The sequence below is a fragment of the Balaenoptera physalus genome, assembly GCF_965194825.1.
Source record: "Balaenoptera physalus genome assembly, chromosome: 20".
Taxonomy (NCBI): Eukaryota; Metazoa; Chordata; class Mammalia; order Artiodactyla; family Balaenopteridae; genus Balaenoptera; species Balaenoptera physalus.
The window spans coordinates 22,288,211-22,421,630 of NC_138901.1; the positions used below are offsets into that span (position 1 = coordinate 22,288,211).

The following is a 133,420-nucleotide window of genomic DNA, read 5'->3' on the forward strand; positions in this document are numbered from 1 at the left end:
CGGCTCGCAGAGATCCAGCCGGCTGCAGCCTGCCCTGAGCCCCGCCCACCCCACGGTTCGGAGAGAGTCAGCCTCGCGTCCAAAGCCAGACCTTGGTGCCCCACCAGGTGTCCAGCCTCCTTGCCCCCACCTCCCAACCTTGGAAGAAGACCGTCCGCGAGAGGCTTGTGGAGGTGGGTGTTGGACTGGAGGCGTAGATCTTGTGATGATTCACAAGCCACCGGAGGGGAGAAAGGGGCTGGAGGATGAATGGATTGCAAACCAAAGGGAGGGGCCAAGGAGATGAGCTTTAGTGCCTTGATCCGCCCGCGTCAGTTTCTTCAACATCTGCAGTGCGTGGGGTTGAGCGATCCCACCGGGGGGTTGGGGGGTAGGACTGGGAGGCTGGCTGACGTTAGCTTCCCGCCTGCTGGGTCGGCCAGAGCAGTTCATGAATGACTCACCTCATTGTCAGGCTGATTCACTGCTCGCCTGGGGACTTGCGGAGGGTGGAGGGGGGAGCTGGTTGGGGGGAGGCGGTAGCAGCCCCCTCTGTACGTCTCACACGCGCGCACACGCGCATACACGCGCGGGCGGGGCTCCAGTGGGTCTATTTCCCTGCTGGGGTCGGGACGCGATGGATGGGTTTCCGTGATAAGGGGGGGGGGCGGGGGATGCACATCACTTGGTCTGTGGAGAACAAGTTTGAGGTTTCTGTCAATAGTCTACCTGTGACTATTTACATTTAAATTAATTAAAATTAAATCCAATTAAAGCTTCAGTTCCTCAATCTCACCATCCACACTTCAAGTGTTCAACAGCCACATGTGCTCTTATCAATAGCTACTCTATTGGACAAGGCAGAAAGTTCTATGCGACAGTGCTGGTCTACACAGCCTTCACACACATAATGCCACACAGACCAGCCCTTCTCCCACTCCCATACACTCAGGCCCCCACCCTCGTGGGTAGCACACAACACACACTTAATTCCACACCCATTCCACACACTCATTCAACATGCAACACCCACCCACCAACACAGCCACGCAAAACTCTCAGTGTGTGTACACACTTCCAGTGTATGCCACTGTCCATACCAAGACAAACATAAACACATAAACACACATCATCACCCTGAATTGCATACAACTGTTCATACGATCAAAATACAAATTAGGAAGAAATGCATTTGCAAATATGCCGAAATAGATACAAACTCAAGCCATGTGGTTCCCATAACAAATCTCAGCACAGGTTTGCAAACTCAAGTGGGGGGGGAAGGGAACCCACATTGTTTAGCCCTTGCCAATGTACCAGGCATGGAGTTAGCCATTTCAATGCATTAATTCCTTTAATCTCACAGCAACCCTGTGAGGAAGATGCATTATTCCATTTTCATAGAGGGGACAACTAAGGTTCAGAGAGGGAAAGCAACTTAGTCGAGGTCACACAGCCAGTTAGCAGCAGGGTCAAATATGAACCAACATTTGCCTAACTCCATAGGCAGTACAGCATGCTGTCTCCAAACACACACACACACACACCACACACACAAATACAGGTGTTCTCTCTCTTGTGTCTAAGAAGGTGAGGCTCTTCTTCCAATAAGTACAGGTACTGTACAGGGAAGTGAGCATGGATTTACCTAGACTCCTTTGCACTCCCTTCTGACAAATGGCATTAGGTCATTCAACAAACACTTACTGAGTGTCTTCTGTGTGCCAGGTCCCATGCCAAGTGCTGGCTCACAAAAATGAAACCCTATGGTCAATTGCCCTGAAAGAGTTCAAAGGCCAGCAGGGAGGTGTCAGGGAAATTTGAAGGCAATACAGAACATACAAGAGACCTAAGCTATCATGGAGGTAGCCCCCAAGTGCAGGGAACCAAGAAGGAAACCTGGGTCTGCCTGGGGCAGTCAAGGAAGGCTTCTTGGAGGAGGCAGCATGTGACATGAGGCATGAAGAATGAGTGGGGTGGAGAGGGATTGGTATTGATTGGGATATTGGTTGAGAGATGAGATAGGGCAGGGAATCAGATGCCAGGGCATTGCAGTCCCTGGGGATTTTATATGTCATCCTCAGGTGACTGGGAGGGATTGAAGAATTTTTACGGTGGAAAAATGGCATGCCATTTGTATGTTCAAAGAGTGGACAGAAAGGAGGAGAGCTTGGACTAGGGAGACCATGCAGGAGGCTATGGCGATAGTCCAGGCAGGAGATGGTAAGGCCTGATGTAGAGTGTAAGGCATCCAGACAAGATAAGGGATGGAGGGGGATGAGGGGTTAGGGTGTATCCTGGTCCTGAGACAGTGCAAGGCAAAGCCTTCTGACCCATGAAAATGTAATAAAAGCCATGATTTTCTTTCAGAACAAGGCATATGTGCATAGGCACATGATGTTTTGGGCAATTATAAGGGATTCATATTCCCTGAATCCCCAGGTTAAGAAACTAGTTCGTTGGAATTCTAAAAGGCAAAACAACATAGTGGGGACTTCCCTGGTGGCCCAGTGGTAAAGAATCCGCCTTCCAGTGCAGGGGATGCGGGTTCATCCCTGGTTGGGGAAATAAGATCCCACATGACTCAGGGCAACTTAGCCCACGCACTGCAACTACTGAGCCCGTGTGCTCTAGAGCCTGTGGGCCACAACTAGAGAGAAGCCCCCGCGCGGCAACAAAAGATCGCACATGCCGCAGCAAAGATCCCGCATGCTGCAACTAAGATCCAGTGCAGCCAAATAAATAAATAAAAATAAAATCAGGGTCTTCCCTGGTGGCGCAGTGGTTAAGAATCCGCCTGCCAATGCAGGGGACACGGGTTCCAGCCCTGGTCCAGAAAGATCCTACATGCTGCGGAGCAACAAAGTCCGTGCGCCACAACTACTGAACCTGCACTCTAGAGCCCATGAGCCACAACTACTGAGCCCACATGCCATGACTACTGAAGCCCGCGCGCCTAGAGCCCATGCTCCGCAACAAGAGAAGCCACTGCAATGAGAAGCCCGCACACCACAACGAAGAGTAGCCCCCACTCGCCACAACTAGAGAAAGCCCGCGCAGCGACGGAGACCCAACGCAGCCAAAAATAAATTAATTAAAATAAATAAATAAATAAAATAAAATTGGAAGATGGAAATTACAGTGTGAGTAGGAGTTGATATTATTCCTTTTGGCTTTTTGGGCTCTGTGGTGTCCCTTCAACTGGAGCTGACAGAGCCCAGATCCACAGGGAGCTCTGTAACTGGGTCTCTAGGACTATCCACAGTTGGGCACAGGGTGAGCTGTGCCTGGGATTCCTGGGAGGAGAGGGAGCCTGTAAATGGGAGGGTTCGGGTTTTGTCCTCTAGCTCAGAAGCACAGAGACCTTGAAGGAATTCCTAACTTGAATGAGAATTAGAAGTCCAGGTTTCCTCTCTCATCACCATTCTGGCCTCCATTCTGACATATGACAGGTTAGCTGGTCCACATGGAGCAATGATGGAAGCCATAGGCTGCCCAGAGGTCAGGCCAGACCAGGCAGGCTACCCTAGGGAAGATCCATGGCTGGTTCAGATCAGATTGTTAAGAACTCGAGTCAGCTACCTTCCTCCTGCCTTTTGAGTCCTCAGAACTATGCAACCCTTGTCTCTCTGACTATCTCTCTTGTGACAAGCAAAAAGGGAAACTGAGGTTGGGCTGAATCAGTAATCACAGTAGGCTTTAGTGATAAGAGCTGGGCTTCCCAGATCTCTGGGCCCCTGCCCATCTGTCTGCACAACTCTCCTGGACTCTATCTTTTGATCTGTATCTCCCTGACTTGTTCATATTTTATTTATTTATTTTTTATATTTTTTGGCCACCACGCGGCTTGTGGGATCTTAGCTCCCGAACCAGGGACCGAACCCATGCCCACGGCAGTGAAAGCACATAGTCCTAACCACTGGACCGCCAGGGAATTCCCTCCCTGACTTGTTCATGAACTTGAGAGCACAAGGGGTCATTCATTTCTTTATCTCCAGTGTCAAGCACTGTGCCTGTTAAATAGTAGTTGTTGTGTCATTCATTCAATAACTCTATGGGTCATTGTTCTAAGTGCTGGGATACAAAGTTGAACAAGCCAGACAAGGTCCCTACCCTCATGGAGCTCATATTCTAGTGAGGAAGACAGACAGTAAAGATGTAAATCATGGGACTTCCCTGGTGGTCCAGTGGTTAAGAATCTGCCCTGCAACTCAGGGGACGCCGGTTCTTTCCCTGGTTGGGGAACTAAGATTCCACATGCCGCGGGGCAACTAAGCTTGTGCGTGGCAACTACTGAGCCTGTGCCACAACTAGAGAAAGAAGCCCGTGCGACGCAATGAAGAGCCCATTGCCCCACAACAAAAGATCCCGGGTGCCTCAACTAAGACCCAATGCAGCCAAAAATGAATAAATAAATATTTTTAAAAAGATGTAAACCATGACAATTATAAATAATGAAAAATGCTGTGAAGGAAATTAAGCGTTGTGACGGGGGGAGGGATGTTACTTGAGAGATAAGGTGACAGGGAAGATCTGAGATCTAAGCTGAAACATGAAGGATGAAAAGAGCCCGAAGGAGAATACCTTGCTTAATATACGCGTGGCAAGAATAGATGGATGGGGCTTCCCTGGTGGCGCAGCGGTTGGGAGTCTGCTTGCCAATGCAGGGCACACGGGTTCGAGCCCTGGTCTGGGAAGATCCCACATGCCACGGAGCAACTAGGCCCGTGAGCCACAATTGCTGAGCCTGCGCGTCTGGAGCTTGTGCTCCGCAACAAGAGAGACCGCGATAGTGAGAGGCCCGCGCACCGCGATGAAGAGTGGCCCCCGCTTGCCGTAACTAGAGAAAGCCCTCGCACAGAAATGAAGACCCAATACAGCCATAAATAAATAAATAAATAAATGGATCATCACGTTTAAAAAAAAATAAAATAAAGAACTGTTATAGAAAGTATTGTGATTTAAAAAAAAAAAAAAAAGGATGGATGGATGGAGAGAGGAACAGACAGACAAACCAACAGGGTAGATTCTGGTGTGAATGAGAGTCACGCTGTAGTACTCAGTCCCTAGTATGCTTAACACAAGAGAGGAGGGTGGGCAGGATGGGATGCAAGGGGCCCCAAATTCCCAGCCTTGCTCTCACCTGAGCGCGCATTGAACGAGCGGATTGGGCCCTAGGGGCCGCTGGGGGGCGACCGAGAGCCCATCCGTTTCCCTTTAAGGCCGGGGCGGAAGACTGCGGTGAAGGGCCTTTGTGTCGGCGGGATAGAAATAGGCCCGCCCCTTTAAGAGGGAGGAGACGCTGAGTGGCGGCGGCTTCGAAAGCGGCCTAGGACGCCAGCCCGCAGCTTCCCGACCACCCACCTTCGGCCGCCACCTGGGTTGCAAAGACGCCTCTCTCCGAGCTCGCCCCAGAGACTCTGTCGCCCGGACTCTGACCCTGCCACCTGGGCCAAGGCCGAGGCCCCGGTGACCCCTAGAGTCGGGGTCTGCCCGGCCAAGCCGCGGCCGGAGACTACCGGCCGTCGCCATGGTAATGCCCTGCCTGGGACCACCCGACCGCCCGGTCCCCAGGCCGCAAGGACCTGCCTTCCGGGTTCCAGCCCCTTCCCTGTGCGAGCTGCAGGGCCGGGTTAGGGTTTAGGGGAGAGCTCGGTGGGGTCGGGAGGCCTGGGCCCTAGTCAGGGCTCGACATGGACACGCCCGGACCAGCAGGGAAGGTCTCTCCACTCACCTCCCTCTGGGCCTCAGTTTCCCGCCTCTTGCCTTCCATTTCATCTTGGAGGACTCCTGTTCATCTTTCCCGGTGTGCTCAAACGTCACGCCTCTTGGGCCCTCCCTCTCCCCCTTACCCTCTTACCCTTCCAGTCTGATCCTTGACGTTATGGGATAGGTCTCCCGAACTATAGCTCTTGCTGCTCTGACGTCTGAGGTTAGGCACAGCCCTTGACTCTAGGAGTGACACACTTGTAATGTTGGCCACAGCAGCCCTGCTGCCCAGAAAGAAGGAACTGAACTGTGGACTGGGAGGCATCCCACCCTCCTGGGACCCTAGCTTTTGGGTGTTGGATTAGATAAAATCCACTGGCTTGACTTTCAGAATCAAGGCCACTAGGCTGGGCATGCTTGGATTTATGGGAGTGTCCCTTATGTTTGACAAAGGTTCCAAACGCCAAACCTTGGGGATGTTGCAAAATCCTTAGGCCCGTGTGCACAGTGCTGGGTCTAAAGAATGACGCAGGCTCCCGTGGGCAGTCTTCTCTTTGCTTCCTCCCTCTTACTACAAGATTAATGCAAATGGACCTGAGTGAATTATTTTACAAGAAAGGATTCTAAGTCATCTAAGTCTTTAAGTAAATCCCATCTCTTCTCTCCTCATCCCTTATTCCTCCCCCCAACACTAGCAGAAAAACAAACAAACAGAAAACAGTAAACCTGATGGTCTTGTTAGAATTGGGAAAAAGCAGAGTGAGGACAGAATGTACTTGCAAATGGTATTTCTCCTCCAACCTCAATTGCTTTGTTTTCCTTTCAGGCATGCAGTCTGCAGAAGCTGTTTGCTGTGGAAGAGGAGTTTGAAGATGAGGTAAGGAAGTGTTGGTGAACAGAGATGGCAACGAAGGTCTTAAGATGTAAACACCCAGGCCCAGAACCCAAGTTTCCTTTTACTTGACATGTATATCTTTTTTTGTCTGTGAGAGGCTGAGAAATGATGAGAAATGTAAACAACCCACTTAACTGTCTTAGAAACAAATGAAAAACCAGAAAGATGAGCTGCTTAATTGTCATATCTTTAAATTATAAGGGCCCTTGCCTGGAAACTGTGTCACGTGGATGACTGGATTCACCTTCACGATGACATACTTTTTTTTTTTTTATATAAAGTTATTTATTTATTCATTTGTTTTTTGGCTGCGTTGGGTCTTCGTTGCTGCAGGCGGGCTTTCTCTAGTTGCAGCAAGCGGGGGCTGCTCTTTGTTGGGGTGTGTGGGCTTCTCATTGCGGTTGCTTCTCTTTGTTGTGGAGCACAGGCTCTAGGCGTGCGGGCTGCAGTAGTTGTGGCACGCGGGCTCAGTAGTGGTGGCTCGCGGGCTCTAGAGCGCAGGCTCAGTAGTTGTGGCACATGGGCTTAGTTGCTCTGCTGCATGTGGGATCTTCCTGGACCAGGGCTCGAACCCATGTCCCCTGCATTGGCAGGCGGATTCTTAACCACTGAGCCACGAGGGAAGCCCCACAATGACGTACTTGATGTGGGAAGAAAGTCTAGGGAGAGTCAGAGACAGCACAGTTACTGGACAGCAGGAGGCCCGGGGTCACCAACTGGCTACCTGAGCCAGGGCAAAGTACTGCATTCTGTGGCCTTCTGTTTTCTCTCCTATCCCATGATGGCCGTTCTTCTGCCACAAACATTCTTCCCTTCTCCCTCTCTCCTCAGAAGATGACACGTTAGACTAGATCTGAAGCTGGCATGTTAGAATCACCTCTGCCGAGGCCCTGCCACACACCAGTTACATCAGAATTTCTGGGAATGGGCCCAGGCAGGGGTATTTCTAATCTCTGGGTGCAGCCAGAGACCACTGAACTAGTGATCTGCACAGCTGTCTTCCCACTCAGACCTAACAGATATAGTTTCATCTAGGAGGCCCAAAATTGCTATCTCAAATCCTTTTCAGAAAGAAACAGGATTTAAGTGAGTAAATCTCCAGAAGATAAATTAAATTGCTTAAGAATACAGCACCAGGGACTTCCCTGGTGGTGCAGTGGTTAAGAACCCGCCTGCCAATGGAGGGGACACGGGTTCCATCCCTGGTCCGGGAAGATCCCACATGCTGCAGAGCAACTAAGCCCGTGTGCCACAACTACTGAGCCTGCTCTCTGGAGCCCACAAGCCACAACTACTGAGCCCGCGTGCCCTAAAGCCCGAGCTCCGCAACAAGAGAAACCACTGCAGTGAGAAGCCCACGCACTGCAACGAAGAGTAGCCCCTGCTCTATGCAACCAGAGAAAGCCCGTGTGCAGCAACGAAGACTGAATGCAGCCAAATAAATAAATGAATAAATAAGTAAAAAAGAAAGAATACAACACCAACAGCCAGGATGGCCTCCTGACTCCAGTCTAATGTACATGGAAACTATTAAACTACATTTATAGAATAGAGTTGCTCTAGTTTATCAATGACAAGCCATTCAAACCTACTTTTTTGTCTCCCAGTGATTTGCTTTAAAAATCACGTTTAGAATTTGTCCAGATGCCTAATTGGTGCCTAGTGAGATGGTGAATGCTGCACCGGGGACGCTTCTGGCAGCCACAGTCCCACGCTTCCCCTCCTTTGAGGCTTTTGGAACCCGAGGTTTGAAGGGAAAAACAGACCTTCCTCAGACCTCTTAAAGTTCCATCTCTGGCTTGTCTCATTCATTGAGGCCCCAGGACATAGTGACAAAGGCACTTATGTGTTCCAGTCCTGGTTCTGTGAAGTCACTTAACCTCTCTGAGTCTCCGTTTCTGTATCCATAAAACAGGGACAATAATAGTACCTCTTCATAGGGTCATCATGAGAACTCATGGTGAGAATTCTGGTAAAATGTTTACATGGTACCTGGCACCCAGTGAGGTTTTTCAAATGTTAGATGTTTTGTTATCACTTGGGGACTTGATTTTTGTTTTTACAAATAATTCAAAACTGCCAGCTTTGTCAAGGAGATATGTATGCGTCCTTGTCTTTGTCTTTCAGCTTTGGAGATGTGTAATTACGGGCTGAAAAAAATGACCCTCCTGGGTCTTACCAGGTCATGGTAGGACTGCTAGGCTAGTAATGGAATTAAGAGTGACGGACTCTGACAGCTCAAGTTTCTGTTCCATGACCAGTCCCTTTCCCCCTTCCCAAGACAGATGACATCATGTCTGAGAGGCAGCTCTTCAGCGGAAAAGGGCTCCATCAACTCCCAGGGTCATCAGGATTTTATTGCTGCTGTAATTATAATACTATTATTACTAAGTCCTAAGGTAGTCCTGTTAGAGTATGCTACTCTCCTGATAATACACGAAGCAAGAAAGATCCTTTCTCTAGCCTGGACAGTCCAGTGCAGCAGCAGGGGGTGGGGGTGGAGGGGACCTTCCTGTCAGTTAAATCAGCAGTTCTGACACCTTCGGAACAGGTCTGTTGCTCTTGAAGGTGTCAGTCTCACATTGCTTCCCAACCGGAATCCATACTTAATTTACCTTGCCTGAAAAGCTATATTTAACTTCTGTCTGTTTTGCAGGCTCCAAGGACTCTCTGGCTTACTGAAGACTAAGTGTGTGCGTGCGTGTGTGTGTGTGTGCACGTGTTTGTGTGTGCGCGTGTTTGTGTGTGCGTGTGTGTGTGTGTGTGTGTGTGCATGTGTGCGTGTGTGTGTGTGTGGTGGGGGTGAGGAGTGGGTGGGGGACAGGCAGCAGGACCAGATGGGTAGAGCCCTAGTGCACAGGCTCGACACCACAAAGCTAATTTCCCTGAGATGGGTGTGTGACCTTGGATGATTTGTTTGACTCCTGGGTGACCTGGTTCCTTTGCTTCTCCTACTGCTCCCCCAACTGCCACCACCACCCCTCCCCACCCCCCACCTGAGACTGAAGAAAGAGAGAAGCTACCTGAAGACTTAGCCTTAGAACGTGTCTGGTAGAAGCCTCGTTGTGGGCTCCTGGGCAAGGTCAAAGGTGGTGAGAGAGTCCACCACTGCCTTTCACACCTTGGTTTCTTGTTTGTGTGTATCTGCACACACAGACACACCACATGCCCGAAACAGTAAAAGCAGAGTGTTTCTTGATTTCCAGATGCCAAGACCTGCTGTCTCTGCTTCTTTGTAGGATTTCTTGTCGGCTGTGGAGGATGCAGAGAACCAGTCTGCTGGCTCACGGCCTGTGAATGCTGGGTGCCTGAGACCTGTCTCTTCCCGGCCACAGGAGGCCCAGCTACTGCCATGCCCCACTGCTCCTTCAGAGGCTGCGGGCCTGCCAGCCCTGGGACTCCGCCTTTCTACCTCCGGCATGCCCAGGGCCGTTGGGGGTCCACCTTCCACAGGAGCAGCTCCCCTAAGGCCTGTCTCAATGTCCAGCAGCTGGACTCGCAATCAGGGAAGAGTGACACTGACAGAAGTGCTCAGTGAGACCCCAATAAGACCCCAGTCCTCAGTCTCCCACCCCCAGCTCACCTTCAAGAGCAAACAGCAGGTGATTGGTGGCTTTGAGGGGCCTGAACAAGATGAATTTGATAAGGTCCTGGCAAGCATGGAGCTGGAGGGCCCCGGCATGGAGCTGGAACTTGGAGTTAGCGGTGAGGCCACAGGAATCCTGCCCACCTGGCGGCGGGAGGACTCAACATTGGCTAAAAAGGCCCGGGCAGCTGATCTGAGCAGACCTTGCCAAAAGGGGCCCATGCCTGCAACCCACATAACTGGTATCCCGTCAGCCCGGGATGCGCCCCTGGATCCTGTTGTCCGCTGTGGGACTCCACAGTCCCGCTTGAGGCCTGGTGCCACGGGTAACCTTCCTGTCCCAACTGCCTCAGTCGTTCGCAGTCAGCAACCCCATTGGGAAGTCTCTCCCGATGGTCCCCCTCCTCAAGCACCCCAGCCTCTCCAAGCTGCTGGCAGGCTCATTCAGAGCAGCCCTCAAAATCATTTCCCTGGTCAGCCATTCCAGTCTCCAAATGCCTGCTTAACTGGCAAACCTCATTTTCTTACACCACGAACTCCCAACTCAAGCTGTGCTACTCCCTCAAGGACTATCTCTGGATTATTTCCTCGGGGGACCTTCCGGCCCCGAGCTCCAGCATCTTCTGTCGAGTCTCTTGTCAGCACCCTGAAGGGCCCCCGTCCTTCCCCAGTCCCTCAAGCCGCTCTGCAGATGCCCATCGTCACGAACCACCTGGTGCGGCTGGTCACTGCTGCCAACCGGACACCCCAGCAGTCCACCTGCACCTCCACCCGCACCAAAACGCGCCGCTTCCCCGGCCCAGCAGGGCTCCTGCCTCACCAGGTGAGTGACAGCTTCTCTCTGGCCAGAGCCGGAGCTCCCCAGGCTGCTGGGGGCCCAGGAGAGCAGCAGAGTCCCAGAGGATCTTCACGCCCCCCAGGAAGGGGAGGAAGGAAGTGCAGAGAGGGAGCGTTTCCAAAGCTGTGGAGGAAGTCAGAAGAAGTGGGAAGAATTGAATGCTTGAAAACCCACATGTGAGACAGATGCTTAAGGCTTGAGAATGTCACATTTTCCATACGTTTGTTGAGCATCTACTGTTTGCTAGCACCAGGGCAGGAAGATTCATTCACTTATATTTGCTAAGGACTGGTATGTGTTGGGCGCTTTGCTTGGACCTGAGAATACAGAGATTAACATAGAAATAATTCCCGTCCTAAGGAGTTTCCAGGAGAGTGGAAGAAGCAGACACAAACAAACGATTACACATAAAAGGCACAGGGAGAGTAGAGGTCATTCCCTGGGTGCTGGGGAGACGCTGGGCTCCTTGGGCTTGCTGCGTGGGCTCTGGAGGGATGAGTAGGAGGTTTACGGAGGTGTGTGTCGGAAGGCTGTGTCCTGGAGGACATTTCAGCAGTGGAAAGACGGGAGAGCGTGTGCAAAGGCACAGATGCTCTGGGAGATCCACAGAATCACTGGTAGCTGGTGTGTGGGGTCAACGTGGGGGAGTTGGGGCTGAGCTGTGTGTGTAGTTTTCAGCAGCAGTGGAGAGACAGGGTCCATCAGACTACTCTTGGATCAGATCCCAGATAATTGGACTCTGAGGATCTGGTCTGGTTGTGATAGGTTACCCCCTTTCCTCACATTTGAAGGGTGTTGGAAACAATTCCTACCTGTTAACTTGCTCTTCCCTGGCACTTTAAGAGAAATCCAAGGAGACCATGTACATTCCTCCTGGGATGGATCTCTGTAGGGAAGGATGAGGTCCCTGAGAAGGGGTTTGGGGAAGGCTGCCCTTTTACTCTTCTCAGGCCTTTCTATTCAAGTCATTGCCCCCTTCAGGAAGCCCTGGGGTTTGTTCCTGGGCCAGCTCTAGCTTCCTCACACTCCCAAAACGATCCCCAAAACATCTTTTTTGAGCTGCCAACAAGGCTCCTGAGACTTCGTTAGGAGAGATGTACTATGTGTTAATTGTCCCTGATAGTTTCCTGAACTCATTATGTAACCCAGACAAGAAGCTGTACTTGTAAATAACAGCTGCTGAGCTTGCTCTCGTCTTCTCCTCCTCTCTCCCCTTGTAGCAGAGTGGGAAAAATCTGGATGACATCATGGTTTCCACGCCCCAGACTCCGACTCATGGTGCTCGGGCTAAATTCCGGACAGAGGTAACTAATTCCATGCAAATGTTAACTTCCTGGGGATCATTTAGGAGTGAGGGACATCCCTACATGTTTCAGTAGCTGAGAATCAGTCTGTGCTGCTCGGCCTGTTCCCTGGGGTCACACACCACGGGGCATTTGGGGAGGTGGCGATTTTCCTGGCATAAAGTGAAGCCTATCCTGATGCCAGAGGGGTGTGAACCGATACCATGAGTCCAGCCTTCTTTCCCAGATAAGAAAGAAAGGCCCAGCTAACTCCATCTTCCCTCAGAGGAGGAGAGTGTAATAGCTGTTCAGGAAATTGTATCTCAGGAACCCTGCCTTTCAGGTTTCTGGGAATCAAGCTGGGAAGGATCTGGCTTCATCTTGCCTCTGGTGGGTTCCCTCTTGGTGGGTGAGACCCAGCCTCCCTCCTCCCTGGGATTCTGGTTGACCTGCTCCGCTCCCAGACCCACTTCTGCTTTTAATTCTCTCTAGAAGTTTTTCTCTTTGCTGTAGCTCTGCAGATCCACCAGTCCATTTCAGCTCCAAAGCAATAAATACTCACCTGGATTCAAAGCATTTTTTAATATAAGAAGGTGAATAGTTAAAGCCAGAGGCATCCCAAATAAAATATAATTGGTTTCAAAATTGCCTGGAAAACTATAAATGTTTGTGGGGGCTCCCTAGCCCTAAGACTTTGCAAGTCCATTGTAAGAGACAAGCATAGATAGCCTTTTGCATTAATGTAATTAAAGTCAGGGCCTGATTTAAAATAAACTGAGTTAAGAGTACCTTTGCTATTGCTTCTCAGTGAAAGACGTGATATGCCACAAGGTTTCACACACCATTTTCTGAACTTGGAGATGCATGAAGGGAGAGAGTGTGGCCACCGTGCTGCAGGGAGTTCGCCCTTGCCTCTCCCACCCCTCCATCCCAGCTCAGTCAAGGCCTCTAGCAAAGCGGACCTGTTAATGCAGGCTCCCCTTCTTCTCTGTTGTGCCAGATTGTTACTAGTTCCCAGGCATCGGTGGAGGAGGACTTTGGGCGAGGGCCCTGGCTGACCATGAAATGTGCTCTGGGCCTGGATGAGAGAGACCCTACCTGTTTCCTCTGTACCTACAGCATCATCATGGTGCTGCGGAAGGTAAGGGTCCTGGGTGCTGAGACCCAAAGGGAAGACCATTTTTATCCCTTTCACCAACCTCCTGCCCTGCTCCACCTTAGGAAAGGGGCTCTTTGTTTGCTCCCTGCTACCCCACGCCTGTCTCTGAGTGGCAACATGAAGCCCCTTTGGTTGTATCTTCCACTCACCTGCCTTTTCACAGTATCTGGCATAGGTGGAGGTGGGTTATGGGCATGTGTCTGCACATCTGGGCCCTGAATGGGGTAGGGTAAACACACTGCTACCCCTAGGGCTCCCCAGAGGTCAAAGGTCACGTGCAGACTCATGTTAGTACATGTGCTGACGTATTCCTGCCTGTGGCCTGTGTGGTGGAGCTCTGTATGAATACATACACATAAACACACAAAAGAAAGGAGGCGGGGCAATCAAATGAAGGCCCACCAGCTTCAGGTCTGCCAGAGGGAGATGGGATGAGCCCTTTAAACTGCCCCTTTGCCCTCTGAAAAGGAAGATCATCACCACACCAGTGCTCTGCCCCCCTCCCTGGGTTGCCCTGGCACACTTGGGAACCTTACAGGTGGGACGTGGCTGGCTCAGCAAATGCCTCTCCTTGTAACCAGGCAGCCCTGAAGCAGCTGCCCAGGAACAAAGTCCCCAACATGGCAGTGATGATCAAGTCCCTGACTCGGAGCACAGTGGACGCCAGTGCGGTTTTCAAGGACCCCACGGGTGAGGAGTTAAGTCCTGGGAGTGTCTGACGAGTGGCCGCGTTGAGGTCAGGAGGTGAGGAGGAGCCACCCTCTCCATTTGCAGCTAGGAAAATTGAGGCAGTCTACAACCCCCTTCCCAGCCAGGGCCCAAACCAGTCGCTGTGCTGCCCTTGACCCTGATACTGATGGGCGGCGTGGTGTTTGCAGGAGAGATGCAGGGCACGGTGCACAGGTTGCTGCTGGAGACACGCCAGAATGAGCTGAAGCCTGGCTCAGTGCTGCTGCTAAAGCAGGTACGGGAGCTCCAGATGGGGACCTGCTCTCCCGCCTCCCGCCGTGGAGAGAGCCCCTGGTTGTCCCTCTGGCTCCCTGCCCTCCCAGGGCCCAGGCAGAGAGTGGCTGCCCTAGTGCAAGACCCTGGCTCACTGGAGCCGAGTAAAGGCCTGACTGCCATCCTTCAGGGGGCAGATGGGGGTGGGGGTTGTGCTGTGAGGGGCCGAGGATGGGGTACGCGGTTCTACTCTGGCACCAGGGCCGCGGCAGGAGTGATTTCTGCGACCCTGGTGCAGAGGCTAGCAAGGCTGAGGCAGGCGGGACTGGGTGGCCGTCCGGCAGCACCTAGCGCTCTGTCAGGACATTGGACACCTTCCCCCCCTTTCTCTACTCCAGATCGGAGTGTTCTCTCCTTCACTCCGAAATCACTACCTCAACGTGACGCCCAACAACCTGGTCCACGTTTATAGCCCAGATTCTGGGGATGGGAACTTCCTCAAGCTGTCTGAGCCCTTCCCCAAGGTAAGAGGAGCAAGATGGGGTGGGGATGGGTAGAGCCGCTTTCCGCCTGGGTCTTCTGATTTCTTCCCCTCCTCTGTCCTGGGGAGCAGGGATGTGAAGTGGACAGTTGCCCTGAGGTGAAAAGATGCCCTTTGGGGACAGGGCCATCTCCTCCTGTCCCTGGTCCAGCCACCTGCCAGATGGCACAGTAACAGGACCTAGAGGAGCAGCTGGCTTCTGGGTGGATCCCTGAGTGTCTGATGGCAGACCTGAACGTCGGCGAGCATGGGAGTCACTTGAGAACTAACCGAGTTGAGGGTCCACGACGGGGTGGGGGCCCTCAGTGAGTGACTGAGGGTTGGATTTGCTGCAGGTGGCAGTACAGAGAACAGACAGCTACAGATGGTCAGGTGAGCCAGCACTTGCTCTGCATCTTCCCTCCTGGTTTCCACCTCTGCTAGGTGAGGGGGCGCCGGCCCAGAACTCCTTTGGGAACCAAGGGAGGCTGGGTTCCAGGCAGCTCCACTCCAGGGTGAGGGTGCAGGGCCCGGCCTTGACTTGACACACAGTGTCTCGTCTGTGGCCACCCCCACCTTCCTGGGATCCTGGGTTGTCGTCATGACCTGGCCTGGGGGTCAGGAGACCTAGGTTATGGCCCTGCTCTGCTGGAAATTTGTAACATGACCTTGGGCAAGTCCTGTCCCCTCCCTTGCTGTTGCTTTGTCTATAAAATGAGTGGGTTAGACTCGATGACATCTAGTCAAGTTACCTGTTTAGTTCTAACTTGCTGCTTCTCATCTTTCTCCCTAACCTTCTTCATTCTCTCAATATCACCCCACTTCTAAAAACAGCATCTTGATTTCCATTTTTTTTTTTTTAATTATTTTTTTGGCTGCGTTGGATCTTCGTTGCTGCGCATGGCTTTCTCTAGTTGCAGCGAGCGGGGGCTACTCTTCACTGCAGTGCGCAGGCTTCTCATTGCAGTGGCTTCTAGTTGCGGAGCGTGGGCTCTAGGGCTCACGGGCTTCAGTAGTTGCAGCGCATGGGCTCAGTAGTTGTGGCTCGCAGGCTCAGTAGTTGTGGCGCACGGGCTTATTTACTCCACGGCATGTGGGATCTTCCCGGACTGGGGCTCGAACCTGTGTCCCCTGCATTGGTAGGTGGATTCTTAACCACTGCGCCACCAGAGAAGTCCCATCTTGATTTCCTTGTAAATTTCAAGTCACCCCAGGAATTCCCTGGTTGTCCAGTGGTTAGGACTCTGTGCTTCCACTGCAGGGGGCACGGGTTTGATGCCTGGTCAGGGAACTAAGATCCCGCTCGCTGCGAGGTGCGGCCAAAAAAAAAAAATTGAAATGGTACAGAATAAAGCAATGTGAAACTGACCCTTCTCCACTTCCATTTCCTAGGGCTAACCATGGTTAACAGGTTTAATTACTAATTTTAATTACCTGTTCATATATTAGCTAGTTTGGGGATTGTTAACAGCTCATTTTTAATTCCAGGCTAACTCCTCAGCATAATTCTGAATGGTGTCTTCACTCTCTGCTACAGTTATAGAGATTCCCTAAAACATCAGATACCAGCAGAATTAGAAAAGAAAATCAGCCAAAAGTTTTCTGTTTTCTTTTATTTTTTTAACTGTCTGCTGTTAGGGGTGTTTGGCGTTTCAGCTCCCTCCCCACAGCATGGGCCTGGGTGACTGGCCGCTGCCACGTTCCTCTCTCCTGTCTTTCCTGAGTCCCCACCTATTCCTTTGAGGTTGTTTGCACAGAACTGTCCAGAGGGATTTCAGGGGCACAGGTATTGGTAACCAGATCCTCTGTCCCCAGGATCCAGGAAGCTTCCATGAAAGCCTTCAGCATGAGACCGAGAAGCCTGGGAAAGGCCTCAGAATAGCACAGAACCCAGAGGCAGGGGCGTCACCTGAGAAAGAACTCCCAGAAGCAGGTAAGGCCGTCAGCCCACCCAGGAGCAAAAGAGGTTCTCCTTCTCTTTCCTCTTGAATAGCTCAGCCAGATTGTTCTGGCTGCATCTTGTTCCTCCTCCTGTGAATCTTTGGACCTTACAGAATCTTAACAGAAATCAGATGTGGTGTGTTCTCTGGCGAGGCTGCAGGCCACAAACTAATTAACACAAAGAATGTGAACCGAAGCTCCCCAGTTTCCAGGCCATGTGCTATTAACCACAGGGGGAGATAGACTGGCACCATCCTTGAGTCTTCTGTGGGCTGATGGCCAGACCTCAGAGGCAGATTTCCCCATAGTGACTAAGCTCCAAGGCCCTCCAGGTGGTGCTGAGGGGTCAGACATCCATGTGGTTAGGGTGGGACCAGGATACAGACCTGAGAGGCCCAAATACAGACCTTTTAGGGGAGGGCCAACTTGTTCCTCAGGAGGGAGCCTTACCCAGGTGAAGCTAACACAGTCCAGGTCTGGTCCTCAGCTCTTTGATTCCATAAATTCAACCCTGTTTGGCCCCAAAGTTCGTGGGATTATGGATAGGTGTCTCGACGTTAACCAAATTCACAGTAGACCAATGGATAAACCACAAAGCCCATTTATTTATATTGTATGAAAAAGTATCTACCCTATATGCTGGAATCTTCTCTAGAATCTTGCACTGTCTCCTTGTAAGTCAGCTTGATGACAAGCCGAACCATCATCAGAAGGTTGCTGGTGGTCATAGTATAAGAGTGAGGCGAGTTGCCTGTAGAATGTGTGGTTGGTGTCATATCTCCACTGTAGGGACAGACCTGCCAGGCGGCAGCTGCTGGTGGTGGCCGGGCAGCGCTAGGAGACACAAATGCGGATTCCTACTATGATTCCCATTTTCCTAGGCTCATTCCCCTTCATTTAACCTAGTGTTTCTTCAGGCGGTCACAGTGTAGCTAGTGAGGGGCAACTTTTTTTGTTATAATCAAATTCCAGTCCTGCTTCCCTGAGTACAGTGCTGGTCACCCCAATTAAATTTGAATGTCCCCAAACTGACTTCTGTCCTTCCAGCAGCAGTGTTTATTGAGTGCTCTGTGCCAGACTGGGAGCTGGCCTCTGCAGGTATAGTTTCCAGCCTGACTGACTCTAGGGCTGCCTGATCCCGTCCATTCAGTGGGAGTTTTCTAGTTGGAAGCTATGGCTCTGGTGTCAAAGGGATGCTACTTGGGGAAGTTGTTGACCTCTTTAAACCCTGTTCTCTCAGGTAAAGTGGGGATTATAGCACGAACTACCACAAGATGCCCTCTAAAGGGGCCCTGTGAGACCGAAATGAAGTGATGAGTATAACGTGCGCAGCCCTGTGCCCGGCACCCAGCGTGCCCCCGGTACGCGTTAGCTGCCCTTGTTAACAGTCAGAGTAGCAGTAGGGCTTACTGAGGTCAGCTCTGTTTCCAAGTTCTCAGACAGAAGCACCCCATCCAAGAACTGTAGTCAGGGACAGATACTTTTGTCCCCTCTGCCCACAAGGCACTTTGGGGGAGGGGACGATGATGTCTCCCGCTCTGCCGTTGAGAAACCAGGTTAATGAACTGTGTGATTCTGAACACATCTAATGACTTTTCCTGGCCTTCTTTCTCCCTCTGTCCAATGCAAAGGTTGCACTAGGGGACCTCTGAAGCCTTTCTGCTCAGGCACTGTACCTCTGGATGGAAAGAGGAGCCATGAAGGCCCAGGGGGAGCCTCTTTCTTAGCAAAGTGGCCCGGGCGTTTTGCCTCTGCCTTTTGTTGCGTGTGGGTATGTGGGGAGCAGAGGGGAGGTGGAAGGCGGGCCGGCCTCAGGCCCATCAGTGTGGGTGCTGGCGGCCGGGCGAGCCACCTCCCTGACAGCCCTCCCGAGGGGCGGGAGCTTTGGCTCTGAGTCACGTGGAGCCCTAATATTATCACTAAGTCTCCCTGCCCTCTCTATCCACCCCCCCCCCCCCGCTGCAGATGACCTAGATGGACTCCTGAGCGAGCTCCCTGAGGACTTCTTCTGTGGGACCAGCAGTTGGGACTCCCCCAAGGCAGGGCACCCCCCATGAGCCGGCAGCCTCTCAGCACCCAGGCAAAGCTCTGGTTGTGTCTGATCACGTCCCGGGGAGAGAGGAAGACCAGCACAATTGGAAAACAAAGTTCCAGGACTTCTCTGGCTGCTCCCACCCTGGACACTTACCCTGAGAACACCCTCGTCCCTCGGATTCTGCAGTGCCGTCACTTTGGGTCTTCCTTTGGCAACCAGAACTCTGCCCAGGATCAACTCTCCAGCTGTACTGTCCTCCAGGCCCTCGGGTGCATATTCCTTCTCCTCCTCCAACAGGGAAGGTGTGCATTCTCCCACCTCAGCTTGAATTTAGAGGATGCTGGGCCTGGTCCCTTTACTCCCTAGTCCGTGGACAGCTGAGGAGCTAAGAGGAGCCACACCACAGCAGTGGCGACCTGTCCCTCTGAACAAGGAAGGAACGCTCAGACTTCCCTCTGCTTCGTCTCTTGAGGCCTGTAGCTGGCCAGCTCACCTGTGCCCAGGGCTCACAGGTGCGGGGGCAGGAGTATGGCTGAGGTGCCTTATTCTGAAATAAAGCAGCCGCCTGCTTCACCCACCTCCCTTGTTTCCAGCCTCGCTGCTCCTTGTTCTGTCTGCCCTGCCGGTGGTACCTTGGCCAGGGCAGAGCCAAGCCACTCGTTTTCTCTCTCTCTCTCCTTTTTTTTTTACTATAAACTTTTTCTTGTAGACAGTTTTAGATTTATAGAATTATTGCAAAGACGTTACAGGGAGTTCTCATATACCCCACACCCAGTCTCCCCTATTGCTGCCATCTTACATTAGTATGGTAGATTTGTTGCAACTAAAGAACCAGTATTGATACATTATTATTAACTGAATTCCATACTTTATTCACATTACTCAGTTTTCCCCTGATGTCCTTTTTTCTCTTCCAGGATCTCACGTTACATTTAGTCATCGTGTCCCTTTAGGTTCTTCTTGGCTGTGGTAGTTTCTCCAACTTTCCTTGTTTCTTAATGACCTTGACAGCTTCGAGGAGCGCAGGTCCGGCATGTTGTCGGATGTCCCTCTATGGGAATTTGTCTGGTGTGCCTTCATGATTAGACTGGGATTATGTGTTTGAGGGAGGAAGACCTCAGAGGTAAGGTGCTTTTCTCATCACATCATATCAAGGGTTGGTGTTGACATTGATCACCTGGCTGAAGTAGGGTTTGTCAGATTTGCCAGATTTCTCCACCGTCAAGTTACTCTTTTTCTCCCTTTATGCACGATACCCTTTGGAAGGAATTCACTCTGCTGCCCACACTTAAGGAATGAGGAGTTACGTTCTACCTTCTTAAGGGCAGAATATCTACATGGATTATTTGGAATTCTTCTGCATGGGAGATTGGTCTGTTTTCCCTTATTTTTCGCTCAACCACCCGTTTATATCCGTATGGACTCATGGATATTTATTTTATACTTTGGGTTAGAGTCTACTACTACTTTATTAATTTTGTTGCCAAGCAACTCTTCACCACTGTAGCTTCTCTGTACCACTTTTCAGGCAAGAATTGGACAAGGGTCATGGGTGGGGTGTAAAAGGTCTAATTATACCAAGTTGCCAACCAACCTTGTTTTCCTTTCTGGAATGAAGGGAGGAAAGGAAGATTCTCTCAACACATGGTTGAGGGGGTGTGGGTTAAAGACCCCAGTTTGACAGCCAGCCTCACCTGCCTCTACCTCAGCCTTCACCAGGCAGCTGTGAGTCAGGGCCTCCAATGGGCTTGGTACGGCTCTGGGAGAAGGTGTTAGTCTCCCTTTTTCCAAAGAAAAGCTGATCCCACGGATCCCAGTCTCAAAGCTGAAGTGAGCAAGTGCTTTAGGAACTCCATGTTCAGCTGGCTGCTGGTGGCAGTGGGGCTCTGTTCTAGAAGGCTTTTGTGGCCCAAGCCCAGGAACAAGAAGGGGCTAATTCACCAGCACTGCCCTTTCCTACCCTCACTTGGTCTTCCTACCTGAGCACACCACGCACTTCTTTCTCTTCCCTGTGCTGCTAACTCCCCAGCTCTGCCTCTGTAGCTTAGATCTGGGCCACAGCCCATCTATTCCGGGTGGTCTTCCTGCACCTAAACCACCCGTGCCCCTGGCCTGCGGTGCCCATCCGCACTCAGCCCCCTTGAGCTCTGGTCTCTGCTGCTCACAATCGTGACAGATGCCCTGGTTTCTTGTGTGCTTCATCCCCCAACAGGCTCTGAGCTCCCAGAAGGCAGGCTGGGTATCCAGTTGCCTGGCACTGTTCCTGCCAGTAAAACTGGGCTCCCTGTGGGTTCATGTGTGGGTTGAAGTAAAGGCCTCAGGAAGTTAATGCTGAGGATAGTTTTTCTGCCCTCAGGAAGTTAAGGCTAAGGACAGGGGACAGAACATATGGTATCTCTGAGGACTGATCTGTAGTCAGAGCACCTTCAGGCCTGTAACAAGAAGGCTGCAGAGAGGCTGGGGAGGTCAGAACAGCCTCAGGCCCCGCTGCCCATGACTACTGAGAGCCTCGGGAGAAGGCCCCTCTTGGCCCCATCCCACTTTGCCAGCTCCCAACCCTGGGAACCCAGCTGTGGGTGCTCAGCTGGGCTGTTGGCGGGGCAATTAAAACATCGAATGGGCGCCTTTCTCTGAGGATAGAGGCGCCTTTCTCTGAGGATCTCCAAGCCCCCGCTGGGCGTGATCTCATTCCTCCTCTGGGATCCCGCACCCTGGAATACCACCAAGAGGCTGGGGCCAGAGTGGGTGAACAGCAGGGTAAGGGCAGAGCTGGAAACAGCCCAGGCTGCTGCCACCCACTTGGGCAGGCAGATGAGTGTCTGCTCCAGCGGAGAACAGGGGCCCTCAGTCAACGTGCTACACATAAGAGGCCGGCCCGCGACAAGCCAAGGGCTCCTCAACACCACGACAAAATCTACTGTGTGCCAGGCCCTGCTGGGTACCAGAACCCCAACTGAATCCATTCAGGTCCTGCTCTGGAGCCCATATGCAGCGCAGCAGGCTGTGGTCCACGGTACATGGGGACGGGCTTGACAAAGCACACGTGAGCTCCTCCAGGAGCACGGATTGGGGAGTGGCTGGAACCGCAGGGGTGGGAGACCTGAGCAGGTGTCTCTCACCGCAGGTGACCTTTGAGGTGGACTTTGAGAGATGAGTCAGAAGGGAATTCCAAGCAGAGGCAACGGCAGGGAAAGGCGAGGATCTGTGAGGGGACAGCTGCCTGATGTGAGGCCAAGCCAGGGCATGGGGGTTAGTGGAAAGGGCAGGGCTTGGAAGTCAGCAGACGTTTTCAAGCTAGGAAATGAACTGTTTAGATAGATCCTTCCCTTTGGGCAGTGGAGCAGAGAGGTTGTGGCCAGAGGAGGGAACACCAGGTAGGAGGCAGGGCTGGTCCAGGTTAAAGGCCTTGAGATAGTAACTGAAAATGGGAGAATGGGAGCTGGAAAGTGTGTGTGTATGTGTGTGTGTGTGTGGACCGGGGCAGCCGTGGCCTGCAGCCAGGGCGGGATGGGGACAGGCGGACCCTGAGGGGCCAAGGGGCTGCCCGCCACCACCCACTGGCTGAGGAGAGCTTCTGGGGCCAGGGCTGACCTCCCTCCTGCCCTCCCCTTCACTGCTCGGCAGCCAGCACTTAGTGCTGTTTCACGGCCTCATTCTTCCCCCTAGAGGCTCCTGGAAGCACAGCCACATTGAGTGAGTGGGTTTGTGGCTTGAAGGTCTCCTTGGACCCCAGAGTTGGGAGGTCAAGCCCTTGGTCCTCCTCAGGCAGGCATGTAAGCCCTTTTAGGAGCTGCGGGGGAAAAAAAAAAAACAACCCTAGCCAAGACTCATTGAAGGCAGTGTTAGGGACCATGATGTCCTGCTTGGAAGGTAGGGAGAGGCTCTCTCACCAAGGTGCACCATCTACGGAGTCAAACCCACTGTGGTCCTAGTCTGGCTCCCCCCTCACGAGCTGTGACCTTGAGCAAGTGGTCTCACCTTGCTAAGCCTTAAGTTCCTCATCAGTAAAACAGAAATAAGACCGCCCATCTCAGAGGTGTTCAAACTGTGATAATTAGCCGGATCGTATAATTTATTGTCAAAATCAAGCTTGCTGTTTACCCGGGCAAGCCAGAAAATATGTATGGTCACCTGAGTAAAGATGGATATAAAAGTGATTTAAGTACGTTAAGCCCTGTGCCTATATGTGCAGAGTTATTGCTGTTAGTGCAGATGCCAAGAAGAGGTGTTCAAACTCTGACTTGACCTGCCCTGATTTCCTGGGCTGGGGTCTGCCCTCCAGCCAACATCAGAGAGACCTGGGGATTCTGGCTCTCCCTCCCTGTCCTGTCCATTTCCCTGATTGACTGTTTCACTCACCTCAGACCCTGCCAACCCAAGATGCTCACTCCAGAGAAGTGGGAGGATGCGGACCTGGAGCTCAGCTGAGGGCCGGCTCCCCAGTTGGAGGGTATCTGCAGGGGCAGGGGCTGTCCCTAGCCGCGGGCTGGGGGTTGACCCAACACTTTCTCTGCACCAAGATCATGACTCTGGGCAAACTGTGTTTACCAGAACAGCAAAGGGCCTATTTATAGCCTCAGCTGCTCCTTTCTCTGGGTCACGGGCTGGGGGCAGGGTGGCTCCTCAGAGCAAGGGTGGCAGTCGGGCCGAGGGAACCTGCTCTGCCCAGCTGCCGCTGCCCAGACCCCTGGATCCCTCCCCATGGCAGGGGAGACCTTCCCCTTCACCTCCTCCACCCTGCGCTCTCTCCGCCTGCAGCGGGAGTGGCTGGAATGGGAGGACCGGCGGCGGGCTGCAGCCCAGCAGTGCCAGAGCCAAAGGTGCCCCCCAAGTTCCCGGGCCCAACTCACTAGGCCGCGCCGCTCCTGCCGGGACCCAGCTGTGCACAGTGCCCTGTTCTCCGGTGACCTGCAACAGATCCAAGCCCTGTTCCAAGATGAAGACACTGCCAACATGATTGTGGAGACTGTGAGCAACCAGCTGGCCTGGTCAGCTGAACAGGGTAGGGAGCACGCGGTGGGGGCAGAAGAGGAGGGAGAGGGAGGAGGGGAGGGTGGGGAGGGAGCCTGGGCCCCATCGCCCCCCTCCAGGCCATAGACTAGACCATCCCTTCCCACTGACAATTCTAGCTCCCTCCTAAACGGAGATGAGGCATAGTTAGTGGTTTGTATGTCTTTTCAGAATTAAAGTTATAGTAACACGTTATATGACTTACACAGGAACACAGTTATATTCGAATGCAATTGTATCTCTGGATGTATATCCACGCGTGAATATTTTTTCTTTCATAGAATGAAATTATACTCCAGATGCTATTTATAGCCTGTTTTTTTCATGTAACATCTTTCTATGTCAATAACCATAAGTCCACATGATTTTTTTTTTTTTTTTTTGGCCATGCCGTGCGGCTTGCGGGATCTTAGTTCCCCAACCAGGGATTGAACCTGGGCCCTTGGCACTGGACGCTCAGAGTCCTAACCACTGAACCGCCAGGGAATTCCCCACGTAATAATTTAAATAGGTGCATAAATTCTATTGTATGGGTGTGCCATGATTTATGTAACTAGCCCCCAAATAGATTGGTTAGATTAGGCTTCTTTCTTGTTTTATTTATTTATTGTAAAAAATATTTATTTATTTATTATTTATCTATTTAGGCTGCACCGGGTCTTAGTTTCGGCATGCGGGCTTCTTAGCTGAGGCATCCGAACTCTTAGTTGTGGCATGCGTGCAGGATCTAGTTCCCCAACGAGGGATCGAACCCAGGCCCCCTGCATTGGGAGCGTGGAGTCTTACCCCCTGGACCACCAGGGAAGTCCCTAGGTTTATTTTTTAAAGAAAACTATTTTAAATAACAGTATGACCAACATCTTTGTGTACTTGTTGGATGATCTTCCTCAGGATCTATTCTGACCAGAAGGTTTGTCTATGTAAACCAAATGATTGCCCTGTTCTTAGGCAGGAGAAAAGAACCCCCCCCCCCAAAAAAAAAGATTGACAGGAGATTGCCTCAAACCCCACCCATGGATATGGGGGTTCAAAATCCTTGGAGAGCTTATGCTCTCACAGTCACCACCAGGCCAAAGTCCTTCAACTGTTAGTAATGTGACCCCACCCAGGGCAACCTGGTCTCCTCTTCCAGAATGTCCACCATCTCCATCTCCCAAATGGAACTTGGCCTTAATTTCAATCCTAATAAAAAAGAAAACATGCTTTACCCAAGATTTAGGAAACCCAGGGATTTACTTAGCTACAATGCAAACAACTGACAGCAGGATATTAGCCATCTGTGTCCTTCGAACAAGACCTTGGCTATTTCTACAATTCGGATCCAACACCAGTCCCATGATCGACCCCTCTTCCCACTCTCCTTTTCTCTACCTCCATCTCTTATCCTCCCTCTCCGCCCTTCCCCCCATTTCCATGCCACCCTCCCCACCCCAGGAGCGTCCTAGGACTTCTTCAGCTCTGCTCTGGCCACTCCCTGAGTCAGTTCCAGGCCCTCCTGTGTGTAACTCCCTCCCCTCTCCAGCACCAGAGTGCCCAAGTTAACAAAAAGAGCCAAGGACTCCACCAGCAGCTCAAAGACCCAGAGGTTTCCCTAACAGGATTCACCCTCCTTAGCTGCCCTTGTGGTTTTAAAGAGCAATTAAGGGAATTCCCTGGCAGTCCAGTGGCTGGGACTCGGCGCTCTCACTGCCGGGGCCAGCGTTCGATCCCTGGTGGAGGAGCTAAGATCCCACAAGCCTCTCGGTGTGGCCAAAAAAAAAAAAAAAAAAAAAAAAAAAAAAGAGCAATTAAATGTTTTTCCTATGACCCACGTATTACGTTTTGTTATAGACTGACAAACTGTTCTAAAAGGCTGTTCCAATTTACACTCTCAGCTGGGGGCTTGAGCAAGCGCCTCTCCACAGGTACAGACGAGCACAGGGTTTGTGCTCAGCCAGGCGTACAGAGGGCAGGGCAGCGTCAGTCGTACATGACAGCCTGCCCTGCCTGCCAGCCTCATACCCACCCCCCTTAACACTGCCTGCTCCCCCCAGGGTTCTGGGTGCTGACCCCCAAAGCCAAGCATACGGCACCCCTCACCATCGCTGCTGCCCGAGGCTACACCGACTGCGCCCGCTACCTGATCCAGCAGGGAGCTGAGCTGGACGCCCGGGTCGGGGGCCGGGCCGCCTTGCACGAGGCCTGTGCCCGGGCCCAGTCCGACTGTGTGCGGTTGCTGCTGACCTTCGGCGCCAAGGTCAATGTGTTGTCTGAGGAAGGCACGACCCCTTTGCACCTCTGCACAACCCCTGAGTCCTTACAGTAGGTGCCCAGGGGCTGAGATGGTTTGGGGAGGGGGTGTGTGTGTATGTGTGTGTGTCTCCAGCTCACATGCCAGAAGCACATGTCCTCACAACATCATGGGAGACAGGTCTCATTCTTTTTTTTTTTCTTTGAATTTTTGAATTTTATTTTAATTATTTTTTATACTGCAGTTTCTTATTAGTTATCTATTTTCTACATATTAGTGTATATATGTCAGTCCCAATCTCCCAGTTCATCCCACCACCCCCACCCCCACCCCCACCCCCCAGCCACTTTCCCCCCTTGGTGTCCATACGTTTGTTCTCTACATCTGTGTCTCGATTTCTGCCCTGCAGACCGGTTCATCTGTACCATTTTTCTAGGTTCCACATATATGCATTAATATACGATATTTGTTTTTCTCTTTCTGACTTACTTCACTCTGTATGACAGTCTCTAGATCCATCCACGTCTCTACAAATGACCCAATTTCGTTCCTTTTTATGGCTGAGTAATATTCCATTGTATATATGTACCACATCTTTAACCATTCATCTGTCAATGGGCATTTAGGTTGCTTCCATGACCTGGCTATTGTAAATAGTGCTGCAATGAACATTGGGGTGCATGTGTCTTTTTGAATTATGGTTTTCTCTGGGTATATGCCCAGTAGTGGGATTGCTGGGTCACATGGTAATTCTATTTTTAGTTTTTTAAGGAACCTCCATACTGTTCTCCATAGTGGCTGTATCAATTTACATTCCCACCAACAGTGCAAGAGGGTTCCCTTTTCTCCACACCCTCTCCAGCATTTGTTGTTTGTAGATTTTCTGATGATGCCCATTCTAACTGGTGTGAGGTGATACCTCACTGTAGTTTTGATTTGCATTTCTCTAATAGTTAGTGATGTTGAGCAGCTTTTCATGTGCTTCTTGGCCATCTGTATGTCTTCTTTGGAGAAATGTCTATTTAGGTCTTCTGCTCATTTTTTGATTGGGTTGTTTGTTTTTTTAATATTGAGCTGCATGAGCTGTTTATATATTTTGGTGATTAATCCTTTGTGCATTGATTCGTTTGCAAATATTTTCTCCCATTCTGAGGGTTGTCTTTTTGTCTCTGTAGTTTCCTTTGCTTTGCAAAAGCTTTTAAGTTTCATTAGGTCCCATTTGTTTATTTTTGTTTTTATTTCCATTACTCTAGGAGGTGGATCAAAAAAGATCTTGCTGTGATTTATGTCAAAGAGCGTTCTTCCTATGTTTTCCTCTAAGAGTTTTATAGTGTCCGGTCTTACATTTAGGTCTCTAATCCATTTTGAGTTTATTTTTGTGCATGGTGTTAGGGAGTGTTCTAATTTCACTCTTTTACATGTAGCTGTCCAGTTTTCCCAGCACCACTTATTGAAGAGACTGTCTTTTCTCCATTGTATATCCTTGCCTCCTTTGTCATAGATTAGTTGACCATAGGTACGTGGGTTTATCTCTGGGCTTTCTATCCTGAGACAGGTCTCATTCTATGGTGATAAAACTGAGACTCAGAAAGGTTTAGTGACTTGACCAAGGTCACATCAGCTAAGCCCAGTAGGCAGAAGCCCTGTTGCTTTTTGCGAAAACCCTGTCCCAACTGCAGTCTCCTATTCCCTGGAAACTCTCTGCAACCACATTCCTAGCTATTTTGAGGTAAGCATCATGAAAGATCTAGCCCAGTGTTTCCCAATCTTAGTATGAGGCACACTTCCTCTTCCCACCTTTTTAAGGTCAACAGTTTCTTGGCCACCCCCTACATGAAGGTATTTGCACTTTCACAAGTCAGGTCCACAGACAAGGCTGGCGGGGGCAAGGAATCAAGGGTTCCTGAAAGGCATTCCACAGCCCACGTGCTGGGAACATCTACCCATGTAGATCTAGATCAGTGATGGACCCAGACATGATCCAAAATTTCCAGTCCTTTCTTGAGGTCTTATGGGCATGTGGTGCACCTTCCAGCACACTTGATCCTTTTAAGTGAACTGAGAATGGTTTCGCTTACTGGAACCCTACTGAGCGAGCTTCTTGGAGTTATTTAAATTTAGTATATAGAAACAGAATTAGCCTATGATTAGAACTTACCGAGGAAATAAATTAAGTAGTTTGTGGCTGGCTGGCTGCTACTCAAAGCTTGGCCACTGAGCAAAGCGCCTACCGGACATGCGCGCTGAAGGGAGCTGGAACCCTGGCCATTTGGGGGAAGGATACTTTTTCATCAGGGTTTCGTTGGGGTTGATGGATCTGCCCCTGAGTTTCCAGTGGCTACCGTTCTGGCTTTTAAAATTACTGTTAGTTTAGTGCCATCCTTAGTTTGGTTTGCAGCGTGTTTGGTTTACCCCGAGGTGGTTAGTGATGCATGTTTGCCTCAACAGCGTTCTGACCTATGAAACACCTGTGAAACACGTGCTCCCTAAAATCTGGTTTTTGTTGTTTGGTTTTGTTTGTTTCCTCCAGGGGAAAGTGAAGTAAGCGGGACCCAAGTGCCTTCCTTTGCTGGAGTGGGTGTGGCTGGCTGAGAAAGGTGGTCTTCATGTTTGGAGACAGGAAGAAAATACTAATTAGGACTTTTTTTTTTTTTTTTTACTAATTAGGACTTCTATTTCTGTTTTCTTTGGGGGTCATACTCCTCAATTTTCCATGCTTCACAGTGTACACATGAGTGGGTTTTCAAAACTTTTTGTGCTATCAAAATGTTAGGAGACCACTGACAAGTGATTCAGAACAAGGCCTTGGGGTCCCTATCTGATGGGGGAGTCAGGTTAGACTCTGGGAGGGATGGTCTGAGGCAGTGAATATTAATTCCTCCGCAGTCACTAACTTGCTGTATGTCCTGGGCTGCACCACCACCTTTCTGGGTTGAAAACTGAAATGCTCCCAGTGACTTGGATGGGCCTTCCAGCTCTGCTGTCTGTCACGGGGCTTCTGTGAGTCTGGTGATGGGCGCCAGGCTCGCTTGAGCCAAGAGAGGTGGGAAGAAGGGGTCAGGGATGACAGCAAGCTGAGGGGTTCCCAGGCCAGGCCTGGTCCCTCAGGATTTGCCTCAGGGGCCTTGTACCCTGCCTCCAGGTGCGCCAAGCAGCTGCTGGAGGCGGGAGCAACCGTGAACTTGGCGGTGCAGGACAGCGAGGTGACGCCCCTGCACGTGGCGGCGGCACGAGGCCTGGAGCAGCACGTGGCTCTCTACCTGGAGCACGGCGCCGACGTGAACCTGCGCACCAGCCAGGGCGAGACGGCCCTGAACGCGGCGTGCGCGGGCGCCGAGGGCCCGGGCAGCCGTCGGCGGCACCAGGCCGCCGCGCGCCGGCTCCTGGAAGCCGGGGCAGATGCCCGGGCGGCAGGGCGCAAGCGCCACACGCCGCTGCACAACGCCTGTGCCAACGGCTGCGGGGGCCTGGCCGAGCTGCTGCTGCACCACGGGGCCTGCGCTGCAGTTCCCAACGGGGCGGGCCACACGCCCATGGACTGCGCGCTGCAGGCCGTCCAGGACGCCCCCAACTGGGAGCCCGAGATCCTCTTTGCTGCGCTGCTGGACTACGGGGCCCAGCCTGTGCGCCCTGAGGTGCGCAGGGAGGGCCTGTGAAAGAAGGCTCCTGACGGGCGGGGGATGCCTGGAGCTGGAATTGCCCAGCCTCCGGGAAGAGAGGCCAAGAGACAGAGAGCCCGCCCTCTGGGCCAGAGATCTGTCCCCGTCTTGGGAAGGACCAGTGAGGGCTATGGGAGAGGGTGTCTAAGGGAGAAAAAGAGCCCCCAAGGAAACTGGCTGGGGCCAAGAGGTTGGAGCACACTTGAAGGTGGGGTAAACTGAGGCTAGAAAAGGATGAGGAGGGACTCAGATCTTGGCCTCTCAAATTTGGATGTGGGACTTCCCTGGGAGTCCAGTGGTTAAGACGCTGCGCTTCCACTGCAGGGGGCACGGGTTCGATTCCTGGTCGGGGAACTAAGATCCTGCATGGCACGCGGGCGGGCAAAAAAAGAACAGATTTGGATGTGAGTGGGGCTTTGGCCCAGGCTAGTTGGTAGAGGCATGGTACCCCTGAGACCCTCTTTTGTTTTCTAGTCTGAGACTCTCTTTTGATTTCTAGATGCTGAGACACTGTGCCAACTTCCCTCGAGCCCTGGAAGTCCTGCTTAATGCCTACCCTTGTGTCCCATCCTGTGATACCTGGGTTGAGACAGTGCTTCCAGAGCTGTGGCAGGTAAGTCCGCCCCACGAGCACAGCCCCTTCTCCTGGGCTCTGGGGGAGATAGAGAGGAAGGATGAGCCCCAGGCCTGTCCCTCCAGGGTGGGCTTCCTGGAGGCGGGAGCAAGAGGGACCCTGGGCCGGAGGAGGATGGGCAGAGTGAAACCTCTGTGTTCCAGGGTACCTCTGCCCCCGGAAGCTCAGAACAACCTTTAATTGCACACAACTCTCTAGCCTCTCTCTTACCTGCATCAGTATAGACATTTATCAGGCATCTCTGACTGAGTGGGCACTGTGCCAGTATCTTTGGAGTGGGGGTGGGTGCAGACATGGCTGAGACCCTGCTCTGCAGTGTGGTCCCAGCTCCCATGACCCCTGCAGAGCCTTTGCTTCTGAATCTGAGTCCTTCAAGATGAGCCAAACGCCCAGGTGGGTGCAGGTTGCAAAATCCCAGGGCCCCACCACTAGGTCACCCCCAGATGGAAGGGCAAAGTCAGGGCGTTGGGCCATCTGACCCTGTTCCACTCCCAATCTAGGAGCACGAAGCCTTCTACAGCTCAGCCCTGTCCATGGTGAATCAGCCGAGGCGGCTGCAGCACCTGGCCCGGCTGGCCATACGTGCTCAGCTGGGTAGCCGCTGCCGACAGGCTGCCGCCCGCCTCCCCCTGCCCCCGCTCCTCAGGGACTACCTGCTGCTGCGTGTGGAGGGGTGTATCCAGTGAGCCCCGTGCCCAGCTGCTCCCAGAGCTTGTCCTGCCCCCTCCATCAGCTGCCCCCCCCAACCCTGGAGGACCAGTCCCTGGCTTCTTATCCACACTCTGCATGTCCTCTGGGGCCAGCTCATCCCTCTACTGGCTTCCTGAGCCACCTGCTGACCTCCAGCTCGACCTGAACTTCAGCTCCTCTCTCCCATGGGAAGGTCTGCAGACTCAGCCTTTGCCCGCATCCTCCTCCCTTGCCTAAGCAGATGATGGCCCCTCCATCCAGGCAGGCCCCAAGCCAGGAGGAAGTGATCCTTGTTGTCCCCTCTCCCCTGCTACCCATGTACCTGTTCAGACTCCTAAAGAGTGACAGACTCTGCCTCTAGCTGTATTGCCAATGCCTGTCCTGCTTTTGTCACTTCAAGGGAGGACTTCACTGACTGGTCTTGAAACCCATGCCCTGCAAGGATGTTGGAAAGATCTTTGAGAATCAAAAGTCTGATCATGCCCTTCAGTGGCTCCACACCACCTTCAGGCTAAAATAAAAACTTAACAAGGCAGACAAACCTTCTAGCCCCTGCCTCCGCCAAGCCCTCTGGCCTCCTGATCCTCCTCCCTTCTAAGGCTCCTGTAACTCAGCCTTAGCAAACTAGTTACTGGTTGCTGGATATGATCCTGCTCCCCTTTGCTTCCAGGCATCTGCATGTGCTGTTCCCTCTGCTTGGTCTACCCTTCCCACATTTTTTTGCCCTGGTTGAAGCTGACTTGATCCTCAAGACTTGGCCTAATAGCCCTCTCTCCGCAGAGCCTTCTCTGCAATGAGTGGTTGTTCCTCACCCCTCAGTGATGTGCGCTGTCTTAAACTGTGGTCACCGCACTCATGGTCTTTGAGGGTCTGTGACCGGAGGACCAGCCACCAGCTTTCCCTTCTTTCCCTCTCACTTCCTCCCCTGGTGCCAGAGTCAAAAGTACCACCATTCATCATTAAGAGGAAGCTTTTTAGGCCAAGCCAGTTCTTATGAACGCAAATAAATGATTTGTGCACAGAACCAAAGTGTGACTGTTAGGTTGACATGTGGCTGAGATACCTATCACTCCACGTTTATTCCTCCTCTTTGTACTCCTCTGTGGTTCCCAGGTTTTCTGCACGGAGCAGTTGTTACTCCTGTGATAGGAGAAAGAGTATAAGAACAACACAGGAACGCTCCCCGACCCTGAGCTTGTAGTACCCCCTGGAGGAGGTGGCTCCCAGAAGCCTGTTCTCCTGTCCCTTTGCGGAGGTGAGGGACCCTGGGCTCTCCACTGTCATTACCACTTGGAGTCACATGGTAGAGGTGGATCAGGAGTCCTGGGTTGGCCTCCTGCGGTTGTTGCCCAGCCTCCCCTCCTCTGTGGAAAGTTGTATCTGCGGGTATTTCCTTTCACCAACATGAAGACAGTCTTTTACCTCGTTATGCAGAGCAGCACCATCTCCTTTCTAGGTGAAATTTTTGCTTTAATTTCACAGATCCAAAAAGCCCGAGAGAAGAGAGGGAAATCCTCTCTAGTCCTGGGGCCAAGCCAGGAGTGTCACTCTCAGGGGAGGATGTCGAGCTGTCCCCACCTTTACAGCAGGCAGACCCTAATGAGCATGGCCTTTTCTGTTATATTTACAATGACAAATACCTGCTTAAAGAAAACCCAAAAGATGCATGTGATTATGTATCTGATTTTGGGATAAGAGAAGATTTTCCAGGATAAAAGCATAAAAGAAAAGACTCATCGGTCTCGATACAGAAAAAATTTAAATTTGGTTATAAAAGCACCAAATCAAAAACACAAGTAAAAGGCAAAATGTTGAAAAAAGTATCTGCCACTAGAAGATTTCATTTCCTTGATTTGTAAGGGCAGGAATGACGTCTGTTTTATTCACCATCGCTGACTTGGTGCTTGTACAATGCCTTGCAGAGAGTGGACACTCAAATATCTGTCAAAGCAATGAATGGTCATGCTCAACCTCACCAGTAATTAGGGAAATGCAAATTAAAACAACAGTAAGATATAATTCTCCTACTAGATTGGGGGACTTTTCTCGTGGCTTGCAGGATCTTAGTTCCCTGACCAGGGATTGAACCCGGGCCACCGCAGTGAAAGCACTGAGTCCTAAACACTGGACTGCCAGGGAATTCCCAGGGGACATTTTAAAGCTTGATAATATGCAATGCCTGTGAAGATATGGAGACATAAGTTCTTGCTCATCCTGTGGGTCAGAAAGGAAATTGCCTCTTCAGTGGGCAATGGAGCAGTGCCCTTAAATTGCTCCCCAGTTACACAAAAGGCTGGTACACACAGGACTATTCATCCCAGCCTTGCTTGCAACAACTCAACATGTGGGAAATGGTAAACAAATCCACACTATGGAATACAATTCAGTCCTTACAAAGGGTAGTACCCACAGCAGGAGAAAACTGGGGAGGGATTCCAAGTGACCAGCATATGTACTGCCTTGGAAAGATTACCAAGACTGTTACCAAGGTTGGAATACAACATGTACAGCAAACAAAACCAAGCCCCATGATTAGAGATGAATAGAAAAAGGCCTGGAAGGCAGGTTCCCAAATATTCCCCTCTGGGGAGGGGAGAGGGACTGTGCCAGTGGGGCTTTTTATGGTCTGCATTTGAATTTTTTACAAAGGGGTGTCCCCATGGATCCTTGTGAAATTAAAAAAAAAAAAAAAATTGAAGGGAAGAAAAGGCAAAAGGCCTAAACTATTAATTTACAAGGTGGTTGACGGAACATGACAGATGTGCAAAAACTCACTGGTAATCCAATGAATGCAAATTAAAGGAACAGACACCTTTTTGCCTAGCAAATAGGCAAACATGAAACAAATAGCATCTAGCGGTTAGGGAAGGAGCACTTTTTGATTTTTTACAGGACGGATTTACTATAAACATTTAGTTAAGGCAACATCCAGGATTCACAGATACATTCACCACTCTATAGCCATCATAATTGCACATAAAGGTATAAAAATACCCAAGTTCAATAGTATAGGAAAAATAAACAGATAGGGAGCTAAGATCCCTTAAAATCCTCTGTTAATTTTAAATTGTTATTATATGTAAGAGACCAGGTTTGGGCAGTGATATAGTCTCAACTGCAGGCTTCTTTCTTTCCTCTCTCTTCCTCTCATAATTCCACCACCCTCAAAAACCTAACCCTGAAAGCCCCTCTTTCAAAACACCCTTAACTCAACTGCATCCTGTCCTTTGCTGTACACACTCACAAAACCCATCCTTGTCAGACTCAGCCTCCACTTTTTCCACCCCTTCATCCCAGCTGCTGAGCATTCCAAGGATATTCCAAGCATATCCTCATCCCCAGCCAATTCTTCCTTCTTCCCTTCTATCCATTTTCCTCACTGCCATGGCTATCTTAAGACTTCACCTCTGGAGAGCTAACTAAACTTAAAAGCTTTTGCACAGAAAAGGAAACCATTGACAAAACGAAAAGACAAGCTACTGAATGGGAGAAAATATTTGCAAATGATTACGACCGATAAGGAGTTAATATCCAAAATATATAAACAGCTCATACAACTCAACATCAAAAAAAAAAAAAAAGAAACAACCTGATTAAAAAATGGGCAGAAGACCTGAATAGACATTTTTCCAAAGAAGACATACAGATGGCCAACAGGCACATGAAAAGATGCTCAACATCATTAATAATCAGAGAAATGTGAATCAAAACTACAGTGAGGTATCACCTCACACCTGTCAGAATGGCCATCATCAAAAAGATCAAAATAGTAAATGTTGCTGAGGGTGTGGAGAAAAGGGAACCCTTGTGCACTGTTGGTGGGAATGTAAATTGGTGCTGCCGCTGTGGGAAACAGTATGGAGGGTCCTCAAAATTAAATATAGAACTGCCATATGATCCAGCAATTCCACTCCTGGGTATATATCCAAAGAAAAGGAAAACACTAATTCAAGAGGATACATGCACCCCAGTGTTCATAGCAACATTATTTACAATAGCCGAGATATGGAAGCAACCTTTGTCCATCAATAGATGAATGGATAAAGAAAATGTGATATATATATATATATATATATATATATATATATATATATATATATATATATATATATATATATAGTATTCAATTGTGTATATATATATTCAATCGTATATATACACAATTGAATATTCAATTGTACAGATATATATATTCAATTGTACATGTTTACAATTGAATACTATTCAGCCGTAAAAAAGAATGAAACTTTGTCATTTGCAATAACATGGATGGACTTGGAGGATACTATGCTTAGTGAAATAAGTCAGAAAAAGACAAATACTGTACGATATCATTTATATGTGGAATCTAAAAAATAAACTAGTGAATATAGCAAAAAAGAAACAGACTCACAGATATAGAGAACAAACTAGTGGTCACCAGTGGGAAGAGGGGAGGCGGGAGGGGGGAGATAGGGGTAGGGGATTAAGAGGTACAAACTTCTGGGTATAAAATAAAAAAGCTACAAGGATATATTGTACAGCACAGGGATATAGCCAATATTTTATAGTAACGATAAATGGAATATAACCTTTAAAAATTGTGAATTGGGGCTTCCCTGCTGGTGCAGTGGTTAAGAATCCGCCTGCCAATGCAGGGGACATGGGTTCGAGCCCTGGTCCGGGAAGATCCCACATGCTGCGGAGCAACTAAGCCCGTGTGCCACAACTACTGAGCCTGCGAGCCACAGCTACTTAGCCTGTGCTCTAGAGCCCCTGTGAGCCACAACTACTGAGCCCGCATGCCACAACTACTGAGCCTGCGTGCTGCAACTACTGAAGCCTGCACACCTAGAGCTCGTGCTCCGCAACAAGAGAAGCCACTGCACTGAGAAACCTGTGCACTGCAACGAAGTGTAGCCCCCGCTCACTGCAACTAGACAAAGCCCGCGCCCAGCAATGAAGACCCAAAGCAGCCAAAAATAAAAAAAATAATAAAATAAAAATTGTGAGTCACTATGTTGTACACCTGAAACATATAATATTGTAAATCAGTTATATCTCAATTCAAAAAAAAAAAAAAAAGACTTCACCTCTGGCCAGAAGACAACTCTCTCAAATTCCCTATCTCTTCCCCCAACTTCTCTGAATGCATCTATCATTCATTTAATAAATTTTTATCAAGTACTCGCTGCATGCAGGCATTGGATAGACTTTGGGAATACTGGAATAAAAACAAACAAAACACAGTTCCTGCCTTCAAAGAATTTGGTAAGACAGAAAAATGAAAAACGACGTGTAGTGTGGTAAACGTTATGGTAGAAGTCAGTCCATGCAGCCTTGGGAACACAGAGTGTAGGTTCCTAACCCCAGATGGATGGATCGGGTACCTGTGGCAGGGGCAAGCCCGATTTCCCACATCTTCTGCAGGGCAAGCCCAGATATCGGCCCAGCCCTCCCTCGCTCCAGAGGCCACTGCTCAGTCATTTATTCCCTTCTCAGATTGCATTTATCTTCACTTCTCCCCTTCTCCTCTGCTCTTTCCTCTTGGCTTATAAACATCTTCAGGAGTCTCACATCTCTCAAGCCGCAGGCCCCCCCCCCCACAAATATTCCCTGTTCCTCTCTAGCCTCTACCCTGTTTTTTGGGAAGAGAACAGTAAGGGGTGCTCTTCACACTGCCGATGGTAATGAAAATAGGTACAACATTCTAGAGGACAATGTGGCACCGTGTATCAAAAATCTTAAAAATGTGAACATCCTTTGACCCAGTAATTCCAGTTCCTGGAATTTACCCTAGGGGAAAAAAAAATCATGGATGTGTACAAATAACTGTCATAAAGATGTTTATTAAAATGCGGTTTAAAAACAAAGTACTGAAAACAATCTAAGTGTCTATCCAAGTGAGATGATTAATTTAAATAAGTATAGTGCAACGTGGAAGGTAATACTGTTGAGCAGCTATTTAAAACTGTGCTCTGATGCTACAAAAATATTCACCAACATGTGAAATGCTTTATGGTAATAGCTAAGTGAAAATAGTAAGGGACCAAATATTGGCAATAAGGTTATATTTTATATATATATATATATATATATATATTATATATATATATATATATAATACATACACACACACATACATAGAGGGGGGAGAGAGAAGGAGGGAGAACTGGATAACTTTAGCTATACCACTAACTGCATAATTTGGACAATTATTTAGTCTCTCTGAGCCTCAGTTTCCAAATCTGTAAAGTGGATACAATATGAGGTACTTGATAGGGCTCCATGAGAAAATGTATGTGAAGTGCTTAGCACAGTACCTGGCATATAATAAACTCTCAAAAGCATTAACAGTGGTTCAACTCAGTGCTTTTTCATTCCCTCAAATATTTATTGAGAGCTCTCGAGCCTGCTGTTCTCTCTATTTGGAACTTCACTTGGTAAATCTGTACTCATTCTTCAAAATTTTCTTTAACTGTACTATGATGCCCTGCCTTCTCCTGTGTTCATCACAACAAAAACACTAAACTTTAAATCCAAAAGGTACATTTATGCAGAAATTGAAACAGTAACTTTTATCTCACAAACATAATGTTGATCAAAAGAAGTCAGACAAAAGAATTGAAAGCAGGGACTCAAACAGATACTTGTACATCAGTGCTCACAGCAACATTATCTATAATGCCCCAAAGGTGGAAACAACACAAATGTCCACTGATAGATAAATGGATAAAGAAAATGTGGTATATACATACAATGGAATATTACTCAGCCTTAAAAAGGAATGAAATGATATGGTCTACAACATGGATGATCCTTGAAAACATGCTAAGTGAAATAAACCAGACAAAAAAGGACAAATATTGTATGATCCCACTTACATGAGATACCTAGAATAGGCAAATTCATAGAGACAGAAAGTAGAAATAAAGGGGGGAGGAGGGAAAGGAAATGGATAAATAAAGGAAATGGATAGTGATGATGGGTGCACAACATTGTGAATTAATGCCACTGAATTAGCCACTTAAAAATGGTAAATTTCATGTATATTTTACCACAGTAAGAAAAGACTGAAAAAGAAAAAAAGAAGCCGGACACCAAAGAGTACATACTGTTTGATTCCACTTATACAAAATACAAAAACAGAAAACTATGGTGACAGAAATCATAGTAGTGACTACTCTTTGGAAGTTAGTGGCGAAGAGGACTGAAGGGCAGTTCTGGGGTCATTTTCTATTTCTTTCTTTCTTTATTTTTGGCTGCGTTGGGTCTTTTTTGCTGCTCACGGGCTTTCTCTAGTTGTGGCGAGCGGGGGCTACTCTTTGTTGCGGTGCGCGGGCTTCTCATTGCAGTGACTTCTCTTGTTGGGGAGCACGGGCTCTAGGCGCACGGGCTTCTATAGTTGTGGCACGCGGGCTCAGTAGTTGTCGCTCGTGGGCTCTAGAGCACAGGCTCAGTAGTTGTGGCGCACGGGCTTAGTTGCTCCACGGCAAGAGGCACCTTCCTGGACCAGGGTTCGAATCCGTGTCACCTGCATTGGCAGGCGGATTCTTAACCACTGTGCCACCAGGGAAGCCCTCATTTTCTATTTCTTGATCTGAGTCCTGTTTCCACCCACGTGTTCAGTTGGTGAAAACTAACGAGCTCTTCGCTTTTGAGTTTGCCCGTCAACATTATTTACACTTCAATCAATAGTTCACCGGAAAACAATAGCAAAAACCCCAGAACGTCTTTAGAACAAATTTTAATTTCAAAAATCCGGATAAATTCTTGTAAGCTGAAGCTTTTTTCCTTGTCTTTCTTGGGGTTCCTGCTTTTCCTGTGTCCTAAGCCTTCAATGAATCTGTGCCTTCTTTTGAAATGCTTTCTTGCCTTATTTACCAAGCTTCCACACTACCTGGGGCCGCATTCTCGGAGCACCGGCTGGTGACTAAATTGTCTCCTTGTCTGTCATCTCGACTAGTCCTGAGTTGAACTCTTTGAGATCAGAAAGACCAGTCCCGGCTGATTCCGCTAACCCGGAGCTCAGTGCGCGTTGCAGAGCAGTAATAAATCAAATCAGCCCGGGAGGCTGGGAGCAAGGCCGGAAGAAATATGCTGAGAAGAGGAAAGCGCCGCTCTGGTCTACCCAGCGGTGCCAGCCCGCTCGGACATCCAGACGCGAAGCCACACCCCTTGCCCAAGCACCTCCCCTAACTCCCTCCTGGCCCCGCCCCTCACCCGTGGGCTTCTTAGGCCCCGCCCACCAGGCGTGGCCCTGCCCCGGGAGGGCCAGGATCCCGCCAACAATAACTCCGCCCCTCCTTCCGCTGAGAAACCTGTCCCTTTTATTTAAAGAATACGTTTACGTCAGCCCGCTTTACGTAGCTTGTCGTCATCAGTGCAAGGCGCGGAGGCGGAACTTCCTGTCTCTGGTTCTAACAGCTTCCGGGAGAAGCCGGAAGAGACCGGACCCTGGACAGAATCAGGGCTAGCCAGCCCCTCCCCCGGCCCCTACAGAAAGGTGAGTCCACGGGCCGTCTTGGCGAAGTCAAAACACTTAGTCTGGACGTTTCAGGTGAGGATCTCCTTCCTTATCCAGGCACAGTACCGGTCCAGATCCCTTTTAATTTCCCATGTTCCCCTGCGTACTCAAGCCCCGCCCCCAATCTCCCGGCCCCGCCCCGAAGTGTGAGGGGTGTGGATGGTTTGTGAACCCCTCAACTGACTCTACCCGTCGCGGGCTGGGAGAAGAGGGTTTGGCCACGGCGGCCGGAACTAGGCAGCCTTTCGGCTTGGGTGGACCCACGGACTCCTCTCCAGCGCCGCGGGAATAGGACCGCCCAAACGCGGAGCCTTCGCGTCAGAAAAGGCAGGATCGGGGACCCCTCGTCACCGCGCCGTCAGGGTCGCTCACGGATTGAGGAGCGAGCAAAGGCCTCTGAGGAGGGAGACCTGGGGTCCTGCCCAGTCCCTCCCCTCGAAAGTTCCCTGTGCCTGTGCCAGTCGTTTTTGCCTCTGTTCGCCGCAGTTTCCTTTTCTTTAAATCAGGGTTAATGACGTTAACCTTCTTACCATTAGGGGTTAGTTGTGGGAGTGATAAATAACTGCTACTGTTTGTTTACTGAACAATTGCAATGTGCCAGGCACTGAGCTAAGTATTTTGCTTCGATGATTTCTCGTCATCTTCAAAACAACCTTATGAGGTAGGTACTATTTTTAACCCCATTTTACTGATGAGAAAGCTGAGGCTCTGAGAAAATTGTTTGAGGTTACAGAGCTAGTAAGAGGCAAAGGGGGTTATAGTTAGTTTGGGGTTTGTTTTTGGGTTTTTTTTTTTCCTGATTCCGGGGCCCATGTACTAAATAAGGATGTGAAAAGTATTCAGATGTTGATATGTTCCGCAGTATTCTTTGAGCAGCTACTGTGGGGTTATGCTGGGCACTGTGGTACATAGAGAAATACATGTGAACCTTATCTTCCAGGAGTCTAGTAGAGAGATGGACTGGTAGATAAGTATAATGAAGTTTTATAGGTGCTGTGAGAATAGTCTGGTAATGATAATCATCAGACTGGATTTGCCCAGGGACAGCTTCGAAAGCAGCAGATTCTCCAAGGGAAAGAGTAGGTACTCCAAGGAGCAAGCAGATATCCTTCCTACCTTTCTAAGAAACTGCCGAGGGAGAACACAGGACAAGGGGGGAGACTGCGATATGGATTGTGAGAGCCATTTTGGAATCTTGTCCGAATCAGTTCTGTGCAGGTAGTGGTTTTGCATTTGTGAGCCTGCAGTGACCCAGGAGGGTGGTGCTTCTGGTGTCTGTTCTGCTTTGCTGCCAGAAGAATTTCGGAGGAGGCAGACACAATGTCCGCTGCATAGTGTCTGTTGATGGCCCCTACAGAGCTGTCCCTTTGGGGTGGTCTGACTTTGCTTTTGATAAATTAATTTTCTTTGGCTCTTGACATCTGGACCTAGATCCATGACCATGAATGAGACTGAGTTCAAATGACACAATCTGGCAAGAGTGGCTGCACTATGCCTCCAAAGGGGCCCCAAATAAAATATTCCGGGCTTTTTTGGTTTCTCTGAAGCCACCTTAGAGGCATCTCGTGGGGGGGGGGGCATAGTTGCTTTACCAATAGATAAAAATCCTAGAGAAACTCAGGGCTCAAAGAAGCAAATGTTTTCCCCACCTGCCAAAAAAACAACGAACAGTAGCAGTAGCAGCAACAAAGCTGTAAGGTTTTCCTGATGATCCATGCTTACTGGGGGGTTGGAATGTGAGAGAGGAAGGGCGTGGAACCTGAAAGCCAGCGTTTCACAGTAGAGGCAAGGGGTAAGTCCTTAGCTGTAGATTGGGGGTCCAGAGTTCGGAAGGTTTGTGTCTCTACAGGACGCTGAACTCCATTTTCTTTCAGGGCTGGGTCACTTAGAGCCTAAGTAAACAGGAAACCCGGTTGCAACCCCTCATGCCCTGCTGATGCTCTCCCCCTTTGTTCCTGCAGTGTGGACCCAGTCAGCACCCAGGCCATGGAGCTCTCTGATGTCACCCTTATTGAGGGTGTGGGTAATGAGGTGACTGTGGTGGCAGGTGTGGCGGTGCTGATTCTAGCCTTGGTCCTAGCTTGGCTCTCTACCTACGTAGCCGACAGTGGTAGCAACCAGCTCCTGGGCACTATTGTGTCAGCTGGCGACACATCCGTCCTCCACCTGGGGCAAGTGGACCATCTGGTGGCGGGCCAAGGCACCCCAGAGCCAACCGAACTCCCGCATCCATCAGAGGGTAATGATGAGAAGGCTGAAGAGGCTGGCGAAGGTGGGGGAGACTCCACAGGGGAACCCGGAGCTGGGGGTGGTATTGAGCCCAGCCTTGAGCACCTGCTTGACATCCAAGGCCTGCCCAAAAGACAAGCGGGCCCGGGGAGCAGCGGTCCAGAGGTGCCCCAGAGATCTGAGGATAGCACCTGCCTCATCAATGTGCGGCTCAAATTCCTCAATGACACCGAGGAGCTGGCTGTGGCCAGGCCAGAGGATACTGTGGGTGCTCTGAAGAGGTAAGTGGGCTGGGAAGTGGGAGGCTGCTTGTACCCCATGCCCCCAGCCTTTGGTCTTCTCGGAGGAGGCTGATACAGACGTGGGAGCAGCAGGGAAGCGTCAGGTGCAGCCCTTACAGGGCGGGTGGGGGAATACTTCCTTAGAAAGCCACCCTGCAATTTCCCCCCAGTGCCTTGCTTTGTTGGTCCAGGCCTTTCGGCCTTCTCATTCCTTGCCCTCTGTCTTTCATTCTATCTCTCTCATCCTTACAGTAAATACTTCCCTGGACAAGAAAGCCAGATGAAACTGATCTACCAGGGCCGCCTGCTGCAGGACCCAGCCCGCACACTGCGTTCCCTGAACATTACCGACAACTGTGTGATTCACTGTCACCGCTCACCCCCTGGGTCAGCTGTTCCAGGCCCCTCGGCCTCCCTGGCCCCCTCTTCAGCCACTGAGCCGCCCAGCCTCGGCGTCAGTGTGGGCAGCCTCATGGTGCCTGTGTTTGTGGTGCTGTTGGGTGTGGTCTGGTACTTCCGTATCAATTACCGCCAGTTCTTCACAGCACCTGCCACTGTCTCCCTGGTGGGGGTCACTGTCTTCTTCAGCTTCCTAGTATTTGGGATGTATGGACGATAAGGACCGTAGGGAGAAAATGAAAGGCGTGGTCTTCCTCCTTTATGGCCTCCCCCCTTTCCTGGCCAGAGCTGGGCCCAAGGGCCTGGGAGGGAAGGGTGGAAAGGATGTGGTGGGTCCCCCTCCATAGGACCCAGGAGGCAGGCATGGGGCCTCTGCTTCACGTCCACGAGGGTACGGACATCCCCTCTGTGCAAGCACAACTCAGGTAGAAATGAGAATGTCATCTTCCTTCACTTTTAAGGTCCTGAAGTTCAGAGCTGAGCTGGTGTTCCAGCTCAGTGGGGAGCCTGGGCTCTGAGGATTCCCTCCCAGCTGTGGCCCTAGCTCTTTCCATTATCCTGCATGTCTGCTCCTCAGCCCCCAGCGCTGCCTGTCAGGGCAGCTCAGCATGGCCCCAGCATACTTCTATAGGGAGCCTGGAGTATCTTTCAGGTTCCCTAGTGGAATATCCATCTTTTGAGACTGAAATCACATGGGCAGGAGTGAAGTTTGTGTCAGCCTTCCCTGTAGGCACCTGGCCACCTCTACCTTCTCCCTCCACCCCGTAGCAGGAATAGGGTGTTCTCTGTGTTCTGGATGGTTTCCAGTGTTCTTTTTTTCAAAGCACTTTGCTTATATTCTTTTTTTAAAAAAATAGTCCCTTATAGAGCTCAGTCAGGAAGGGGATTGGGGCACAAAGCCAAGCCCCCAGCATTGGGAGAGGCCGGGCCACAGCTGCTGCTACCCTAGGCCTAAGGCTGTAAGCAAGAGGCAGCTCTGGCCCTCAGCCAGTGTCCTACTCTGCCCAGCTCCAAGGACGAGCTCTGGGTATGGAGCACTGGGCCCCAGGCCCTTGCCTCTGGCGCTCTTGGATGGAGGGCCAGTATCTGTGACTGAATAAAGTTCCATTTTGTGGCCGTGGAGTCTCCTGTGACATTAAGAGAATGCCGCTGCTCTGCCCCCAGCAACATGGGAATGAGGGTGGGTAGGCCGGGCTACCAACGGGAGATGCAGTTTATTTACACCAGCAGCCATGGGGGCAGGGGAAATACACAGCGTTTACAAAGTTAGCTACCTGTACAGGATGGATTACATATGCAAAAATAAAAATCTCAAGACCACAGGACAGCGTGAGCCCCACCCCCCTCCCCCAATGACCCCAGCATGCGGTAATGCCAGGCGGGTGGCCCCTGGGCATGCGGGGGGGAGTGATGCATGGAAGGAAAAGCCACCGGCCATGGAAATTAGTACAGAACCCCCCCACACACACTCAAGACACATGATAGAATACAGGGTGGACGACACCTAGCCGGGGTGGGAAGGATGGGAATTGAAACCCACACAGCCTGCTGTTAGAGGGAAGGGAGTGGGGAGCTCCTAGCCCCTGTTCAACTACATGGTAGGGGGGGCACACTCTCCCCGGAAGGAAAGGGGTTTGCTCCCTCAGGGTCTCTGCTGGACCAAGCCCATCTCTTACCCAGCCTGGGCAGGGGGCTCTGCCCTGAGAGCGGGCCAGGGAACAATGGGGAAGTGGATGTGGACAAACCAGTTCCCAAACTACTTCCCACTTCTCCCTCCTCCAACCAGAAGGGGGAAAGGGAGAGGCCAGAGGTGAAAGGGTGTATTAGGGCCTGAGCTGCAGCTGCCTCTCAGAAGGAAGAGTGGCCCGCGGCCTTCCTCCCTTCACCTTCAACCTACTCCCAAGTCTTCATTTGGGAGCAGGCTGGAGGCTGGCTGAGATCCTCCTTTCCCTCTGGCTTCCCCTTAGAGGGAGAAGGCTGTGGAAGAGCGAGAACAGAGGAGCCCAGGCCCCAGGATTTATTCTAACTCCTGCCAAAATTTGGCTTTTTAAAAAATAATCAACAATTCTTGGGTTAAAAACCAGTTTGTAACCAGGCGTCAGCCACAATCAGAGCCACCCCAGGGGGAGATTGGGGTTTCAGACAGGGTACTACAGCCCTATCTCTGTTGTTCCCTTAACCCTCTAGGGTCCCTAACCCGAATCAGTCCAACCAGTCCTGGGTACTAGCTACCCAAATGTGGGATGGCTCCTCCTGGGAGGAGGACAGGGGACACGTCCTGCAAGTGCCAGAGAACATGGCTCAGGGTCAACTCCATCCCTGTGTCAGTCAGCTCTACTCCCTGCCCAGACTGCAGTCCTCCAGCTCGGCTCCTGAGAGCGATGGTGCCCGTGTGGAGGTGGGACGATACATCTCTTCAGGATGTAGACCAGGCAGGTGGGCACACTGGCACCACAGTCCCACAGAGGGGCACTGTCTGGGCATGGCACCCCTTCCCCCTCCGCTGACAGCCCAGAGCACAGAGACCACCCTCTCTTCCTGCCCCGCTCCTAGCAAGGGGGGAGAAGTAAAAGATCAGGATTTTCCTCAGAGCCCCAAACCACAAGTACAGAATAAATAACTTAAAAGCGGCTAAGGAAGGGGAAACAGGGCAGGCTTCAGAGGCAGGAGCATCGAGAGAGGAACTGGAGCTGGTCAAGGTGAAAGAGGGGGTGGCAAGCAGCAGTTGGGAACTTGGGCTGCCCTGGTAGGGCAGTGGGGCAGGGTAGGCAGGAGCAACATGGGGCCACCCCAGGAGGGTGAGGCTGGGCCCCTTCCTGGGGCAGGGAATGAGGTAAGAAAACATTTCAAATAAAGCAGCACCGTTCCCTCTCACCTTGGGGCCCCACTCCTCACCAGCCCTGGGTCAGGGAGGAGAGGTAGGGGGGGAGTCATTTTGATACACAGCTCCCTCTTCCTACCCTCCCCCTGCCCTTGAAGCTGTAGAGGCTGGAGGCCCTTTCCTGGCACCCAACAACAAAAGGACAGCTCCTGCTGCCAAGGAGGCCCATGGGGACTGAGGGGAAAGGGCTGCCCCTGTGAGGGGCAGGGAAGGCGGCGGCAGTTCTGGACGCCTACCTCAGCAGACAGCTCGCTGTGCCTGCCTACCCCTGGGGTGGGGGCGTTTGATAGGCTTCTTCTGCACACAGACAGGACACGCCCAGCCCTGCTCCTCAGCTCCAAGCACCGGACCCATTCACATTGCTGAGGGCAGCTGGGGGAGGCCCCCTCCAGGCTCAGCTTCCAACCCACCGCCTCCCAGGTAGCCACGATGCTCCTCGGCAGGGCTTAGTCCAGTTCCTGGCGTGGGGGGCGGCAGTGCCCTGGCACAGTGCCCAGGTCAGGCCCCTGGCCTAGCTGGACATCCAGTAACTCACAGAATAAATAGGAAAACCGCCTCCCCACCGAACTTATGTCCAAGGCATAATATGTCCAGGTCTGAGTCCTGCACGCCGAGGGCTCGTGCTCTGGCGCAGAAGACCCTGACACCCCCCAGGGGTGCATAATTGGATCCTCTGCCTGCCTGGCCCACCAAACTTCCCAAGCCCAAACCCCCAGCAGCCGTCCATTTGCCAGGCTATGCCACCTGGGTGGGGGTCGGGAGGGAGGGCTCTGCTCAGCCAAAGGCTATCCCTTGCACCCAAGTCAGTTGATGTCATCGTAGATGCTGGGCGTCGGGGGTGCCGGAGGCTTTGGCTTTTTCTTCTTGTTGGAGCCCAGGCCAGAGGCAGTCCCTACCAGGCTCAGATGGGATTTCTTTTTCTTGGTTTTCCGTGACTCGGAGCTGTTGGTACCTGAAGAGAAAGAGGCGCGAGGGTTGAGGGGAGGGTCGCGGCAGGGGAACGCAAGGTGCTCCCCCTCCTCGGCTTCGGGCAGAGAGCCCCTGGGGCCCAGCTGTATCACCTACCTAGACCCCATCCCTGATTCTCACTCGTCTTGGAGGAACCTGAATCAGAGGGTGAGAGATCAGAGGAGCCATCCCACTGAAGCCGGCTGATCAGGGCCTGGCTGTCAGTCATGTCAAAGCTGTCATTATCCAGGGAACTCTCGACCTCTGGAAGGACGCTGGAAAGGGAAGAGGCCAGAGAAGGGCTTCAAGGATACCAATCATCATCCTTATCCTCCACAACCCACCACCTTTCCTGGAGGGTCACTCACGCTGAGGGTCCAAGTAAATAAATCCGCACGGCTCGCCGCTGCTCATCCGTGTGCTGGGGGCAGCGCAGGGACCTGGTGGGGAAAGAATTATCAGACCCTGACAAGGCAGGAAGGGTCTGAGGAATACAGGTGAAGCCCCTCCCCTCAGCAGAGGTGGGAGGGGTGGACACAGGCAGGGAAGGGATGAACAGAGAGCCCCCAGATTGTGGCCTAAGGCCTGACCATTAGAAGAGGGGAGGGGAAGGGTGGGAGTCCCGCTGCTCAAGTCCAGGGGTACTCCCGACCCATGCCCAGGGTGAGTGTGCAGGAGGGCCCCCTGGCCCTGTTCCTAGGTTCTGAGCTCACCTTGTGCACATCTTCTTGGTGTGTTCAGAAATCACCCCACATTGCTGGAAGAGGAATATAAGCTGAAAGGAGGGATGGAGGAGAGCCTACTCTAGACACTAGACATTCTCTTCTGTACAAATGCTAGACTGTAAGCAGAAATGGCCCCAGGGTGAATACGGCAGACGGCCCCAGACGACCAATGGCCAGGAAACCTAATTCCAGAGAGAGACCTAGGTGCCCTCACTGCTATGTCAGCAGCCTCTTTCAGGGCCTCAACCACTGCCTGTGGCTCAGCGCGCTCCCGAGGGCCTCCCCTTCCCTGGTCCCTCACCGTGGTGAGCAGGCTACGCAGCTCCTCCGGCCCCAGTGTCTCGTAGCTGATCCCAGTTGAGTTGTTATACTGGGCAAGAACCAGAGGTACAGGTTAGAGAAGGGGCAGCCAAAGAAGGGAGGGTGGGGGGTGGGGGGCAGAATCAGTCCCTCTCATCCCTTCCTAAGTGAGAAGCCCCTAAGACTGCCCAGCAGTTTTCCAACAATCCCTTCCATCCCACCTGCACAGGGGTAAGGGGTTGGGACCTACAAAGAATATAAATATGCAAGACCTAAATACCCCATCTAGTGCTTCTGGCTGTCAGCATTCTGATCCCCACTTGTCCAAGCCCACCCAACTCACAACAAGGACAATGAGAGGGAACCTACAAGGGGCAGCCCCTACTCACCTTAAAAGGATCCGAATTGCTAAGTTCCCCTGAAGAAGAAAAAAGAAGGGGAAGGGTGTTTGATGCAGAGGTACAGACAGAGAACCCTGAAAATAACCAGAGAGGAAGTGGGGGTGATAGAAGGATCACAGGCCCTCCCTCGATACCCCGGCCCGGCCCCTGCCCCCCCCCACCCTCCAGCAATGAGTCCCAGAAGACATAGCTAGAATCACTCCTGTTGTTCCAGCCCCACTTACCATTTTTGTGTTTTAAAGACTTGGATCTTCGAGGGGAATTGGGGTTCTGGAATGGGAGATACCATAGCTTTGGGGAAAGGGTAACGATAAGGGGGAGCCGAGAACCCAGGGAAGGAAAAAAGATTTGACAAAGAAACATCCTCAAATTCCTACTCTTCCCCATCAGTAAGAGGCCCGTCTACCCATATTCCCTCCTCCCACCTTCCCTCAAGGCCTCTGCTGCCCTCCTGCCCACCAGACACCCTCATCCCAGAACCCAGAGAGGTACCCAACGACCTCAGACTTGAGTCAAGACACCCGAGGACTCCCTACCCAAAGGGGAGGGTATGTGTCCTTCGCCCAAATCTCCCTCATGCTTGCCCCAGCTCTCACCTTGTCTGATTTCCTCTTCTTGGCTGTGTAGGACAAAACGATAAAAGGTAGGGTCACTTTAAGTTCCCAATCTAAGGGCACCTAAAGGAAAGTACAAAGCTACACTCTCCCCCCTCATTCAGGATAACAACTTGTGACCGTTACGTACCCAATTCCTGCGTGCCCGCCTCACCCCAGTGGCCCCCAAATTCCCCAGATCCCCAAACACCTTTCTTCTCTGAGCCATAGGACCAGTCGTTGTCATTGATGTCATCGTTATCCTCTTGGTCACTCTCAGACTTGTTCATGTTGTTGCTATTGGCAATCCTGCCAAGGGTAGGGAAGAGGAAGGGTCAAGGCTGCCACCTCTCTGCCCCCGACTTCACAGGTATAGTGGAGCATCTGGGGCCAAGCATGACCCACCCTCTGTGCCCTACAAATGCCCCTGGGGGGCTACACAAGACGAGCCGCTCTGGTTTTAGCAGGGGGAGAAGCCCTCACCGGCGGTTGGCGATTCGACTGCTGTTCCGACCCATTCCCAGGCACTTCTCCAGATGGGGAGCAAAACGGGAGGCGGCAATGCTGCGGCTGCAATTGGGGCAAACACACTCCTTGCTCTTCCACTGGTTGAAAACCTGTCCAAAGATGTCCAACCCCGGCTGGTCCACGATCTCTGGGGACAGGAGAGGCGTGTCGATCAGGGCGGGTGGGCAGGGGACCCTCACCTCTCGTTCCCACCCATGGCCCCATGGCCTCTTCAAAGCCCCTGCCTAAGCTCACAGGAGCTCCACGTTCTACATGTGGTGCGGTTGCCAGAGGACGACCCTCCAAGCACTCCCAGGACAGGGCTAGACTGCTCTCCTTCAACCCTGAAGCTCACCAAAATCCTTCATGCTATCAGGGTCCGTGTCGTCCAGGAAGAAATAGCCACACTTGACAGCCCGGTGTACCTCAAAGCAGAATCCCAAACAAGAATCCTCGACCAGGTCCGCGTATATCTCCTGAGCGATGGCCTGGGCCCGGGGGAGAACATCCAGGGTCACAAGAGTCATAGTCCCACGGACTGAGAGCAACTCTCACCAACCAAATCTCCTGCCAATTCGCCCTGGTCAGAAATAATGCCTTCTTTGCCATTTTCCCCATCTTGACTTCGAGTTCTTTCTTCTTCTGGATCCTCGGGCCTTCTTAGCTGGCTATTCCCTTTAAGGAACAAGGCTGACTACCCAAATTCCTCTCTGGTGTGGATGCCAGATAAAGTGACGAAGAAACATCAAGAGAAAGAACTGGAGGCACACGTGGGGGAGCCCTCACCTCTAGTTTGCTGTTATCCAGGCCAGACAAAGACATTTCCTCCATTTTCATTTGTAAACTCTTGTGGAGACGGCGCTCTGACTGCTCATAGCACAGCGGGCGGCAACACGGCTGCACACATGGGGGTGGGGGTGTTGGTGTGAGTCCAAAGGCACCTCTGATGACTGCCACCTCCCCTCCGCACCTCGCTGCCCAGAGCTCAATGGTGGCATCAGGATCTACCTCTCCCTAAAGCCTAGGCTCACTAAGTCTGGATGGTCCTTCAGGGCCTGAAACCCAAGGGCGGCCTAGTCCTTCCCAAGCCTGAACTCAGGCCCTGGACTCTACTGCCAATCAGAGTCTGGGTCTACAGGAGGCAGCAGCTCCCCCCAGGTCCCCAAAACTCAAACCCCTCTTCGATACCCATGGTGCAATGCAGCAGGGGGAGGAGAAGGAACTCTAAGGCCTCAAAGCAAACCCACAGGGTGTGGCAAAGAACTGCACAGACTCCTAAATACACTCCCCTCCCTTCCCTAGGCTCTCCTCAGAGTCACCTCTGCTTTCAGCCAGGATGTCCACTTGGGGGGGTACTGCTACCAGAAGTAGGAATGGCCCTAGGACCCTACAACCTTCACCCCACTCTATCTTCCCTTGAAATAAGCCTGCCACTACAGAAGGGGAGCAGAGCCCACAGAAATCTAGAGCTAAAGGGGCATTTCTAGCCACCATGAGCAAGAGGAGGTAGAGTCCGGTGGGATGGCAGACCAAGAGTGGGCACTCCCCTTACCTGTTCTTCTTTTAGATAACCACCCTCCCTCCCTCAGGACCAGCCCGGAAGTCTCTCCAAGAGCCCCAAAGTCCAGGAATCCCCACCAAAGGATTCAGAAACAGCGCCCACAGTCCGGGGCCCCTCTGAACGGTGGGTACGAGTTTAAGGAGCTGCCGGTCTAGAGTGGGGTGGGGACTGACAAATGAGCCGGGGGCACTGGGGAGGGTAGGAGGCCGGGCCTCAGCTCTTCCCCCGTCCCTGCGGCACTGCTGCTGCATCATACCAACTGGGGGAGGAGAGCCGAGCCGCCGGAGGCCGGCGCCGGTCCGGGACAGACCGACCCCTAGAGAGTGGGCAGAGTGGGACGCGTCCCGGCCCCTCTTCTTCCCCGCCCGCCGACAGCCCCGGCCGGCCGGGGAGAGGAGTCCGGGAGGGTGTCTCTATTGTCCCGGGGGCTGGGGCCTGGCTCCCTAACAAAGGCCCCGCGCCCCCTCCCCGGCCGGCCCTGCCCCGCCCAGGGGGGACCCAGACAGGGGGAGAGCGGGGGGCCCCGGCCGGGCCGGGAAGCCGGGGGAAGCCGGGCGTTTCCGCGTCGGCCAGGGGGGAGGGGAAGGGGCGCTGACCCAGACCAGACCTGGGGGGAGGGGGCCCAAGCCCCGCCTCGGGCCCCGCCCCCCGCCCCCCGCAGGCCCCTCCCCCGTCCCCGTCTCCGTCCCGTACTCACCCCGCCCGGGGGGCCGCGCCGGGGCCCGGCGGCCTCTCAGGGCCGCGTCCTCCGGCGGCGGCGGCGGCGGCGGCTGCTCCGGAGCCCCATGTCCGTCGGTCCGTCCTCGCCTCTCCCCGGGGCCCAGGGCCCGGGGCCGGGGGGTCGGGCCGCCCCCCCGCCTCGCCGCCTCACCGGGCGGCCATGGCCCCTTCCCCTCCCTTCTCGTCCCGTCGCCGCCTCCTCCTCCTCACCTCACCCCGCCCGCGCGCAGTCCGCGCGCCGTCCGCGCGCCCCTCCCCCCGCCCCCCACTCCAGCCCGCCTCTCCCGGGCGGGGGGTGCGGCGCGAGCCCGGAGCGCGCGCGCGTGCCGCGACCGGAGGATGGATGGATGGAGCGAGCGAGAACGCGAGCGTGCGCGCGCGCGCCCCTCTCCCCCCTCCCTTCGCGCGGGCGCGAGGCCAAGCGCGAGCGCGCTCCAACCTCCTCCTCTTCCTCCTCCCGCCCCTCCTCAACACCCCGCCCCCGCCCTCCCTTCCTCTTCCTTCTTTCGCTTTCGCGCGCCCAGCGACTGCTCGCGCCTGCTAGAAGGGCCCGAGCGCGTGCATCTGCCCCACGGCCGCAGCTCGGCAGCATTTGCTCCAGGGGGCGGGGACCGGGCGGGGAGGAGGGGCGCCACGCCGCCGTCCAAAGTACCGGCGGACGGGGACGGGGGCGGGGAGATGGGCGGGGTCTTCGGGAGCCACCTCGGCCAATTGCCGTCTCGCCTCTGCCCGGCCGGCCCAATAGGATGGCGGTGGGTGGAGCGGCGTTCAAGGTGAGGTGCGCGGTGCGCTGGGGGCGGAGACGTTGTGCCGTCCCGGCCGGCTCCGGGGCGGGGGCAGCGGGTGGCGTCGAAAGAGAGCGCCGGCTCCCAGCCGAGCCTGGGACGCCTTCCGGCCCAGGCTCCCCCGCCCTTCCCTCCGGGCTCCCGGCTCTTTTTCCCCCCAGCGCCCCCACCCCGGAGTTCACCCCGAAGCGTGCAGCCGCTTCTGTGAAGAGGCCAGAGTTGAAGTGGGACGCAACTCAGGCCAGAAAACCTGAAGGGGGCTCGTCCGAGCCTCGGTTCCCCGTGTTCCTGGGCGGGTCTCAGCCCACTCCAGGCCTGAGAACCAACAGACGCCCGAGATGAGGGTCCTCCGCTGAGGGCGGAGGCCGAGCTGTGCCAGTCTGAGCGGAGCGCCCTCCCCGCCCTCATCCTAATTTAGATCCCACACCTGCTCGCCTTTCCTGCTTCCGGAACCCACGATGGACCCCCCCCCCCCACCTCTTCTCTCCACAGCTTGCCAGTCAGTGGCCAGACCCTTACTCCGACCCAGTTCTACTCCCCAGGGTGTGCCCATATCCGCGCGCTCTCACAGTCCCTCTTCTGGAGTAAAGGGCCTTTCCCAGCCGCAGTAGGTGCTTAGACTGGCGCTTCCATCTCAGTTACTCTCTGTGTCTGGAGTCCTGGAACGGGTATATGACAGCCCTCTTCCTTCAGAAGATGAGATTAAATGAGGAAAGTCTTAAATCATATACTTTGGGACCATCACTGATTCTTTAGTCTTCAGCAAGCATTTATAGAGGCAATAGTCCTAAGTGGTTAAGACCAGGAATCATCTGAATTTAAATCTGTGGACTTGACAAATGAACTTCTGCAAACGAGCTCTCTGTTGCCCCAGTTTACACTGTTGTCACCGGGTATAATGATAGTACCTATCTCATTAGGTTGTTATGGGGATTGACAAGTCAATGCCTGAGAAACTCAGCTCAGTGTGTTTGATAAATCTTAGCTGTTACTCTTACGGTGCACTGTAAGAATTCTTATGGTGCATCCGTGCTGGGATGCAAAAATAAAATAAGACAGTTATACTTCCTCAAGAAGTTCACAGTTTGGGGGGTAGACAACAGACCTGTAGGAAAATAATTGCCAGTGTAATAAGAATAAGAGAGCTGGGGACTTCCCTGGCGGTCCAGTGGTTAAGACTGCGCTTCCACTGCAGGGGGCCCGGGGTTCCATCCGTGGTTGGAGCTAACCATAGGGGACAGAGGTGGCCAGGTGGAGGAATCAAATGATGTAAAAGGGTTGGTCAGGAAAGGCTGCTTTTCATGGGAGAGGAGCCAGGTCAAGACAGGCCAAGAAGGTACTAGGTATCTCACACAGAAGCTTCAGAAGTGAAGTGCCCAGGGACTTCCCTGGTGGCGCAGTGGTTAAGAATCCGCCTGCCAATGCAGGGGACACGGGTTCGAGCCCTGGTCCGGGAAGATTCCACATGCTGTGGAGCAACTAAGCCCGTGCGCCACAACTACTGAGCCTGTGCTCTAGAGCCCGCGAGCCACAACTACTGAAGCCTGCCCGCCTAGAGCCCGTGCTCCGCAACAAGAGAAGCCACAGCAATGAGAAGCCCGCGCACCACAATGAAGAGTAGCCCCCGCTCGCTGCAACTAGAGAAAGCCTGCGTGCAGCAACGAAGACCCAACGCATCCAAAAATAAATAAATAAACAAATTTATTAAAAAAAAAAAAAAAAGTGAAGTGCCCGGAAGTCTGGGCACTGGCTGGAACATAGGAATGGATGGGGAAATAGCAGGAAGTAAGCAGGGCAGACCATGCAGGACTAAGGGTGTGCTGAGGAGTCTGCGGGTTTTAACCCTACAGGCTGTGAGGAGTCCTTAAGGGGAACTGTTTGACTTGCATTTTAAGTAGATCACTCTGGAATGTGGAGTCTGGATAGCTTAGAAGTAGTAGGTTTTTGTTATAGCTTGAGATGTGTGGGGTAAAGGAGAGAGAGACCCTGAATACATCATTAACCAAGATGGGGAACTCTGAGGAGGAGATGTGAGGATACAGGACAATGACAAGTTCAGTTTGAGATATGTTGGAGTTACTGTGGAATCAGCTGGTGGAGACTCTCAGAAAGTGTTTGAACTTGAGTCTAGAGCAAAGTAGTGGGGCCAGGACTTCATGTGTCTCCACAGTGTGAATCAGGAATTCTCCATTCCGATGACCCTGATCTGTTTCTTAGTCTCGGAATATGTCCAATACATCCTGCCCTAAGGAATTTACATATGCCCAGGAAGCCTTCCTATCTCCTCCCTGTTTACCTAAATCCTTCCTCACTTCTCCACCCCTGGCTACCCTTACAAGAAACTCCTTTAAAACTGGATTGTACTATTCATTTGGCACTTGGCCTGAGCAGTCTGTGGTGGTGACCTCTTTGGGCACGTGCCCGGTCTCCACAGTTAGCACCAGTCAATAGACACTAAGGACTACACTGGTCCAGGCTCTGGGCGAAGTGCAGCGAGCCAGAGAGACACACAGACCTTGTCCTAGTGGGGCTTGCAGCCCAGCAAAGCCTGATGTGGAAGAAAGATTGAATGTGAAAGCATCCAGGCTGCCAAAGAAACACATGCATAGAGATCTTTTGGTCAGGGGGTCAGGGGAGGCTCCCTGGAGGAAGTGGTCTTTTAAGTGGAGCCCTGATTAACTAGGAAGAGAGGTGAAGAGGAACATTCTAGGCAGAGGGAACGGTTATGGGTATAGGCAGAATGTGTAGAGGCCTGGGAAGAGAGTGTGGTGTGTTTGAATCTTGAATGGCTTGTGTAGCTGGAGTTGGGCAGAGAGGCCAGCAAGGGCACCAGATCCCCCAGGGCATTGTGGGCCCAATTTATTCCCTCATTCAACAAATATTTCCTTTTTTTTTTTTTTTTTTCTTTTGGCTGCATTGCACAGCATGTGGGATCTTAGTTCCCTGACCAGAGATCGAACCTGCATCCCCTGCAGTGCAAGCACAGAATCTTAACCACTGGACTGCCGGGAAAGTCCCTCAACAAATAATTCTTGACTGTAAAATGTATGCCAGGCACTTTTAGGTGCTGGGATTACTGTAATGAATGAACAGATACGTTGCCTTCTACTTGGAGAGATGATAGACAATGAACAGGTAAACAGATACAGAAACAAGGAGATGTAGAAGAAGGCCTCTCTAGAGAGGGTGGTCAGGGAAGGCCTGTGAGGTGACATTTGAGCTTAAGTCTGAAGGATGGGAAAAACAAGCTATCTGTAGTGTTGGGGGAATGGCATTTTGGGCAGAGAAAACAAGCGCAAAGGTCCTGTGGTAGGCATGTTTGAGGAACAAAAGACAGATCCCTTGGCTCGATCCTTGTGAGTGATTAGGAAGAGTGGAGTGAGAGAAGGGAGAGGGGAAACAAGGGCTAGGCCTTTTAGGGTCATTGTAAGATAAGGAGTTGTAAGTGTTAAGGTCATCAGATTTGTTTTAAAAAGATAGTTTTGGTTGCTGTATGCGGAATGGACTGCAGGGGGCCAGAGAGCAAGCAGGAAGACCAGTTTTAGGTCTTTGCAGAAGTTGAGCAATGGTGATGGCCTGAAGAGGATGGGGATGGAAGCAGGTAGAGAGATTTGAGAGAGATACAGGAAATGGAATGGACGGGTCTAGGTGAGCGAATTTCACCTCCTTTCACTAAGAGATGAAATAGGGAGCGAGGACTTAAGGATGATACCCTGATTTCTAGATTGAATGACCAGATGGTTAGTGATTATCTGGGGTCTTGAGGTATGAGGTGCCTGCAAGATATCCCAAAGGATACACTGAAGTCTGTACGGGTCTGCAGCTTGGAAGAGCGGTCTCTCTAGAGACCACCTTTTGGAATGGTTACTATGGGTGATAACTGGGGGTTCATAGAGTGACTTGAACACCTAGGATAGAATGAGGAGGAGGTGGGACTTCCCCTGGTGGCACAGTGGATAAGACTCCATGCTCCCAATGCAGGGGGCCTGGGTTCGATCCCTGGTCAGGGAACTAGATCCCACATGCATGCTGCAACTAAGCGTTCACATGCCTCAACTAAGGAGCCCACGTGTGACAACTAAGGAGCCCATGTGCTGCAACTAAGGAGCCCACGTGCCACAACTAAGGAGCCCATGTGCTGCAACTAAGCAGCCCATGAGCGGCAGCTAAGGAGCCCACCTGCCACAGCTAAGACCCCACACAACCAAATAAGTAAATAAAATAAATATTAAAAAAAGAAAGAAAATCAATCCCTTATTTATTAAAAAAAAAAAAAAGAATGAGGAGGAGGAGCGGATGCCAGCAGAGTAGACCAAGAAGTCAAGAGACAGACAAGTGGGACTTCCCTGGTGGTCCAGTGGTTAAGGCTCCACACTCCCAATGCATGGGGCCCAGGTTCAATCCCTGGTCAGGGAACTAGATCCCACATGCCGCAACTAAGAATCCACGTGCCACAACTAAAAGATCCCTTGTGCTGCAACTAAGACCCAGAGCAGCCAAATTAATTTAAAAAAAGAGAGAGACAGACAAGTGTCCACTGGGTGTAATTGATAAACATGTTGGTGACCTCAGCGGGTCACCTTAGGGGAATAGCGGGTGGGAGGTGAGGAAATGGGAGACCATGAGGGGCAAGGAGCTTTTCAGAAGTTTGGCCAAGAGTGAGAGAGGGGTGTGGGGAGAAGGGAGAGGTCTTAGATGGCCCTGGGTCGTTAGCCCTTGGTGGTTGCAGGAACCCAGCCAAGGCTTGTGGAGGGAAGGCTGTCTTCCTTAACATCAGAGAGCAAGTCATCTCAGCCCAGCCCACTTCCCATCAGAGGTCTGGGTCATTAGGAAAGTCATTCCTAACCCTGGTGAGGCTGAGGGCTCAAGGTGGGAGGGTTAACCCAACTCCCAAAGATAAGCCCTTGCATGACCATGGTGAACACCCCTGACCCTAATGGTTCATTCATCACCTCCGTTTTTCAAGGCAGTGCCTTCCGGGAGAAAATAATGTATCTGTTTCCCAAATTCTCAGGCCTTAGTGGTCTGACAACCCAAGGTGAACAAACTGAATTGAGAAAGTGCAAGAACAGTAGCACAAAACAATGTGAAGGCAGACATTGCCTACGGAATCGTCAGGAATGAGGAAGATGGTTCTAGAAAGAAGGGGCAAACAAACTGGCTTCAAGGGTCTTTCCACATTGAGACTGTCCGGTCGCCCCTGTCTCTACTCGCCCTTCATTGAGTCCAGTGATCAGACAGCAGTCAAACCTTTTTTACTTTATTGTACAAAAAAAGGGAAAACAAAACTTCCACAGTTGGCCTTCAGCTTAGGCAGACACCTCTAAGCCATTCCCTCCCACCTCCCATGATGCAAATTCAAGTTGCAGTTGTTGTTGAAACCTACAAAAACACTTCTTAAATATTAGGAAAAAAAACGGGGTCGGGGGGAGTGAGGGTCCTCCCACCCCAGCCATCCCATCCCAGTGCCAAAATGCACCGAGTCACCTCTCACAGCACTAACTCCCCCACCACCACAGCCCTGTTCGTACTGTAAGAATTTTTCAATTTTTAAAACAGGAAAAAAAAAGTGCCCCAAAGTTGTTTTTAAATGAAAACACATTCCGCTAAAACACAACAGCGCAGGGGTACTCAGGGTAATGGGGTTCTTTGCAGGGGCTCTTGGGAAGAAATAGAACCTACGGACCCCTGTACCTAATTCCAGGATCAGGACAAAGGGGAGTAGGAGTGGGGAGTGTCCCTCCCTAGCCACCCCCCCCCTCCACCACCCCAGCACCATGGCTAAGGCAAAGCAGATGGTCTGCCTTCCTCTGGGAAGGGGACCTACCTTTTCCATCCCACCTCCTAGGTAGAATTCCCATTCTTCCCCATCCCTTGGCTTTCATTCAGAGGGGAAGGTGGAAATGCACAAAGCCCCAATTAAATAGGTCACTGACGTGATTGTTTTTTTAAAAGAAGAGAGAAGCCAAAATTTAATAAAAAACAAACCAACAAAAATTAAACCCACAGAGGCAAGGTGGCTTGGCTTATGAAGAATCTAGGAATCAGGGTACCAATATGAGGGGGATGGCTGGGAAGGTCTAGGAGGACAGCTGCAAAAGCAGCTTTTGCAGACCTCTTCCCCAGCTGTGGATTTGGGGAGGTGGGGCGGGGAAGGGAGCACACCTGAGAAATCAAAGGAAACAGGCGTGGGGTAGCTGGAGGATATGCGGGGGGAAAGACAGGAGGGATGTGTAAGTTAAGAGCTTCCAACACATTTCTTGAAGGCCAGGTTCAGAGCCCAGGGTGGCTGGGTGACCCCTCAGATGAGCTGCAGAGGCCTTTCCCACCAAATCAAAGCTTTAAGGTTCACCTGGTCTGTTCCCCCTCCCCACAGTCCTGCTGGATACTGGAGACTAGCAGTAGCTCCAATGACCCTGACAGAGGGAAACCAGTATAGGAAACATCAGAGTGGCTTTAGTACACCCCCCAAATTGAATTAGAGATCAAGCAAAGCAGAAGATATGGAGAAAGGGGCCACCCCAGCCTATCCCCACCAGGATCAATGTCTCCCAGGCCCTCACCAACCCTTTTACCAGCTTCACAGACTGAGGTGGGCGCCCCCTTCCCTCTTACACGCACAAATGCACATGTGCCTTTGCACACATCCACAGGTGCACCCATGCTATGTATAGGCCACACACGCGCACGCACGCGCACACACACACACGCGCACATACGCTTTTCCATACGCATCAAGACCGTTTTAAAAAAGTCCCAAACCTACCCTCTAAACCCTCCCTCTCCCAGAAATGACAACAGAGACGGCAGCCGAGGTCGGTAGGAAACGTCTCGTTGACAGCTCAGAGCTTAAAAAAAAAAAATATATACACATATATAAAAAACACTTCTGCCCCCTCCCCCCACCCCGTGAGTGGGTCCAGGCAGCTCCTTCCCGCAGGGGGCAGGAGAGGGCCATGGGGCAGTGCCTATTTTCCCATAGGCGCCCGCCCTCCTCTCCCATGTTCCCTGCCTCCAGTTCCAACGTGGGGGTCCAGGCTGCAAGCCCCTCTGGAAAGAAAGGGGTCTTCCCCAAGCTTCCACCCTCCCGTGGGTCGGGCTGCAGGTGTAGGGGGCCTCACTGAACTCTCTGGGACGCCCCCCATCCCACTCCCAGGTCCATTGTCCATGCCGGAACCGCAGGTGCAGAGGGGGGTGGGCTGGGCCGGTCCAGTGGTGGCTCAGTCTGACGGTTGTGCTCCCTGGAGGGCCCCCCAGGGCTGATGTCTCTGAGGCCGAAGAGTTCTGGCCTGGGTGCCTCCAGTGCCTCCCCCCCACCGTATTTTGTTTAAAAAAAAAAAAAAAAAAAAAAAAAGGAAAGAAAGAAAGTGGGGGAGGCCAAGGGGCAGGGGACAGAACATGGGGGAGAAACAAAGGTGGTCAGTCGGGGAGGGGAGCCCCGGGTGGGGCTGAGCCTCAGTTGGAGTCAGAGTCCGAGGAGTCCCCCGAGGAGGAGGAGCTGGAGCTGCTGCCCTCGGACTCGTTGTCCTCATCCTCATCATCGTCCTCGTCATCGTCCTCGTCGTCGTCGTCCTCCTCATTCTGCGAGGCAAGGCATGTGCAGTCACCAGGTGGCCATCCTGGCAGGGCCCCGCTCTCCCCTCCCACCGTGCCCCATCCATCCCACCTCATCCCCATCCTCGCTCTCATCCTCGCTGCTGGATTCGGAGGAGTCCCCGCCGTCCTCAGAGGAGTCCCCGTTCTCATCATCTTCCTCCTCCTCCTCCTCATCATCCTCATCTTCATCCTCTTCATCATCATCCTCAGACTCCTGGGAGGGATGGAAGCACATCAGTGGTCCCTGCCACACCACTCCAGGCACCTCGGGCCCCCGCTCCCGGTCCCCTTTCTGAGAGGGGCTCCTTACCGACTTAGACTGCAGGGTAGTCCGGCTGGACTTGGGGTTCGGGCCTCGCAGCTTGGTCATGCTCTTACGTTTCTGTAGGAGAGGATGGGGACGTGGGCAAAGGGAGCAGCCATGAGTTCCAAACATCCCCCCCCAAGTTCCCTCCTTATCCCAACACCAGCCCGCTCCCAGACTCACATTAGAGATGTACTCTTTATATGCTGCACGGTCCTGGGGAGACAGACTCTGGGGGAGACAGAGAAGGAGGTGAGGGTTGGAACACGACCCAAACTACTGCTGACTGAGCATGCTGGCCAACTGCCAGGCAGTGGGCTGAGCACTGACTGCCATCCCACCTTCGCCCGTCCCAGTCTCCCCATACCTTGGGTCACTGCAGAGAACCCCAGGGACCTGAGAACACAGCTCAGTGTTTCTGCTTAAGATGCCCTGAAGCCTTTCCTAAGCTACCCTGTCCTAAGACTGTTGGTTTTCATGTCTGTCCTGTTGCTCTACCCGAATGGAGGCTCCAGAGTCAGGGGCTTCCTCAACTCAGAGAAGCCCCACACGATGACTTCCATAGCCTGGCTGCATCACTCCTCCCCAGAAGCCAAGTCCAGAGCCACTGCCAACGCAGTCTGGGGCTCACCGAACTTCTCAAACACTTCAACCCTGCTAATTCCCTGGGTCCTTGGCCAACCTGCCTGGGTGGCTGGGGAGGACATCAGTGACTCTCCCCGCTTTACAGATCTGACTGCTCAAGCAAGGCACAGAAGGGAAGCTCAGAGGCTAGGGGGTGAGCCAGAGTCTAAGAGAGGTCCCCCGGTCCCAGCTGGAGGGAGGAAAAGGCAGTCTGATTTGGGTTTTCCCACTCACTAGCTGTATGACCTTGGCTAAGTTACTTAACCTCTCTGAGCCTTGGTTTCCTTATCTTTGATAGTAATCATTACCCTGAAGGACTGCTGGGACACTGAATGAAACCATGAATGCAGACCAGCCAGCACGATGCTTCCGTCTTCCTTCCTAGGGTCCCCCGGCCCTCTCACCTTGACCCAGAGGTCCAGGTGCACTTTGTACTGCTTCTGCTGCTCCTCGGCCTGCTTTTTGTAGTGCTCCTTCTGGCTCTGGGAGATGCGCTGCCAGCGGCTGCCAATCTCCACCATGCGCTCCTTCAGTGGCAGGTGGTTCAGCTGCCCGTTGGACAGAAGCTCCTGGGAGAACTTCTGGTAACCGTTCCTGGGAGGCGGGGGTGTTGCAGGGAAGGTCAGGAGACCAACCAAGCAGCCCTCCTGCCCTGACCCTCCCCATCCCTAGGGTGGACTCCAGCCCCCAGACTCACATGGGAGGCTTCTTGGGTTCTCCCTGGAACTTCATCTTCTTGGATGAGTTTGCAGCAGCCGGGGGTGCCCGCCTCTCACTCAGCTCTCTCTATGGGGACACCCGGAAAGGTCACACTCATCCTCCCGCCTGCCCCATGCCATCAGTCCTTAGCTGATTCTCCTTTTATGTGCCAGGAAGGAGGAGAAACTGAGGCACAGCCAGGGAGCAACTTCGTAACAACTCACACCTGTGTCAGACAGGCACTGCCGTCTGAAAGCGCTTTCATAATTGCACTCACACGACTAGTATCACTGCCGTCGTTTTAGTGATGCATCACTGAGGCTCACAGAAGGAAGTTAAGAGACTTACTTAGGGTCACACAACCCAAGCTGGGACTGCTGGCTCCAAGTCCCACGCAGTGAGGAAGTGCCCACCCCGGAGGGTGCTCCTGAGTTTTAAGTGGAGAGAGGTGGCCCCAGCTCCATCCTGCCCCACCGTGCTAACCAGAAGCCCTCTTTCTACCTCATATCGCTTCTGGTCTTCGGCCGCCTTCTTAATCCACATTAGTTTCTCCTTCTTTTCCATGTTGTTCCAAGTCATCTCCATGGCTTTCAAGGCCTTCTCCCGGTCATTCTGGGGACAGACAGGGGTGTCAGCTGTGGGAAGGGTCACCTAGGGCTGGAGCGGGTCTGCATGGGTGGTGGCAGAACAACCCCTTTCCTATGAAATTAATAATAAAACAACTACTTTTCCAGAAAAAAAAAGAGAAAGAAAAAGAAAACGGAAAAATAAAGCAGAAAAACAACAACAACACACACACATACACACACACACAAACCAAAAGAAAGAAAAAGAAAATAAAGAAAAAAACCCCCAAAACAGCCCCTTTCCCACTGCCTGCCACCTTGAAGCGGGCCAGGTAGTCGCCGATGACACTCTGTTGCCAGATCTCCTCGGCTCTTTTGGGCGACTCTGGCAGCTTGCCTGGCTTCCTCTCTGACTGGGCCTTCAGTGCTGCCTCCCGGGCCTTGTACTTGGCCTGCGGAGGGGCGGCAGAGGCGTCAGCCTTCCGGCCACCCCCAGGGGGCGCACGTGGCTCGTCCAGCAGTTGAAGGCTCTCCCCGCCACCGGCAAGGGTGGGGTGAGCAGAGGCGTGGGCCGGTGCAGATGTCTCCTGCCAGTGGCTCAAGCTGCCCAGCGGCCCTGCTCCCCAGGGAGCCCCCAGCCCACAGCTGACCGCTTCCCGCCTTCCGGCTCGCTGGGTTCCCAGCCCCACCATCTGCGCCCAGGCACCCGTGCGGCTCACACCCCACACACACCTGGGGCAGGGTGAGGAAGTACAGCTAGCCCCCAGGGGAGAAGCAGCCCAGACTCTGCCCGGCAGCCCCTCGGGTCTGGCAAGCCTGACCTTTTTCTTCTCTGACAGGTCATTCCACATGCGGGCCAGCAGGCGGGTCAGCTCGCTCTCTGAAAGCTCAGGCCGCTCCTCCTGCAGCTGCCGCCGCTTTTCTTCCGAGAAGATGAACATGGCTGACACGGGCCTCTTGGGCTTCTCTGAGCCACCCTTGTAGATGTGCAAAGAGGGTCGGGGTCCACGGGGTGCTCACGGGGAGCCCCGCCTCCGCCCCCCCGCCCAGGACCTGCTTGGTCGTGCCCCCTGCCCACCTTGCCCCCTTCCTGGGAGGGCTTCTTGGAGGCTGGGCTGGTGGCTTGCTTCTTGTTGATGTTCAACATCTTCTCCTCCCCCAGGACCCGCTGCTGCTCCTCCTCAGGCAGGCTCTGGGTGGGGAGAGAGGGCAGCACAGGGTTCAATGTCTGGTCCCCAGGCTGCTTCCTGGTTGTCTTAAGGGCGTTGCTCACCAATCCCCCCGCCTCTCTCTGCCCACTGCCCTCCCGAAAGGAACACTCACCTCTAGAAAACGGAGCAGTTCCACCTCATAATCCTTCTTTTTCTGGGAAAGGAAGGGGAGTCAGGGTCAGCATGGGGGCAGCCTCACTGGAGACCCTCCCATGCTCGGGGGACAAACAGTAGCCCTCAGCAGACCTTCCAGAGCCTGGACAGGGCCTAGTCTCCCTCCATAGATGGTAAGCGCGAGGCCCGAGAATCTGCCTGGATCAGCCCAGATGCTAAACCTAGTACAACACCATGTCTGAAGCAGGTGCCCAGGGGTCAGACCTCATGCTTCAAACCCCCGAGGTCCTCCAGGAGTCCTCCCTCTCCAGGGCTGGCTCCTGCCACGGCTCACCTGGTCGCACTTCTTGTGGTAGGCATCCTTCTCCTTCTGGGAGAGAAGCTTCCACTGCTGGCTGCACAGCACCATGCGCTCCGTGCTGGGCACGTCCTTCATGTTGGCCATCAGCTCTGCGCAGTACAGCGAGTAGCTGTTCCTGTCACGACCGGCAGCGAGGGAGGAGCGGCCCTGTGAGCGAGCTGGGAGGCCCAGGGCGGCAGCCCCCTCACCTGCAGAGCCTGGGCTGAGGCCCTCCCCCAGCCCGGCTCCCTAGCTGCCCACCCGCCCCAGGGCAGCGCTCACGGAGGTGGCTTGGTGGGTCGCCCGTCAAACTTGTCCTTGAGCTGGCGTTCGGCCTTGGTGAGGGTGGACTTGGTGATGCCCTCCTCACTGATGTTGAGCTCGGGGTGCTTCTGGATATAGTCACGCATAATCTCCTGCAGGGTGAGGCGGGGGGGATGGAGGGCAACGGGGTGTGGGGTTAGCCGGGGCCGGGGGGGTGGGGGAGAGCCGCTGGGAAGGGGAGGCAGGGAGCAAAGCTGGGGGGTGGCCGTGTGTCTGCTGTGTCACACGAGACGTGGTGCCCTGCCCTGCCCTAGCCTGAGATCTCATGGGGGGGGCGGGGCGGGGAAGGTAGGGGCAGAGGTGAGGGGCCCAGGAGGCCCCTCCCTCAGCGGTAGGACGGGGAGAGACTGCCTGCCGCAGAGTGCGGAGGCCGCAGAGTCAGAGGGCAGAGGCTCGTGAAGAGCCGGGCGGGGAGGAGCGCAGCGGAAGCCTAACCTCGTACTCCTTCCGCTGCTCCAGGGCCTTATGAATCCATTTCAGCCTCTTTTTGTCCGAGAGCTGAGACCACTGCTTCCCCAGGGAGTCCTTCACCTCCTTCGTAGTGGCCTGCAAACCAAAAGCCGTCAGACACACACAGGCAGCCAGGGGCAGGGGGGAGGGGAAGGGGAGGGGGACACAGAGGCCCCCGCCCCCTCAGGCCACAGGAGGTCACGAGAGTGTCCCCCACAGGCCAGGAGGGGAAGGCAGAGAGGCGGCGGGGAGGGGGGCGGGGCGGGGGGTCCCGCCTGGGTGCAAGGGGACAGGCTCACACACGCACACATGCACACACTCGCACGCCAGCTGGCCCAGGCCCTGTCCATGCAGCCCACCCCTGGGGAGGGGCCTCCTCTCCTGCTCCCCTGCACCGTGCCCGGCCGACCTGGCGCGGCTCCCCCTTGCCACTACCGTGCGCCCTCCCTGCCACCCCTTGGCCGGACACTCACATCTGGCCGCACTTTGAGGTACACCTTCTTCTCGTGGGTGTACCACAGCTGCTGGGGGGTTTTGGGCTTCTCAGGGATGTCCGACTTCTTGGCATTCTGGATTAGGTCTGGGTGATCCTCCCTAGCCAGGGCACGGGGAGCAACAGTCAGTGGGGGGAGGGGGATCCTGCCAGGGCAGACCCAAGCTAGCTGCCCCACCCACCAAGGCTCCTTGGCCTATCAGCTGGGGCCTAGTGGGACAGCAGTTGCCTGCCGGTCCCTCCCCTTGAGCCTGAGCCACTAGGGTCTACAGGTGACCCATCCATCTTCCGTGCCTCAAGTGCCAGGCTCTGGTCATTGCTACCCTCTCCTGCCGCACCCAGCGCCCTGTGGCCCTCCTCTGGGCTCCACTGCCTTACCTGAATCGGGCGAGGTTTCGCTCAAACTCCTGTTTCTCCCTCTGGAAGTCCTGAATATATTTCATCTGGGGGGAGGAGGTGACGGGGTCATCCACAACCCAAGGCCTGAGCTACAAAACCCACTAAGTCCTCCTTGCTAGCTATTTTGCCTCCCAGTTGGTGATGTGTACAGAGGATGTCATGAGCAGGAAAGGGATGGCGGTCTGCTTTCCAGTGGGCTGGGGATGGGGGACTCAACCGTAGCCCAGACAGTGGGAGCTACAGGGGTCTCCCAGAACACATCCTACAGCCTATCCCCTCCCTTTAAGAAAGGGAAAGAGTCCCAGGAAGGGGACATGGCATTATCCAGTCACACAGTAAGCAGCGACAGGGCTGGGACTCCCCGCAACACTACCCCTCTGCCTTTCCGGAACGCCACGACACTCCCAGTGAGAGAAGATGTAGGCCTTGCCCCTGTCGCGCTCTCCTCCTGTGTCTGTGGCAGCTAATACTAATCTGCCCCCTCATAGGTGGCCCACAGGGCAAGTGGCAGGCTGAGTCCTGCTTCGAAAGGGAGATCGCAATGAAGGGAACCCAGAGTGAATCCTTGCAGCCCAAATCACATCTTAATAGATCTGTCTCCTGTATCTGGATTTTTCCCCCCCCATCTGCTACCTTTGGGTCCCTGGCTGTCCTTGGCAATCCTGACATCATCCCCACCCCCACCCCCTTCCTCAGTCATTGCCACCTTCCCTGCCTCTGATCCCTTCTTCCAGGCTCTTGGCTCTTTGGCTCCTTGAGCCCTCCCTCCCCCAGCCCCGTCATTCTCCTTTGCTGCTTGGCTTCCCTTCCTTCGCCTGCACTGGCTTCTATCAGCCTGGTCCTCCCTTCCCACCATCCCACCTCCATCCCGGTATCCTTCCTGCCTCTCCACAGCCCTCACTCTGACTTTCTTTCCAACTTGTCTCTTTCCCTTCCTCATCTACATCCTGTCCTGGCTCCCACTCATTGTCCATCTTTCCTTTATGCCTCTTCTTCCCAGATTCACAAACGAGTTAGCACTGGAGGAGGCCAGGGGCTCAAGCTGATTGAGCCCAACCCCTGCCTCTCATCAGGCGCAAGAAGTGAGGCAGCTCCACTTCCCTCCGAGGTTCCCGCAGAAAACCGGGAGCAGAACCCAGCCTCCTCAGCCCCAGTCGCAGCCCTCCTCATACAAAACAGCAGCTTTTAGAGCCGGAAGGCACCACCCAGATCAGGCTCACTCTCCACACCTCAGATCAAGATCAGGCCCGAAGGACTGAAGTAACTTACCGAAGGGCACATGCACAGCGATTCAGTGGTAGCCAGGAGAACAGGCCCAAGGCCTGTGTCCCCTAGGCCAGCACTCTGTCCACTCTACCACGGAGTTTCTTCTATCCCTCCCTGAACCTGAGACCCTCTGCCTCTCCCTCCCACCCCGTGGAAATGTCTCGGTGTTATGTGTACAGTCAGTTCTGTGCCGGCCCCATTGCAGGGGTCAAGAATAGCTCCAGCGATTCATACTCCGGCTTGGCTCAAGCAGTAGTTGCAGACAGCCGGATCTACCCAGCCAAGCTAGCTCCTCTTCTGGGTACAGAACCAGGCCACGTGAGCCCGAAGCCAGGGTGCGCAGACCAGGAAGAGGGCTACTCCCAGTGCTGGTGCCCTCCCGAGAGCTGGCTGCCTGCAACTCTGTGTCCTCTCCCAGCAAATAAATGTGCCCTCTTGTCTCTCCTGGTGCCCCTTGCCAACATCTCTCCCTGGCTCCATCTCACCATGTAGCATCTCCTTTTGTGTCTCTCTCCCCACCCCATCTCACTCGTGTCCCAGCTGCAATGCTTTGCTGTCTATCTCTGCAAGGTACCGCATGATCTCACTGTGCTGTGTCCACCCCTGCCTGGGAGGCTGGGCAGCCCCTGCCCAAGGTTAACGGGCTTGAGGGTCTGGGAGAGCGTGAGGCCATGAGGGACAATGTGTGCAAGGGGAAGCCCGCCCACGTAACCTGTGGATGTGGCAGTGAGAAAAGCACTAGGCAGGGAGCTTGAGCACTAAACCGGAGTCCTGGGACATATACCCTCCTGCACCCCAGTTCATTGTCCACAAAATCAGGATAACCCAGTCTCCCGGGGTTACCTCTACAAGCATCAAACGAGACCATGTGGGGAAATATCAGAAGTGAACAGCTCTGCAGGCCTAACAGTGAGGACGTGTGTGTGAAAGAACACTACGGGTTTTGCCTGCCTCAGTCAGGGTTACACCTGCAGCAGTGCCCATGCCTGAGAGTGTGTGGGCCTGGGAGAGGGTGATCGGGTGTGGCTGCCCAAGGCCCTACCCTGCTCAGCTGACCCACCCACGCCCCTGATGCCAGGTCCCTTGGTCTAAGCCCTCACCACCCCCGACAGATGACCTACACCATACCAGCTGCTCCCGGCCCCTTCCCTCCCTGCACCTTAGTCCCCCTCCCCCCACCTTCTTCTTCTCTGGCAGCTCTTTGTATTTCTTGGACAGAATCTTGGTCAGGTCCAGGTTGCTCATCTCAGGGTGGAGTTTTGCGTACTTGGCCCGCTTCTCCATGAAAAAGCGGAAATAAGGGGTCAGGGGCTTCTTTGGGAAGTCCGGGTGTTTCTGGAAGGAGGGACAAGGACATGGTCAAGGTGAGACACTGTCCGTTCTTTGGACCTTGCCTCTCCAAACCTTTGTGCTCCTTCTCCTGGAAACTCACCTTGAGTTTTTTGCCTTTGTAAGGATTTTTAACATGTTCCTGAGCATCGAGGATCAATTCTGTCAACGTACGGAACTTCCTCACCTGGAGGAAGAAGGGAGGTGAGTGGAAGGGGAAGTTCCGAAGAGGGGGACACCACCCAGGAACGAAGCCTTGTTTCCCAATTGGCCTTCTCTACTTTCCACTAGACTGAAGTTATCAAAGGAGGAGGGCAGGGGCTGACAGTGACACAACTCAGGCAGCCCTGACCCCCAGGCAGACGCCCAGGCACTGGTCTGTGCTTACTGCAGAGGCCCAGGCAGTCAGTACACAGCACAGGACAGCAACAAGGCGACCACCTGACCTCGAAATGGTTGTCCATGTCAGCACCTCATTCAATCCCCAGAACAGCTCAGGCAACAGATTCTCTAAGACGGTAAGTATTCAAGGCCACACAGCTAGAAAGTGGCAGAACTGAGAAGTCTTGGTCAGTGCTGTCAACCGTGCCACCTCCCGAAATGCACAAGGGCGACCACAAGAGCACCTTGCCTAGCCTCTTTCCTTCCTGTTTATAGATTTCTGTTCCATCTCCTCCACCAGGAAGGTTGAGGCAAGGGTAAGTGTAGATGTGTGTTTGAATGTGTCAGGAAGGGGGTGGGGGGATCCTTTACCTCGTTAGAAATCTCCACCCATTTGAGCTTGCACATGTCTCCAGAAAAGTCTTTAAATGCTACTTTTTCCCAGTCCATATGTGATTCGGTGGTTTTGAACTTGGAGCTGTCATTGGATGGAAGGTTGTTCTTCATGCATTCCAGCAAAGTCAGCATGTCTTCCTGGGACCAGCGGTCTGGGGAAGGGTAAGAAAAGCCATCATGCCTGGCTCATGCCAGCCCCCATCTGCTCCCCAGTCCTTAAGCACTCAACCCTTCCTTCCCAGAGCATCCCAGACCCTGATTATTTCCCATCTGAAGGCATACACAAGACATGGCCTGGACTTAAGGAAAAGCCATGGCCATACAGATTAGAGCGGGGACTCCAGTCCAGACAGCATCAGGCCTAGAAAACCGGACTTGGACTCAAGTCTGGCTTACTTCAAAGCTATTATCATTTCTAACATGCCAGCCTGACATGGGTTACAATTTACTGTAGTGAAGTGGGGGGAAAGGAAGCTACAGTGATTTGGGACACTGTTGGAGAACAGCTAGCTTATCGGAGAAGGAAGGGAAGGAGGGAGGCAACACATCTAAACGTGACGCTAAATTCAATCCAAGTTCTAGGTGGCTACCCTAAATGTGCAGACTGAGGAAGGGGTGTGGGCATTAAGGAGAACCCATGCTGATGATGTTTCTCTCCAGCACAGCTAGAAACTAGCATTAGAGGCATGAGTATTCCACCATCCTACCCCTCCTCTCAAAGAGGACCAAAGGAGAATTTGGGTAAAACAATGGTAGAACCATACAGGGCAGCTGTGAGGCAAGGCAGGCAGGTGGGCAAATGCTCCCAGGGCCCTGCTCCAGGGAGACACCACCCCTCCGCCCCCTCCCCTAGAATTCTGAGTTGTCTTCTCAGTCCAACTCCCCATGGAGGCAAAAAACGGAGTCTGGACCAGCTATTTCCAGCCACTGAAAGGTAGCTCCAGTGAGGCCTCTCTGGAGGGTGGCTACCCTGAGCTAGGAGGACAGCTATCCAAGGCTAGGAGTCAAAAGGGCTCTTGTATTTACATCTGGTAACCTGGGCCAGGGTTTCCACAGATGGGTCACATGAACCCATAATCCTCTCTCCTCTCAATGTCCCACAGGCATTGCCAGATGCTCAGATTCATCCTACCCCTTGCCACCCTACACACTGGATCCCCACTGGGTGGGGTAGGGTGTAGTTATTTATCTTTGAGACCTCAAGCCATCAAAACACCCTTTCTCTCCAACCTGCCTCACCAAAAACTGTCCTCTTAATAACAATAAAGAACCTGAAAAGCCTCCCCAATCCTTCTCATCTCCCCTTTCCTCCACATTCCTCATCTTCCCTCCCTTTCCAGGACACTGTTGGGGACACACTAGAGCTGACGGGGAACCCCAGAAGGAAGACTTGCATATGCCTCCTTCGCCCCCTCTGACGTGGGGGTAATGGAGTGTGAAAGATACAGTTTATAGGTTCAAGGCCAAATAATTTGGGTTTAGCCAAACCCCCAGTGTAAGGGATGTTTGACACTCAAGCCGCTCCCTTCCATATCATTTCAGAGAATGCAGACTGGAGAAAACCTTTAGAAGGGGAGTGGGCCTTGCAGACCTACGTGAGAAAAGAGGATTTAAGTTAAAGAGGCCTGAGGGTCGGGGCTCCTACCTTGGCCTTTGGGGGCGGCCATTTCCAGGTCTGTGGGGCAGTCGGCTTCTCCGTTCATTCTCCAGCCGTCCAGCCACCTCCTCGGTCGTGCTGGCCAGGCAAGCCGGGGTCAAAGCCACCTCACCCTTTAGAAGAGACACGAGTCCCCACTCAGGCGGGCTGAGAGGTGGGGGACTGTCTATCCCTCCCTCCCCCAAAGGGGAGGGGGACACAAGCCCACACTCTCAGAGACCCAGCCAAGACTCTAGGAGGCTTAATGAGTTGGTGGGGGTGGGAGTGCGCTCCTCCTCTACCTCCTAACTCCACCCCCCCCCCGCCCCCCAGCCCCTACAGCCCCGCTCCTCGGCGTGCGCCCTCCCCTGCCCACGCGAGAGACTGCTCCCTGCTCCCGCGTGCAGCTATAGCACCCGCCCTCCGCCCTCCTTCCCCCACCCCGGCCAAAAAAAAAAAAAAAAAAAACCACTCCTCCTCTTCTGTGCGCCCCGCCCCGGGGAGGCCCCAGGCTGGAGGGCGGGGGAGGAGGAAGGGCGGGTAAAGGGCGCGCGCGGCCGCGGAAGCGGGCACGCGCTGTAGTCTCCTCCTCCCGCTCCCCCCGATCGGTTCCCCCCGCCTCCGCAACCCGGCGGGGACCCGGACGCAGCGCAGCCGCCGCCGGCCCCGGAGCTCAGCGGCCGCACCGCCCCCGGGGACCGGATCCGGATTCCCGCCGCCCTCCCCCTCGGGCTCCCGACGCCGTCCCCGCCCGCCTGGGCGGGCGAGCAGCCGGAGAGAAGCGGCCTGGGCTGCCCCCCGCCCCCGAGCCACCCACCCCGGCCAGAGGCGCCGCCACCGCCCAGCCACCCCGACGCGCACGGAGGAGCCCGGCGCAGAGGCGCGACCACGGCGGGAACCGCCGCCTCCTCCCCCGAGCCTGCGGCCCAGCCCCGCCGGCGCCCCCGCCCCGGCCTCCGGGGAGCCGAGCCAAGGAGAGGGCGGGAGGACGGCGGCCGGGAGGCGGGGGAGCAGCGCTCACCGGCCCCGCCGCCCCCTCCGGCGGCCGGAGAGAACTGCGCCTGCCGGCTCGGAGAAGCGCGGGCTCCTCCGCCTGCGGCCGGGGCTCGGCTCGGGCCTCGCTTCCTGCCCTCCCCTCCCCCGGTTCTCGGCGTCCTCTCCAGTGCCCTGGTCCTCTCTCGCCCAGTTCCCTGCCCGGAGGTCGCCCCGGGTCTCCCCCGGGTGTCCACCGCACCCACGGCTCGCGCCCCAACCCCGGCGCGCGTCCTCAGCCGCCTCGGTTACCCGGCGCAGCGCGGCCTCCGGACTTCCCGCTCCGGCGGCTCCCTCCCCGGCTCTGAGCGGCGGCGCCCTCCCCCGCTCGGCCGGGCACAGCCGCAGCTCCCTCCCGCGGCGGCAGCGGCTCCTCCTCCGGGCGCGGCGGCGGCGGCGGCGGCGCTGGGGCGGCGGCTGCTGCTGCTGCTGTGGCGGCGGCGGCTGTGGCTGCTGCCTGCTGCTCCTCGCGGCGAAAAGCACAAAGCACAGCGCCCTCCGCCTGCAGGCAGCCCGCCCGCCGCCCGCCCGCCGGCCCCGGCCTCAGCTCGCACACCCCCCGCCGCCGCCGCAGCCTCCGCCGCCGGAGCGGGGAGGAGGAGGGAGAAAGGAGGAGGAGCGGGAGGGGGGGGCGGGAGAAGCGGGGCAGCGAGCGCGTCCTTCCCCGTAGAGCGCACACCGACCCCCGGGGAGCGAGCGCCAGCCCGCCCGCCTCGCCGGCTCCGCTCCCTCCCACAGCCTGCCCGGGCGGGCTCCGCGGGGGGCAGCTGGGAGGAGGGGCGGGAGCTGGGGGGACCCGGGCGGCCGAGGCGGAGGGAAGGAAGGAGGGGAGGGGGGTGGTGGTGGTGGTGGTGGTGGTAGTGGTGGTGGCGGCGGCGGCGGCTGCCGCCGTGGAGGGGGGGGCCGGGGCAGGGAGACACGCAGCCGCCCGGATGGCGGCGGGGCTCGGAGCCGAGGCGGGCGGGCGGGCGCCGAGAGCGACCTCGCCAGACCCGCGGGGGAACTAGCAGGCTCGGCCGGCGCGGGAGGGAGGGCGCGAGGTGCGGCCGCAGAGAGGGTGCCCGGAGGGCCCCCAGGCGGCCGTGGAGGCTCAGGGGTCGGCTGCAGCCCTGCTCCGGAGCTCTCTCCCCAGTCTTCCCAGCTCAGATTCGGGCTTCCACTCCAGCTCTCATACGCTCCCCTCGCCCGCCTCGCTGAGCGGGCGGTCCGCGCCCACCCTTATCCCCGGAGCGTAGCCACCGGCTCGGGGCGCACGCACGCCGATCGCGGCGCCAGGCTTCGGCGCCTGCCTCGCGGTCGCCTAGCTGCCAAGCAGCACACACGCGAAACTTTAAAAAAAATTATCCCTACAAAATATCCTTGCAAATTAAAAAAAAAAAGTCTCCTTTGCTACTTAAACCCCGCAAACGGCGAGGGGGCGACGGGCTCCGGCGGAGGAGCCTCTCTGGGAGCTGGTTCAATCCAGCCCGGCATGGCTCCCCAGGCCTGCCCGAGCGCATGGAGATCGGCGCCGCCGCCACTCTCAGCAACCCCTCTCCCCCGAAATCGGCGGCGCCGGGGCTCACTTACCGAGCGTGTGAATGGGAGCGCGAGCCAGGGGCACCTTAGGGGTGCGGCGGGCCGAAGAGCCGAGCCGCAGCTCCGCCGCAGCCGACGCCGGGGCAGCAAGTCGCCAGACAAAGCCCGAGATGGCGAAGCGGAGCGACGGCTAATGGCGAGCCCCACGCGCCGCGCTCCGCCCGCCCCGCTCCGCCCGCCCGCCCGCCCGCCTCGGCGCAGCGCAGCGCCGCTCCGAGCGCTCGCCCGTCAGAGCCGCCTCGGCGCCGCCGCCGCCTCCCGGGCCACCCGGGCCTCGCCTGGCCCCTCCGCCTCCTCCGGGCGGCTTAGCCTCACCCCTTCCCTCCCACCGCGCTGGGGGCTGCACGAAAATAAAAAAAAAAAAAAGGAAAAATGCTTTTTTTTTTTTTTCTTTGGTAGGGCGGGCGTGTTGAGACTTTCGGGTCTTTTTGCCCCCAGCTCGCACTCACCTGCGGAGCCGCCGGGAGGGCTGGGGGTGGGCGCGCGGGGCTGGAGCCGGCGAGCGCGGGTTGAAAGCTAGCCAAGCTCTGCAGCGCCCGACCCGGGCGTATACGCCGCCGCCAGTCCCCGCAGAGAAATCGTCCTCCTACCCCCGCCTCCATCGCTCTGCGTTTCTCTTCCAATCAGCCGATCGCTTGGCGGCTCCTCCATTCTCCGGCCAAGCCCGCTGCCTAGAGCGAGCTCCACTCCTCCATCTGCTCGCCCGGCTCGTCGCGCCCCTGCCGCGGCCGGCGAGACGACGTGGGGACGGAGGGGGATTTGCGAGGGAACCTGCGGCTTCCCGGTCCCATTGCTCCCTCCCCGCTGCCTCCTGCCTCCTGCTTCTCTCCTGCGTCTTTCCAACTCTCCCCTGTCGCCACTGGTGTGTGTCTGAGTGTGTGCGCGCTTCTTTTTTTTTTTTTATTGCTCTTTGCTTTTGCAACCCTGGAGCCAAAGGGGGGGGGATAGAAAGGGGGGGGGTGTTACCAAAAAGAAAAGAAAAAAAGCAAGCAAAAAGCTCTTAGGTTTGTAACACGTTGGAAAACCGGGGGAGTACCCCGCCTCGTCCGATCTCGGTGCCCCGCGAGGGCCTTCCGGGTTTTAGAGCGAGCCTCTCGCTATTCTCAATAGGGTTTAGGGTCCGAGGAGTCCGAGCAAATAATTCTCCCCCTGGGCCGTAGCAAGGGGGTGTCAGGGTGAGAGTTGGGGGGCATTTCTCAAGAAGCAAAACCATCCCTCCCACCCCGGCTTCGGTAGCTGGGCCGGAGTCCGGGTTGAGAGCAAAAATCCCGGTTGGTTTAGGCGAAGAGGATTCCGGGGCGAAGTTGGAGCCGCGAGACCGCGCTTCGAGCATCTCCCCTTCGGTCTCTGCCTCCTGTCCCCTGCCTGCTCCCCGTTTAATTTTTTTTTTTTTTTTTTTTTGCCCCCTCTCCTTTAATCTAATTTCTTCCAACTCCACCTTTGTTGTTAACCGGCGTCACGCCCGGACTAGCCAATCCCCGCCACGCAATCAGCTTGTCAAAAAGGCTCGGCCAGCCCTGGGAAAACAGGCCGCGGGCACTGCCCCCCCCCCCAACCCTACCCCCCGTCCCCCGCCCGGCGGCGGCGGCGGGGAGCCGCGAGGGGAGCCTTGCACCCCGGCCTCGCCGCCCGAGCCGCAGCAGGGCAGCCTCCTCGTAGATTTCCGCTCTCCACCATCCTGAGGGCCGGGGAGTTTAGGGCCTGGGCGGGGATCGAAAGGCCTGGGCGGGACCACCATCTACCCTCCCACTGCCGTCGGCTGTGGTTGTCTGTCTCTGCCTCTCCTCCTCCGAGGAAGGTTCATCTGGACGCAGGAAGCCAGAAGACAGTCTGAAGAACGCCTGCTTCCAATAGGCGAGCCTATGGTTTGGGCCATCGCTCCGGGGGCAGAGCCATTGCTCCCGGGTCCCGGAATGCCAGTCTACCACACCAACACTGCTACGGCCCACATCTCGGCCAGCTGGGTCACCGGCCGCTTTGGACTCTCCCCTGGCACACAGCCTTTTCCAGCCTCACACAACAGCCTCGCTGCTGCTGTAATTCCTCGTCTCCTGGGAGAAATGAGATTCCTTTCCCAGGACTTCCATAGCCCACATCTGCCACGTTTCACAAACAGGGAGGAAAATCCTGTCAAGATCTGGTGTGTCCGGATTTTTCAGCGGGTAGGGCATGTAGGAGGGGCCGATTTACCTTGATGCTAATGAAGCTTAAGCTTCAGGGCTCCTCATCGCAGGGCCTGTTCAAGGTCCTGTCCTTAATTTTGATTCATCATTTGGTATTATTTTTGAGTCTCCCCCTCCCCTCCAGTTGTACAAGTTTCAGCCCCACAAACCCAGCTCTGCCCTTGGAACCTACAGAGGGCATTTTGTGTAGGACCAAGACATCTCACACTGCACTTGGAGCCTGCAGGGACTGACTTTCTTGTTTTGACTGGGAAACAGCAAAGGGTTTGGAGTCAGAAGTCCCAGCTTCCGAGCTTCTCGGCTTCCCAACCTTCTTAACAGTGTGAGTTTGATTTAATCTCTTAACCTCATCTGGTCCCAGTTTCCTTGTCTATAAAATTAAACTAGCAATCCTATGTTCTCTGCTTTCCTCGCCAGGGGCTGGAGGGTCGAGTGAGATGATGTACGTAAAACTGTAAAATACTCCACAATGTCACTTGCGATGTTTACAATGAGACTTAGACCCCAAGAAAGTTCCAAGTCTTCCACACACAGATCTGGAGTCCAGGTGTCCTGGCTCCTGGACCTGAACTTCTTGGCTGGGCCAAGGGGCCTTTCGGTCAAGGGCTTTGGAATAAAACAGGATGAACATGAATCATAAGAATGATAATTATCATTATTATTTTTTTTAAATTAATTAATTAATTTATTTTGGCTTCATTGAGTGTTCGTTGCTGTGCGTGGGGCTTTCTCTAGTTGCGGCGTGCGGGGGATACTCTTCGTTGCGTTGCACGGGCTTCTCATTGCAGTGGCTTCTCTTGTTGCGTGCAGAGCACAGGCTCTAGGCGCGCGGGCTTCAGTAGTTGTGGCATGCGGGCTCAGTAGTTGTGGCTCACGGGCTCTAGAGCACAGGCTCAGTAGTTGTGGCACACGGGCTTAGTTGCTCCGAGGCATGTGGGATCTTCCCAGACCAGGGCTCGAACCCGTGTCCCCTGCATTGGCAGGCAGATTCTTAACCACTGCGCCACCAGGGAAGCCCAAGAATGATAATTATTGATTTTTCATTTCTTGGGCAGCAAAAATCATAGCTGGCACTTTTCCCACTTGGAAACCAATTGGCTTGTTTTACATCTATTGTGTCTCTGGTGAGGTCAGGAGTCTAAGACTTGGGCTATGGGCCAGAGCATGAGGAAACCTACCCTTGGTCTTTTTTCTATGCCGCCTCTCCCAATTCATTCCCCCCTCCCTCCCAGTTTTCTGCCCTGTGCCTTGAAGCAGAGCCTCAGCATTCCACAACCCCAGCCAGGCTGGTGACAAGGCATAATCCTAGTTACTCATTCTCCACTTGGCCCCAGCCTTTCCTTGGGTTGCCAGTATCCCAGCACTAGCTCATATAAAACCCCTACTGTGCCTGGAATGCATTAACCAAAGTGTGGCACTTAAATTCCTAGTGTACATGGAGTAATTTTAGATGATGTACAGATGAATATATTGTTTTCAAAGTTATGTATTATAATGTGTATTTGGAAATGCTTTTTTTTTTTTTTTAATTAAAGATAGTGACATAAACCTGCTTCTTTTTTGGGGGGGGAGCTACTGTCCCTCATTTATTTTTTTCTTTTTTATTGAGGTGTAACTTACAAATAATAAAGTGTACACATCTTAAGAGTACAGCTTGATGCATTTTTTACCTATGTATACATAGTATACATGTTACATATATGTATGTATATATATATACATATGTATACATATATATATAATGTAACTACCACCCTGATCAAGATATTGAATATTTCTAGCATTGAGAAAGCTCACTCAAAGTCAATATTCTCCTCCAAATGTCACCAGTATTCTGAGCTATTGCCAAAAGATAAGTTTAGCCTGTTTTTGGAGTTCATATACATGAAATCTTTCAGTATGTATTCTTTTACATCTAACCTCTTTCACTCAACATTATATCTAAGATTAATTTATGATGTTGCACGTAATAGTGGTTCATGCCTCTTCATTGCTATGTAGTATTCCACTGTCTAAATATACCACAATTTATTCTTTCTACTTCTAATGGGCAAATGGGTTGTTTCCAGTTTTTGACTACTATGAATAAAACAGCTTCAAACCTTCTTGTGCCTATATTTTGGTGGATATATGCATTCATTCCTCCTGGGTGTATTTCTAGGAGTGGATTCCTATATCATAGGATATAAATATATTGGACATTATTAGATACTGCCAAGTAGTGTTGTCAGTGTTTTTGGATTTGGGTCATTCTAATAAGTGTGTAGTGATATCTCATTGTTTTAATTTGCAATTCCTTAATGGCATATGATGTTGGATATCTTCTCATATGCTTAGTTGCCATCTGTATATCTTTTTTGGTGAGATGTCTGTTCAGATCTTTTGCCCAGTTTTTCAGTCAGGTTGTTTTCTTTTTTTTTGGCTTGCCATGCAGCATGTGGGACCTTAGTTCCCCGACCAGGGATTGAACTGCCAGGGAAGTCCTGAGTTTGTTTTCTTATTGTTGGATTTTAAGAGTTCTTTGTATATTTTGGCTAACAGTCCTTTATCAGAGGTGTCTTTTGCAAATATTTTCTACCAGTTTGTGGCTTGTCTTCTCGTTCTCTTGACATTGTCTTTCTCAGAGCAGAAGTTTTTTATTTTAATAAATTCCAGTTTATCAGTGATGTCTTTCATGCCTTTGGTGTTGTATCTAAAAAGCCACCACCATACCCAAGGTCACCTAGGGTTTTTCCTGGGTATCTTCTGGGAGTTTTATAGTTTTGTGATTTAGATTTAGGTATATGATCCATTTGGGGTTAATTTTTTTTGAAGGATATAAGATCTATATCTAGATTGATTTTTAAATTTTTTACATGTGGATGTCCAGTTGTTCCAGCAACTTTTTTTTTTTTTTTTTTGGCCGTGCCACGCAGCTTGTGGGACCTTAGTTCCCCCGACCAGGCATTGAACCTGGGCCCACGGCAGAGAAGGTGCCCAGTCTTAACCACTGGACCACTAGGGAATTCCCCAGCACCATTTGTTGAAAAGACTATCTTTGCCACATTGTATTGCCTTTGCTCCTTTGTCGAAGATCAGTTGATTATATGTATGTGGATCTATTTCTGGGCTCTCTATTATATTCCATTGATCTATTTGTCTGTTCTTTCACCCATACCACACTGTCTTGATTACTGTAGCTTTATACACATCTTGAAGTTGAGTAGTGTCATTCCTTGAACTTTGTTCTTCTCCTTCAATATTGTATTGCCTATTCTGGGTCTTTTGCCTCTCCACGTAAACTTTAGAATCAGTTTGTTGATATCCACAAAATAACTTGATGGAATTTTTAATGGGATTGCTTTGAATCTGTAGATCAAAATGACAAGAACTGATGTCTTTTTTTTTATTATTTTTTTTATTTTTGGCTGCGTTGGGTCTCTGTTGCTACACGTGGGCTTTCTCTAGTTGCGGCGAGCGGTGCGCGGGTTTCTCATTGCAGTGGCTTCTCTTGTTGCGGAGCATGGGCTCTAGGCGTGCAGGCTTCAGTAGTTGTGGCATGCGGGCTTAGTTGCTCCTTGGCATGTGGGATCTTCCTGGCCCAGGGATCAAACCCGTGTCCCCTGCATTGGCAGGCAGATTCTTAACCACTGTGCCACCAGGGAAGTCCAGAACTAATGTCTTGAAAATATTAAGTTTTCCTATTCATGAACATGGACATTTCTCCATTTATTTAGTTCTTCTTTGATATTTTTCATCAGAGTTTTGTAATGTTCCTCATATAGTTCTTATACATATTTTGTTAGATTTATACTTAAGTATTTTTCTTTTTTTTTTTTGAGTGCTAATGTAAATAACACTGTGTTTTTTATTTCAAATTCCTCTTGTTCATTGCTGATATATAGGAAAGCAATTGACTTTTGTATATTATCCTTGTGTCCTGCAACCTTGCTATAATCATTTATTAATACCAGGAGTGTTTTTTGGTTGATTCTTTCAGATTTTCTACATAGATGATTGCGTCATCTGCAAAAAAAGACAGCCTTATTTCTTTCCTCCTAATCTGTGTTTCTTTCTTCCTAATCTTTCCTTTTCTTTTCTCCTTATTGTATTAGCTAGGATTTCCAGTACAAGGTTGAAAAGCAGTGGTGAGAGAGAACATACCTACCTTGTTCCTGATCTTAGTGGGAAAGCGTCAAATACTCACCATTAAGTATGTTAGCTGTACCTTGTTTGTTGATGTTCTTTATCAAATTGAGGCGCATACTCTATTCCTAGTATGCTGAGAGTTTTTATGATGAATGGGTATTGAATTTTGTCAAATGCTTTTTCTGCCTCGATTGATATAATCATGTGATTTTTCTTCTTTAGCCAGTTGATGTGATGGATTACATTAATTGATTTTCAAATATTGAACCAGCTTTGCATATCTGGAATAAATCCTACTTGGTTGTGGTGTATAGTTCTTTTTATACGTTGTTGAATTTGATTAGCTAATATTTTGTTGAGAATTTTTGCATCTATATTCATGAGAGATATTGATCTGTAGTTTGTTTTTTTTCTTGTAATGTCTTTGGTTTTGGTATTAGGGTAATGCTGGACTCATAGAATTAGTTAGGAAGTACAGTTATCCCTTGGTAACCACAGGGGCTTGGTTCCAAGACCCCTGCAGATACCAAAATCCACAGATACTCAAGTCCCTTATATAAAATGACTTAGTATTTGCATATATCCTATGTACATCCTCCCATATACTTTAAATCACCTCTAGATTACTTATAATACCTAACACAATGTAGCCGCTATGTAAATAGTTGAAAATACAATGTAAATGCTACATAAATATTTGCCAGCACACAGCAAATTCAAGTTTTGGTTTTTGGAGCTTTCTGGAAAAAAATTTTTTGGAATATTTTCGAGCCACAGTTAGTTGAATCTGCAGACGTGGAACCTGAGGATAAAAAGAGTTGACTGCTTCTATCTTCTGGAAGAGATTGTAGAGAATTGTTATAATTTCTTTCTTAAATGTTTGATAGAAATCACCAGTGACCCATCTGGGCCTGGTGCTTCTTGTTTTGGGAGGTTACTAATTATTGATTCAATTTCTTTAATAGATAAAGACCCATTCAGACTTCTTCTTGTGTGGATTTTGGCAGATTGTATCTTTTAAGGAATTGGTCCATTTCATCTAGGTTATCAAATTTGTAGGCATAGAGCTGTTTATAATATTTCTGTATTATCCTTTTAATGTATATGGGAGCTATAGTGATGTCCCCTCTTTCATTTCTGATATTAACAATTTGTGTCTTCTCTCTTTTTCTTAGTTACCCTGGCTAGAAGCTTATCAATTTTGTTGATCTTTTCAAAGAACCCGCTTTTGGTTTTGTTGATTTTCTCTATTGATTTCCTGTTTTCAACTTCATTGATTTCAGCTCTGATTTTTATGATTTCTTTTCTTCTGTTTAATTTGCATTTAATTTGCTCTTTTTGTTCTTGTTTCCTAAAGTGGAAGTTTAGATTATTGATTTTAGATCTTTCTTCTTTCTGATACTATATGCACATGGTGATATAAATTTCCCTGCAAGCAATGTTTTTGCTACATCTTACAAATTTTGATAAGTTGTATTTTTGTTTTCATTTATTTCAAAATATTTTAAAATTTCTCTTGAAATTTCTTCTTTGACCCATGTGTTATTTAGAAGTGTGCTGCTTTATCTCCAAGTATTTTGGGATTTTCAAGCTATCTTTCTGTTGTTGACTTTTACTTTAATTCCATTGTGTTCTGAGGGTAGACTGTATGATTTTGGTTTTTTTTAAATTATAAATTTATTTATTTATTTATTTGTTTATTTTTGGCTGCATTGGGCCTTCGTTGCTGTGCGAGGGCTTTTTCTAATTGTGGCAAGTGGGCGCTACTCTTTGTTGTGGTGTGCAGGCTTCTCTTGTTGCGGAGCACGGGCTCTAGGCATGCAGACTTCAGTAGTTGTGGCACACGGACTCAGTAGTTGTGGCTCAAGGGCTCTAGAGCGCAGGCTTGGTAGTTGTGGCGCATGGGCTTAGTTGCTCCACGGCATGTGGGATCTTCCCGGACCAGGGGAGATCTTCCCATGTCCCCTGCATTGGCAGGCGGATTCTTAACCACTGAGCCACCAGGGAAGCCCCACTGTATGATTTCTAATCCTCTAAATTTGTTAAAGTGTGCTTTATGGCCCAGAATGTGGTATATCTTGGTAACTGTTCCACGTGTGTTTGAGAAGAATGTGTTGTTGGATGAGTAGTCTATAGATGTTAATCATTTACAGTTTATTCACAGTGCTGTCGAGTTCAACCATGTTCTTACTGATTTTCTGCCTGCTGGATCTGTCCGTTTCTGATAGAGAGGTGTTAAAGTCTCCACTGTATGGGACTTCCCTGGTGGCGCAGTGGTTAAGATTCCATGCTCCTAGTGCAGGGGGCCTGGGTTTGATCCCTGGTCAGAGAATTAGATCCCACATGCATGCCACAACTAAGAGTTTGCATGCCACAACTAAGGAGGCTGCGTGCTGCAACTAAGGAGCTCTCGAGCCTCAACTAAGGAGCCCATGTGCAGCAACTAAGCAACCAGCGAGCCACAACTAAGACCTGGCACAACCAAAAAAAAAAAGTCTCCAACTGTAATAGTGGAATCATCTATTTCTCCCTGCAGATCTATCAGTTTTTGCCTCATGTACTTTGACACTCTGTTGCTAGGCCCATACACATTAAGGATTGTTATGTCTTCTTGGAGTATTGACCTCTTCATCATTAAATAATGCCCTTTTTATCTCTGATTACTTTTCTTGCTCTGAAGTTGCCTTTGTCTGAAATTAATATATCTACCCCCACTTTTTTTGGGGGGAGGGCCGTACTGCGTAGCTTGTGGAATCTCAGTTCCCCGACCAGGGATTGAACCCAGGGTACAGCAGTGAAAGCACTGAATCCTAACCACTAGACATCCAAGGAACTCCCTCCACTTTCTTTTGATTAGTGTTAGCATGGTATATCTTTCTCCATCCCTTTGCTGTGAATCTATATTTGTACTTATATTTAAAGTGGGTTTCTTGTAGATAATATATATTTGGGTCTTGTTTTTTGATCCACTCTGACTATCTTTGTCTTTTAATTGGTGTATTCATTTATTTGGCTGTGCCGGGTCTTATTTGCGGCACTGCAGCACGTGGGATCTTCATTGCAGCATGCGGGATCTTTTAGTTGCGGCATTGGGAATGCTGAGTCTTAGCCACTGGACCACCAGGGAAGTCCTTTAATTGGTGTATTTAGACCATAGATGTTTAAGGTGATTATTGATATAGTTGCATTCATACCTACCATATTTGTTACTGTTTTCTATTTGTTGCCCTTGTTCTTTGTTCCTAATATTTTCTTCCATACTTTTTCTGCCTTTTGTGGTTTTAAGTATTTTATGTGAATTCATTTTCTCTCCTTTCTTAGCATCTCATTATACTTTTCCACCCCCACGTTTTTTAGTGGTTGCCCTACAGTTTGCAATACATATTTACAACTAATCCAAGTCCACTTTCAAATAACACTAGACCACTTCATGGGCTGTGCAAGTACTTTATAATAACAAAGTATTCCTAATTCCTCCCTCCTGCCTCCTGTCCCTTGTATCATTTCAATCATTCATTTCACTGATACATAGGCATACATACATAGATATAAAAGCATATACAGTCAAATACATTGTTGCGATTATTATTTTGAACAAACTGTTATCAGTTAGATCATTTAAGAATGAGAAAAATAAATGTTTTACTTTTACATTCACTTATTTCTTCTCCAGTACTCTTCCTTTCTTTATACAGATCTGAGTTTCTCACCTACCATTTTCCTTCTCTCTGTCGAACTTCTTTTAACATTTCTTGCAAGGTAGGTCTACTAACAACAGATTCCCTCCATTTTTGTTTGTCTGAGAAAGTCTTTATTTCTTCTTCACTTTTAAAGGATAATTTTGCAGGAGACAGAATTCTAGGTTGGTGTTTTTTCCCTCTCAAAACTTTAAATACTTCACTTCCTCTCTTCTTGCTTGCATAGATTCTGAGAAGTCGAATCTAATTCTTATCTTTGTTCCTCTGCAGAAGAGTTTATTCCCTCTGGCTTCTTTCAAGAGTTTTTTCTTTAGCTTTAATTTTCTGAAGTTTGAATATGATATACCTATTCCTATTGCAGGGTTCTTTTGTGTGTGTGTGTGTGTGTGTGTGTGTGTGTGTGTGTGTGTGTGTGTGTGTGTTGTCGTTGGTTTTGTTTTTTGACATTTATACTGCTTGGTGTTCTATGAGTTTCCTGGATCTGTTGCCTGACATTAATTAATTTGGGGAAATTCTCAGTCATTATTGCTTCAAATATTGTTTCTGTTTCCTTCCTTCCTTCTTTCTTTCTTCCTTCCTTCCTTCCTTCCTTCCTTCCTTCCTTCCTTCCTTCCTTCCTTCCTTTCTCTCTCTCTCTCTCCCTCCCTCCCTCCCTCCCTCTCTCTCTCTCTCTTCCTTTCTTTCTTCCTTCTCCTTTTGATATTCTCATTATGTGTATGTTGCAACCTTTGTAGTTACACTGAATTCTTGGATATCCTGTTCTGTTTTTTCTCTCTCTTTCACTCATTATTCTCTTTGCTTTTCAGTTTTGGAAATTTCTATTGTCACATCCTCAAGCTCAGAGATTTTTCCTCAGCTCTGTCCAATCTACTAATGAGCCCATCAAAGGCATTCTATATTTCTGTTACAGTGTTTTTGATCTCTAGCATTTCTTTTTTATTCTTTCTTAGAATTTCCATCTCTCTGCTTACATTATCCATCTGTTCTGGCATGTCACCTATTTTTTCTATTAAATCCCTCAGCATATTAATTATAATTGTAAAAAACCTAATCTGTTAATTCTAACATTCATGCCATATCTGACTCTGGTTCTGATGTTTGTTCTGTCTCTTCAAACTGTGTTTTTTGCCTTTTAGTACGCATTGTAGTGATTTGTTGAAAGGCAGATATGAAGTACTGGGTAAAAGGAACTATGGTAAATAGACCTTTAGTAATGTGGTGGGAAGGTGGAAAAGCATTCTATAGGTCTATGATTAGGTCTCAGTCTTTTGGTGAGCCTATGCCCCTAGACTGTGAACTTCACCAGTACCTCTCAGGTTTTTCTCCCCTTAGGTGGGACAGGATGACTACAGGGGGCTGGAATTGTTCAATTCTCAGTTAGATTAGTCTCAGATAAAACCCCAGCAGGTTGGGCTCTGGTAAAATAGTTTCTCCGGAGGGCAAGCCTTGTTAAGAAGAAAGGAATGCTCTAGCACATTTCAAAATGGTTCCTTTCCCCTCTCCCTGTCAGAAGCATGAGGGGATTTTTCTCTGATATTCACTGTGAGGACCTGGTAGAGCCCCTGGTATAAAACTCACAAGGGACTTCTGGATATAAAACTCACAAGGAACTTCCCTGGTGGTCCAGTGGGTAATGCAGTGTCCAATGCAGGGGGCCTGGGTTCCACCCCTGGTTGGGGAACTAGATCCCGCATGCATGCCACAACTAAGAGTCCACATGCCACAACTAAGAGTCCACGTGCCGCAACTAAGAGTCCGCATGCCGCAATGAAGACCCAGCACAGCCAAAAAGAAATAAAATAAATAATAAATAAATAAATAAATATTTTTAAAAACTCACAAAAGTTTGGGGTCCCTTTGTGACTGGATCCCCTTGGAGTTTTTAACTCTCAGACATGTCCACACTAAGCCTCTAGCAATTTGTCAATTACAGTTCAGGTTTTCGTTCCATCACTGGTTCCAGTGGAGGTTTCTGCTCAGGTAAATTGTGATTCTCTGTATCTGCTTGTGTGTCCCTCCAATGGTGGGGGTGGGGTGGGGGCGGGCACACACTGGTTTGCCTTGTGACCTCACTTCTCTGTCAGATCTAAGAAGTGTTGATTTTTTAGTTTGTTCAGCTTTTTACTTGCTTTTAAAACAGAATGAAGGGGGCTTCCCTGGAGGCACAGTGGTTAAGAAACCGCCTGCCAGTGCAGGGGACACGGGTTTGATCCCTGGTCCGGGAAGATCCCACACGCTGCAGAGCAACTAAGCCCGCAAGCCACAACTACTGGAGCCCGTGCTCTGCAACAAGAGAAGCCACTGCAACGAGAAGACCCCGCAGCGAAGAGTAGCCCCCGCTCACCGCGGGCAGCAACGAAGACCCAACACAGCCCAAAAAAAAAAAAAAAAAACAACCAGAATGAAGATATCTAGGCTTCTTATATGCTGGACCAAAACCCAGAAGTTCTCTATTTCTTTTCTGTTGTTCTTTTTGTTTTTGCTTTTGGTTTCCCCTTTGCTATACTATTTAATTTAATTTATTATTTTCCCAATTTTTGTGTGCTAAAATACATATAACAGGGCTTCCCTGATGGCGCAGTGGTTAAGAATCTGCCTGCCAATGCAGGAGACACGGGTTCGAGCCCTGGTCCGGGAAGATCCCACATGCCGCGGAGCAACTAAGCCCGTGCGCCACAACTACCGAGCCTGCACTCTAGAGCCCACGAGCCACAACTACTGAGCCCACGCGCCACAACTACTGAAGCCTGTGCACCTAGAGCGCGTGCTCCGCAACAAAAGAAGCCACCGCAATGAGAAGCCTGCGCACCACAATGAAGAGTAGCCTCCCCCGCTCGCCACAACTAGAGAAAGCCTGCGCGCAGCAAGGAAGACCCGACGCAGCCAATACATACATACATATATACATAAATAAATAAAATTAAAAATAAATAAATAAATAAATAAAATAAAATAAAATAAAATACATATAACATAAAATTTACCATCTTAACTATTTTTAAGTGTGCGCTTCAGTGATATTAAGTACGTTCATAATATTGTGCTGCCGTCACTACCATCCAGTTTTATAACTCTTTTCACTGTGTGAAACTGAAACTCTCTACCCATTAAACAATAACTCCTCATTCCTCCTCCTTCCAGCTTCTGGCAACAACCAATCCACTTTCAGTCTCCATGAATTTTTTTTTTTTGAAGTATAGTTGATTTACAATGTTGTGTTAGTTTCAGGTATACAGCAAAGTGATTCAATTAGTCTTTATGTTTTTTGACTACTCAAATACCTCATATATTTTGTCTTTTTTGTGATCAGCTTATTTCACTTAGCATAATGTCCTCAAGGTTCATTCATTTTGTAGCATACGTCAGAATTTCCTTCCTTTTTTTTTTTTTAAGATTTTTTTTGATGTGGACCATTTTTTTTTTTTGAAATGGACCATTTTTAAAGTCTTTATTGAATTTGTTACAATATTGCTTCTGTTTTATGTTTTGGTTTTTTGGCTGCGAGGCATGTGGGATCTTAGCTCCCTGACCAGGGATCGAACCCTCACCCCCTGCATCGGAAGACGAAGTCTTAACCACTGGACCACCAGTGAAGTCCCAGAATTTCCTTCTTTTTTAAGGCTAAATAATATTCCGTTGTGCATGTGCATATATATATATATATATATATTCACATACCACATTTTGCTTATCAATCTACCCATTGATGGACGCTTGAGTTGCTTCCATGTTTTTAACATGAATAATGCTGCTATAAACATGGGTGTATAAATATCTCTTCAAGATGTGGCTTTCAATTCCTTTGGGTATATATCAAGAAATGGAATTGCTGGATCATAAGGTAATTCTTTTTTTCATTTTTTGAGGAACCACCATACTGTTTTCCATAACATAAGTACCATTTTACATTCCTACCAACAGTGCAAAAGGTCCAATTTTTCCACATCTTTACTAACACTTACTGTTTTCTGTTTTTTTTTTTTAATAAATTTATTTACTTTATTTATTTATTTTTGGCTGCATTGGGTCTTTGTTGCTGCGTGCGGGCTTTCTCTAGTTGGAGCGAGTGTGGGCTACTCTTCCTTGCAGTGCAGAGGCTTCTCATTGCAGTGGCTTCTCTTGTGGAGCACAGGTTCTAGGCGCGTGGGCTTCAGTAGTTGTGGCGCACGTGCTTAGTTGTTCTGCAGCATGTGGGATCAGGGCTCAAACCCGTGTCCCATGCATTGGCAGGCGGATTCTTAACCACTGCGCCACCAAGAAAGTCCCTTTTTTTTTTGTATCTATACAAGATGATGGATGCTCACTAAATTTATTGTGGTAATCATTTCATGATGCATGTAAGTCAAATCATTGTACTGTACACTTCATCTTTGATATATGAGTTATTTAATTCTGTTACGGACATAAGTTATACTCTGTATGATTTCAGTTTTTTTACATTTGTTAAGGATTTTTTTATGGCCTAGAATATGGTCTGTTTTGGTGAGTGATGCATGTGCAGTTGAAGGGAATGTGTATTTTGCTATTGTTGCTTGGAATGTTCTACAACTGTAAACTAGGTCAAGTAAGTTGATGGTGCTCTTCAGGGGTTCTGTATCCTTAATAATTTTCTCTCTACCTGTTCTATGGATTATTGAGAGAGTAGTTGTAGTTTCCTACTGTAACTGTGGATTTATCTGTTTCTCCTTTCAGTCCCATCAGTTTTTGCTTCATGTATTTGAAGCTCTGTTAAAAAATTATATATGCTCTATTAAAAAACTATATATGTGGAAACGAGTGTTCACATATAAATATATCTGGAGGAAAATACTCTAAGTTATTAACAATGGTTACTGGGGCGGGGGGGTATTGGAGGCTTTTATTCTCTATGTTAAATAGTTCTGTAATTTTAAGTGTTTTATAGTATACATGTATTATTTTTGAAATTTGAAAATATGCAGACATGTTTTAAGGGAAAGAGAAAGATGATTGCATGCCTGCAAATGTGTCCTCCTAGCCTGGGCTATCTTGGAAAAAAGTCAGCTAGGTGCTTCTGTCCCATTCCTGCCAAGCTCCCAGACCATGGCTTCTACCTCCTGCTTCTGCTTGCTTACCAGCCCTTCCTTCCTCACTTCCTGTCATCTGGCTTTGGGCCCAGGTGCCTGGGAAAGAAACAATTTTTTGAGGTCACCATGTGGCCTGCCAACCCAGCAGGCTTTCCATCATGTGACTTGACTTTGCTGAGCAAATTTCACCCACTTTATCTTCAGATTATTTCTCAATGTTTTCCATTTTCCAGACTCTTATTCTCTCAAGATATTCCCCGTTTCTCATCACTGGGCCAGCTCTTACTTTTCCCTCAGGAATCAGAGTAAACGTCTCCAGGAATCCTTGCCAAACCTCAGCCGGCCTCTGCTCCCAGCACTCCCTGCAGAATACGCATCACTCTTGTTGAATGCCTGGCTCCCACGCGGACTGGAAGTCCTATGAGAGTTGGGGCTATGTCCACCTGCCTCTGCTGTTGACTCACCTACGTGGAAAGATTCCCAATTTGCCTCTTTGCAGCCAACCTCTCCTGTATATAGCTCCCAAGTGAATCACTTTAATCATGTCATCCCCAGTTCTAGAACCTGTAGTGACTTGCTAGTGCCTATTGAATCAAATCCAAACTCTTCCTCTTGTGTATATTTAATTACATCAACATTAAAGATTTCTGTTCAATGAGGTGGACAAAGTTAAGAGAGAGATGACAAAATGGGAGAATATTTTTGCAAGGTCCAAAACCAACATAGACTCTTCCAGATCTCTTACAAATCAACCTCCAAAAAGGCATCAATAGAAATATGATCCAATGATATAAAAAGACTTTATATAAGAGGAAACGTTAAAGACTAATCACCAAGTGCAGAGATGCTCAAACTCTTTGGTGATCAGACAAATGCAAATAAAACAACAGTGAGATAATACCTCAGTCGGGGTAGGAAAAATCAGACAGCTGGATAATATCAATCATATGGGAATATAGGAACCTCCTGCTCTGCGTGTGGGAGTGTGGCCTGGTGCAGACATTGCGGAGAAAAATATGGCTGTACTTAGTCAAATGAAGACAGATATATTTATACCCTATGACCTAGCAAGTCCACTCGTGGCTTCTACATTTATAACCCAGAGAGATTCTCACTAGATCCCTAAGAGGACAAGGCTGAGGATGTGCATTGCAGCATTGCTTACTGGAGGGGAGTTGGGTGCAGTCAGATGTCCCTCCCTGGGAGAGTGGAGAGGCCAAAGGTGGGGGATGCCCCCATGGAGCTCTCCACAGCAATTAAAGCAACTCAGGGTTCACAGGGCAACCTGGCTGGATCTTAAAGCCACAGTGCTGGGTGCAAAGAGGACGAACAGAGCAAGGCCTAGAACACAGTGCTGGTAATGTATAGAAATACACACACACTGTATGGTCAGGCCATTTAAGATGGCTGTTCTCTTGCTCTGTGTACATCCCCTGCCCGACCTATACACTATGCACATGACTGACCTTCCTATGTACTTGCCCCAGGCCTAGCTAGTGATAGCTTATCAAAGCGGTGGTGAGGGGCATGCCTCTCTGCTGCTTTCCCTGGTAACTAATGAGCCAACCTGATGTCAGTTCCCCCTATATGTGGCAGTCTCCCGTTCCCTTAGGGAGCGAAGACTGCCACCACGTCCTGTCTGCCGTACATGGTGAGGTGTCGCTCCAGGACCTTGCTTCACACATGTAAGCTCCCCCATCCATTAAACCATTGATGTGTCTATTGCTGACTCTGGGCTCTTTCTTCGGTCTCAAAGCTGGGCAAGCGCAGGGCTTGTAGGCCTGTGGGGTACAGCCCAACACACACATACCCCCTGAAACCAACCAAAAAGAGACATTCTGAGAAATTTGGTTATGGATTGAATATTAGGTATTTTTATTTGCTAATTTTGTTGGGTGTGACAATGGCACTGCATTTGGGTTCAAAAATGATCAGTGCTGGGGGGGAACGCATAGCTGAAAAGTATAAGGGTGAAATGGCATGATGTATGATATTTACTTTCAAGTATTTAGTTCAGCAGAGGGAAAAAAGAGAAATGTATTTTAGGCAAAGATTTAAGCAAGATTTTAAGGCAAAATCTTGATAAGTTCTGCGTCTGGGAGATGGGTATATGGTGGTTTGTTGTACTATTGTCTCTACTTTTGTGTATGTATTAAAATTCATAATAAAACTTAAAATAATATCAATGATACATATTTTCAAGACTATGTTCACACAAAAAGATACACATTAAACATGTGAGAGTGACCGCCTATGGAGGGGAAAGAAAATAGGAGGGAATAGAAAATGAGGACAAAGGGGAAGGAAGGACAGAAGGAAGGAAATAAGAATGGTCAACGAAAATCCACTCTGGACTCAGGAGGATGATTAACTTAACCCTTTGCACCTAAAGTCCAAAAGAAGGAGGAAAGAAATTGATATCCCCTATACCTCTACCACCGTGGCATTTTAATTTTTTCCATCTAAGCCTCTAACCTTCATTCCTGTGCCCACCGTACTTTTCCACAAGGCTGTCACCATGACAGTCACATCACTGCATGCTTCCCTTAGGAATAGGAATGCACTTTTTCTTTTAAAATTAATTAATTAATTTATTTATTTATTTTTAAATTTTTTGGGGGGCTGTGTTGGGTCTCGTTGCTGCGCAAGGGCTTTCTTTTTCTAGTTGCGGCAAGCAGGGGCTACTCTTCACTGTGGTGCCCAGGCTTCTCAATGCGGTGGCTTCTCTTGTTGTGAAGCACGGGTTCTAGGCGTGCAGGCTTCAGTAGTTGTGGCACACAGGCTCAGTAGTTGTGGCGCATGGGCTTAGTTGCTCTGTGGCATCTGGGATCTTCCCGGACCAGGGATCAAACCCGTGTCCCCTGCATTGGCAGGTGGATTCTTAACCACTGCGCCGCCAGGGAAATCCTAGGAATGCACTTTTGCTTACTCAGTGCCAGCATTGGGCTAGGACCCACTGGTGTGTGATCTCAATTCATCCTCTCAGTAACATTATGAGGTAAGTACCGTGTCCTGATCTCCATTTTACAGATGCAGAAAACTGAGCTCAGGAATGTGGTTCTTAGCTGGAATTTCAAATATCTTGGCCTCAGATGCCCAGGATCACGTGACTGCACCAAGATGATCCAATCACTTCTTCATCATCATCGTTATTTTTAGGGCCTGGCTAATGGTCCATTATATTGATGTCGGGTAATTCACTGTAATTTACTAACCGCTCTCCTATTGCTGAGTATTTGGACTCTTTCTAGCTTTTTGCTTTCATAGACAGTCCTGCAAAGAATAGTTTCAGGTATAGAGATTTTCGATTCTGTTGAATTATTCCCTTAAAAGGAGTGGGTTAGGGTTAGGTAACTTTGTGTTCACACAAAAGGGTGTACCTCATTATGGCAGTTAATTCACGTTGAGGTAGTTTTCCTGAGAGGAAATGTGGACGTGGGGGGCAGGGCATCTGCGAGGAGAGTGGGCAGGAAATGTCGGGAGAGTGAGGTCTCGGGCCAGGCAGGAAGCTGGATCCTGATTGATTTTTGTGGTCTTCACATTTCCTTAATGCCTTCCCTGCTGGCTTAGGGTGTCCCTCTGTCAAGCCCTGGGGACTGGGACAACTCTGTGGGACATGAAGCTGCTGTGTGTGGCAGGTGAGTGGCTGAGACTACTATCCTGGGGCCATGGGAGCTCTCTGGCCCTTTGGCGGCCGCCCTGGCCAGCCTGGGAGGGGTCAGCTGGGGATAGGCAGCATGTAAATATAGATCCAGGGAAGGAAGCCAGGCGGCCCAACCCTGCACTGACCTCTCTTTGGAAGGTTGGGGTGGTTTGGGGAGGTGAGGGATGATGTCCTGACACCTTCCTCACCAGGGGTGGGTGACACCTGGCCCAGGAGTCCCTTAGAGTTTCTGGAAGTGGCTGGGGGTGGGAGTGGGGGGCAGGGCCTCCAAGGGCATCACAGTGGGGGCTGGTGGAAAGCTGGTCAAGAGATGCTGTTCCTGTGTGACCGATGGCAAATCGCATTTTCTCTCTGGCAATTTCTGTTAGAGGTGCTGCCCAGTCTGATGTGTCCAGGCTAAGGGGCTAACTGGTCCTAAGGGATGTGGGGTTCACTGTGCAAGGGGCAGGGGGCGCCCCCCTCCCCACCTCCATGGGTCTTGCTTATTTTGGAGAGGAGGGATGTCCGGGGCATAAACTTGTCTTCCCTTGCTCTCCCACCCCCTCACTGGTTGCTGGCCCTCTCCACCCTAGGGCTCTGGGCCACCAGCCCTGCCTCTCCCCCAACTCTAGTGCCACTCCCCTCCCCCAGCCTGGCCCTTCTTGCCCCCTAGGGCCACAGCCCTGCACCAGCTCCACACCATACGTTCCTTCTCCACCTGGTCCAGCCCAGACCCCTTGGACCCCCGACCCTGGGAAGGGAATTCCAGCATGGCATTCACTCCACCACAGATGCATTTATTAGTAAAACCTATTCCCAAGCATCAAGGGGAAGGGTGCTAGCAGGGTGAGTGACTTTTTCCACTTGGCAGTGTTCAAGGAGCAGAGGGTAGGAAGGGGCAGGGGCATCCCAGTCAGAATAACAACACCAGCAGCTAACTTTACTGAACTCTTCTGAAGGGGTCTGAGGCCAGGCGCTGTGCTAAGCAATCACTTTATAGACAATGTCTCCTTTAATCCTTATAACAAACCTACGAAGTAGGTACCATTATCGTCCCCATTTTACAGATGAGGAAACTGAGGCATAGAACAGTGAAGTGGTGGGAAGCAGCTGTGAGCCTTCAGGAGGTACCTGAGAGCTCTCTCTCAGCCTCCTTTTTTTCTGTCACACCCTGATTCTCAGTTTCAACCATCTCTCACCACTTCCAGTTCTTTCAACTCTTTTTATATTTTTCTTTTGTAAAAAAATAGATTTTGCCCATATTCTGCAGCTCCCACTGTCTCCTACCCCAATTGGTCGAATCTGGGTTCTCCCCAAGATTTGGTTCAAGTGGAGTTGAGGACAGTGTGTCTCTAATTGGGGCTCGCGTGCACGAGTGTGCCTGCGTGTAGCTGAAGTACAATGAAAGCTCTGAGGATACACAAGGTATAAATTACAAACCTCCCTCCCTCCCCCTCCCCATTGCCTCCCTATCTTCCCACCCTCCCCCACCCCCCATCCAAATCAAGAACAGACTGTACACTGCCCCCCACTCCCAACCCCAGGGCAAGGTCTTGTCTCAGTCACCTCTGTGTCCACGGGGTCCAGGGTCTTAGATAAATGTTTGTGGAATGAATGAATGAGTGAATGAATGAGAGCGTGGGGGAGGGAGCAGCACTTAGGAGTCCTGAGTCCCAGCCCTGACTTTGTCCTCACCTGCACCTTGCCCTCACCAGGACACCTTCCTCCGCCCCAGAGAAGAGGGTCCCCAGTGGGAGCAGAGAGGGGGGAAGAGAGGGGCCAGCAGGGGCATCTCTAAGCATGGAAAGGTGGGTGACTGAAGTAGACTCTGGCCTCAGAGGTCAAATCCCAGCTGAATGGCTCAGGAGCTATGTGACTTTGGGCAGGCTTGAAGAATGATGACTATTGTATAATAGTCCTTTCAGATTTTACGAAGCCCTTTTTTCACGTTTATCTTTGGTCCTCAGAAACCATCCTGTAATGTGGGTGTGATTATCAATATACCCATTTTGCAGACGAGGAAGCAGAGGCTGGAGAGATCCAGGGACTTGCCCAAGGTCACACAGAAAGCAGGAATTTGAATCCCCCCCACCCAACTCCCATCCTCTTTACTTCCCCTGTCTGTGTCATGAGGAGGTAGGGCTTGGATCTAAGTCTTCCAGGGTGGGACCCCCAGGTGGCAGTGTGGCCACAGGAGGAACTGCACAGCGAATCCCCTACTGTGGGCCCCACTGGCCTTTTCCATCCAGAAAAGCCAGTCTACCCTTCATGCAAGGTTTCCTAGACACCCTTTCCTTCCCCCACCCATGGCCCCAGGGCCTCGACTCCTGCCCCAGGAGGGACCTGGGAGTCCGTAGGGTGCCCATGAACTTCTGCTTTTCCTGGGAGAGTGGGGAAGTGGAATGATGGAGGGGGCTCTGGGACCTGGGCCCTCCCCTCACACAGGCATGGCCACCTCATCGTATTCATCCTGGCCATTCTCCTCATCGAAGTTCGGCTTGCCATTGTCAGCATCCAGCTGCGGGGGAGGAAGGACATAGGGTGAGTGGCTGAGGGCCCAGGTGAGCCCTCCCCCCAGCGCTGAGGCACCTCTGTGGTGAGGAGAGCCTGTCTCTCTCTGAACCTTGGACAAGTCTTGTCCTGTCCCTGCATCTCCTAGGGTTGGTCTAGATGAGAGGTTTCCTCAGGGTGGGGAGCCCCCAGGAATCTGGTGCCCTGGTAGGGGAGGGCCTCCAGAGGGCAGGCAGGAGACCCCCTTCACCGGGGCAGCGCCACAGTGACCTGTGTCACATCGTGGAAGAATTCTACTGGAAGAGCCACTCTCCGGATGGTTTATAAGACCACAGGACTAGCTGCTCAGTGGTGGGGACCACCCACGTGGAACACATCTCGTGAGCCTCTCAGTCCTCTCACCAACCCTGTCATTATTCCTCTCTTTACAGGTGAGGAAAACTGAGGCACAGAGAAACGAGGCCGCTAGCTCCAGGTCACACACACTGGGATGTGGCAGTGCCGGGATTTGGACGCAGGCCCCAACCTAGACCTTAATCACAATGCTCTTCTGCCTTCCTTAGTTCCCAGACACACCTCTCACATTCTCTGAGCCCCACTGATGACCGCTCACTGCCCTCTGCTCTGGAGTTGTGCCCTCTGGCCATAGGAAATGGGGGGAGGGGCACGGGCTGGGTGGTGAGAGAAGCCACTCACACACTGGAGCTCCAGGTTCTGGAAGATGAGTGGCAGCAGGAAGCGGCGTAGGGGCACCGTGAGGATGAGGATGAAGGGCAGGGCCAGCGAGATGGTCTTGATGCTCCTCACCACCCACAGCACCACCAGGCAGATGATCTGAGTGACCGTGAACAAGTGCATTCGCCAGGTTCTCACCTGCGGGCGGAGGCTGGGGTCATGGCCTGCCCTGCCCAGGCACCCAGCCCCGCCCCGACCTGGGCAGCCGGGAGGGCCCCCTACCCGCTTGGCGTAGGGCACATCCGGGTGGTACTTGCGCGGCTTGAACAGAAGCAAGATGCGGTCAAAAAGCTGGATGCCACTGAGGGATGTGACCCCCATGTAGAGGAAGATGCCAAACAGCACAGCCAAGGGGATGTGGGACAGGATGGGCCCCATGAGGATGGACAGGCCTGTGGGGAGAACCGCACAGTCTTAGCCCCAGCTGCCCCAGAGGATCGGCGCCAGCAGAGACTGGGGAATGAAGTCACAGGGACTATATGGAACCCTTTTTGTGGATCCTCTTTTTTTTTTTTTTTTTCTGGCCTCGCCGGGAACCTTCTGGGATCTCATTTCCCCGACCAGGGATGGAGCCCGGGCCCACAGCAGTGCAAGTACCAAGTCTTAACCACTGGACCATCAGGGAATTCCCTGGAGCCTCTTAATAGATATTACCCCCATTTTGCAGATGAGGAAGCAGACTCAGAGAGGTGAAGCAACTAACCTAAGGCCACACAGCTAGTAAGTGGCAGAGCAGGGAGTCAAACTCTTGCCTGCCTGACTTCAAAGCCTACTCCTTTAACCTAGGGAGTCACAGAGGGCAGAGAAGCCCACCTTTCCTCTTACCCCAGCCCAGAATGCCTCCATCACCCTCCACCTACCCAAATCCCAGCCCTCCTCCAGCTAACATCAGCTTCGCCTCCTTTAGGAAACTTCCCTGGCCTCTCCATCAGCGACCATGGTGCTGCCCACACCAAGCCCAACTGGACTGTCAGCTGCTCTAGAACTCAGATCAGTGACCCTCTGTCTTCACCTCACACCCCCACCTAGGAGTGCTGTCCTCTGTATGAGTCACAGAGCAGCTAGAGAGAGCTCAGGCATCTAATGAACCCTCTAATGGTGCAGAGAGGGAATGTTGAGGTCCAGAGACAAGGTGGGATACCTAGACAGCAGCGGGGCAGGGCTGGAACCCACAGTTCACTGAACTGTTGGAGAAGCTCAGAGTACAGGGTCTTGTCTAGGGAAGCTTCCAGTAATGGAGTGCCCCCTCCATCCCCCTCAGATCCCATTTCAGTGCCTTGGGTATTTCCTCCAGAATTCCTTCATGTGAATAACTGACACTGGGGAGATGTGGGCAGTGGGTGTTTGGGGAGACCTGGCTGCAGGGTGGGCAGGGCTGGAGGGGCACTGGATCCTAAGGGGCAGGGGCTGAGGGTGCTGGAAAGTGTGGCCAATCCTCACTCACCCACGAGCACAGAGACCAGGAGCCCGCTGATCCGCTGTTCCTTGACTTCCTGAATCTGGGCTGCAGCCCCTGGGGTGCTGGCCTTGCTCATGACCGTAAGGGCATTGGCGTGGGTGACAGAACGCACAGTGGTGGCACTGAGCCAGGGCATCCCAAAGAGGGTGGCCACCCCGCCCATGCCCATGACCAGCAGCAGGTCCAGGTGGAAGCCAGAGCCCTTGACCACCTTGCGCTCCGGTTTGCTGATGATCAGCCTGGGGGTGTGGAAGGTCAGGAGTAACCAGGGCTCTCCTTCACCCCAACCCCCTTTACCCTCTCTTTCCTTCCCTAGACTTGGGTCCCTCTGTACTTTAGTTTATCCTTCTTTGCCCATCTCCCTTAGAGTTCCTTTCTCCCCTCCCTCCTGCACCATCTTGAGAATCGAGACTCTAAGAGCAGAAGTGTCTTCATCGTCGCCTAGAACACCCTCCGGCAGATCTACACTGAAGCTAAAGAAGCATAAGCTTCAGGGAACCTCACGGGTACAGGCCCTTTCCAAGATCTAGCACCTAACTTTATAGTTCTCATTTTATATTCTTTTTATTAAAAAGGGCTCCCCAAATAGTACCATGTCATGTCCCACAAAACCTGGACCTCCTGCCCGTCCATCATTCCTACTAGCACTCAGTCCCTGATGTCCTGCCTGCCTGGAGCCTGTCCCTTTCTCTGCCTCGGACCCTCCCAGGCCCAGTCCCACCCTGGCTCTTACGTGGTGATCTGGGACTCAAGGAAGATGAGGATGAAGACCAGCAGGGCAGGCAGGGCGGAGGCAAACATCATCCAGATGGGAAATGGCTTATATAAGCCCAGCGGGTGGATGAGCCAGCCTCGGGCCGAGGTGTTGGATACGGTGAGGCCTTTAGGTACACTGAGTTTCTGTGGGAGGGGGATGCTGGTGAGAACACCTGGGGACAGGGGGATGGGGAAAGGTGGGGACAGGGGGATGGGGAAAGGTGGGGACAGGGGGATGGGGAAAGGTGGGGACAGGGGGATGGGGAAAGGTGGGGACAGGGGGATGGGGAAAGGTGGGGACAGGGAGAACCAGGGTCCTGGGCACTTGGGAACTTACTTATACTGAGCATCTACTTTGTACTCAGTCACTGCACTAAGCCCTTTACATACATTTTCTCATTCCCTACTTTATAGATGAGGAAAGAGGATCAGGGAAGTTATGTAGCTGGCTTTGCATTGCACAGCTCTTTGGTAGCAAAACTGAGATTCATACTCAGATCAACCTGGCTTCAAAGCGGATTCTTTCCTACTGCCCTGGATTAAGGAGTGAAAGGGGGCAAACTGACCCAGACCCTTTCTTCAGCCAGAGGGGTCCTGAAGGGCTGTGGGAAGAACATGGGGCTGCTTGGAGAGACAGGGCTGGGGAAGGGGTAGTTCTAGCTGGCTTCAGGTTTGGGAAGGCAGTTTGGGGGAGGGGGCATACTGGGGGAATGAAATAAGGGTGGGGGAGAGGGTCACCTGGGTGTAGGTGTCCTGGATGAGGGCATCCACCATGACCATGATCAGGATAGAGATGGGAACCCCAAAGTCCCCAATGACTCGTCGCAGCTGAGGGCAGGTGAAGGGACCAGTGGTCAGTGCCCAGTTGCTTCCCACCTCTCACCTGCCACTTGCCCCCACTCCTGCCCCATCTTCACCAGGGGGTCCCACTCTCCCCAGGGGGAACATCTAATGCCCTGTCCTGCTTCTCAACATACCTGCCTCCTTTCTTGTTCACCTGGCCCAGCCCCACCCCCGGCCCCACAGGTTCTCCACTCCCTTCCAAGAACTGTCCTTGGTTCCCCACTGGGTTCTCAGCCTGGACGTGCTGAGAAAGGGAGATGCGCTTGTCTCAAGAGTAAAATCCTGCATGATGAGGGGGGAGGGAGGGTTGGAATCGGAAATGGGAATCTAGGGTAAGAAGGGGAACTCATGGCATTGGGAAAGTACTGAGGGGAGTACTGTAGACTGGGATAGGGCAGTGTAGGCAAGGACAGGTGGGGGGGATGCGCTGACCTTGCCAGGGAAGTAGGAGCTGTTCTTGAACTTGCGCAGCATCATGGCGAACAAGAAGGTGCCAGCCATGAGCACAAGAGAGAGGAGGGCTGTGTTGGGCAGGGGGGCCTGAGGTTTGGGTATTCTTGTCACATTGTGGTCATAGTTCTCCAGCAGTGGGTGGTCCTGGAAGATCTGCAGCAGAAAACCAAGGCATCCTCTTTCCTCCCATCCATCCATCCTCCAGCCATCATCTATCTGTCCATCATCCACCCATCCATCATCCATCTCTCTATTCATCATCTCTCTCTCTATTCATCATCCATTCATCCATCTACCTATCTTCTTCCTCAACTGACATAGTAACAGAGGCAATGGGATTCCACAGCTTGGTTTTCAGGACTGAGGACCAGGCTAGGCTTGGGCGGGGCAGGCCATGGAGGAAATGAGTGTGTGTGTGTGTGTGTGTGCGTGCGTGCACACGACCATCCAGGGCCTGGGAGCCATGAGAAGCCTGGAGGACAGGAAACAAGTGCCAAGGAGGTTCCTAAAAAGACTTAGGCTCCAGAGACTTGGAAACCAGAGAAAGACCCACCGACCAACAGAATCAGGGGTAGATGTACAGTATCCACCCAGAGGGCATGCCCTCTGCAGGCCCTGCAGTTCCTAAGGGCAACTGCAGGAGGAGTGGGGGACTTCAGAGTCTCCAGAACCCCTGCTACCCCGCCATGCCTGCAGTTTCCCACATTCAGTCTCACACGTGCCCACTGGTTACTGCATGTGGTTATACACATGGGCCTGTGCAGGCAGGGGGAGCGCTCATGCACCGTCACTCCGCACAGCCATGGTGAGAATACCGGCCCACAGACAGCAGGCATCAACATGTATGTGGTCACAGTCACATACCGTGAAAACACGGCCACATAAATGCCATACAGACACATGTGCTATGACACCCACAGTCACACATCTTGTGCACAGTCACACACACACACACACATGCACGCACGCACACACACATGCACGCACACGTGCCTCTTAACACTCCCATGGCCCTCACCGTGACCAGCTTTGAGAAGGTCTCATAGATGAAGATGAGGGAGATGAGGAAGGAGAAGATCTCCTGGGTGTAGCGGGAGATGAAGCGGACCAAGAAGCTGCCCTCAAAGGCCACCACCAGCACCACCAGCAGGATGAGCCAGAAGCCAATCCATACACGGCCCACGATGTACTCCAGGCCGTTACTCTTGCAGAACTGTAGGGTGGTCAGAGGGAGCTGGGGTCAGATAAATGGGCCCAGGCCCCGTGCATCAAGCAGGTTGGGCCAGGGGCCAGTTGCAGGGTGACAGTGGGGCCAGAACAGAGCTACCGAGAAGAAGGCTTCCTCAAACACGAGCAGGGGTCCTGAGAAGCCCACCACGAGCAAGGGCTGAGCCCCCAGCAGGGAGAAGAGGATGCCCTGCGCCGCGGTGGAGATAAGCAGTTCCGACACACCCATCAGGTTATGGGTCTTTTCTCCTGTGGATGGAAGTGACGGTGCGGTAAGGTCAAGATCATTTCCAGAGGCCGATAGAGCATTTCATTGACAAGCTGATGTAGGGGTCCAGAGTGTCAGATCGGGGCAAAGTCAGGGCTGATACAGAGGCCAGAGGGTCAGAGGTGAGGGTTAGTGGGACACACAGAGGCACTGACCCAGGAGGCCACCGAAGGTGATGGCGGGTGACAGGGCGGCAAAGTAGATGAAGATGATGGCAGACAGGACCTGGGGGTTCAATGCGTCTGTGATGTCACTCAAGTAGCGGGGGTAGCGGCGCCGGATGTCACGTACCAGTCCCCCGAAGGGCCTGCCTGTCCGCTGCAGAGGGTCATCCTGGGTGTCCTCTAGACCCCCATTCAAATCTGTAGTGAAGGACAGGACCACGGTCACGGGGGGTGGAAAGGGGAAGTGTGGGGAAAAGGGAATCGAGAAGGGGATTGTCTGATGGGAATGTAGGGTGGTCCAGGAGGCTGGGAGGCATGAGGACAGGGAGAGGGGACATGGGAGCTTTAATGGGAAGAGGGGAGGTAGGGGCTCACAGGGCTGTGCTAGGGTGTCTGATGGTCTGGGGGCTCAGCAAGCCTAGGGCTGGGCAGGGCAGGTACCTAGGCCCTTGAGGAAGCTGGGCTCTGGCTTGGCAGAGCTGGGCAGGTAGCGTCTTTTCAGCAGCTCTTTCTGCACGGGCACCAGACTGAGCAGGGCATCCTTAGAGGGCGTGTCCGTAGGAGGCAACACCAGACTGCAGTCTAGGAAGCCCTCTAGGGAATGGACCAGCATCTCCTTGTTCTGGGCCAAGTATGCATCAGTGCGGAACACCTGGGAGCAGGAAGGAAGGTCAGAGCCACTAGGACCTGCTCAACAAAAGGATCCAAGAGGCCACAGCCAGGGCCTCTGGGGATCAGAACCCTCTCACCCAGCTCCTACTTGCTAGGAACTGCTTTTGCTTCCCCCCTGGGCTTCCACCTTCTACTCTGAAAGGGCTTTGGGGAGGCAGACAGGGCCCTGAGTCGGGAAAGCAGAAAGAACTAAAGCGAACCAGGTGGCTTATAGCAGACCAGATGGAACGAGAGCAGATCAGGCCAGACCAGGCCAAACCTAACCAGACAGAACCAGGGCAGAGTGGGCCAGACTAGACCAGGCCTGATCAGGCAGGGCTAGGCCAGACTACACGGGCCTGGACTCCCCCTGGCCAGACAGGATGGAAGCAGCTAGATCAGACTGAATGGGCCAAACTAGTGAAGTTAAAGTAACCGGGGCCGGGGACGAGGCCTCAGCTGCCACCCAGCCCCCTGGGCTCCCCCAGCCCTCGCCGGCCCCTCCTCACCCTCTCTGACATGAGGGTGGCAGCAGCCCGGCCCAGCTGGGTGTAGTCGATGTTGGGGGCCTCGGGTCCCAGCAACACAATGAGGAAGCGCACGGGAACTGCCGGCTCCTCCGGCTCCTCTGGCTTCTGCTCTGTCTCCATAGGCTCCTTTAGTCGCACAAAGCCCAGCACTGGCCGCTCCAGGAACCTGGCACAGCCTGTTGGGGACAGACGAAGTGAGGTGGTCGGGCCAGGCCAAGCGGGGGGGAGTGGCACGCTGCTGGGGTCCAGGCTTAGGGAGAGGCAGGCTGGGCCAGGGCAGGAGGCAGGGGCAGGGGACGTGAAGGGGTGAGGGATGGACGCTCTGCCCACTTACCCACTAGCACCAGGGTGGCCTCCCAGTCCTGGGGACTCTTTCCCAGCATTGCAGATGACGAGCGTCCTTCCGCGCTCCCCTCTCCCTGTTGCAAGGACGGTGGTGAGGGAAGTCCTCCGGCCACTCTGGACCCTGGACACCTGAGTAGCCCACCCCGTCTGCCCTACCCACTCTCATTTCGAACCATGTTCAGGTTGGGAGCTTTCCGGCTCTCCTCACACACCCCTGGTACAGCCTCACCTGTTCACAGAAGAGCTCTGTCTCCAGCGAGGGATGCTGTGGGAGCAGAGGCTGTGAAGGGTCCCCAGAACGTGTCAGGACTGCAGGCTTCACACTCCCCAGGGCCTCCACGTCTCTGGCGTGGCTGCAGGACGACACACAGTGGACATGGGCTGAGTAGGCTGCTCAGCCTGGGCTGTCAGCAGAGTGGAGACCGGTGGTGGGAGGGACATGGGACTTGCCAGTGACCAGACTAGAGAGGCCCAGGGCGGAAGGAGAATCAGCCTCCTCTGAAGGACATTGTGGATGGAAGCGGGTGGCCTCTGTCTGGAATGAGTAGGTGGAGCCAGAAGAATGGATGGAGAGAGGGACCTTGAGAGTCCGCCCTCCTGGGGACCAGTGGCCCCCAAACCTGAGCATGGAGACATGGCTACCGCTCGAGACATGCTGGAAGCAGGAGACATTGTGGAAGAAAAGTGGGACCCAGCCTGGTAGGGAGGGGCCACCTGGACCCCCAGGGAGAGCTTGGGGCAGGCGGGCCGGGGAGATGGGCCCTGTGGGTGTGGAATCCAGGGCCTGGCAGGCAGGGGCACCTGTGTTTGAGCAGCAGGACCCGGAACAGATTTTCTCGGTCCTGAGGCTGGATCTGCCCCTCGAAGATAAACCTGTCCAGCAGCTGGCTGGCCACCCCGGCCAGGGATTTCTCTGGCAGGTCCAGGAGGACAGTACCTGCAGGCAGGGGAGGGGTGAGCGGGCTGGCTGGCCCTGGCCCTCCTCCTCCTTAGCAGCTTCACATGCAGGGGTCACACGCAGAGGGGCACAGAGGGGCTCACTCACCCTTGGCAAAGGCTTTCTGCAGCTCCAAGAGGCTCCAGAAGGTGAGGTAAGACAGGTGTGGGCGGCCCCAGATCCCGTCCTTCCCCAGGTTCTCCTCTAGCCGCACCCAGCGCGCTGTCTCCATCCACTGTAGCTCCTGGTTCTTTTCATCCATCACTAGTTCCCGCAGCTCCACGAGGACCTGCAGCCCCACAGGCCTGAATTAGTCCCTCAGGCCCTCGGCAGGGCTATGGGGAGGCTGGAAGCCCAGGGCACGGTGGGCACTCAGCAGGCTCTGAGAGATGTCTGTCAGAGGCCCAGGGTCCTGGAGCACTCAGGGCAGAACCTGAGCTCAGAAGGGACCGTCAGGAGCTACATCCTCAGGGTGTAGAGTGAGGTGTGACATGTGAGGAGATGATTGAGGGTCCCCCACCTCTGGCTCTGTTCCCCAACCTCCTGACCAGGCCCCTCACCCCATTTCAGAGGCATTTGAAGAAACTCTGGGCCAAAAGGGCTGCTAGAGTGGGCAGGAAAGGAAAGAAGAGGGAAGCCTTTGGGGTCACTGGGTCAGCCTCCTGCCTCCAAGATTGTCGCGTGGGCTCAGCATGCCCTTGGGGTTCCTTGGGGCCAGATGGCCGGTCCCAGGGGCCTAGCTGAGGGCAGACCCAAATTTCTAACCAGCTAGACCGTCTGGAGTCCAGCAAGGACATGGGGGGCCTTGGGGGACTGGGCTGAGGAGAGCATGTATTTAATTCTGTGCTTCCCCAGGGAGTAACTGACAGCCCAGCCAGGGCCAGCGGACCTGGTGGCTCAGACCTCCAGCTGTCAGTTTATCTCTGTCCAGGGAGCTCCCCCATCAGTGGAAGGGGGCCCCGGGTCTGCCCCCTCACTGGGAGATGTCCTTTACCTATTTCCCAGGATGCCCATTCCTTCTCTCCCTGTTTGTGGGGTCTCCCCCATCCTGAAACTGTAGCTACCCCTCTGCTCCTCCCCTCCCCTGGTAGGATGATGGATCCCAAGGGCAGCACAGGAAAGAGAATCGGGGGAGGCTGGGGTTCTCACCTCGAAGATGTCTGGGGGGCGGTGCGGCGCGGTGTGGTAGTCTGTGGCTGTCGGCTCGGTGAGCTGAGCTGAAAATCAAGAGGGCCGGTTAGCACTGGCCCCAGACAATTCCCGCAAGACTTTCCTGCACCACCCAGTGTGAGCCTCGGACACCACACGGGGTGATGCCGCTCTCCCTCCCCTTGCCCCTGGCTGGGACCCTGCCCCTGCTGCTCAGTGGGCTGTGGCCCCCCACGCTTGTTCTTGGCCACCCAGCCTGGCACTGTCACTCCCCATCTTAGCGCTGTGAAGGACCCCTGGGGCTCATCCTCAGTGGTGACGCGGAGGGTCATCTCCAGGGGGACTGGGGAGTCCTGAATGGCAATTCTCTTCCCTCTCCTGCTATCTTCTGGGACCAGATTCCCTTCTTTCTTCCCACCTGCCTCAACAATCCCACCAGCCAGTAGCTTCTCGCTGCCTCCAAGTGGAGCTTGGGTGCCCCGTGGGGTCCGCCCTTATATTATTGGCCCCTACACCCCCAGCCCTCATTTCCCAGAGGGGCCTCTTATCTCCAATACCAATTGCCAGCACTTAAGTCCTGTTGACAGTAAACAGGTCCCTTCCCGGGGCTCCCCAACCGAGACCTTGGGCAGGCCCAGGAAGGTTTCCTGATGTTTCTCCGCCCTGAGGGTCCCCACGGCCCCCCATTTCTCAGGACTTCTGGACCCCCAAACAGAACGATGTTCCCAGAACAGGCCCAGTGCCTGGCCTGGGAGCTGGCATTGGATGGGCACAGGTGGCATGCGGGCTCATGCCCTCGTCCCCGACAGGCCTGGTTGCCCTCTTACAAATCTAAGGGGCACAGTGATGGGTGACTGGTCCTGCCTCCAGCCCCCACCCCCACCCCAGTCACCTCCTGTGATCATTTCAAACAAAACTCTGTTTATCCTTCAATCAGCCAGGATTGTGGGAGAGCTGGTCCTGGGGCCGGCCGGTGGGAAGCGGGGAGAAGGGGAGGACAAGTTCCCCACCTGTGTCTGATGGGGCTCAGCAGCCCATCCCAGCAGGAGAGAGGGAGATGGGGCTCACCTTCTGCTTCCTCCACCTGGAGCGTGGGGAACCCAAGGTCTTCATATTCCTTCTGCTCTAGAAACTCCTCCAGCTTATCTTCATTCTCCTGTGAGAAGTTGCCATCAGGGCTGGGCTGTGGAGGGGGCTCCACAAACCTCCGTGAAGGTAGGAGTCCAGGGTTAGGAGCCCTGCAGATGCCATCAAAGACTCACCTGTGAATCCCCCATGGCGCTGTCCTGATTGTTCAATTGTCTGTAGTGATCTGAGCCCCCAGCATAACCCACACTGCAGGTCCCTGCAGGGGAAAGGCACAGGCTGAGTGAGACACAGGGCAGCCTGGGGTCTCCCATTCGTCCCCACAGGGGGCTGTACTTGAGTGAAGGGGGATCCCAGGTGTTGGGAGACAATGGGGTCAGAGGAAAGAAGTGTGAGTGAGGGGTTGGATTTGTAGGTCTGAGGGCAGGTGTGCAGGGGCCGGAGAGACAGGGCAGAGCAGGGAAGATGAAACTTAGCTGGCACCAACCTAAGGATGTTTGGGAGGATGGGAGGGGGGGTGTTCTTCCAATCCGACTCCTTCCTCCATCCACCAGTCCTCACCTGGCTTCCTTTTCTGCCCATCCCCAGGAATCACCAACTCCAGGAACATGACCTGTCCGTCCTTCAGGGAGCTTAGCTGAGAGTCTCCACAGAATACCCTCTTCTCCCAGAAATGGCTGCCTCCTCCTGGGCATGGGGCTGCAGTATCCTTAGGAGTGGCTCACAGGTCCTGGATGATATGGCCTTGCTTCTCTCCCCTACTCCATCTTGAACTCCCTCTCTCTTGCTCTCTCACCACCTATTCCATTGGCCTCCTTACCAAGCCCTTTCCTGCCCCAGGGCCTTTGCACATGTAGTTGGCCACATCCTGGATGCCCCTACTCCCACACTTCAGCCCTTCCCACATCTCAGCTCATATGCTACCTCTTCAGATTCCCTTCTTGACCACCCTAACAGCCACTAACCCAATCTGTCATTTTCTGGTTTCTTAATTCATCTGTGGATATATGGTCTGAGGACGCCTCTAGAAAGGAAGCCACATGAGTGCTAAGATCCTGCGCATCTCAATCTTCACTGGATCTACTCCTAGCAGAGTGGTTGCCACATAGTAGGTGCTCAATAAATATGTGTTGAAAGAATGTAAGAATGGCTCCCCCTTGCAGGCTTGGGGTTCTGGGGCTGGGGAGCCAGGATGACTAGGACCCAGCCAGGAGGCAGTGGAGCCCTGCACCTCCGTTTTCTCAGTTGTGTCTCTAGTGGAGAGGAAGGATGCCTACCGCAGGAATGTGAGGACCAGCCCAAGGAGAGCACAGGGGTGCCCTGGCGCGGCCCCAGGCTGAGTGTGGAGGGACTTCCTTCTCTCCCTTACCCATGGCAGCAGAACGCATTGTAGCAACAGGGATTTGGGTCAGGTTGACAAACGTGCCCACTCTGTGCCTGGTATGGAGCCTGGGAAGCTGAGATGAACAAGACACTGTTCTACTCTCCAGAAGCTCGCAACCCGGACTGGGGAGACAAGCTGGGAACACGTGACAGGCTAAGGCGTTCAGGAGAAAACACGTGCCCCAGACAAACACAAGCAGTGAGCAGACCATGCTGGGTGCCGAGGATGCCTGTGGCAGGGGGAAGTAGGACTCGCGGTGGGGTTGCAGGTGGAGTGTCTCTGGTGGAGGGGACACTGGTGCTGGGTCCAGAAGCACCGGTGGGATGTGGAGGGCTGAGAGGTGGGGAGGGCTAGCCTGGGTGCCAGGAATTGTGGGCAAGATGCAGAGAGAGGACCATGCAAAACAGGGCTGGGCGCTGTGGGAGGGAAGAGAGCAGGGAGTGTACACGGAAAGAACCATTCTGAGGAATGGATGGCCCTGAAGTCCTTAGAGATAGAGAGAGGGACATGAGCGAGCCCCTGACCCACACTGAGAAAGGCAGGGGTCCCTGCCTTGGGGGGTTGTAGGGCAAGTGATGGCCTTGGGGGGGCGGTTTCCAAAGCCTGAGGATGGGGTGTCCCTACTGCAGGGGACTTGCCCTTTGAGGAGTCTGGTCATGCACCTTTTTTCTCTCCCTTTTCTGTCCCTCTGTGTCCCCTTCTCCCCAGTTTCCCCTGCCTTCCTCTTCTCCCATTTTTATTCTCTTTCTCCCTTCTCTGGCCTTGTTGCCTGAGGTGATAAACGCCACGCCCCCCCCCACGCCCTATGGGCTGGGATTGTGGTCTTAGTTTCCCATTTGAGAGGGGAGAGGGTCAGAGGGTCCCTTCAGAGCCCGAGAACCCAGACATCCAGGCTGCCTCTCTGCCACTGACTGGCAGCTCCCCGCATCTCTCTAGGGCTCAGTCACCCCGTCTGTACAATGGGAGGCCTTCCTACTGGGGTTCTGAGACATCAGTGAGAGAGGAGAGGGGAGAACAGAGGTGTCTCGAGCTCTGCTGGGGCCTCAGAGGGTGCACCCATGACCCAGATTGTAGCCGCCACCAGGCCCAGCCGCCCCCCAGCTGCAGGCCTTGCTCTGCTGGCACTGATAAGAGCCTGGACCCTGATGGCACCAAACACCTGGAAGCGCACCAAACACCTGGCCAGCCCGCCAGCCAGGGCCAGGCAGATAAGGGGGAGCAGGGCATCTGGAGCCCAGGAGATGGAGCACAGCAGGAAGAGGCTGGTGGGGGGGGAGGGTGGACCAGAAGGCAGGGAGGGCTCCCTGGTGGCATAGCACCAACTTTGTGTAATCGCCCCGACACCATACATGGCTGTGCCGTTTTATCTCTCCCCAAACCACTCTGTGAGGCGGGTGATGTCATTAGCCTCGCTTTACAGATGAGAAAGCTGAGGTTCAGAGAGGTTTACCTGCTTCGGTGCCCTAGCAGGTAGGTAGCAGAGGCAGGATTAAACCCTGCCCTATCTGACTCCAGCTACACCTCTAACCATTGCCCTGAGTTGTCTCCCAGAAGAGAAAATAGCTATTAGCTGGTTTAGTATCAGTGACTAAGAGCATGGACCCTGCAATCCGGCTGCCTGGCTTCAAATCCCAGCCCTGCCACTTACTGTGTGACCTTAAGCAAGTGACTCAACCTCTCTGTGCCTCAGTTTTCTCATCTGTAACATGGGGGTAATCATAATGACATCTACCTCATAGATCTGTTGTAGTGTTAAGTAAGTTCACGTATATAAAGCACTTAGACTAATGCCTGGCACAAAAGAGCTCTATGTAAACGTTTGCTATCGTTATCACTGCTACTGGGGATCAAGTACAGACTTGCTATCTTCATCCCCCTCTGATTTTCTTTCAATTCCCATGGAATTAACCTAAGTGTTTTGAGATCCTCAGGTGGTGGGGGACTCCTCCTTTCCCTCCAAACACCCTCTAGGATGGGGACAGTGCCAGGTCTCCCAGGTTAGATTCCCTGGAAGTGTTTCAAAATGAGAAGCAGTGTCAGCTGACAATTCTCCTCTTAGGAGGGAGACGGGGTGGCCTGGGGATCCCCATGCGCGGAGGAAAGAGGGGGCTGGGGGGTGAGACCCAAGCCTGTTCGATTCAGGGGCTGGTAAATAGGAGCCTGACAAGGACCCACACCTGGAGGGGAATCAGATTTGCCCCTCCACACACACACTCACACAACCAGCTCACACACCTCTGCTGCCACGTGCCAGCCTTTTTTTCCTAATACCTGCCGCCCCACTCTTCCCAGCCGCAGGGGCCAATGGGCCTGTGCGCTTAGGGGCGACAACACACATTGTAACGTTCTCATCCCACCCACCAGCACCCCTCTCGCAGGTCCAGCACCCATGCCCACTTGGGCACAGATTCAGGTTGGGCACCTGCAGAAACCCTCAGGACAGGCACCTCAGGACCACCCCAGCCCCTCCCCGCCCTGCTCACCTGCTCACGAGCCTCCAGGTCCCTCAGCGAACTCCTGCAGCCGCCGGTGGCCTCTATGACCAGCTGAGCTCACACCCGCTCTAACCGCACTTGGTCCTCGCTCCCGCGCCCCTGGGGCAGCTCCCAAACCCCTGACTCATGCCCCCGCCTCCTAATCTGCCCGTCCCATGGGCCCTGGGAGCCCCTTCCACCCCCCTGCCCCGCTCCTGCTGGATGCCCAGTAAACAGAGTTATCTCTCACCCACATCTGGACAGCTGTGAGTCTGGCCCACCCCACCCAACCCCCGAATGGCCAGCCTCCAAGGCCTCCCAAGGCCCTCCTGTCCCCTACGAGTCTCCTGGGTCTTCCTTCGTGGACTAACATTCGATGGCTGGGTTCTTGGAGCTCCCAGCCTCCCAGCGAGTCTGTGCCAACATCTGGATGCTCCTGTCCTGCCTCTGTCCATCCTCATTCTGGCCAGGCCCCTCTGCTCAGGTCCCAAGATGCACGGGCGCTTGCCTTCTCCCTCCTGTCCTGGTGCCGTCCCTCGGGACTCGCTCACTCTTCCTCTGTAGCCTTGCCCTCGGGGACCGGTGTTCATGGGGTGGGGGTGGGGGGCCCAGGCAGCCACTGCCCTTTCTTGCCCCAGACTAGGGCACCCCCTCCATCCTCTCCTCAAGACCCCAACCAGCTCCAAAGAACTGGCGCCTAGGCGCTAAGATGCGGCCCTTCAGTCAACCTGAAACAATCTCAGGTCAACAAAAACAACGTCCCCACACGGAGCTCTGAGCTCACAAAGCCCCAATGTCTGGGCACACCGGCTCTTCTGTCGGCAGCCCGACCCAGGCCCCAGGGCCAGAGCAGCCGGCATTCTCGGCTCCCACCACCACCCCCCAGCAGGGCAGTCTCTGCTCTTGGGGGGGTACTGGGGCTGGTCACCAGTTCCTGGGCTCTGGTTGCTAAAGAGGCAGAGACTGAAAGAGGAGTTCAGATGGACACGAGTGAACAGAGGTTTGAAAGCGGACAGAAAGGGGGTTTTGTGGACACTGCATGGAGGGAGGAAACCGTCCCAGCCCAGCTCCGACCCTGCCTGGCTTCAGGACGCAGGGCAAGTGCTTGCCCCTCTCCGGGCTTCCGTGACCTCATCTGTAAAGGGAGAGTGTCGGTTCTGCGGCCACCAGCTTGGGGATTTCCTGCTTCAGACTCAAACAATAGAAATGCAGAGACAAGGACAGAGAGATGGCATATCCAGTAATTCCACAACCATTTCCTGGGGCTCACCACAAGCCCGCACGTGCCGAGCCCCGGCAGAGAAAGGGCATCCATCCATTCAGACCCGGAGCTGGAATCCTCCAGTTTGCGGACGGTCTGTTCCAGGCACTGCGCTGGGGGCTTCACCTGGTGGTCACACTTGATCCTTATAGCCTCCCCATTTTACAGAGGGGGAAACTAACACGACAGAGAGGTAAAGTGGCTTCCCAGTAAAAAGAATAACCAATGAATGGGCACCGGCTCTGTGCCGGGTGCCGTGCTCTGCAAGCCCCTCTGAGGAAGGCGCTGCTTACTATTGTTCTTTCTCTCTTACAGATGAGAAAGCTGAGGGTGGAGAGGTAGGCGACTCCCCTCAGCTGGTGTCCTGCCTGAGGCCAAGCCCTGGGCTCCCCCCTGCCACCCTTGGCCTTCATGCCAGTCAGGAGCAGAGCGGCTGTGGCGAAGGGGGATGGGGACGCCTCCTGCTCCACATTGGTGCTCAGTCTCCCAGCTCGTGGCATCTGTCCCAGGCCCTGGTCCAGACTGGGCTGTTTTCTGCAGCTTGCGGCAGCGAACACCAGATGCTGGGCCTGCCTTCCCACCACAGCCCAGAGGTCCCAGGCACCTTGCCTTCTGCCTGTCCCAGCTGCCGAGAGGGAGCCGAGTGCAGGAGACTGCAGCAGAGTACCTCTCCCAGGGCCCAGAAAGGGCTGGCAGCCAGCTAGGTGAGAGGCGGGGAGAAGGGGGGGGTGACAAGTGGGAACATCTGGCTTAGAAGGAGAATCTACCCAGCTGTTCGGCTGTTCTGCAGGGACCAGCCCCTGCCAGCCCACCAGTCACCCAAGCAGCAGCAGAGCGGATTGGCCTCTGGTCCTTCTACTCACACCACATGCTCTTGGTCATTCTTGTCACCTTGACTGGGTGTGGCTGTTTCCCCAAATCCACCCAACGTCGCACTTGGCTTGTTGTGTTATGATTCTCCAGGAGGAAGTGGTGGCTCCTTTCACTCATTTGATTCCAATTTGGACTTGGGTCAGTTCAATTTATTTGAAGGCTCCAGTGCCTCGCACTGCTCTGGGCTCTGGGGAAATCAGACAAGAGAGGCCTGCCTCCCCTTAGCCATGACCCTGGGCTGGATGGAGATGGTCAGAAAGCCTGGACTTTGGGGGAATTGAGCAGGGCCCCAGGATGCCCTGAGAGGGTATCCTGATTGGTTCTGCAGGGCCACACCCCCTAGCCCCCCCCACCCCCTCATCCTCTTCGCTTAGAGCCCCTCTTGCCATGCAGACCCTGCCATTTCCTAGAGCACTAGGGAGGCGCCTACCTGGTCCCCTCTCCAAGGTCCACGGATGCCCCTGTCCAAGTTCATGCTTGTAGAAGTTTGGGTGCCAAGTTCAAATGTCGGCAGGAACAAGGTGAGCCGAGGGTGGAGCCCCAAGCTGGACCTGCGGAAGCCCACCCTGAACTGTGATTTGGTTGCACCCCCATCTGATGTTATTCCAGACCACACAGCCCAGATCATGGGTTGGGACTGGTTGTCCCCGAGGGAGACCCTATGGGCAGGGTGTGAAGTCCTCCTGAAGGGAAGAGACTTTCATATTTTCAGTCAGCCTGGGACACGGTCAGTCCTCAATGAGAAGTGAGGATTTGGCAGTAGACCTTGAAAGGGAAGGCTGCCTTCTTTCTCCTGGCCTGAGGGAGCTAAGGGGGGTGGGGTCATGGTGAATTGCCCCTTGCAATGGGCTTGACAGTGAGGTGTTAGGTGGGCCTGTGACCACCGAAGGTAGACCCATCTGGTAGTCTCACACCTACTCTTTGGTGCCCAGTGGGTGATCCTCTGCTGCTCTCCCCAGACCCCCAGCAAAGCCTTGCTGGACAGTTCCCTCGTGGGAACGGAAGGGAGGGTCTGGGCCCAAGTTCAGGGCAAAGTGGTCCATAGTGTGCAGTGGCAGCTAAGGTGAGTGGAGGTCCAGATAGCATAGAATGACCCATCGAAGGGAGCCAGGAGGCTGGCAGAGGGGACAGGGTCTGGCCAGGTGATCTGGAGAGACCCACGGGTATTCCTTGTGAAGATGTGACTTCCTGTGCCCTCCTGGATTGGGGACTCAAGCCCCCGGGATTTTGCACTAAAGGCACGTGCGCCACAGCTGGGCCATTTAGGTTCAGTGTGAACTGCTGGGGCAGGTGGCTCTCCCTTCGCTAGGTGACCTGGAGCTGGCCACATCCTCTCTCCGGTGTTGATTTTCCTCTCTGGGCCGATGTACGGACCAAATGGGATGCCAGATGGAAAGGAGCTTGAGAATATAATCTGCTCTGGACGCAGGTAAGGGACTGAGTCGTGAATGGGGAAATAGACCATGGAGACTGAAGGTCACCTGTGTCTCAGGTGACCAGGGCCACACAGCATCCATCCTCAAGGAATTCGTGTCCAGTGGAGATAGCAGGTGTCAGCACATAATAACCAGAGTGTGATGACAGCAAAGGGTGTGAACAAAGAATGGGGACCCCGAGGGACGAGTAATTTGGGAAGTGAAGATGTCTCCAGGGAGTCCTCTGAGCCAAGTCTTAGAAAAGTCCATCAGGAGAAGTGGGAGCAAGGCCTCCCAGGTGGAGGGACCAGAGGTGTAAGGTACAGCACGGGCTGGGGACAGAGCAGAGGGAGGGTGAATGGAATTGGGGCAGTAATTCCTCTACGTTGTGAATGGACCAGTCATCCTTACGGCAGGGGTGAGGGGTGAGGGGGTGGGAGAGCAGGGAAGCAGGGGGACGCACTGAAACTGGAAAGGCATTCAGGGATGAGCCCGTCCAGCCCTCCTCTCCTGGAATCCTGTACCCCTTGACTCGCATCCCCGCACCTTTGGCTGGTCCCGGGGGGCATCCCGAGAGCAAGGGGGCTTCTGCCTGTCTGGGGGCAGCAAGGTCAGATCTTGCAAAGATAAGTCACTCCGAGATACAAACCGGGAGTCGACAGGATCCCCTGAGAACTGGGTGCTCACAGAAGAGGGGGAGGAGGGTTCCAGGGGTTTCTCCAGAAGGGGAGGAGGGAGGTCAAAAGGCAGCCTTGGAGAGCTGTGAGGTCAGCCTGGCTCTCCAGAGAGCGCAGGGGGGTGGGGTGTCCTGGTAGGTAGGATCTGCTCAAGGGGCCTCGAGGCAAGGCTGAGAGCTCTCCCAGAGGGTTTTTTTTTTTTTTTTAATATTTATTTATTTGTTTGGCTGCGCGGGGTCTTAGTTGCTGCTCGTGGTATCTTTAGTTGTGGCATGTGGGCTCTAGTTCCCTGATCAGGGATAGAACCCGGGCCCCCTGCATTGGTAGCATGGAGTCTTAACCACTGGACCACCAGGGAAGTCCCTCTCTCAGAGTTTTGACACTTGCTCTTCTCTGAAGGTTCTGTGTTCTCTGGGCTTCTGGGTTTTGTTTTGTTTTGTTTTGTTTTTTTTGGCTGCGCTGTCCTACTTGCAGGATCTCAATTCCCTGACCAGGGATTGAACCCGGGCCATGGCAGTGAAAGCCCGAATCCTAACCACTAGGTCACCAGGGAACTCTCTGGGCTTCTGGGTTTTTAGACATGCTGTTCCCTTGTCCTGAGACACCCTTCCTTTCTATATCTGCTGAACTGAAGCTTCAGGGTTCAGCTCTTGCATCCCCAACTCTGTGAAGCCTCCCTCCCCTCATGCTCCCCCACCCATGGAGGACTGAAACGGCTCAGCCCAAGCCCACCTGTGTCATCGCCTGTCTGTGCTCTACTGGGATGGTCCATGGCCCTTTCTCCTCCACAGACCATGAACCTCAAGGACAGGGACCTTTGCTCAGTCCCTTAAACCTGGCCCAGATCTCTGTCCATAGTTGATAGTTCATACGTGTTTGTTGACTCTGAATGCAGTCAATGCAAAAATCGGTTCCTTAGCCCACTGCTGAAAGCATGCATACGGCAATTACTATTTGAGAAAGGCAATACGGGTGACACAGGTTAACAGTCTTGTTTATTTCTGACCTTTCCCCCTAAACACAAATAAGCAAAGAAACAAACTCTGGGCCTCCTCCAGTCTTCACCCACTTGGTTCCTCATGCCCCAAATCGAATTGCTGCCTTGATTCTTCTCTTTCCCTAGCTCCACATCCAACCACGGCTCATTCTATTGTCTCCATCTCCACTTCTCCATCCTCCTCTCTCCCTCTCTACTGTTTCTCCCCAGGCCCACCGCCCTGCTCCTCCATCGCCCAGGAGCCTCCCACCTGGCCTCCTGACTTCACAATACAGGGGCCACCCAGCACTCAGACTTACCTTTGAGAAACAGAAAACAGAAGACATTACTCCCCTGTGTAAAATCCTTCATGACTTCGCCACACCCATTCCCTACTCTGGGCTACTCCTGCCCTCTGCTCACCCCCCTTTTTCTGCTCTGCCAAGGCACCAGTGCCATCCCTGCCTGTGTCTCCCCACCCTGCGGGGATGCTCCTCCCCAGTCTCCCCCCGGCTGGCTCTTTCTCACCGGCCAGGTTTCAGATCAGATGTTACCCCCGCATCTTTGATCACCCATTTACAGATAACCCCATCGACTCTAAATCAGGGTGGGCTGTGTATGAGAGAAACCCCAAATCATATTGGCTTAAGCAAGACAGAAGTTTATTTCTCTTTGATGTGAAAGTCTGGAGGTAGGAGGTCTCAGGCTGGTCCTCCATGGTGTCAGGGACCCCACCCACATACCTTCTTTTTTTTATTATTAATTTATTTATTTATTTATTTATTTTTGGCTGAGTTGGGTCTTTGTTGCTGCGCACGGGCTTTCTCTAGTTGCAGCGAGTGGGGCTACTCTTCATCGCGGTGCGCGGGCTTCTCACTGCGGTGGCTTCCCTTGTTGCAGAGCAGGGGCTGTAGGCACGCGGGCTCAGTAGTTGTGGTGCACGGACTTAGTTGCTCCGCGGCATGTGGGATCTTCCCGGACCAGGGCTCGAACCCGTGTCCCCTGTGTTGGCAGGCAGATTCTTAACCACTGCACCACCAGGGAAGCCCCCACGTACCTTCTATCTGTGGCATCTTCAGCGGGTGCTTTCTCCTCTTGGTCCGATATGGTTGCTTGAGCTTCAGCCATCACCTCTGCATTCCAGCAGGTAGGAAAGAGGAAGGGGTAAGGAAAGATGTGCCCCTTTCTTTAAGGACATTTCCCAGAGGTGGCTTCTGCTTACATCTCTTTAGTCAGGACTTAGTCACATGGCTACGCTGAGCTTCAAGGGATCCTGGGAAGCCATGTGTCCAGAGTTACACAGGAAGAAGAGGAGGGGAATTCCCAGGTGGTCAGTGGTTAGGACTCCACACTTTCACTGCCAAGGGCCCAGGTTCAATCCCTGGTCGGGGAACTAAGGTCATACAGCCAAAAAAAAAAAAGAGAGAATGAAAATGAGAGGACACCCAGTAATCTCAGCCAGGATCACATCACCTGCTTTTTCCTATCAGCTGATCATTTCCCGTTTTATTTATTGTTTATTGTTATCTCTCTCCACTAGACCATAAACTCCATGAAGACAAGTTCTTCTTATTTTTATATTAGAAAAATTAAAAAAATTTAAAAAATTTTTTTATTGAGGTATAGTTGACTTACAATAAGATATGTTTCAGGTGTACAACATATTGATTCATAATTTTTAAAGATTATACTCCATTTATAGTTATTATAAAATATTGGCTATATCCTCTGTGCTGTACAATATATCCTTGTGGCCTATTTATTTTATACATAGTGGTTCGTTGAAGACCATTCTTTACTAAGCTTGTCCATCACTGTGCCTGGCACAGGGTAGGCTCTGAATTTTTACTGAATGAATGATTGAATGATTCTCCACAATAACTGTATGAGAGGTGCATTCTCATTCCCATTTTACTGATGGTGAAAATGAGTCTCAGAGAGATTAAGTAACCTGCCTAAGGTCACACAGTAGGCAATAGGGCCAAGATTTGAATCTTGCTCTCTGTGGCTCCAGTGTTCTTTCAACTTTCACCTCACACGCTGGCTTCCCTGATCTCTCAGCTCCACCCTGGATTAGTTAGAAGCCAGGACACAATCACCTGGATTCTGTAAATGCCATTTCCCTGTGAAATCCTCAAGTTCTCACTTATATTGCCTTTGGGCTCTAATGAGATTAACATAAGAAATGATTGGGACAAGTTTCTGTAACCTTTCTGTTACTCACTAGGTGAAGATGTTACTAGAATCCATGAGATAAATTCCTCCTGGAAGTAAGCACATTTCATCCTTCCCTCCCAGGGCTGTTAGGAGGATTAAATGAGCTAATACATGGGAAAGCTCTTCTTTTAAAAAAATATTTATGTATTTATTTGGTTGTGTTGGGTCTTATTTGCAGCAGGTGGGCTCCTTAGTTGCAGTTGACGGGCTCCTTATTTGTGGCATGCCTGTGGGATCTGGTTCCCGTACCAGGGATCGAACCCGGGCCCCTTACATTGGGAGCGTGGAGCCTTAACCACTGCGCCACCAGGGAAGTCCTGGGAAAGCTCTTTAAAAAAGACTCAGTGATGAATAAATGGTGGGCCCCTATCACATGCAGTAACAGGGGACACTCAGCTCAGCAAGGCTAAGCTGCAGCTTCTCAGGCCCCAGGAGTTCTCCAGTAAGAGAATGAAGTGGTCAGAGAAGGCTTCAAGGAGGAGGGAGGAGGCATCTTTTTTGGGGGGCTGTGCTGCGTGGCTTGTGGGATCTTAGTTCCCCGACCAGGGATCGAACCTGGGCCCTCATCATTGAAAGCGTGGAGTCTTAACCACTGGACCACCAGGGAATTCCCAAGGAGGAGGCATCTTAAAAGATGGAGGCAGGGGTGGGGGGGTGGGGGTTGGGGAACCCTCTGGTGTAGAACATTTGACAGTATTATCTCTGTCCCCTGCTGTGTTGATGATCCCTGAGGTCCCTGCCATTTTCCAACCTGGTCTGCACTAGCCTGCATCTTCCCACCCTTGCCGGTACTATTTTATCCATCACTAATCCCACCATCTAGCCTCTGTCCTCAGGGGGTGAAAGCACAGCCCACAGGTGGAGACAGCAGCTCTAGGATGGCTCACAAGTCCCCAGAGACCACAGGGCTTCAAAATGAGGAAGAGTTTAGTCTTGGAACAAGCCTCAGCCCACAGTGGGATGCTGAAATCTAGGCCCTCTCCACCTCATCTCTTCCCCATTAGGTAGCAACCCCTGACCCTCTGCTTCCTCATCCAGACAAAAAGACTTGATCACATGGCACAAAGGCCACCCTCCATAAGGTAAGCTGTCTTTACACACAGCCTGTTCTCCACTAATCCTCACAATACTTGAAGAAAGGGGGGTACAGAGAGGTGATGTAACTTCCCAGGGGTCACCCAGCTCATAGGCAGCCAGCTGAAGCAGGATTTGCTCATAGACAGCCAGGGTCCAAACCTTGGGATGGGGACAGGGAGGGAAAACCCTCAAGGAAATGGCTCTTCTGGGTCAGTGAGAGTTCAAGGTCACACCGACCAGGCCCAGGGAGCAGCGCTGGGGCGGGGCTGCAGCAGACCGGAAAAGGGCGGGCTGGCCAGTGGGGGATGGTCACTCGGTTCCTGTCCTGGATCCACTATGCGGGAGAGAGGCTCAAGACCCCCGCTCTGCCCACTTAGGGCCCAGGCGGCCTGGACGCAGGCCTGCCTGGGGAGCTCTACACCTGAAGGACCTGCAGGGAGCGGCAGAGAACCTGAGGGTGGGGGAGAACCTGCAGGGTGGGGGAGGGGGAGGGGACTGCGCGGGAAGGACCCATCCCTGGGGGCCCCTGTGCGTGGGAGGGGGGATCCAGGCCTGGGGAGCCCTGAGCGGGCGGAGAACCCATGGAAAGAGGTTCCCTCTTCCTTCCCAAAGCGAGTAGGGCACGTAGGGGGTCCGCATGTGCTCCGGGGGCCCCCTGATCCTGCCCACCTAACTCGCTCCTGCCCTTCTAACCACTCCTGCTGCCAGCTGCTCCTGGCGCCCGAGGATAAAGTCCGAATTCTTCCTTCTGACCCGATTTTCACTGACCTTCCGGCCTGACCTTCCTGTCTGGGAACTTGCTCTCGATCCCAGGTCCTGCCCTACTGGTCCTAGCTTCCGTGCTCTCCTTTGAACTGGTTAACTGTTAAAATTGAGCTCTGTCCCTTCTCCAGTCCAGCCACACCCGCCTCTGTTGACTGGCTACCCAGCACGCATGACCACTGGTCCTCCTGCCGGGACCTCCTCCCCTGCCTGAGGGGCCCCTTGTGATCGTCATCCTCTGCCTTCAGGGCAGGCCTGCACCCAGGAGGGAGCTCAGAACTAGGTGTGGCAGGGGCTGACCATGGAACCCACTGGGAAGCTGCCTCTGTCCTCCCTCCCTTCCCAACCCTTTGAAATACTCAGAACTGTGGAGCAGCCGCTTTGCTGGGGGGTGGGTGGTATTTGTGCCTGCCATGTCAGTGTTCACTAGTGAGTTCTGTGTGGCAAGACAGCTGTTGGTGGACCCGAGGGGTGGGGGAAATCCCCTTCCACCCTCCCTCTGTCTTGCCCCTGGCTTGTCTCTCACTGCATCCCCTGGGATCTCTCTCCATGGCTGACCCACCCCTCCCCGGGGTGGGGGGGGGGTAGGTGGGTCTCTCTGTGAGTCTGGCCCTCCCCGCCTCTCAGCCCACGAGAGCCTCTTCTCTCTCCATCCCTGCTGGAGGAGGGGTCAGATGGCTCCTCCAGAAAAGAGCCCAGCCTGACGTGAGGGACTGCCCCTCCCTCGGGGAGCAGCTCCATCCCTTCTTGGTCCTCCCTATCTGCTGAGCCAGATGTGTGGGGCCTCTGCCTGACAGCTGATGGCAGAGTCTGTCTCAGGGCCTGGGCCTATGGGTGTGTCCCCCACTGTGTATGTGTGTGTGTGTGTGTGTGTGTGTGTGTGTGTGTGTGGTGCGGGGGTGGGGGGGAGTGGGTGGGAGGAGTTGTGGTTAAACCAGTGGCTTTGGAGTCAAACCAACTGGGTCTGGCCTCTTACTAGCTGTGTGACCTTGAGTAAGTTTCCAGATGTCTTCAAAGTCTCAGATTCTTCACCCATAACATCCAGCCTCCCAGAGAGGTTGTGCAGGTAGAATGAGATATTGTCCAGGAAGCCCTTAGCAGAGCTGCAGGCACGTAGCAAAGTTTGATAAATAGTAGGTTTTGCCATGGTTAGGAGAAAACCCCAGTCAGCCCGAGGGTCCCTCCATATGTTGGACCTTGAGGTCTGATGATCCTGGCAGGTGAGGGTAGATACCCAAAGACCTGGCTGATGGGGAGGGGGAAAAGCAAGGCCTCTGGGTCCCAAAACCCCTGACCCTAGCTTCTCCTCCTTCGTGAGCTATCCCTATCAGGAGACACTGAGATGCCTACCCCGACTCCCAGCAGGAAGGTTGAGCTCTGGGGAGACCTACTGAGGGAAACGTCAGAAACCTCTATTCCTCTCAGGAGCCTCTGTCTTCCTTGGGGGGAAGCCAACCAGGCTCCAGAAGACTCAGCTTAATAACTGTCTCTCCAAGAGCCTGGAGGAGGGCAGGGAGTCCCAGAGTCCAAACTGCGTCTTGTTTCTTTTTTTTTTTCAAGTAGCACGTTTTTATTTTATTTCAATTTAATTTATTTTTGGCCACACCCCAGGGCATGTGGGATCTTAGCTCCCCCACCAGGGATTGAACCTGCGCCCCCTGCACTGGAGGCAAGGAGTCTTAACCACGGAACTGCCAGGGAAGTCCCTTTATTTTTTATTTTTATTTTCTATTAGGGTATCGTTGATTCACGATGTTGTGTTAGTTTCAGGTGTACAGCAAAGTGATTCAGTTATACATATACATATATCCATTCTTTTTCAGATTCTTTTCCCATATAGGTTATTACAGAATATTGAGTAGAGTTCCCTGTGCTATACAGTAGGTCCTTATTGATTATCTATTTTATATATAGTAGTGTGCATATGTTAATCCCAAACTCCTAGTTTATCCGCCCCGCCTTGTTCCTTTTTGAATAGACCTGGAGCAGCCAATCAGGACCCAGAGCATCAGCTCTACCCTTACACTGGTTAATTTCAAATGGGGCTTGACCAGTGGTGCTAAAGGGGCTTGGGTGGGACAGGGTGGGGAGTAGAAAGCGGGTGTCTGCAGCACCCAGGCCCCTATCTCAGGATCCAGCGCTGTCAGCTGGGAGATTTGGGAGGGGACTACATTAACCCATCTTGTCTGGGAGAAAAAAATACTGGGTCTCAGATCCGAGGGGAGAGGAGGATGGGGGAAGGGTTGCCAGTCTGTCCCTCAGTTTACCTTCGGATAACTGGAGGAAATGGGGTTTTCTAAGCCTCAACTTTGAGAAGATGGGGAAGTTAGTTCATTTATTCATCGAAGCATAGGTTCACAACATTTATTTTGCATCTATTAATGTGTCAGGCACCCTGCTAGGTGCTTGGGGATGCAGAAACCCAGGCGGACGGACCTGGGAGCCTCAGAGTCTGAGGGAAAGTAAACACTGCAGTCCTGGGACTGTGCAGAGAAAGGCAGCAGCCCAGAACCAATGGGAGCCTCCTGTACACCAAGTTACACATCAGTTTGGTCGGTAAACCCCAGGAGGGAGCAGGGATTTCCTCTTGTGGTTTAGCAGAGAGGTAAACAAATGCGCTCAAAGCAGTGTAGCAAGTGTGTCCGTGAAGGAATGAGCCAACAGCTTGGTGGATCTGCCATCTCTTCTCCATCTCAGACGGGAAGCATTTGAAGGCAGACGCTAAGACAGACTGCCAGGGCTTCCCTGGTGGTGCAGTGGTTAAGAATCCGCCTGCCAATGCAGGAGACACGGGTTCGAGCCCTGGCCTGCGAAAATCCCACATGCCACGGAGCAACTAAGCCCGCGAGCCACAACTACTGAGCCCACGTGCCACAACTACTGAAGCCTGCACGCCTAGAGCCCGTGCTCCACAACAAGAGAAGCCACGGCAATGAGAAGCCCGCACACCGCAACGCAGAGTAAGCCCACGCGCAGCAACAAAGACCCAACACAGCCAAAAATAAATAAATAAAATAATTAAATAAATTTATTAAAAAAAAAAAAAGACAGACTGCCAGTATCTGCAATGTATAGACACCCTCATCCTTCTGCCTCATCTGCCCAGCAGATCCGAAACCTTGCCTGACCAGGGGGTGTCCTCTCACACCCCGGACTCTGCTGCTGGAGGACATTGCTCAAACCAAACGTGGCCTGACTCCCGTACTTACCTCTCGAATCAGTTCTTCAACCAAAGGAAATACAATTCCCAGGATGATAGTGGCTTCCATATCCTGGGGTAGCAAGAAAACTTTTAAGGATGTCAAGGGGCCGTGCTGAGGAGTCCTTCTGTCGGGCAGGGACAGTGCGAGCATCAGAAGGAGAAGGATAATCAGGCTAACCTGAAATAAGCCAGGTGTGAAACGCAGCAAGGCACTGCAGACAGAATGTCCCGATGGTCAAAACATGCTTCTGACAGTGGACAGGCCAGTGCAGGAGAAGTGGCCCTCCATGTGCCCAAGGGGCCAGAAAATGAAGGCAAAAGATGAGTAAGGACATAAGAGATGCCTCTGCCTGCTGGCTTTAAGTTCCCTCTCCTCATTTTGTACTTTAAAACCAGAGTTTAAGGGACTTCCCTGGCGGTCCAGCGGTTAAGACTGCGCTCCCACTGCAGTGGACGCAGGTTCCATCCCTGGTCGGGGAACTAAGATCCCACAAGCTGCACCGCGTGGTCAAAGAAAAACACAAAAGACAAAGTTTAGATCATTGGGAAATGACCATTGCAAACAGAAGCCTCAATTCGCCTGATAACCAGACATAATACTTTTGGAAATAATCATATTTGTGTATGTTTTGCCAATTGTTTAAGTGTTCAGAAAAATCAGCCATGTTTTCATTACAGTGTGTAATTGTAGTAGAGTCTCCATGGCCCAGGTGACTGAGTACAAATCCCAACTGTAACACTTACCAGCTGTGTGACCTTGGGCAAGTTACTTCACGTCTCTGGGCTTCAATCGCCTCAGCTGTAAAATGGGAACCAGGTGATAAACATAGCACCTTTCTTGAAGGGTTGTTGTTAGTATTAATGAAGTAATACATGTAAGGCACTTCAAACAGTGCTTGGAGCATATAGTAAAGGCTAATATTAAGTGTTACCAATTTTTATTGTCATTCATGTTTAAGATGTTAGGAGACATTTAATTTGTCAAATTCCTAAGTGTTAACTCGTGCTCGCGTGATTATCAGAGAGACGTTGATTGTTTATTTTTATTTATTTTATTTTTATCTATTTATTTGGCCATGCTGTGTGGCTTGCGGGACATTAGTTCCCTGACCAGGGATTTAACCCTGGGGCCACGGCAGTCAAGGTGCCAAGTCCTAACCACTGGACCGCCAGAGAATTTCCTTTTTTATTTTACTTATTTTATTTTATTTATTTAATTTTTTTGATTGTTTAAAGTAATGTCAATTATTCAGTAGATTCAGAAGGTTAATAAACTGGACATGAGGGGAGGGGGAAGGGTAAGCTGGGACGAAGTGAGAGAGAGGCATGGACTTATATATACTACCAAATATAAAATAGATAGCTAGTGAGAAGCAGCCGCATAGCACAGGGAGATCAGCTCGGTGCTTTGTGACCACCTAGAGGGGTGGGATAGGGAGGGTGGGAGGGAGACGCAAGAGGGAGGAGATATGGGGATATACGTATACGTATAGCTGATTCACTTTATTATAAAGCAGAAACTAACACACCGTTGTAAAGCAACTATACTCCAATAAAGATGTTAAAAATTAAAAAATAAATAAACTGGACATGAAACCAAGTTCAGGTAGTAGTGAGGATTTCTCTCCATCAGTAAAGACCCTTGAAGGCTGAAGAATTTAATAAATAACCTCTCCTCCCGCAACTCCTGTAAACTAGTCTGTAGTGATACCACCCGTCCTCTAGGGGGCTCAGGTTGTTCCATGGGACACCCTACCTCTCTGGAGCACTCCACCCCCACCCTGAGGCACAGACCACTCTGGACTTCCTCCCTCCGTTCTCCCCACTCTCCCTCTCTCTCTCCACTCGCTCCTTCCCCACAGCCCTAAAGGAGCTCAAGTCTATCCATTGAAATAACCAGACAAGCTTCCCTTGACGCTAGAGAGGTTGCCCTGTTGCTCTCCTCCCCTTCACAATGCCTAACACTCTCTCTCTCTCACCTCTCATTCCCTCCTCTACCCGACAGCTCAGCTTCTCCTCTATCTCCCCTTTCCACTAATAACCTATAAGTTGCCAAGTCTAATGAACACTACCCAGCTCCCCAGGTGGATTTCTCCGTAGCGTTTGACATGTGCAGCCCCTCCCTTCTTGGAGGTATCTGCTGTCAGTTCCCCTCCTGTCTATTTGATCGTTTCTTCTCTGTCTTCTTGGCTGGCTCGTCTTCCCCCTATCACCTCACCCCCATGTTGATGCTCCCCCAAGTTCATCTTTCCTGAGCTATCTTACTTCCACGGTGCACACTCTTGTGACTCGGCCCTCATTCAAGGTGCCCTATCTCAGCCAGTGACACCCCAGTCTACCCAATGCTCAAGCCAGAAACCTGGAAGTGACTGCAAAACTTCCACCTTATCTGGCCAATCACCAAGGAACCATCCATTGACTTTCCTATAACTGATGACCTTTCTAAAGCCCAAATTGGAGCCTGTCACTCCTTGGTAATGTTCAAATTCTAATGTTCAGAACTTATGGTTGGTGGGGTGGAGGGGGGGGGAAAGGGATAGTTAGGGAGTTTGGGATTGACATGTACACACTGCTGTATTTAAAATGGATAACCAGGGCCTTCCCTGGTGGTCCAGTGGTAAAGAATCTGCCTTCCAATGCAGGGGACGTGGGTTCGATCCCTGGTTGGGGAACTAAGATCCCACATGCTGCGGGGCAACCAAAACCTGTGTGCCACAACTACTGAGCCTGCGTGTCGCAAACTACAGAGCCCACGTGCTCTGGACCCCGCATGCCACAACTAGATAGAAGCCCGCGCTGCAATGAAAGATCCCGCACACTTCAGCGAAGACCCCGCGTGCCGCAACTAAGACCCAAGGCAGCCAGAAAATAAATTAAAAAATTTTTAAAGGAAAATAAATAAAAATTTTAAAAAATAAAATAAAATGGATAACCAGCAAGGACTTACTGTATAGCACACGGAACTCTGCTCAATATTACGTAACAACCTAAATGGGAAAAGAATTTGAAAAAGAATAGATACATGTATATGTATAACAATCACTTTGCTGTACACCTGAAACTATCACAACACTGTTAATCAACTATACTCCAATATAAAATAAAAAGTTTTAAAAAATGCTGGGCTTCCCTGGTGGCGCAGTGGTTGAGAGTCTGCCTGCCAATGCAGGGCACATGCGTTCGAGCCCTGGTCTGGGAAGATCCCACATGCCGCAGAGCAACTGGGTCCGTGAGCCACAACTCCTGAGCCTGCGCGTCTGGAGCCTGTGCTCCGCAACAAGAGAGGCCGAGATAGTGAGAGGCCCGCGCACCGCGATGAAGAGTGGCCCCCACTCGCCGCAACTAGAGAAAGCCCTCGCACAGAAACGAAGACCCAACACAGCCAAAAATAAATAAATAAAATTAAAAAAAAATGCTAATGTTCAAATCCTGTAGCTTTGTCTAACCTTGAGTTTCATTCTTCCTCTTCATTCTCTCCCCTTATATACTAAACTACATGCAGATCCTATATGATTAGCACAGGGCAAGGCACACAGTAGGTGCTCAATAAATGTTTGTTGAACATGCATGCTGAAAGGTAAAGGTAAGAAGATGGGAAATATATACACCATGCAGTTTCCAGTGGCCAAAGCTAGAACAATTTGAACAACAAAATAAAGTATTGGATTACAACCCAAAGTATAAAACAAATATCCATGAGTCCATATTGATATGTTTAAGTAATTGAATAGATTAATAAATGGACCAGAAGACAGCCCTAGCTCAGCCAACGAGCAGGGTCAACGTCATCAATCACACATTATGTTGATAGTACATACACTTGAGATGATGGGATGAAGATGGGACTCTGTGATCTTCCTCCCCAAAACTCATTACCTGAGTCTAATCGTGAGAGAAGCATCAGACAGACAGTGGCGTGATGGTTAGTTCCATGTGTCAACTTGGCTAGTCCACAGTACCCAGTTATTCAATCAAACACTGATCTAGGTGTCGCTGTGAAGGTATTTTGTACATGGGGTTAATATCTACAATCTGTTGACTTTAAGTAAAGGATATTCTGGATGGTCCTCATCCAATCAGTTGAAAGGCCTTAAGAGCAAAACTAAGGGTTCCCTGAGGAAGAAGAAATTCTACCTGTGAACTGCAGTGTCAGCGCCTGCCCTACAGATTTCAGATTTGTCTAACCAACCCTCACAATTGACTAAGCCGATTCTTTGGCAATAAAACAGTAAATCAATTTCTCTCTCTCTGTAAACAGTTATCTATAAATATATCTAGAAATACACAAATATATTTACTTCTGCATATAAATATCTATATTTATATATGTATGTCTATAAATATATAGAGAGATGTTTATATATCTGTATCTATATGTCTCTACATATTTGTCCTATTGGTTTTCATGGGTTAAAGAAGAAAACATAATGGAAATTGTAAAATGTTTTGAATTGAATGAAAAAAATATTTGTGGGATATGGCTAAAGCAATACTCATAGAAAAATTTACAGCCTTAAATGTGTATATTGGAAAATAAGTTTATAATGAACAATCTAAGTTACCCATTTCTTTTTTTAAAAAATTATTTTAGGGCTTCCCTGGTGGCGCAGTGGTTGAGAATCTGCCTGCCAATGCAGGGGACACGGGTTCGAGCCCTGGTCTGGGAAGATCCCACATGCCGCGGAGCAACTAGGCCCGTGAGCCACAACTACTGAGCCTGCGCGTCTGGAGCCTGTGCTCCGCAACAAGACAGGCCGCGATAGTGAGAGGCCCGCGCACCGCGATGAAGAGCGGCCCCCACTTGCCGCAATTAGAGAAAGCCCTCGCGCAGAAACGAACACCCAACACAGCCATAAATAAGTATATAAAATTAAATTTAATTAAATTAAAAAAAATTATTTTAGATATTTATTTGGGATTATCCCTTTGGAGGAACCAGACACCAGCGTACTCTTTCTTGTATCCTCAGGCTTCTTCTTGCTCTTTCTTTTTTCTTTCTTTTTTCGTTTTTTTTTCTTTTTTTGCGGGATCTTAGTTCTCTGACCAGAGTTCGAACCTATGCCCCCTGCAATGGGGTGGCGCAGAGTCCTAACCACTGGAGCACCAGGGAATTCCCTAAGTTACCCATTTCTGTAATTTAGTAGAAGAACAAAATGAGTCCCTTAAAAGAAGAATAACTAATAATAAAAATACATAAAATACAAAATAAAGCATCAATAAAGGGAATCAATAAAGACAAAGGTAGTTCTTTAAGATTAATAAAAGTTAAAAATCTCTAGTGAGATTTATCATTGGAAAAAAAAGATCGCATACTGCAAATATCAGAAATGAAAAGGTGAGTTTCACTACCAAATTTAAGGACATTTAAAAAAAATGAGAGGATATTACAGATACATTTATTTTATGCCAAAGAATTTAAAATTTTCAATAAAATAGACCATGTCCTAGAAAATTATGACACCACAAACCAACTCAAGAAGAAATAAGAGAATTCTATCTCCTCATGATGGAGTTATAGGGACTGGAATTGCTGTCTAGCTGTAAACAACAAGAAAACTAGATAAAATATATGAAACAACTGTTTTAATAATTGGATGGGCAGTGCAGGTCTAGGAGAAAGGGAACCAAGTGAGCCCTGTGATTACCCCAGCTTCTGCCTGGCGGCACTCTCTAGACCACAGTGCCAGGAAGGGGTCCCAAAGCAGTGGATTTGCTGGGTTGGGATGAGAGATCAGAGTTTCAGGAGGCTGTAACACTTGGAATTTACAAAGTGGAATACTAAAGAAAAGGGAGCTGTGTAGAGAGAGAGCTCCAGCAATATGCATCAGAGTGTACTTGAGAGAGTCTTTGAATACTAAGCCACTCATGTAAGGGTGAAACGCCACACATCTGAGAGATCAGATGTGCTGTGAGCTACAGAATTCCCAGAGCTTACAGAAGGCTAGGATATAGTCAAGTTCTGACCACCCAGAGTGGAGAACGCTTGTTAAAAAAACCAGGGCATTCAGTAGAGACCCCAGAAAGGTAACACTTTAGTAGTTAATAAGGGCTGTTTTAGCCTTAGGCAAATTTAGACCTTCCCTAATACCTTAAAAATAAACTTCAAATGAATTAAGTTAATCATGAATAAGTTTGTGAATTGCCTGTTAGAAGGAAGTGCAGCATTTTGGAAAACAACAAAATCCAGCACCTTGATCCTTAGAGAGAGTCACAGTCTGGGCAAAAATGTTTGCAATACATTTATCTGACAAAAGCCTTGTATCTAGAATATATAAAGAATTCCTGCAACTCAATTATGAAAAGAAACAATTCAATTAAATTTTGATGAAAGACTTGGACACTTTGCAAAAGAAAATATACAACGGACTAATAAGCTCATGAAAAAACTTAACATCATTAGACATCAGAGAAGTGCAAATTAAGTCCACAATGAGATACCACTACATACCCACTCAATGGCTAAAATGCAAAAAGACTGGGATTTCCCTGGAGGTGCAGTGGTTAGAACTCAGTGCTTTTATTGCCGTGGGCCCAGGTTCAATCCCTGGTCGGGGAACTAAGATACCACAAGCCTCATGGCATGGCCAAAAAAAAAAAAAAGAGAGATTGAGAACACCAAGTGTTGGAAAGGAGATGGAGCATTGGCGATCTTACATTTTTGTACATTGTACGAGGGGTAAAACCACTTTGGAAAAGAGTTTGGCAGTAAAAGTTAATCATACACTTATCCTCTGATTCATTCATGTGCTCCTAGATATTTATCTAAGAGAAATGAAATATATGTCAACTAAAACCTTCAATGAGAATGTTCATGGAAGTTTTCTTCATAGTAGCCCAAACTGGAAACAGCTCAAATGTCTATCAACAGGTTAATGAATAGACATCTGTGGTATATTTCTCATCAATAAAAATAAACAAATTACTTATACATGCTACAACATTAATGAATCTCAAAAACATTACACTGAAGGGAAAAAGCCAGTGCCAAAGAATATTTATTGTATAATTCTATTTGTAGAAAGTTCTAGAATAGGGAAAACAGATCTATGGTTCAGATCAGTGGTTGTTTTGGTGGTGGGGGGGGATTGACTGAGAAGAGGCAGAGGAGAACTTCCTGGGGGTGATGGAAATGTTCTGTGTCCTAATAGGTGTGTGGGATACATGAGTGCATGTATCTATTAAATTATTGAATGGCAGTGCTTAAAATCAAAACATTTTGCTGTATGTATGTAAATTACACCTCAATAATGAAGAACCACACTGAGGTACTGGAATGACTACAATTTAAAAGAATAATAGAAAGGATAAACAACAAGGTCCTACTGTATAGCACAGGGAACTATATTCAATATCCTGTGATAAACCATAATGGAAAAGAATATGAAAAAGAATGTATATATGTATAACTGAATCATTTTTCTGGACAGCAGAAATTAACATAACATTGTAAATCAACTATACTTCAATAAACTAAATTTTAAAAAAGGTATAAAGATGCTGAATATTGGTGAGTATGTGAAGCAACTAGACCTCTCCTACATTGATGATGAGGATGTAAAATGGTACAACCACTTTGCAAGTTTGGAAGTTTCTTACAAATGTAAACACATACTTCTCATATGATCCAGAAATTCTACTTGTAGGTATTTACCCACCAGGAATGAAAATGCTTCATTACAGAAAAACTTATACAATACCATTTTTAGCAGCTTTAGTCATACTAGTGAAAAGAACTGAAAAAAATCCTAAATGCCATCAACAAGTGAATGGACAAATAAATTGTGGTACATTTATACACTGGAATATTACACAGCACTGATAAGTAATGAATTAACAACACTTGCAACAACAGGAATGAGTTTCCAAAATGTTATGCTGAGTATGAGAAGCCAGACACAATGTAGTAAATCCTATATGATTCCATTTAGACGAAATTCGAAAAAAGACTAGTTCACAGTGACAGCAAGTAGATAAATGGTTGCCTGGGGTTGGGGCAGAGGATTGTCTGGGAAGAGGCACGAAAGAACTTTTCCAGTGATGGAAATATCCCCTATCTTGATTGTGGGTGTATATGTTTGTCAAAACTAATTGACCGGTACAATTAACATGGGTGCATTTCTCATGTGTAAATTATACTTCAGTAATGTTGATTTTTTTAAATGGAGAAATTAATTGATGAAATAAAAATAAAAACCTTCTAGGAATAAAAAAAGAATACAATACCTACATAGTCTACAATCATAAAAGAAATTGAATTAACAGTCAAAAATATTCCCACAAAGCAAGTTCCATGACCAGAGAGCTTCATCATTAAATTCAATCACATAATCAAGAAGCAAATACTTCCAAACAGTCACAAATTATTCCAGATTATAGAAAAAAAGGGGGCACTTGTTCACTCATTTAGTAGCATTATCTTAATACCAAAACCTGGCATGGGTAGTACAAGGAAGAAAAATATGGGTAGTACAAGGAAGAAAAATAACATGTCAATCTTGCTCATGAACATAAATTCAAAAGTCCTAAATAAATAAAACATTAGCAAACGGAAACCAGTAATAAAAGAAAAAGGTAATACATCATGACCAAACTGGGCTATCCCAGACGTCGAGTTTAGTAACATTAGAAAAATCAATTAAATGTAATCCTCCACATGAACATGAAAAGAATGAAAATCATATATTCATCTCAGAAACGAAAAAAGCATTTGATAAAATTTGCCACTCATTAATGATTAACACTTTGAGCAAATTAAGAATGGACGTGAACTTCTATAACCTGATAAGGGATATCTATTGAAAAAACCTATAGAAAACATCACACCTAATATTGAAATCTTTCCTCCTGAGGTCAGAAACAGGACAAGGATGCCTGTTATTTGGCGAGGAAGAAAAAAACCTGTTATTTGCAAATAATTTAATTGTGTAGCAAGAAAATTGCTACAGTAAATTATTTCAATTTATAGAAATGTTTAACAAATTAAAAGAATCAACTTAAAAATTAATTGCACAGAGACAAACAACCCAATTAAAAAATGGTCAAAGGACTTGAATAGACATTTCTCCAAAGAAGGTATACAAATGGCCAATAAACATATGAAAAAATACTCAACATCATTAGGCATTAGGGAAATGGAAATCAGAACCACGATGAGATACCACTTCACAACTACTAGGAGACCTATTATGAAAAGTGAAAGACAGTAAGTATTGATGAGGCTGTGGAGGAATTGGAACGCTCGTACGTTAAGGTGGGAATGTAGGATGGTTCAGCCACTGTGGAAACAGTTTGACTTCTCCTCAAAATGTTAAACATAGAATTACCATATGACACAGCAATTCAGAAGAATTGAAAACAGGGACTCAAACACATACTGTACCCAAATGTTCATAACTGTTTGATGAAGGGTGATGGAAATATTTTGGAAATAGATAGGGCAATGGTTGCACAACATTGTGAGTGTAATTAATGCCACTGAACTGTACACTGAAAAATGGTTAAAGTGGCAAATTTCATGTTATATATATTTTAACACAATAAAAAGTCAGTTGCTTATCTACACCAGCAACAATTAGAAAATAAAATTTTAACAAGGTACTTTTAAAATAGCATAACACTTATAAATAACCTAGGATAAACCTAACGAACTATTTATAAGACTTCTTTGAAGAAAATGCGAAAATTTTATTGACAAATTTTTAAGACAAGCTAAATAAAAAGAGAAATATACTGTATCCAATGATTGGAAGACTCAGAATTATAAAGATGTCAGCTTTGTACAAATTAAGCTATAGATTCAATACAGGCACAATTCCAATATAAATCCTAAGGTCAGTTTTTTTATATGTAATTTTTTATTTGTCAATCATACCTCAATAAAGTTCATTTTTGTTGCACATGTCAAGCTAATTCTAAAATTATTTTGGAAACACAAGGGTCCAAGAAAAGAAACAAGACACTCTTAAAGAAGAATAAATAAGATGGCAGGACTTGCCCTACCAGTCATCCAGACTTATTATAAAGTTTTAATAAGTAAGACATTATGATTTGGTGCAAGGACAGACAAAGAGACAACTAAAGCGGAACACAGAGCTGAGAAACAGACCCACACATGTACGGACACTTGATTTGAGACAGAAAAGCAGTGGGGAAAGTACTTTAAAAAAATAATGAGGGACTTTCCTGGTGGCCCAGTGGTTAAGACTCCACACTTCCAATGCAGGGGTTGCCGGTTCCATCCTTGGTTGGGGAGCTAAGATCCCATATGCTGCGTAGCACGGACCGCCCCCACTCCCTCCCCCCCCAAAAAAAGAGAGAGAGAAAATAACTAATGGAGCTGGATCAAACTGAAATTGGACCCCCACATCACACCATACACAAAATTTATTCCAGGTGAATTATAGACTTCAAAGTAAAATAACACTATAAAACTCTTGTAAGGTAATGTAAGAAAAAACATCATAACCTCAAGATAGGGAAGATTTCTTAAGAGACAAAAAACACCTGTCATAAAGAAAAAATGATATATTTGGTTATATTACAATTAAGAATTTTTGTTCCTGAAAATATACCATAAAGAGGACTAAAGGACAAGCCACAGAATATGAGAAGATATTTGTAGTACATATAAGTGACCAAAGATTCGTATTTAGAGTATATAAAGAACTACTACAAAGCAGTGAAAAAATAATCCAAGAGAAATTGAGTAAAATACTTGGAACAGGAGCTTCAGAGTAGAGAAAACCCAGATGACCAATAAGCATGTGAAAAAATGCTTGAACTCATTAACAATCCTGGAAATAAATGCCAACTAAAATAAAATGTATAACAACAATATTCAAAGTCAGGGAGAGAGGCAATGGAAGTGTATTTTTATAAGGTTCTAATACTTTTTCCTTCACCAAATTAACAGCCACATACTAACTATCAGGGACTATGCTGATATGCTCTAGGATAATCTGTCAGGTCATCTGGCACAGCAGCTAAATTGGGGCTACCACTTGGTTACATTCTCATCATCTACAATTATTCACCTGGTTTTTGCAAGGGCCAGATTGATGTGTTAAATGGAGATGTAACAGGGACCACCACTCCTGCATCCTTTGTGGGTGACTGTAATCACTGTCATTTCACCTGGGATGAGGTATTGCTTCTGATTTAATATCTTGGCAGGGGTAGGGGGCAGTTCCCACTTGGTCTTTCCTACTCTGATGGCTCTTGTTTCAGGAAACCAATGTGAGAGTTCTGCTATCTGCTAAGTACATCTATTTCAATTATATATTTAGGGACCAGGAAAATAACCACCAGGTGGGTCTGTGGACCTATTGGACCCACTGTGGGATGGACTTGGCCAGGTATCCTTTTATCACTTGGCCTCTGTATGCCCCACTCTAACACATGTCCATGGTGGCATTTTGATCCCTTAATATCTGTCAGCTCAGATCCTGTACCCAAAAGCCTTGAAAGATCTGAGTATTCCCCTTTCCTTAGTTGCTCTGAGAAATGACTTTGGAGGAGGAGTGAGATAATTATTATGATGTAAGTTTACTGTGGCATTGCAAGATTCTTCCTGAAGGGCACTGGCCTCTGCTTTAATCAGTGGGTTCTGTAGCTGAGAAATGGTTGGGGTCTGGAAATTGGGTGATGAATCATGATTTTCCTTTGCAGTGGCTGACATCAACCTTCTACTCACACATTATTGCTTGTTTTTGGCTATATGAGTCAAGAAATACTCTCATTGGTTGTCCACCTACCTAGGAAGACCATGGTCTTCCATGTTGAAGACCATTGGTGATCACAATAGATCCCAGCTTGCCATTTTGGTCTTTCTGCCCATTATGGTAATTATGTCCACCTTGACTCTGATGACTAAGTGTCATCACCTGGCCTCTGTTCTGGGTTCGTGTCATACCCACTGACTTTACAAAGCCCAGTTCCATAGATATGTCCACTACCATCAACTTTGGCCTGCAGAGAATAACCCCTACTGAACTGCAAATGATGCCGGTGCCTCTCCGACAACTAGCCCATTTCTTATCACTATTTAAGTGAGTGTCTCTGGGTCCTCATGAGGAACACAGGAAGCTGGAGCGTTCTCTGGTCTTATACAATAATAATAGGTCTTATACATAATAATTTCATTCCGGTGAGCCCATATCTTTGAGCCTTTTAACCCTTCCCCAGCACTCAGCCAAGGAAATTCTAGCATCTCCACCTCATTTGCTGTAACATACGGTTTCCTCCAAACTTTGAAGCTCTATCCCAGCAGCATATTGCAACTGGTTTCAGATGTCCTTGCTAAGGCTTTAAAATGTTAAATCCTTAGTCATGGTAGAGTATCCCAGATCAATATAAACTCTCCACTATCCAGCCTTATATTTCACTCCCTGACCCCAGCCCGGCACCCTCAAGATCTGTTCTCAAGCATGTTCTCACAGTTTCTGCTGCTACGTTAGCCAGATCCTGCAGCATTTTTGGTGAACAATCCCTTTCTTCCCATAGCTGGGATAGGACTTCCGCACTTGTTCCAGGATGAGACTTGCCCATGGTCTAGAATCATGGAGTGGGGTCAGGGTCAGATCTTGAAGAGAGCAAGTATCATCTTGTG

The 133,420-nt window shown here is 51.3% G+C and overlaps 7 protein-coding genes and 1 long non-coding RNA gene across 26 annotated transcripts; 5 read left to right on the plus strand and 3 right to left on the minus strand.

Moving 5' to 3' along the window:
- The first annotated feature begins 1,511 nt into the window (after positions 1-1,511).
- On the plus strand, positions 1,512-19,045 carry HROB (homologous recombination factor with OB-fold). 7 transcript variants are annotated; one of them, XM_082440425.1, is made up of 11 exons: positions 1,512-5,512; positions 6,515-6,565; positions 9,823-10,992; positions 12,228-12,311; positions 13,291-13,431; positions 14,031-14,139; positions 14,328-14,413; positions 14,790-14,915; positions 16,727-16,844; positions 18,484-18,623; positions 18,818-19,045. In XM_082440425.1, the coding sequence occupies exons 1-11, from the start codon at positions 5,510-5,512 to the stop codon at positions 18,824-18,826; spliced, it is 2,037 nt and encodes a 678-aa protein (XP_082296551.1). In that variant the 5' UTR covers positions 1,512-5,509; the 3' UTR covers positions 18,827-19,045. The 7 variants fall into 7 exon arrangements, 3 of the variants coding, with proteins under 3 accessions (XP_082296551.1, XP_082296552.1, XP_082296553.1); XR_014257340.1 differs by lacking the exon at positions 18,484-18,623 and having other exon boundaries at positions 15,268-16,844; positions 18,818-18,847; XM_082440426.1 differs by lacking the exon at positions 18,484-18,623.
- A 4,432-nt stretch (positions 19,046-23,477) lies between these two features.
- ASB16 (ankyrin repeat and SOCS box containing 16) lies at positions 23,478-36,155 on the plus strand. The gene is made up of 5 exons (XM_082440430.1): positions 23,478-23,889; positions 25,931-26,198; positions 29,270-29,762; positions 30,286-30,399; positions 30,921-36,155. The coding sequence occupies exons 1-5, from the start codon at positions 23,589-23,591 to the stop codon at positions 31,104-31,106; spliced, it is 1,362 nt and encodes a 453-aa protein (XP_082296556.1). The 5' UTR covers positions 23,478-23,588; the 3' UTR covers positions 31,107-36,155.
- A 1,058-nt stretch (positions 36,156-37,213) lies between these two features.
- On the plus strand, positions 37,214-43,641 carry TMUB2 (transmembrane and ubiquitin like domain containing 2). Of its 3 annotated transcripts, none has more exons than XM_082440439.1 (3): positions 37,214-39,649; positions 41,578-42,126; positions 42,379-43,641. In XM_082440439.1, exons 2-3 carry the CDS (start codon positions 41,603-41,605, stop codon positions 42,743-42,745), a joined length of 891 nt encoding a protein of 296 aa, XP_082296565.1. In that variant the 5' UTR covers positions 37,214-39,649; positions 41,578-41,602; the 3' UTR covers positions 42,746-43,641. The 3 variants fall into 3 exon arrangements, with proteins under 3 accessions (XP_082296565.1, XP_082296566.1, XP_082296564.1); XM_082440440.1 differs by having other exon boundaries at positions 37,214-39,595; XM_082440438.1 differs by lacking the exon at positions 37,214-39,649 and adding an exon at positions 39,656-40,277.
- A 79-nt stretch (positions 43,642-43,720) lies between these two features.
- Positions 43,721-51,370, minus strand: ATXN7L3 (ataxin 7 like 3). Of its 5 annotated transcripts, none has more exons than XM_082440431.1 (13): positions 51,139-51,370; positions 49,667-49,777; positions 49,236-49,368; positions 48,857-49,028; positions 48,585-48,682; positions 48,377-48,399; positions 48,005-48,071; positions 47,769-47,854; positions 47,381-47,449; positions 47,068-47,111; positions 46,723-46,794; positions 46,472-46,629; positions 43,721-46,358 (listed from the first exon to the last, which is right to left on the minus strand). In XM_082440431.1, exons 2-13 carry the CDS (start codon positions 49,715-49,717, stop codon positions 46,210-46,212), a joined length of 1,122 nt encoding a protein of 373 aa, XP_082296557.1. In that variant the 5' UTR covers positions 49,718-49,777; positions 51,139-51,370; the 3' UTR covers positions 43,721-46,209. The 5 variants fall into 5 exon arrangements, with proteins under 5 accessions (XP_082296557.1, XP_082296559.1, XP_082296560.1 ...); XM_082440433.1 differs by having other exon boundaries at positions 48,005-48,050; positions 51,139-51,369; XM_082440434.1 differs by having other exon boundaries at positions 47,769-47,797; positions 51,139-51,367.
- LOC309649875 lies at positions 49,784-58,921 on the plus strand. Its single transcript, XR_014257343.1, has 3 exons — positions 49,784-50,386; positions 50,470-50,564; positions 52,439-58,921. It is a non-coding gene; the product is annotated as an uncharacterized lncRNA (long non-coding RNA).
- On the plus strand, positions 51,144-58,921 carry LOC309649873 (uncharacterized protein). The gene is made up of 2 exons (XM_082440444.1): positions 51,144-51,934; positions 52,108-58,921. The coding sequence occupies exons 1-2, from the start codon at positions 51,501-51,503 to the stop codon at positions 52,286-52,288; spliced, it is 615 nt and encodes a 204-aa protein (XP_082296570.1). The 5' UTR covers positions 51,144-51,500; the 3' UTR covers positions 52,289-58,921.
- Positions 58,763-73,559, minus strand: UBTF (upstream binding transcription factor). 7 transcript variants are annotated; one of them, XM_082440423.1, is made up of 21 exons: positions 71,359-71,844; positions 70,084-70,208; positions 68,415-68,590; positions 67,765-67,848; positions 67,512-67,667; positions 65,046-65,110; positions 64,648-64,768; positions 64,160-64,270; positions 63,683-63,816; positions 63,395-63,536; positions 63,059-63,100; positions 62,814-62,927; positions 62,557-62,712; positions 62,053-62,187; positions 61,671-61,781; positions 61,168-61,256; positions 60,875-61,064; positions 60,030-60,077; positions 59,857-59,924; positions 59,613-59,756; positions 58,763-59,527 (listed from the first exon to the last, which is right to left on the minus strand). In XM_082440423.1, exons 2-21 carry the CDS (start codon positions 70,139-70,141, stop codon positions 59,167-59,169), a joined length of 2,505 nt encoding a protein of 834 aa, XP_082296549.1. In that variant the 5' UTR covers positions 70,142-70,208; positions 71,359-71,844; the 3' UTR covers positions 58,763-59,166. The 7 variants fall into 7 exon arrangements, with proteins under 7 accessions (XP_082296549.1, XP_082296550.1, XP_082296546.1 ...); XM_082440420.1 differs by lacking the exon at positions 71,359-71,844 and adding an exon at positions 73,134-73,559 and having other exon boundaries at positions 59,279-59,527; positions 59,853-59,924; XM_082440419.1 differs by lacking the exon at positions 71,359-71,844 and adding an exon at positions 72,676-73,040 and having other exon boundaries at positions 59,279-59,527; positions 59,853-59,924.
- A 19,321-nt stretch (positions 73,560-92,880) lies between these two features.
- On the minus strand, positions 92,881-105,402 carry SLC4A1 (solute carrier family 4 member 1 (Diego blood group); the record flags this gene model as incomplete). Its single annotated transcript, XM_082443666.1, has 20 exons — positions 92,881-93,899; positions 94,589-94,765; positions 94,850-95,019; positions 96,072-96,325; positions 96,820-96,986; positions 97,581-97,670; positions 98,118-98,291; positions 99,157-99,351; positions 99,466-99,614; positions 99,789-99,995; positions 100,239-100,449; positions 100,958-101,154; positions 101,313-101,397; positions 101,553-101,676; positions 102,125-102,260; positions 102,369-102,549; positions 103,410-103,477; positions 104,478-104,647; positions 104,744-104,754; positions 105,316-105,402. The coding sequence occupies 20 exons, from the start codon at positions 105,400-105,402 to the stop codon at positions 93,819-93,821; spliced, it is 2,934 nt and encodes a 977-aa protein (XP_082299792.1). The 3' UTR covers positions 92,881-93,818.
- Between the last annotated feature and the right edge of the window lie 28,018 nt (positions 105,403-133,420).

What these genes read in the sequence shown, in the direction of transcription:
- HROB (XM_082440425.1), top strand. An exon ending in GGGCTAAATTCCGGACAGAG is followed by an intron (nt 12,312 to 13,290) that starts GTAACTAATTCC and finishes CTGTTGTGCCAG; the next exon opens with ATTGTTACTAGTTCCCAGGC. An exon ending in TCATCATGGTGCTGCGGAAG is followed by an intron (nt 13,432 to 14,030) that starts GTAAGGGTCCTG and finishes CCTTGTAACCAG; the next exon opens with GCAGCCCTGAAGCAGCTGCC.
- ASB16 (XM_082440430.1), top strand. Translation starts at nt 23,589, where the DNA reads ATGGCAGGGGAGACCTTCCCCTTCACCTCCTCCACCCTGCGCTCTCTC. An exon ending in ACAACCCCTGAGTCCTTACA is followed by an intron (nt 26,199 to 29,269) that starts GTAGGTGCCCAG and finishes CCCTGCCTCCAG; the next exon opens with GTGCGCCAAGCAGCTGCTGG. An exon ending in CCCAGCCTGTGCGCCCTGAG is followed by an intron (nt 29,763 to 30,285) that starts GTGCGCAGGGAG and finishes TTTGATTTCTAG; the next exon opens with ATGCTGAGACACTGTGCCAA.
- TMUB2 (XM_082440438.1), top strand. Translation starts at nt 40,243, where the DNA reads ATGATTTCTCGTCATCTTCAAAACAACCTTATGAG. An exon ending in CTTCAAAACAACCTTATGAG is followed by an intron (nt 40,278 to 41,577) that starts GTAGGTACTATT and finishes TTGTTCCTGCAG; the next exon opens with TGTGGACCCAGTCAGCACCC. An exon ending in ACTGTGGGTGCTCTGAAGAG is followed by an intron (nt 42,127 to 42,378) that starts GTAAGTGGGCTG and finishes TCATCCTTACAG; the next exon opens with TAAATACTTCCCTGGACAAG.
- ATXN7L3 (XM_082440431.1), bottom strand. Translation starts at nt 49,717, where the DNA reads ATGAAAATGGAGGAAATGTCTTTGTCTGGCCTGGATAACAGCAAACTA. An exon ending in GTCTTTAAAACACAAAAATG is followed by an intron (nt 47,855 to 48,004) that starts GTAAGTGGGGCT and finishes GGTTATTTTCAG; the next exon opens with GGTTCTCTGTCTGTACCTCT. An exon ending in ACCAAGAAGATGTGCACAAG is followed by an intron (nt 46,795 to 47,067) that starts GTGAGCTCAGAA and finishes TTTCCCCACCAG; the next exon opens with GTCCCTGCGCTGCCCCCAGC.
- LOC309649873 (XM_082440444.1), top strand. Translation starts at nt 51,501, where the DNA reads ATGGATGGATGGAGCGAGCGAGAACGCGAGCGTGCGCGCGCGCGCCCC. An exon ending in TGGGTGGAGCGGCGTTCAAG is followed by an intron (nt 51,935 to 52,107) that starts GTGAGGTGCGCG and finishes TTTTCCCCCCAG; the next exon opens with CGCCCCCACCCCGGAGTTCA.
- UBTF (XM_082440423.1), bottom strand. Translation starts at nt 70,141, where the DNA reads ATGAACGGAGAAGCCGACTGCCCCACAGACCTGGAAATGGCCGCCCCC. An exon ending in GGCCGCCCCCAAAGGCCAAG is followed by an intron (nt 68,591 to 70,083) that starts GTAGGAGCCCCG and finishes ACCCTTCCCCAG; the next exon opens with ACCGCTGGTCCCAGGAAGAC. An exon ending in ACCACAAGAAGTGCGACCAG is followed by an intron (nt 63,101 to 63,394) that starts GTGAGCCGTGGC and finishes TTCCTTTCCCAG; the next exon opens with AAAAAGAAGGATTATGAGGT.